The following is a 131,675-nucleotide window of genomic DNA, read 5'->3' on the forward strand; positions in this document are numbered from 1 at the left end:
ACTGCTGGGACCGGCCTGTCACCTCGCACTATAACATCTGTGATGGCACAGAAGTCCCCAGCAGCACCGGGGACGACTTACTCAGACCGCGCACCAGGCTTCTGCCATACCTGAAATGAGGGTCTCCAGGAACCGAGCGGAAATGAACACGTAATTATCAGCAGCTCGAGAGAACTACGGGTACCACCTGCGCATCCAGCCAGCTGAGAGAAACGGCACCTCGACCCTTATTTCCTGTTTCCTTTGCCGACAATTCATTCAGTATGTATTTCTGGGCACTTACAGTATGTTTCAAGGGAAGCCCGGTCCAGCAGTTTTATTGTTTTTTAATTTCGTTAAACGTAAACTACGCTCGTTAAGATCAAAGCTGCTTTCCTTTTGTTACCTTTGCCCGTACATCAAAGCACTCAGCATCCACAGAACCTCTTTAGTATTTTCTTAAGACTTACTCAAACTTCCTTATTGTCTTTAGACACTACTGAGCTCAGAGATAAACTTATTTCCACACAAAATCATTGTGTGGGTTCTCACCATTCATTCATTCCATGCACTAATTTTTTTTTTTTGATGATTAGCCCTGAGCTAACATCCACTGCCCATCCTTCTCTTTTTGCTGAGAAAGACTGGCCCTGAGCCAACATCTTGGCCCATCTTCCTCTACTTTATATGTGAGACACCTACCACAACGTGGCTTGATGAGCAGTGTGTAGGTCCACAGCCCAGATCAGAACCTGCAAACCCCAGGCTACTGAAGCAGAGCACGTGAACTTAACCACTACCCTACTGGGCCAGCTCCTCTGTACACTAATTTTTTTAATCTTAGTATTTCCTCTTTATTTTCTCTTTGACCTAACTTCTCCATACTGTATGTCATTGTACGGTACACATTTTTGTAATTTGTCTCTTAACAGTTTTGAAATGAGGGAGGGGATAGATTGACTGACCAGGTGGTTGCATAATAGATGATAGATAGATAGATAGATAGATAGACAGAAATACAGACAGACAGACAGATAGATAGATAGATAGGTAGATACATAGATACATAGATAGATAGACAGATAGATAGATAGATAGACAGTTGGATAGGTAGATGATAGACAGACAGATAGAGTAATTTAAGATGTTATTAATCCTCTACATCTATTTGGAAGAATGTAAATCAAATTCTTAACATTGATGGCCTGGTTTGAGGGTTGAGGAAGAGAGCACAGAAAGGAAATTGGAATAAAAGTCAGCAGCGAATTATTTTCCTTTTACCGCTTTCTAGCATTTTTGTTTTACAATAAGCACTTATTACTTTCAATATCTTAAAAATGCAAAACAACAGAAATATATGTACGCTATAAAATAAATGCTACATAAATACTAGAAATATAAATAAATCTAAAGCAAATATAGGGTTGACGTGTAACATGTCCTTAAATTTTGTCGCATTACCAATTTACACTCCCACCAGCAGTGCACAAGGGTTCCCTTTTCTCCACATCCTTGAAAACATTTATCTCTTCTCTTCTTGGTTACAGGCATGTTAAGAGACGTGAGGTAATTGTGGTTTAGATTTGCGTTTCCCTGATGATTATGATGTTGAACATCTTTTCATGTACCTGTTGGCCATCTGTGTGTCTTCTTGGGAAAATGTCTCTTCAGGTCTTTTGCCCATTTTTTAAGTTCTAAGAGTTCTTTATGTGTTTGGATATTAACTCCTTATCAGATATATGGTTTGCTAATATTTTTTCACACTCAGTGGTAGATTGCCTTTTCATTTTGTTGTTGGATTCCATTGCCATGCAGAAGCTTTTTAGTTTGATGTCATCCCACTTGTTTTTGCTTTTGTTGTTTGTACTTTTTTTTGGTGTCAAATCCAAAAAGATCGTTGCCAAGACAGATGTCAAGAAGCTTACTGCCTATGTTTTTTTCTAGGAATTTTATGGTTTCAGGTCTTACATGCAAGTCTTTAATCCATTTTGAGTTGATTTTTGTGTATGATGTAAGATCGTGGTCCAGTTTCCTTCTTTTGCATGTGGCTCTCCAGTTTTCCCAACACTGTTTATTGAAGAGACTATTCATTCCTCATTGTGTGTTCTTGGCATCTTTGATGAAAATTAGTTGACCATCTATGTATGGGTTTATTTCTTGGCTCTCTATATCATTCCATTAATCTATGTGTCTGTTTTTATGCCAACACTATACTGTTTTGATTACTATAGCTTTGTAATACAGTTTGAAATCAGGAAATATGATGCCTCTAGCTTTGCTCTTCTTGCTCAAGATTACTTTAGTACAGACATTATGGAAAACAATATGGAGATTCCTCAAAAAATTAAAAATACAACTACCATATGATCCAGCCATCCCACTTCTGGGTATATATCCAAAGGAAATAAAGTCACTATCTCAAAGAGACATCTGCACCCCCATGTTCATTTCAGCATTAATCACAATAACCAAGATGTGGGAAAAACCTGAGTCCATCAACAGATGAACAGATAAAGAAGTTGTGGTATATGTTTCACTACAACAGAATATTATTCAGCCACAAAATAAGAAGGAAACCCTGCCGTTTGCAACAACATGGATTAAACTGGAGGGCGTTATGCTGAATGAAATAAGTGAGACAGAGAAAGATAAATGTTGTATGATCTCACTCAAACATGGAATCTTTAAAAGAAAAGCTAAACTTACAGAATAGAGAGTAGAGTGGTGGTTTCCTGGAGATTGTGGCAGGAGGGCAAATGGGGAGATTTCTCTTAGCAATTTCAAGAACCTGCATACGGTTTCCACAGTGGCTGCACCAACTGACATTCTCACCAACAGTGCACGAGGGTTCCCTTTGCTCCACATCCTCACCAACTCTGATAGTCTAACTTCTGATCTATTATAAGCTTCCTCAAAAAACACCACCATTATATACTTACTTTACATTTGGAAGATAGAAACACGAATGGATTATCTAAGATTGGAGGCAGAGCAGAAAGAGACCTACGATGGTTTTTAACTCGCTCTCCACAAAAGAATTTAAAGGTATGTATTTTCCAGTAAATTTTTGGCAGAATGTTAATAGCATAATCATTAACTGTTTTATTATTTTATTTTTATTTGCTTAGTAGATATGATTTACAGTAAATTAAATACAATTTGTGATATTTTTCAAATAAAATATATTAATTATTTAGAAAAAGATATGTTTACATATTTGGTGGGTACTTTGATTTATTTTTAAATGATGAAAAATCATGAAATCTATAGGAAAAGCTTGATCTACACAAAATAAAACATTGAATCTAAAAATGGTACACACACACACACACACACACACACTTCTCCCTTCCTTCTTTTTTCTCCTAATTTTCCACTTTCACATACTCTGACACAAACTTTGGGGATAAAATTTGATTTTAAATATTATTTTAGTTTTAACAACATTAATAATATTAAACGTTATTTTAAAGAAATTATTCTTTTACAGCTGCTAAAAAATATGTCAAAATAATATTTTGTTTAGGGAACAGGAATTATTCTGGGTCGCAAAGAACAATATAGGAGAAAGAGGCATCTGGTTTTTAAAAGATGATTATCCCAAAGTTCTGAGGCCAAATGCAGAGTCCAACACACCAGGGTATTAGATAAATTTGGCTCTAACAAATTACTCCCAGACTTAGGAGTATTTATAGACCATTGAGTTACATAAGACGGACAAATATAAATTTCATTAGGAAAGAATGCTGACTGGCACATTCCATCAGTCGGAATTAGGCAGGACACCTGGCATGTGCGAGCATCATTTGTGCCGTGTTGCGTAAGTCCCTGCTAAAATTGTCAACCACGCCCTTCGCCTCTCTTGTCGCTGGCAGAAAGCTGGCACAAATTGTCTGGTATACAGCAGTCTCTTCATTATCCTTCACAGCCCGGGACTATTGCTGCTCTAAAAATAAAGTGAGATCAGCCCGGTGTTCTCAAATACGCAGTGACAACATCAGAAAACAGGAACAATCTCTCAGAACTGCTAACATTTTCAAAAGACAGAAATCATATTCCTTTTAAAAAGGATCGATGTCTGCTCTTAGTGCATCCACTTCTGCCTATGGAAAATTGAATTAAGACGTCAGTTCACCGTACGTCTCCGTTTCTTGGAAGTGTGTGTAGCAGAGCTCATGAGAGGAAGTAAAACACAGTATCCCTTCAACCCGCAGTTGACAAAGTCTGAAAACTCACAAGTGGTGAGGGCGGTGTGAGTCAAAGACTGAGCAAGTAGTCTTTGGTCCCAAGACCACATCGGACACATCTGTGCTCTGTTAACCGGGCAAGTTATTTTTCAATCTCATAATAACCTTGCAAAGAGTTAGTTACCATCTTGGTTTGACAGATGGAGAGACTGAGCCAGAGAACACAGAGATGGTTTACTTCAAGACCCTAGCACCTCAATGAGCCAAGAATTGGTTACAGCTTAGATCGTTTTTATTATCAATACATAGTGTGATGAAAACAAGGAAGGGTTTATCATTTCATGCTGAACTCTCAACTTCTGGAAACTGAAATGGAAAACAGCAGATGAGAGCAGCAATTAGCCATCTCAGATGACTTTCCCTCAACCAGTCAACAAGTTGTCTACAACGTGAAGACAGATGAAAGCGTTTTAGAAGGTTCTAGAAACAGTCCACTCCAACTGGACACAAACTGATCCTGCATATCGAGTAGCACAGTTGAGGCTAGTCACCCCTTTACAGTAGCACTTATACCCACCTTCCCACCATCTCACCAAAAATGAGATGCAAGAGAAGGTCCAGTAACCATTAGAAATGGTAAGGAAGCTCTTCACGCCCTGATGCGGGGGAAATACAGGAGAATTAGATGGTCAGGGAGAGCTTCCAAAGGGCATCAGCAAATTTGCTAAGCGATGTGTGGTGTCAACTTTGACAACAAACGACCTAAGTTCTAATTGTTGTTATGCCAGGAAAAGTCCAACTTGTATGATGCGGCAACAACTTTACCCCTTTAAAAAATGTAACAGCTCTTCCTATGTATTTTGAATGCAGGTGATATAAAATCTATTCACTCTCTTTTGCTAATGCTATTTTATGTAGAGCTACATTATGTTCAAGTCAATCACTTCTAAATGTATTTTTAATTATGGAGGAAATGTTTTAGCTGATTTCAAGTTTCTAGCTTTCTTTTTTTCTAGGATCAATTCCTTTACCCATCAACCTTATTAAAACTGCATGATGTCAAAAAACTATATAAATTCTACTTCTGTAAAAGTTTGCCAACTTAAAATGATATTAACTTACTTTACCATAAAAAGTAAATAAGTAAAACAAAAGCATTTCCCGAATAGTCAGCCTGTGCCAAAGTTCTCTTTTTTTTCTGCTATCCTCCCGCCCTCTGGTGCATCCATACCCACCTCCACCTGACAAACTTCTCATCCTTCAGGGACCACAGCGACAACAGGTAACAGCTGCCTTTGTCCCGCATTGACAACCCTGCTCACAGCCTGTTGTGCGTGTAAAGCAGAGAAATCACGTCTCGGTCCATCCCTGTCTTGGGCAGCTTCATTTTACTTCCGTTATTTAAGTTCCGTCAAGCCCCACATACCAGACATAGCGCACGACCACTATCAAACTACTCAGTGGTCCCTCCCACAGGTGAGGAGACCCAGGTACCCAACTCACAGCTGCCGTTGCTGTTCCCAGGGGACTGAAGACTCCCCGAGGCCATGCTTTGTCCTGCCTTCTTATGGGATGGCACCCATCAACAAAAACAGAAAACGTGGCAAACATTCACTTTCACCACTGTCACAGAAACACTTCGGGCACATTCTTGTTTTGATGTGAAAAAGTCATATTTTGAAATAGTTTCCTCATTTTATCCTTTGTTTCTCAATGACTGAGACCTCCACTGATGATAACAATAAAGTCATCAAGTTTTTAAGGTATCTCATTTGGTGAAAAATAATGTCTAAGCAATGGGAAATCCAGAGGTTGTGGTGTTTGGTTGAAGTAATTAATGAAAATACCTGTATGGCTGTATTTCTCAGTCAGTGGTATCGCGAGATTCTAAGAAGTTTGTGTGTGTGTGTGTGTGTGTGTGTGTGTGTGTGTGTGTGTTTTCTTGGTTTTTTTTTTTTTTTCTTTATTTTTGCTTTCTTCCTGGTAAGATAGGTGATTCAACCCTGGCAAAGTTTTATCAGAGACCCCCCCCAACACCTCCATAGGCGTTCTCAACAGCAGAATCTTTAGTGCAAGAAAAGGCAAGATTCATCTGCTCATCATTTTCCCTGATGGATGAGAAAAGACTTAAGGCTTTATCTTCAGCTAAGTTATAACAGAGAAGAGCGTCACCTGAAGTGTCTCTTTCCCCCTGGCAAAAACAGCAAGGAAAGAGACACGTCCCTACCCCTTAGGACTAATGCATTCCCAGGTCAGCTACAGCTGTCCTTCAGGGCAGGCCCTTACTACAAACAAAAGAAGAAAGTGCTATTTATTATTTCTCTTCTAAAAACATATTTTATTTGCATTAGTTTAAGAAATCTGCTCAAAATCAAGTCAAATGTCTGCAATCATGCATTTTCACAACATAGAGGTAGGCAGTTGTTACTAGGAGGGTGTGGAGCCTGATTTTCACAGTCCTCACATAACCAGCACTGGGTTGAATCTGTATCTGTGGAAAAGGAGCCCGTGAGAGCTGGTGTAGGGCGTGCGTGATGCTTCTCCAGAGAGAAGTGACTGGAAAAGCGTTCCATCCACTCCCAGTTCCTCAGAAGCAGAAGGGGAGAGCAGAGCCCATGTCACCGCGTCAGGAACCCCAACTGGAGCAGGTGACACTAGTCTTCCAAGACCAGCCTCCCAGGGGCCCAGCCCTTCCCAGTTACGGCGGGTCGACGGGCCCAGCCCGCCCAGGACCATGCTCGCTGGGCTTCACCCCCATCCACGAGGCCTCTCAGTTTGTTCTAGGCTTTTCCTTTCCAATCTTCTGCCTCTGTGGCCAGCTGTCACAAGGAGCACATTCAATCCCTAGACAGATTTCCTCGAAGCATTAACTGAAGACCTTGAGTCTGAAATAAGAGCACAGACATGTCTAAATATTTAGATTTCAAAGGTTCAGATCTTTTGGCAGCTCGTGACTGGCTTCTTCCAATGTAATGATGTTTCTGTGAGGATGCTGAGTACAAGGCAGCATTTGCCGGGACACGCTGAGTTCAGAGTTTTACAAACGCTGTCCCCCAGACCCTTATGAAAGTCAGATGCAATGCTGACAGGAGCCCCCGTTTACAATTAGGAATCCAAGGCCAACGAAGGGGTAAGTACCCTCGTCTAGCTAAGAAGTGGGGTCCAGACCAAAGCTGGGTCTTCTGATACCAATATCTGTGCTTGTTCACTGAGAACTGTTGATTCTCACAGTTTCTGCTTCCTTAATTTACAGTACTGTTTTGTGCTGTGTACCCAACTCGTATCTTCTTTGCCAAGGTAAGATCGAATTTTCCATGGAAAATAACAGAAGCCAAATTGATCACCATGGAGAATCCAGCTAACGGGGCTAGTGACACCCCCCCCCCCAACCCTCCAGGCCCAGGAACACTGATAGCACAACAGGGACCCACGGCGGGCTGCTTGCCGACAAAATGGTCACGTATTTATAGGTCTGCTCAGGGAATCCCTTTCAGTGTTGAATGTCTATAGTAGAGATATTTGAGGAAGAACAGCAAATATCAGAGTTTCTGTCTTTTAAGCCTCCAGAGTAAATAATGAACCCACAAATTAGAAATGCCCATGGGAATATTTGAGTCTGGATTGAGGGCAAAGGCATGTTGACTGAGCAGCAGAGACACAACACCACGCAGTTCAGGGAGCAGAAAATTAATTAATCCCCAGAGGACCACGCCCTCCAGCTCCCCCAGGGAGGGACAATCTAGCTCCAGCTTGGCGTTTTCAATTGCTTGGCAGTGTCAACTGAGACACATCAACATGCAGCTTCCATCTGTCACACCAAACATCATACAGGCAATTCTCTTAGTATTTTGAGAGGGTTTAAGCCATCACATCTCGTGTACACTGTGTTAGCACATCGACCCAGTTAGAAGCTTTGGACCAACGGACATTATTCATTTGTGGGGCTGTTTATGGTTTGATTTTTATTTCCTGTCTTCACAAACTATAAAACTTAATCTAACTTAAAATATATGTATCCATTCCAACAAAAGGTCTCATTTGACCATTATTACAAAAAAAATATGTAAAAATAAGGAAATTGAAATGAAGGGAAAAGAGAGTTGAAGAAAAATAAATGACCTTGGGAGAAAAGTTCGTACTCACCGTATCCGTCTTAAATATCTTGTGTGCTTCACTGGAATTGGGTGGAAAAGTCAACACCGAGGTTCTACTATCTAATTCTTTTTCTTTTTCCAGGTACAATTGACAAAATATATTAAATATATATTTTATATTTTATGTTAAAGTTGTTCAACCTGATGTTTTGATGTACGTATACATTGTCAAATCACCACCACAATCAAGGTATTGAACAGATCCATCATCTCACAGAGTTACCATTTTCTTTCTTTCTTAAGGTTTAAGTGGATATTTATTTAGAAAGAAATCAGTGTCTTTGTTACCATATTGGTAGGCCTCATGGAACCCTGAACTGCAATTTTGGGAAGAAATTCCATTCTCTTGACTAGATTAAATGGAGACTACATTGTTGTAAAAATACCGCCAGTAGACTTGAACACAGAACTAGAAAAGAAGTAAGTTCTCAGAAAAAAAATTATAGTTAGCATTGTGTAGAAGGACGTGGAAATGAAGCCTCAGGAAAATAGATCCAAAAATGGAATAAGTCGCATATCTGGAAAGAACGGCATCCGCCATGTCGCCGGCTGTGAGCAGGACAGGGCTGCAATGTTTTTACATGTAAAGGACTCTGAGGTCCCTGACGGCAGGAGTGGAGAGCCCGGGAGAGGCAGAGCTGTAAACGCGAGCTGGGCCCAGCTCCCTGGGCCTGGGAAGATGGCTGAGATGCACTGACAGTTGACCATGGGATCTTAGCGCCCAAAAGGGACAGGATCAGAAGCTGCAGGTCAGCCCTACACACCTATTGGAATGGTCAAAATCCAAAACACTGACAACGCTGAACGCCAGCAAGGATGTGGAGCAGCAGGAGCGCTCATTCGTTGCTGGCGGGAACACAGAATGGGGCAGCCACTTGGGAAGACTGTTAGTGGTTTCTTGAAAAACTAAACATACTCTTATCATACAATCCAGCAGTCAGGCTCCTTGGTATTTACTGAAAGGAGCTGAACACTTACACCCACAGGAAAACCTACACACAGATATTTACAGCAGCTTTATTCATAATGGCCAAAACTTAGAAGCAACCAAGACGTCCTTCATTCACTAGGTGGATGGATAAACAAACTATGCTCCATCCAGCCAATAGAACAGTGTTCAGTGCTAAAAAGAAATGAGCCTTCAAGACATGAAAAGACATGGAAGAAACAAATGCATGTTACTAAGTGAAAGAAGCCAAGCTGAAAAGGCTACAGACTGTGATTCCAACCATGTGACATTCTGAGAAAGGGAATACTATATTGACAGCAAAAAGATCAATGGTTGCCACAGGGTGGGGGTGGGAGATGAAGAGGTGGAGCTCAGAGGATTTCAGGGCAGTGAAACTACTCCATGTGATTCTGTAATGGTGGACTTGTGTCATTAATTTGTCCAAACCCACAGAATGCACAACACCCAGAGTGAACCCTAATGTGAACATGCACTCTGGGTGATGATGACATGTTACTGTAGGTTCATCAGTTGTGACAAATGCACCGTCTGGGGGGTGTTGATAGTGGGGAGGCTGTGCACGTGTAGGGATAGGGTTTACGGGAATTCTCTGTGCCGTCCGCTCAATTTTGTTGTAAACCTAAAACTGCTCTAAAAAAATAAATCATTTTTAAAAAAAGAAAAAGCCGTAGGTCTCTGGAAGGAGGGAATTTTAACAGAGCCCCCTGCTAAGCCCACCAGCCCAGAAAGGCTGCGGTCTCGCTGACAGGGGCTGGAGCAGACACCGTGCCGGCCCAGGAGGACCGCCAGGCTTCAGGTGGGAAAAGAACATCCCTGAAGGTTGGGTGAGGCGGATGGAAGTTTGTAGCTTTCAATGCTTGTATTAACAAGGAAGATAGATTGAAAATTCAGAAGTAGGCATCCACAGGGAAGGAGGGAAGAAGCACCCCAGAGGGAGGCCATGAGAGGAGAAGGAAAGCAGCTATAAAAAGGACAGCAGAACTCACAGACTCGAGACAGAGAAACCAGAGAGGGTGAGCACAGCAAAGGCTGGTTCTTCAAATAGGAATAAATAAGGGAATCAATAAATATTTGGTAATATAATCGGAAAATAGCTGGCCCAAAATATTACTAAGTGTGGGAATTTAACTACAGGGAGAATATAAAGTTGCTAATGCACAAGACAATACTTTGGAAATTCAATCATAATGAGTTTGACAAACCTGTTCAAAATGAACATTTTTAAAATAAAACAAAATTGTCTCAAAATAAATAAAAAGATTGAACAGTCCTAAAACCTTTTATAAAAGCAAATCACAGGGGCTGGCCTGGTGGTGTAGTGGTTAAGTTCATGCGCTCCGCTTTGGCGGCCCTGGTTTCACAGGTTCAGATCCCAGGCGCAGACCTAGCACCACTCGTCAAGCCACACTGTGGTGGCATCCCACACAAAATAGAGGAAGTTTGGCACAGACGTTAGCTCAGAGCCAATCTTACTCACCAAAAAAAAAAAAAAAAAGCAAATCACAAAAGAACATAAGAACATAAGCTCTAATGACATCACAAGTTGTTTCTACCAAATTTTCAAGGAAGACATAGTCCATGGTTGATACTGAAACCAGAGACAGTAGCAGAACCTTAATCACAGCAGATATAAATGCAAACATTCCCAAGAAAATACTTGCAATTAATCCAATGTTTATTAATAAATACATTATGACCAAGAAATGCTCATTTCAGGATGACAAGAATGGCTTAATGTTAGAACATCCATGAATAGAATTCAACGCACTAACTAAAAGAGGAAATAAGAAGATAAGGAATGTGGTAGATGCAGATAAAATATTGACAAAATTAAGCAACCACTTGTGGTCTTAGAGCTGACACAAACAACTCTTAGCAACTTGAGTGGAAAGGAATTTCGTTAACTTGACAGGTGGTATCTATCAGAAACATACCAAGAGCGTCATTGTAGCCAAACATTAGAAAGATGGATCCAGTGGAGTTGCTGCTGCCCCTTCTCCTCTTCAACATTGTACTGGAGATTTTAGCCTGCAAATGCTAAAATAAAAAAAGAGAGAAAAATAAAACTTGGGAGAATCATGAAGGAAGAAAGGAAATTGCTATTTGTAGGCAACACAGAAAATCAAATGAAATCTGCAGACAGACAATTAGAACGACAGAGGGAAGCAATTATAATGACATGCCATTTTGTAGCCATCAGCCATATCATGTCATATCGTATCAAATGTTTACAAGAACATGGAGCAACGGGAACTCCATATGCTGGTGATCACAGCATAAGTTTAATAACCATTTCAGAGAGCAATTTGACCATAGCTAGTAAAGTTGATGGTGCATACTCCCTAGGATCCAGCAATTCCACTTTTATAAATATGCACAAAGATATATTATTAAAGATGTTCATGGAACACGATTTACAATATCAGAAATTAGAAACAACCTAATTATTTCTCAGTAGGAAAACGTAGAACTATATAGATAAAGAAGAAGAAGAGGCAAGAGAATTTTACACACCAGCTTTAGGACAGCAGTTAATTCTGGAGTAGAAGAGAGAAAAAGATGGTTAGTAAGCTTTAACTACATCCAACATTTAAGTGCATGTGTGTTCACACACCTGTGCCTCATACGCAATTTTCTGAAGTGTTCTAGGTGTTCTAAATTTTTTGTTATAAAACTATAAAACTGAGGGGCCGGCCCGGTGGCACAGCAGTTCAGTTCGCATGTTCTGCTTTGGCGGCCTGGGGTTCGCCAGTTCGGATCCCGGGTGCGGGCATGGCACTGCTTGTCAAGCCATGCTATGGTAGGCATCCCACATATAAAGTAGAGGAAGATGTGCACGGATGTTAGCTCAGGACCAGTCTTCCTTAGCAAAAAGAGAAGGATTGGCAACAGTTAGCTCAAAGTTAATCTTCTTCAAAAAAAAATTTAAAAAATAAAAAACAGTCACTCTGTGTCAGTAGATGGCAGCTTTGAGGGGACCTTGAAGGTGCCCCACCCACCCAATAGAGAAGACTCCCGTCCCAAGGCCCAGACCACCTGTTATAGGGAGCACCACGGCCCCACCTACCTGCCGAGAGCAGGCCACGCCCACTTGTAGAAACAGGCCTCACCCACTGCTGGAGCAGTCCCTAAGGACCCTCTGTCCCTCAGGTCCCACAGAGCGGCCACTCGGGCTCCCACCACCAGGATGCAGTGCCTGTCCCAGCTACAAGGCCCACACCGGGCCTCAGCTCACAGCTGCTCATCCAGAGCTTTGAGCCGTCTGGTGCCAGAATCCTCAGATGACAGTCTTATTTCTTTCCTGGATTCTAAACCCCCTGCATGCATGTCCCAGCCCCTTTTGCTGTCCCCACCGTCCTGACACAAACTGGCGTTTAGTCAAAAGTGCTTAGAAGCACTCTGCCTAATTAATAAACACTGCGGCTGACCCTCAGGCGTGCTCCATCCTTTCTGAGTCTGCCTCCTGCAGGTTGCAGGTGAGTTCAAAGGTGAGCTGTTTCCTAGTTTCTCACCTGGTGGGGCTCGAGGTCAGCCTGCCTTTACCGTTATGGTGACCACTTCCTTTAAAGATTCTTAACTGTTCAATTAGGATATGAGAAGAAAGCTAGGGGGTGGACAGTGGTGGCTGCTGTTACAACCTGGGTGTCAACACTGGTTGGGGAACGCAGGCTGTCACTAACGAAGAAGCCAGCTCTGCTGGGGTGAGGATTCCACACTGTCTGGGACAGGCCGCATGAAGTGGGTGCAGAAGGCAGGGAGGCACAGGTGTGTTTACTCCCCGCCCACCTTGGGCTGGCACAGCGCCTTCCACCCTCGGAGCATCCAAAGGTTAGCAGCTGAGGTCTTGAACCGACTCTCAAAATAAGACACAGAAATTCTGACATCCTAAAATCTGAGAAGTACTTAAGGAAACCTTTGAACCACCTGATCCTAACCAAAAGTGAAAAATCCCAATCTTATTGGAAAGTCCCACAAAACAGACAAGAGGGGAACTCCATTGACGGGTGGGCATAGGGTCAGAGTAGGGTGGGGGTGAAGCTGGTGAAATCCCTTTGGCTTGTGAATGGAGCTCAGTTGGAGAGCTGCTGATCCTCCTTTTACAGATAGGGAAACTGAGGCACAGAGAGAGAAACACGGTTCATCCAAGGTTGCACAGCTAGTTTCCAACAAAGTCAGAACTAAAGCTGACTTCTGTGTTCCTCCCTCTGCAGTCTGTGTTAATCACCTTCTCACAGCAAATATTAAATGAAAGAAATGATGTTTATGTCACTGGAGAAGTAGGCTAGCATCTTTAATAAAATAAAAGCAGATAAAATAACGTGGATGGTGAGTGACAGTTGCAGTAGGATCAGACCTGACGAGGAGAAGCTGAAGGGCAAATGGGATGTTCCTTTTGGTGTCATAAAGCTGAATTTGGGATTGTTTTATTTTCATTTTAATTTTTAATACACTCTTTTCCCATACCCCTTTAATGTACCTCTTTTATATCCTCCCTTTGTTTAAAAAATAGCATCATAATTCTACAGATAAAATGATGTTTGAATGGATTTTAATCCATTTTTAAGCCAGTGAAAAATGAGACCATTATATGTAATCTTTCATTCCATTCATTATTTAACTGTACCTCAATTAAAATACAAGAATAGATTCACAAAGTGAGCCCTGTTTGTTCACTATAAAATGAAGGAGTTCGTCATGCCTACCAGAAGCGTCTTCTCCCAAATACCCATAATGAAGAAGTCTTCTAAAAAATCGAGGAGCAGAACGACCATCGGAAGACGCTCAAGGACGAACAAGGGCGCCTGGGTGAACACGGCCCCCTGAGGATCCAGAAACTCCTCAGATTCAGACCCTACCTCACCGTCTGAGAGCTCTGCAGCTTAATGTGAAAAATTTCGATGCTGTAATTTACTGCATTGAAAAATGAAAGAGCCTGCTGCGTTTGACATGCCTCTTTGAAACATGGAATATTTAAAATTCATACCCTAAACTTAATGTATAGATAGATCACATATTTTTATGACTCCCCTGATGTAATAAGAGCCTTGTAACACCTCACAAGGTATGCTTTATTCCTTCTAATGTGTATCATGTGAAGATTAAGAGGCTATATTATTGCCTTCAAAATGACCTGCTATTTCCTGGAAACAGTAATTTGCCGGACCTGTCCTTGTCACTGGGGTAAGTAGAATGCCTTTAATAATCTTCCGTTCTCTAAGTGATGTGTTTGTTTCAAGAAGATGGATCTGGTTTGGCCGCACGGGCGTAAGTTCCGTGTCTGTTCTCTGAGTGCCATCTAGAGGTTTCCCGGGGCTTCAAACACAAGGAAGCCACTTGGAAGACTTCCCCCATATTCATTTAATTTAGTGGTAAGATTTTTTTTTTAAGGCTGAGAATTAATACCCCTAAGGGTACGATTATCTTATAACTCCTCGCAGGAACGGAAGGAAACTCAGCTGGGAAGACAGCATGCAAGGAAAAGGACTGAGCCTGGGTCTGGGGCCAGTTGTGTACTGAAAACAAAGAAAACCATTTAATGCTCTCTAATATCCGCCGGCATTCATTAGAGCTTAAAACTCAACGTCCCTGAGAAGCTGGTCTTGGAAAGCCTTCAATACTGAGTTTCTTTTCTAACGAACAAGGTGTGCATCAAAGGTGATGTGAGGCAAGCAAAAGCTTAAAAAGAAACTCTGGGGGCAGCCCATCCTTTCAGCCATGTGGTCTCAGGAAAAGGTGCAGAGGCTTCAGTGTGACCGGCCGCCATCCTGTCCACCTGCCCACCCACCGGTGGCCACACTGTGTGCTCTGAGCTGCAGCCAGAGAGGCAAAGGGGACATGGGAATCCTTGTGGCCTCAGCTGAAACCGATTGAAGAGATCGTAGATGGCCAGGATGGGTATTTAAAGTTGAACTGCCTCGTGTGTATTTGTGGGACGTGCGAGGCAAAATCAAATAAATATAAAACTGGTGTGGGTAACCACGCAGTACGGGAGTGATGAAGGTTGTCTGTAGTTTTGTTTGAACGTACGTGATGGAGGGAGATGCTTTGACTGGTCTTATTATTTTAATTATTGCCACTAATGCATCGAAAATTAGTTCTACTGCCGGGGGGAAAACCACAGTTTTGCAGGAAATGAGGTACAATCATCCCTTTCCGATGGCCTTATTTTTAAAAGTGAACTTTTAGATTGTAAATTAAAGACAGAAAGGAAAATATCCATCAGTAGCTCTGCAGCTATGCACAAGTGATGTGTGAAGGATGAGAAGAGAGACTGCCTCATGGAAGATAAATGGTAAAGAGGAGCCTAAAATTTAAACGAAATCACAGAAAAGATGGCTGAGAAAAAGCAACAAGTTATGGATAAGGAAAAAGAGAAAAATAATCTGGGTTAAAAATATTAATACTTGTCACAACAGTTATTATTATAGCAAAGATTTGTGTGGCGCTTGCTGTCTACACTGCACTATTCTAGGCACTTAGCTGTACTCGTTATAGGACCACTAATCTCACCAGTTTTCCCATGGGGCCCTAGGGGACAGGTCTTATTATCCCAATTTTACGGCTGAGGACTGAGGCACCCAGAGAGTCTGTGATCGTCCCCGGGTCCTGGTGCCCAAATGACAGAGCCAGTGTTTGAACCTCAAAGCCCCGCTGAAGCCCTACTCCGGTGTCCAATAAGGACAGCCTAAATAGGGACAAGGAGTATCATGGGGGTAGAGGGTTAGGGAAAATGAGAGAGGGAGGTGAGAGGGAGAAGAAGAGGGATCCTATTTCTTGAAAAATAAACTAACCAGTATTCAACACCAGGCTGTGTGCGCCTTGGGGGGGGCTGCGACAGGCTGGTCACTGTGACTGGGCTGGGTTGGCCACTTGGTGCTGACTGAAGTTACACACTGACCTCCCACAGGAACTCCCATCGTCCTTGATGGTTACCCTTCAGAGGCTTGCTCCTGGTCCTTGAGAAAGACAGTCCTGGGTGATAAAACTGGCAAGTGGCTGTGAGAAGATTTACATCCGTCTCAAAGACAGTTGAAGGCTCGAGCCGGGAAGACACCCGTCTAACATTTAATCAGGCTGAGGGCAATGGTAAGGTGGTCTTGGTCAGAGTCTAGAAATTTCCAGACATCTTAAAGAGAAGGCATTTTGGAGCTAGTGGGACATCAGCTGACCACTGCAGAGAGAATCTGTCCAGGTGTGTGAGAACAAAAAGTGGCGTGTGTTTGGACTCTTTCGTGTTGACTCAGGACTCACTTCTCCAATCCCTGAAAAGAAAGATGAGCCAATGACAGGTCCTGCAAAGTCCTGCATTCATCTCCAACCCCCTTCATCATCTCCATCCCCCTTCATCATCTCCATCCCCCTTCATCATCTCCATCCCCCTTCATCATCTCCCTCCCCCTTCATCATCTCCATCCCCCTTCATCATCTCCATTCCACTTCCTCCCTCCCCCTTCATCATCTCCATCCCCCTTCATCATCTCCAACCCCCTTCATCATCTCCAACCCCCTTCATCATCTCCATTCCCCTTCATCATCTCCATCCCCCTTCATCATCTCCATCCCCCTTCATCATCTCCCTCCCCCTTCATCATCTCCATTCCCCTTCATCATCTCCTTCCCCCTTCATCATCTCCATCCCCCTTCATCATCTCCATCCCCCTTCATCATCTCCATCCCCCTTCATCATCTCCATCCCCCTTCATCATCTCCTTCCCCCTTCATCATCTCCCTCCCCCTTCATCATCTCCCTCCCCCTTCATCATCTCCTTCCCCCTTCATCATCTCCCTCCCCCTTCATCATCTCCATCCCCCTTCATCATCTCCATTCCACTTCCTCCCTCCCCCTTCATCATCTTCATCCCCCTTCATCATCTCCAACCCCCTTCATCCTCTCCATCCCCCTTCATCATCTCCATTCCCCTTCATCATCTCCATCCCCCTTCATCATCTCCTTCCCCCTTCATCATCTCCATCCCCCTTCATCATCTCCCTCCCCCTTCATCCTCTCCATCCCCCTTCATCATCTCCATCCCCCTTCATCATCTCCATCCCCCTTCATCATCTCCATCCCCCTTCATCCTCTCCATCCCCCTTCATCATCTCCATCCCCCTTCATCATCTCCATCCCCCTTCATCATCTCCCTCCCCCTTCATCATCTCCATCCCCCTTCATCATCTCCATCCCCCTTCATCATCTCCATCCCCCTTCATCATCTCCTTCCCCCTTCATCATCTCCATCCCCCTTCATCATCTCCTTCCCCCTTCATCATCTCCCTCCCCCTTCATCCTCTCCATCCCCCTTCATCATCTCCATCCCCCTTCATCATCTCCATCCCCCTTCATCATCTCCCTCCCCCTTCATCATCTCCATCCCCCTTCATCATCTCCATCCCCCTTCATCATCTCCTTCCCCCTTCATCATCTCCATCCCCCTTCATCATCTCCCTCCCCCTTCATCCTCTCCATCCCCCTTCATCATCTCCATCCCCCTTCATCATCTCCATCCCCCTTCATCCTCTCCATCCCCCTTCATCATCTCCATCCCCCTTCATCATCTCCATCCCCCTTCATCATCTCCTTCCCCCTTCATTGTCTCCATTCTCCTTCATCATCTCCATCACCCTTCATCATCTCCATTCACCTTAATCTTTCCCATTCTCTTTCCTCTCCATTGCCCTTCGTTATCTCCATTCCCCTTGAGAAAAGGGCGGGAGAACCACGTAAGTCTGAGTGGTCATGGATGGCCCCACTCATGTGAGAACTGAGAACACAGTAGCACCGACCTGCCTTTCAGCTGGGATTGAGAGAACAGAACGAAAGGAGTCCCTTCTCACATTGTAAATGCAGCACTTCAAGGTCTTTAGAAACCCATAGAAATGCTAATATCTCTCAAGGACTAACCTGGAACCTGGAATGTAAGAGAAGACTCTCTATGAAATAGTGTGGAAGCCTTAACTTTGTCCTGATTGATGCACATATAAACCTACCTTCAGTTAGTTCAAAAATAGCTTGAATCAATTTTTTTAAAGAACACTTTTATAACAAACATCCCCCACTAGTGGAACACTGTCAGTACTTTTTGTCACAAATCTGCATCTCTTCATTTATTTAATGCCATCATTATTGAGAGTGCACTTTTTATGAAATTTAATTTCTATATTTATTTATGATTTTTAATTTTCTAAGTCATTAATGTTCTGATGTGGATTCCCACTGCAGACTCCTGGTTAAAACTCCTGAAATGGGTTAAAACATTTTGTAGGAAAAAAATACGTGTTTTACTGAAAGCAGCACATTTATCACCCACTGAACGAGGTGGACTATGACATTTCACCTCTATCAATGGCATCTGTTCACACTCTGGGCCATGGAAGTAAATATCTAGAATGGGCCTCCATTTCCCAAAATGGAATGCAGCTGCAATGCAGTATCAGGAATAGGGTGAATTTTAATGTTTGTCCTTTTCAAAGTAGCACATTCTTTTGTAAAGGACATAAGTTCCCGTCTGTTTCTCTGCAGAGCATCTTGGTGTTCAGGGTTTGTGTGACATAAGGTGAGGTGTGCTGAATACTGCAAAATGGGCGATCCCTCCCCGATCCTGGGCATTCTGCCTTGCAGAAAGTTCTCCTGGGACCAATACCCCCTCTACATTTGGGAAAAAAACAGGGCTCTCAGAAGGGAATCTCCAACCCTTCTCTAATCTCACAAATTTCTTTCTGGCTGGGACTGAGAGTAGTGACGTGAAAATGAATGAGGTGGTTTCAAAATTATTTCTTAAAAATAGGATGTGGACAGTCTTAATTTTTTACTTTTAGAAGATGCAAAATATTTATTTCCCACATGAGTTTAACACGTTAACACATTTTCCCCCCATTTTTCTGGAGATACAATTGACATATGAAGTAGTGTAAGTTTAAGGTGTACAAGATGATGATTTGATATGCATATATACTACAAAACGATTACCACATAAGGTTAGTTAAGACAGCCTTCGCCTCACATAATTACCATTGTGTGTGTGTTGAATACACTTAAGATCTACTCTCTTAGCAACCCTCAAGTATACAATCCAGCATTGTTAACTATAGTCACCATGCTGTACATTAGACCTCCAGAACTTGCTCATCTTAATAGCTAGAAATTTATACCCTTTGACCAACAACTCCCCATTTTCCCCAACCTGCAGCTCCTGGCAACAACCCTTCTACTCTCTGTTTCTATGCGTTTAGCTTTTATGAGATTCCACATATAAGTCAGATCATACCGTATTTGTGTTTCTCTGTCTGACTTATCTCACTTAGCATAACGCCTTCAAGGTTCATCCGTGTTTTGCAAATGTAAGGATTTCCTTCTTTCTCATGGCTGAATAATTTTCCATTGTATATATACCACGTCTTCCTTATCCATTCATCCATGCACAGTTTGTTTCTATATCTTGACTATTGTGAATAATGCTGCAATGAAGAGCAAGGTGCAGAGATCTCTTCAAGATAGTGATTTCATTTCCTTCAGATAGATACTCGGAAGCATTAATACATCCTTTGAGTGATAGGGAGCTAGCAAGAATACTTAAGCTGCTATACGCGTATTAGCTCTTGTCTCAGTTTTGGAAGCTGATGACTGGCAACATTACTAGTTTGATGAAGCCAAATTTTTATGAATGCTGAGTCATGTTTCAATTATTTACATTCCCATATGCTCAACCTATTTTTCTCTCAGGCTCAGAGTCTCAGAGCCTCCTTCCATGGTTGACTTATATTAATTTGTGTCTATTCTCACGCGACCGCCATAGAAACTGTTGAACTGATAGACATTTTTAACAGATGGTTGATTTATTTAAAAAGCCCCACTTCCACCTCTAACCACCACATTTCGCAATCATCTAAATCCAAAATTCACTCTTGGTATCACCGAGCTATCAGAACACACATCACACTCCCTCATAAAAGGCATCATCTCCTCCATTTTTGTAGTTAAAAGAAAACAAGGCACAAAGAGTCCAAGTGAGTTGCCCCTAATAAAAAAGCTGGCCAGTCACTGAGCTGGGATTCAGTGCAGGACCCTGGGCCACCACAAACTTTGTTTTTACAGGGGGTTGAAGTGAGCTGACGCCTATGGTTGTGAAACAGAAGGAAGACTGTATCTTCAGTCATGAGCTGTTCATACTGCAGCAAGGAGCAAAAATGAGCACACATAAGAACCTTGACATGAGCATTCTCCAGGGACAGAGGTCACCACAAACTTCAGATTACCAGTGGGAAAGCACACACCAAATTCCAGTCTGTGGATGCCGAAAGTGGGAGAGAGGAAGCCACAGAGACTGTGAAGAAGGAGCAGAGGTGGGAGATGGAGGTGACGCACAGACAAGATCACCCCCAAAATGGAAATCCCACACTAAGCACCAAATCCCGAACAAGTCATTCCAGCTGAATTTGGACAATTTGGGCCTAAGAATAAATAAGGACAGTAAAATGTCACAATCCCTTGTGACATAAGACAATCCATAAGCCTAGTCTGATGATGGATAAATATAGATCTTCACATAGATGTAAAAATCGATATAGATGAAGAAATACATGGATGAGTGATGGCTAGAGAAGAGCAGAATGCTGAATGAGAAATGTGGAGGGTGCTGCTGTCAGAAACGTCATCCTTTAAGGCATTAGAGCAAAGCTCGATTCAGACGAGAACTATCAATGGATGCCACACCTAGGTGGGAAGGTGAGGAGAAGCAGGATGTTTCCATGACCTTGTGGTGTCTCCCCAGGGCCTATGAGCAACAAGGGGACACATAGTCACCATGCAGTGTCGAATGGAGAAGCCTGACCACTCTCATCATGGGCTGAAATTAACATCACCATGAAGAACAGATGGCATTGTGTGCTTCTGAATGGGCCGCCTGGAAGGACAGCACACCACCGTTGCAGTGTGATGGGTAGTTTATGTGTCAACTTTCTGGGGCTAAGGAGTGCCCAGAGAGCTGCTAAAGCTATTTCTCAGCGTGTCTGTGAGGGTGTCTCTGGAAGAGATTAGCGTTTGCATTGGTGGCTGAGTAGAGAAGATCTGCCCTGCCCAGTGAGGTGGGCATCCTCCAATCCACTGAGAGCCTGAATATAACAAAAATGTGGAGGAAGGGTGAATTCCCTCTCTCTGCTTGAGCTGACACATCCATCCTCTGCCCTTGGACGTCAAAGCTCCGGGTTCTCAGGCTTTTCGACTTGTATGGAGACTCAGACCATCAGCTCTCCTCCCTCACCCCCAACTCTCTGGCCTTTGGATCCAGGCTGAGTTTTACCAGTGGCTTCTTGGGTCTCCAGTTGGCAGACAACAGAGGGGGAACTTCTTGGCCCCCATAACTACATGACCAATTCCTGTGAGAAATCTCCTCTTATGTCTGTCCTCTGTCTATCTATCTATCTATATCCTATTGGTTCTGTTTCTCTAGAGAACTCTGACTAACCCAAACAGTAACACAACCAGGGATGCGTGGCTTGAATTTAATCATGAGGAAACATCGCAAACCCAGATGGGGAAATACTCCATAAAACAACTGACCTGTACTCTTCAAAATTTACAGTGTAATTAAAGACAAAGAAGGGCTGAGGAACTGTCCCAGATTTGAGGAAAGTCAAGAGATGCGACAACTAAATGCAGCACATGGTCCCAGCCTGGATCCTGGACTCGGGGAACACCATCCAGAGGATGTTACTGGGTGACCGGCAAGGTTAGGGGAAGGTTATGGATGAAAGTGCTGTGTCAAAGGTCAGTTCCCTTTGTTTGATAACTGTACTATGACAGCGTGAGAGAAGACCTTGTTCTTGAGAAACTTGAACCAAAGTGTTAGGGGGCAGAGAGTGTGACGTGTACAACGTATGAAATGGACTCTCACGTGGTTCTGAAATTAAATACATTCTTTTTCACACAATCAGTACCTCAGCCAACTGCTTTGTACTTCTCAGAGCGTTTTCGATTCTGGAATCTGCATCATCTCACCGCTGTGACATGAACGCGCCTTCAGGTGGAGGATGGAAGGCTCACCGAGACCCGGCGGCTTCCCCTAGCTGAGCGACGAGCTCTAACCACCTCCCGCTTCTTGGTCCTAAGTCAGTGCTTCCTCCCAACACAGGGATGGACTCTACAGAGTGAAGGGTAGACAGCACTTCCTCAGAGAGAGGAGAAGCCCAGGGCTTCCTAGATGACCTAGATATCTTTCCCAGGTACTTAGTTCCTCACATCCTGCCTCCCAGGGAGTAATTGATAATCATAGTGACATTACCTATGTGGCAAGATATCTGCATAAATATGGCAGGGGAAAGGTGTGTAATATGTGATTAAAAAAATATTAAATAACCCCCAGCGCCCAGACCTTGGCTTCTAAATCCCATTCTCCAATAAAAGGGTCCAGGAGTCCTTGGAGAAATGGCTGAGTCTGGGTAGGGAAAGGCAAGATGAGCAGGGAGTGTCCGGCAGTGTGAGAGATAAGGACGTGCTGGAAAAGCAACGGCAGAAGGGCCCAGAGTAGCCCCAGAAGAGCGCCCAAGGGCCAATGCTGGAACCATCTGGGCGACAAAAGAAAGAGCAGAGTATTGGATTGTAACCCAAAGTTATAATCAGAATGTGACTAGAAGGGCACCTCCCTGCTGGGGTCTGCCTCCCAAAAGCCCAGAGCCCCCGTCTAATCAAGGGAAGACAGAGACTGCCACAGACCAGAGGGGACTGGGCAGAAGTGACAACTAACGCAACGTGGTGTCCTGATGGGATCCTGGGGCAGAGAGGGCACCAAGGGGCAACCCAGGGAAATCCAATGCCATCTGGAGCTGAGTTAATAGTTAACATACCAACGTCAGTCCCTTTGTTTTGGCAAAGGTACCACGGAATTGCACTATGTTAACAATGGGAAACATTGCATGGGAGGTACGTGGGAACCTCTGCACGGTTTTTGCATCTTTTCTGTAAACCTAAAATTATTCAAAAATAAAAAGCATATTTTAAAAATATAAGTCAAAACTATGGAGACAGTAAAGAGATCAGTTGCCAGGGTTGTGGGGATGGAGAGATGAAAAGGCGGAGGGCAGAGGGTTCCTAGGGCAGCGAAACTACTCTGTGTGATACTGTAATGGTGAATGCATATGAGTATAGATTCGTCCAAACCCAGAGAATGTTGGATATCGAGAGTGAACTCTGATTTAAACTATGGACTGTGGGTGAAGATGACGTGTCAATAAAGGTACATCAATTGTAACAAATGTGCCATCTGCTGGGATGTTGATAAAGGGGAGGTTGTGCATCTTAGGGGGTCAGGCGGTCTATGGGAAATCTGTGTATCTTCCTCTGAATTTTGCCATGAACCTAAAAAGTAAAGTCTACTTAAAAAAATTATATGGCTTTGAAAAATTCACAACCAGTTCATTCTTTCCCATGAACCACGATTAGTAAACAAAAATGACTACTTAAACTGGAAAGTGAGTGAGTTCTGATTAACTAAATAAAGGTCAAATATACAAAAATCAGTCTAGGCTTTCCCTTGCCAAGAGAGTTTTTAGATATACTCTCCGCTATGCAATAATAACAAACTCAGCTAAAGTTTACCTGCACAACAGAGAAGGTAAAAATAATTTTAAAAATTCTTGCTGATGCTCGCTTTACCTGCTATGGAAACCTGCTCAGCTGGCTGGTGTTATTAGGGACATATTTAAATTTCGTGAGTTCTTTTATTACCTTAGGAAAATATAACACAATATCCTAGAGTTGGGATTGACCTTAACGATGCAGAGAGAGAAAATATTCTGAACTATCAAAGCTTTTCCTGTTATATAGCAATATGTTTCATATAAAACTAAAATATTGAGATGGCATTTTTGTGCCAGAGGAATCTCAGCCGCTTTCCAAAAAAGGAAGAAAAAGTTCAAAGAAAGAGTATGTTCATCCTCTGCCCTCTTTTTAACCTCACCGAGAGACCTTCTGCAGTCAGCCAAGGTTTAACTTTCCCTCTGTGACTACTACAGCGATCATTTCGAATGAGTGTTTCCTTTCTTTTGAAGTCCCTTACTAGCCAATTAGCACACTGAAAAAGAACAGAGCCATTTATGCATTTTGGTTTCCTCAACTGAGATTTCTAGATTCACCATCCCCACTTGGCATTTCTAAGCCTGCACAAGCTGGACAGCTTCTCTGGCATTATGCCCTTCTGGGTCCTCTCCTGGCCAGGTTCAGGTGCCTGTCACCCAGCCCTCAGGCATCAGGCCGTGGGAGGGAGCTCTACCTCGAGTGGGGTTGACCGTTCCGGGCTCTCAGGGTTGTGGGCACATTGTTTGCACACTACCAGCTGTGAAACTGCACAATCATCCATAATGAAACGAGCCAGAAGTGTAAGAAGATGTCAGTAGGTACGATTCGCAACAGGAAAGCCACAACCAGTTGCCTTTTCAAGTTTTATTAGTCTGAAGCAAGAGAAAACTGAGCATAACCAACTAACACATGCTTAAAAGGCTCTACAACCATGATTTCAGAGCTGCTGGATCTCGTCAGCACCCAAGACTACAGCCGCCAGTGTGGACAGTGGCTTTGCACAGACCGCCAGGTGCCTGTATCAATGGCTGTCATCTTCCAGCCCATTCTCCCTCAAGAATGTGCAAACGAAGTTGTATAGCCTTATGGCAAACATTAGCTCTTCCCTTTCGATGGACATAAACTAATAGTAACCAAATACCAAAATTAAAAGCACAATGCACGATCAATGATCAGGCCACATAGGACATTGCTCCGTCACCCCTTTGGAACAAGCACACAGCGTTCCAATGACTTTCAGGCATTTTTTTCCATCTCCAGGTGGCTACTCCCTTTATTGGGAGGCAGACGCTGGTATGAGCTTCGGCTTGGCCTGCTGGGGCGGCGACACGTCTGGGATCTTTTCCCCGTGTTTGTATACGCTGATGGTGACGTCAATCTTCTCACCCCCGTACTTGTTCTTGACGTTCATGCTGTACTTGCCGGAATCCTCGGAGGTCACCCCCTTGATGGTCAAGCTGACGTACTTGGCCTGCTCCACCTTGACGGAGAAGTGTTCACTGAGCTCGATGTCCTTGTCATTCTTGAACCACACCACTTCGGGGTCAGGGTTTCCAAACACCGTGCAGGTCAGATTCAAGGTCTTCGAGAGGGACGGGTGGGCAGAGAGGGAGAGTTAGAAACCGAAAAGTCAGATTGCCTCTGAGTGAGATGGGCCCTCCCTCACACCCAGTTGTCTTTATCTGTCTTTCCCATCATTCATTTAGTGAACCCGCTCTTTATATATGTAAGCACCATGCTAGACACCAGGGATCGAAAAAGAGCAGGATGCAAAGAACTTCACAGTTTCATGTGGCAGCTCATGAGAAAAATCAATGGTAATTTTTTTCTATTTATTCTCAGCATTAATCCATGGCTTAAGTTAATTAAAGAATTTGAAGGTAAGCAAGCTCTACATATGAGAGTAGATACGTTTAGCCTGTTTCTAAATTTCCTTTATATTCAGACTTATGGATCCATTTTACCAATTCCTCTGGAAAACCCAGAGAGTATTTGTCTTGCAGTAAATCAGATGCAGCAAATGCATTGTTAACACTTCCTTAAAATGTACTTCCGGCCTATGGGAGAGTAACACTATTGCTAATTTCTCAATTACGTCTTTATTGTGAGATTCACGACTATTCTGCCTCTGACTCTAGGCTTTTTTTAGCACTAAAGAAAAAGTCTATAAATTTTTGTATTTTGGCTTAATAAAATTCTCTCAGGTACCCATGTCCCCATAACGTTGAGATAGAATCTCTGAAGTACCCCATTACACATCAGTAATTCCACTGACAGGTAACAAATTAAAACCTCAATAAGTAGTTTCCATTATATGTTCCAAAATGACCTTAAAAAATGGAGCAGAGATTTTTTTTTTTCATTTCACACTTGAAGAGAGTGGTTCCCACCTTCTTGAAGGTGGGTATGGGTGTGGCCCACCTGATCCCAGTCGATTATTCCTTTGAACACCCAGGACCAGGTGCATGAGAAGCAGGTGGCCGCACAGGCCTGGAAACAAGAGTTGCCGCAACACCTGCTTTGCGGTGCCTGAGTCACGCACATGGTTGCAAGGGGTCATTTGTGGATTCAGAAGATTAAACTCTCTATCCCTTGACCATACGAGGGTTATCAGAGGCAGCCTAAGCCAGGCAGGCAGTGGGTAGGGAGCTCCCAGCCCTCTGGAGGCTGAGCAACATGTAGCCCACTGTCCAGGTTCCCTGTGCTTGGCCCAATGGCCCAACAGCCCCACAGCTTCAGACCGGCCTGCGTTGTTGGAACCCCAGGCTGTCCTAACTGTGCCCAGCTGTCTGTCCTTACCTTGCCCTCCATTATGGTCACCACATCAGGTAAGCCACCAACCACCTTGCCACGATCTGTAAGGAGAAGGGGATTCAGGTGAGGTCACTGTCAACAGAGATGTCCCCAGGGAGAGGCCCCTGCTGGGCACCCTGGGGTGCAAAACGAGCACAGGGAGGACCTGGTGCTCTCCTGGCGAAGGCACACAAACAAGAAAGGTGTTTCCTGGGGGGATAAACCATGTGCCAAGGACACAGGGAGGAAGGTCCTGATGCTGCCCAGGGTAAGGTCGTGAAACGCAGTAGGGAGACGTGGAATGTGAGGGGCCCCCGAGAGGATGAACTCATCAAGGGCTCACCACGGAGCACACCGCAGTCTACGACTCAGCCAGGAAGCGGAGGGATCCAGGGCATTGGAGAGCAGGATTTTGCAAGGGTGGTGTATTATATGTGTTTTTAATGATCACTATAATATGATATTTGACATCTTAAAAATCCTTCCTGGCTGGGGAGAGACTGCCCCTCCCAGTTACCAATCCTCAGAGACAGCAAAGGGCCCCAGCCAGTGGCCTGTCCTTGATGTGCCCACCAGCCACCCAGAGTCAGGCCCCTCTACCTGCCCTGCACCCAGGAGGCAAGATTTCTCCTCCTGAGTCATTCAGGGCTGGGTGCCAGGCAGCCAGGACCACCCTACAGCCCAAAGCCCAAGGAAATTATTCCAACCAGCCAAACTGTCTCCTCTTGGGGCTGCCCCTGACTGACCGTCCCACAGAGAACATAGAACAAGTGGAGGAGGACGAGAGGAGAAAGGAGGCAGGTGGGTAAGCAGGAGCTAGGCTGACCCGGCAGCTGGGCCGGGTGGCGTGGGACGTTTTTGCAGAATTAGGAGCATCCACGTGGAGAGGCGGAGTGGGGTGGTTTCAAGTCAGAGTGAGACAGATTGCGGTTCATTACTTAACATGCAAAATTAACACTCTAAAACATGGACCCTTTTGCCCCACCCTAAACAATACATTGTGTTTGTTATAATCCGACATGTACTTACTCTTCTCTGCAAAAGCCGCTGCCCTGAGAGGTAGGGGGGGTGGAGGGGAGAGAAAGAGAGAGACGCAATTAAATGCCATCAGCAAGGAGCATCACGCGCTTCAGAGGTCCACTCGAGAGGAGAGCAGCGGGGAGGATGAACGCCTTGCTTCCTCCCAGCAGAACACATTCGGGATCTGAGGAACCATGTCCATAGATGGCTCCTGATGTCACCCATTGCCCACCGCCCACCTTGAGAGGGAAGATGCGGTCTTCCAGCTGCTAAAACCCCCAGAAAAGATGGCGTTCAAACTCGTAGGTTGGAGAGGGTTTTTTTCACCAAATTCACCATATTGAATTGGAGATTTTTAGATACTTTTTACGTGGTCAGTTTCTGATTTATCTTAGTCATCTTTTCAACCAATATTTATTGAACAAACTACTGTGGGCCAACGACTGTTCTTAGTTTTGGATACTCTAAAACTCAGACTCATTTAAAAATCCCAATCATTCTTTAAAAAGTTGCTGTAGGCAATGGAATATGATTAAAAAGAAATGAGCTATCAAGCCATGAAAAGACATGGAGGAACTTAAATAACTAAGTGAAAGAAGCCACTCTGAGAAAGCCACACGCTGCGTGCTTTCAACTACACGAGATTCTAGAAAAGGCAAAACTGTGGAGCCAGTAAAAGAACTAGTGGTGCCCAGCGGTTGGAGGAGGGAAGAATGAACAGATGGAGCACAGAGGATTTTAGGGCGGTGAAACTACTCTGTATGATACTAAAATGGTGGATACGTGTCAGTATACATTTATCCAAACCCGTAGAATGTACAACACCCAGAGTGAGCCCTAATGTAATCTATGGACTCTGGGTGATGATGACGTGTCAGTGCGGGTTCATCGATTGTTAACAAATGTACTATCTGGTGGGGATGTTGTTGACTGTGGAGGAGGCCGGGGGGGAAGGGTATAGGGGAAACCTGTACCTTTTCCCCAGTTTTGCTGTGAACCTAAAACTGCTCTAAAAAATTAGTCTTAAAAAAATTGAAACTGAAGATTTCTCTGTACGATATGTTGACATAATTATCACTACTTCAGAAATTCATTATTTTAATCACTTAAAGCAACAAGGGTTATTATGACTCTAGAAAGTTGATTTATAAACTTATAGTTTAGAAGAACGCCTGCCCTTCTATGTATTGAATTGCTTAAATGGTCATTTTTATTCGGATCCTAGGAACATCACAGTCCTTGGGTACCCTAGGCCTCCACAGATGTGCCCACCCTTGGCCCAGTGACCCCACCTCAACGGTACCCCAGATGGCAGCACAACGAGCCAACATGCAAGTCTTACTTGAGCTGCTGGAACTCTGCAAATGCTTCATCAAAAGCTGGAAGGAAACAATTCCTGTGTTAGTACCTGTTTTCACATGTTTACTCAATGTGTTACTATTGTTACTATGCGTTTAACAAAGGCTGTGAATAAACGGCTTGTGTGCATTCACTCGGATGCTCTCCCAGTGAGTCTGCTTCATGAAAACTGACAAACACCCAAGTGAATAAATTGATCATTCAGAAATAATTTTCTCTGAATGAAAATGTTAAAATCAGATTGTTTTGCTCTCAGCATCTATACAGATCACTAAATACAAAATTACTAGATGCTAAGGAAGAAGGATCTTACCTTGACCAGACAGGTCCAGTGAGCGCTGATGGTTATCTTTGCCATCAAAAATCTCAAAAGTGTATTTTCCTTTATCCTTCTCCGTGGGCTCACAGATCTGCAGCCAGGCCATGTCTTCACTCCCTCCAATCCTCATGTGCTCACTAGATGCAACCTTAGCATCTCTGTTAAAAAAGTAACCCGAACACATTTCAATTTAGAAGCTCATTTTATGCAGGAGATACCTATGGGACAATATTACACGTTTGGGTGTGGAGCCTTTTCTAACTTGCCAAGGCTAATGTCGTAATAGGTTTTGCTGGATACTATAAATTTATTAACTACATCAATAGCTCATATCTGAAAACCTTCTAAAGTTAAATCTGATACTTAGTTTTTAAAGATACATTGTTATTTAATATATGCTTATTGCCCACTACATAATGGACTTAAAAATATTCTATACGGTATGGCATTTTTTTCCTCAAAAAATCAAAAATAGAATTACCATATGATCCAGGGATTCACTTCTGGATACGTATGCAAAAGAATTGAAAGCAAGGACTCAACCAAGTATCTGTACATCCATGTTCATGACAGCATTATTCACAATAGCTAAACGGTGGAAGCAACCCAAGTGTCCAGGGACAGATGAATAGATAAACAAAATGTGGTTTATACATACAACGGAATATTATTCGGCCTTAAAAAGGTGGGAAATTCTGACACATACTACAAGGATGAAACTTGAAAGCATTATGCCAAGTGAAATAAGCTAGTTACAAAAAGACAATTAGTGTATGATTCCACTTATATGAGGTACTCAGAGTAGCCACGTTCACTGAGACAGAAGGCGGAATGGGGGGTCCCAGGGGCTGGGGTCAGGGGAGGATGGGGGAATGGGGAGTCGTCTAATTGGTGCAGAGTTTCAGTTCTGCCAGGTGAAAAAGTTCTGGAGATCAATGGTGGTGATGGTGGCACAACAGTGTGAATGTAGTTAATGTGACTGAGCCGTACACTTAAAAATGGTTACAACAGGGGCGGCCCAGTGGCATAGTGGTTAAGTTCACACGCTCCACTTCAGCTGCCCGGGGTTTGCAGCTTCGGATCCTGGGCACAGACCTAGCACTGCTAGTCAAGCCACACTGTGGCGGCATCCCACATAAAACAGAGGAAGATTGGCACAGATGTTAGCTCAGTGACAATCTTCCTCACAAAAAAAAAGTTAAAATGGTAAATTTTATGCTTTGTATATTTTATCACAATTTTTTAAAACTTGAAATAAAAATAAACAGTGGATACCATTCCTGCCTTGTAAGGTAGTGTGCACTCTGCACGGCATGTGCAATATGTAAAACCAGCCTGCTCGTGGAGTTCAAATGCGTGTCAATTATTTCCTAAAGCTACTTTGATCTCCAGGGAGTGAGAAAGGTTTGTGGAAGCTATAGTCAGGGGCATGTGAAGAGTAAGACTTGGGACAGACAGAAACCAGAATGTGGGTCTATTTCTGTCATGCACCAGCTCCAGGAAAGTGGAACCCCGGCAAAGTCAGTGGTGCTGGGGCTGGCAGAGAACCGCCTATAATGGTGCGTTTGGTTACTCTTGCCAGTAACCACGTATCCCCTGGGTTCATTTGGGAAAAGGAATTCTCCAACCCTCCTCACCACGACAGCCATTTATCTAGTACATCTTTCATTCAACAAAATCCATTAGGCCCATAATAAAGGCAGAGCTCTGTGAGCCGTGAGGGCTCGGGGCAGCCAGCACCTGAGGCACAGCTCAGCATGGGCTGTCCCCAGTGCTCAGAGCAGCATCGTCATTATTAAGGTGACGGACAACCCATTCCAGTGCTCAGACATACTCGTTCCCATGGACCAAAGACAATTGGACTTTACATAGTGATTCTCAGCTCTGCAGAGGAAAACGCTCTTTCAAAGAAAATATACTGTGCAATGGATCAGCCGTTCAACCCCAAACCCCACAATGCTAAGAACGGTGAGCAGCGCATCTGTGCCAACCTGCAGACAGAAACAGACAGCAGCACGCAATCGAAAAGTCACAGCTTGATGAAGGGGCTTCTTTATCCCCTGTGTGCACTGACAAGTGGGTATTCTTTAGACCAATCGGCAAGTCACCATTGTAGACGGTGGGGACGGAGGCCGGGAGGCCGCTGTGACAGTTTACCGGCTAACGTACTACACCCAGGAAAACAGCCGCTAACAAGTGTGCGGAATAGAGTGAGAAAGACGCATTTTCCCAACACGGATGGCCTGCGATGTCTGGTCTCACTCCCTTTGTTGGAGCTGTTGGTGTGAGGTTGGCCTCAACGCCTCAAAGTTCAGATAGAGACACACATGCGTGCGCGCACGCAGGAGCGAATATTAGCGACGGCTTCCTAAGCAAGACTCACTGACCAGGCAGGGATTTTAGTGTGAGCCGTCTGCTACACAGGACCAAGGCCCTCCCTCTGCCCGTCCCAAACACAGGACCCGCGACCTGCCCTCCCTGTGAGGAGTGGACGTTGCTTTGGGATCCATGACGTGCTCCCTGCTCAGCTGAGAAGCGGATGGTTTCCACCAGGCCTGGGGATTTGCACTCTGCACCAAAAGTTGTGCTAGCAACCGTTGGGGGTAAAAAAGGATTGCCTGAGTTTGCTACATTCACACCGTGGCTGCCAGAGCATCACCAGAGGCAGCCCCTGGCTCGTTATGCCACGCATTTGGGACTCAGGTGGGAGAAGTTGTTTGCTTTACCTCCACGAATTCAAATGCGTCTTCCTAGAAGATCGAAATTATGCACCGAAATTGCTGTGCTCTGCAGGCACCGGTGAGGACGTTCCAGCCTCTGCTGTGTGTGCGGCGACACAGAGACAGGCGGAGTCTAGAATCCCTTTGGTGGGGCGTAGCTGAAAGCCTGAGACCTAAGCTGTCAGAGCTGTGAGGAAAAGCTGATGAGTCTCCATGTTCTCAGCTGCATGGTACGTGGCTTCATTCAACAGGCGAAATTCATTTGGCCCCAAAGTCACCTTACAAATGCTTCGGGACGTGGCGATCATTTCAGCCTTAGAGGCATTTATGTTCTATTGAAATATGTCCTGTTCCAATGGTGATCTGTCCTACTGTTAGCAAGTTGCTTGTAGGAAAAAAAACCTCGATTTTCTTTTTTTTTTGGACATATAAGACAATGGAAAAGGCAGCCATGAATTCGAGCTTTCACCAAACAGCTCCTGATAGGTACAGATGTCCTCCCAACTTCAATGTGATCAACACCACTGTCCAGCGGCAGCAGAGACGGACAGACACACTGCAAACGGCTGCTCCACTGGCCTTGCCTCGATGGCCCTTGGCCTTGGGAGCTGTCTGTCATTCAAGAGTAAGTTAAAGAAAGCCACTCTGCTGCACCCAGAGCTTCTTTCAGTGACGACCTTTGGCATCCACACGGCGTCAGCGCAGCCATGAGGAAGGGCAAAGACCACTGCAGCAGCTGAGGAGGGGGCGTCCACAAAACGCCACGCCACACCACAACTGACCTGCTTGTGCACTTCCCAGACCCCCTGCGTCCATGGCCGGAGCTCCAGGCTCTGACACCAGCCTTGGCTCTGGCTGCAGGAAAGCCCTGCTCCTTGAGCTCAGCAGCCCGTAAGCCTTCTGGTTCCCTGACAAGCCACTCGCCCTTAGGAGTGGAAATACACTAATCCCACACTTGACCTCTGACCCCTCTCGCAACCCCTCACCTTTTCTGGACTGAGCACTAATTCTTTTCTCCAGAAGCCACTTGCAAGCAGACAGCCAGGAGCAGAGTTTGGAGCAGACACTCCCCACCAGTCCCCTCCATCCCCCCCGGCTCAGATCCCCCATTCCTGGCTGCCCACCTCCAGGAGGACTCCTGTCTCCAGCTCCTCCCCTGGGTCAGCATGTCCCACCCTAACCCCACGCCCTCCATGATTTCCACTGAAATTACTCAACTTATAAGAAGGCCAAACAAGTCTTAGCAGTCAAAAACAGCTGCAGGATGCTTGGGTATCTTTTCACAGAATTAATTACTACTGTTACATAGATAGTGACTTTGGCTTTTTGGGTTGTTTGGGTTTTGTTTCTGTTGTGGGACATAAATGGACCAAATCTGACAAAACTTCTTCCTTGGTTTTATTATTTGATCACGAAACATGACCAGATTCCTTCATTCTAAACAAAAATTTAAAATTTATGCTAATATAAGAAAGAGGAGAGTATAAGAAAGCAGATGTGTGTCTGGTTATTTGTGCAAAAGGCACAGGCAGATTGGCTACCCACATGGGTGGGGGAAGGGGTGTGAACAGGGGCAGACGGGGATGGGCCAGCAGACATTTCTGCTGGGCTCCGACCCTCAGACCATGCTGTGCTTCTCATACCCCCAAAATAAACGACCGAGGTCCAAGAGAACGGGCGGGGAACCCAAACTAGAGCACAGGCAGTAGCAAATGAGCTTAACTACGCTGGAAAAGAATTGCACACCACCCTGAAGAGGGTGAGGAAGAAAGGAAATAACCAAGCTACGTCAGGAAACAGTATTTCACTGGACTCTACAAGGCCAAGACGAAAAGAACTGTGCAAAACACCACACAAATCATGCAAAACACCGTGCTCTGGTTTCTAATTGGTCTCTCATGAGGATGTGAGTTAGTGAATCTGAAACTCCTTGATGTGAATATACTAGGATTGAAAAAAGTAAGTCACACTATTATAGGTGAGAGCCAGGTTTCGTGGTGGGGAAGGAAGGTACCAGTAAGGAAAGCGAGAGGCTTGAGGGAATCCCATGGTATGGACTGGAATCGAAGATATCAACCTGAACTCAGAATTTGACACATACACAGATAACGAGACACAGAATAAGCACCGATCAGTGTGCACACCTGAGTCGGGCTGTGTCCCCTTAGTCCCCAGCCCCATCTGCTCAGAGGTCATAAGAACACTGACCCCACAGCGATGGGACATCTGAGGCACAGGTCCTGGTGTCTGAAGCCACCCTTCAATACCAGGGACAGGCCTTCCTGGAGAAGCCATTGATTCCAGGCTGGGGCAGGGAAGCACGAGAGGAATCAAGAATATCCTACAGGCCCAGGAAGGAAGAAATTCTCATAAACAGCTGGGGGCACGTTGAAGGACACAGGGACAACCTGAAGCAGCTCCCAAGGGCCAAAGTTGGGACAAGTTGAGCAAGGTAGTAATAACAGTGACAACAAGGCTAATATCGGATTATACCCATAGAAGAAAATAAATATCCGTGAGTCCACACTGATGGTACCAGATAGTTGGAGAAATAAATATATGAGGGAGGAGGGGTGGCACTTCCTCAACAGAGGGGCTCCACAATAAAGAGGAACTTCTAATAAATGTAGAAAGACTGAAGGCAATCGAAGATCATCAGGAGGTCAACTTCAGTCATAATTGCTGTGGCAAGATTCACTGTTGAATCCTCAGATTTGTGGACAAAAGTTTGAAGAGGACAAAGAGATTTACAAAGTCCCCAAGTGTGTCCCCAACATATTTATTAACTACAAAGGGGAAAATGGTGACTTTGTTGGGGCCGGCCCAGTGACTAGTGGTTGAGTTTGCAGGCTCCGCTTCAGTGGCCCAGGGTTCATGGTTTAGGATTCCAGGTACGAATCTACACACCGCTCATCAAGCCGTGCTGTGGTGGTGTCCCACATACAAAATAAGGAAGATGGGCAACAGCTGTTAGCTCAGGGACAATCTTCCTCACCAAAAAAACAAGAAAGAAAGAAAATGGTGACTTTGCAAGGGAGAAGCCTGGCAAACCACCCAACCGAGCGATAAGATATACCAACATCGCTTTTGTTGTTTTCTGACTAAAAATGAATAACTTCAGTCTAATCAGGGGAAATCATGAGATACACCCAAATTGAAGGGCATTCTATGACATACTCCACCAGACGTCTTGAAGAACATCCAGGTCGTGAAAGAAGGAAAGACTGGGGAGCAGTTGCAGATTCGAGATTAAGGAGACGGGATAACTAAATATAAAGTGGCATCCCGGAAAACAGGTGCAAGTTGCATGAGGTCTGTTGTCTGGAGAACAGCATCCTGTCACTGGTAATTTCCCGGGTTTGCTGATGTCAACATCAATGGGAGCTGGTGAAGCCTCTCCAGGAACTCTCTGTACTGTCTTTGCAACTTTTCTATAAGCCTAAAATTACTCCAAATGAAATATTTTCAAGTATTAAATACTGAAACAAGCAGTCGGCACTGACACGGTTCAGAAGTCTAAAAGCTAAGTCTAGGATAAACAGTGGCTCCACAGAGGAAGGCAGGTGATGACGCACGAGGAAAGCAGGTCCTCGACTCCTTACGGATGGTGGTTGAACCTGAGTCAGCTGAAGGCTGCTATGAACACAGGTCTGAGTGTAAACAGCCACGTGGTGTCCCAACAGGAGATGAATAATCCTGCTCGTCTCAGCGTGGTCAGACGTTCAAGCAAAATCCACCCAGCTACTGCCTCCCGGTTTAAAGAAAGAGGTAGATAAAATGGAAACAATTGCAAAAGCTAGGAAATATCTGCATCTGGCTGGAGGAGACAGTATTGAGGATGAGCACCTCCCACAAGAAGAGCCCCACAAGGCGGCATAGGCTGAGGGGAGCTTACGACACAAGCCACCTTCCACCACGGCTGTCATGCTGACCAGAGTCACCAGCACAGCAAAGGCAGGAGACACTGGGGTTTTCTGATGGGTGACGGGACCATCGGAACCTCCCACCTTTGGTAGCTGCTTCAGGCCAGGAGCCCGTTAAGGTAGTGCGAAAGCCACTCCACAGGGTCACCGAGATGGTTCCACACCTCCTTCAGCTCTTCCCACTCGATCCCCTCCCGTCCCCCTCTTGTGACACATTAGGTGACAACCAACAAGCCTGGGGTGTGCAGGAAGGGTGCCTCAGACATCGGGGCAGAACAGCATCCCCATCCCCCAGTTAGTTCAAGGGTTCACGGAGAATTCAGGGCACCCCTGAAGGTTTTCAACGCTTCCCGAGTTGCGTTAAAATATAATTCTGAAATTAAAGCCAGCTCTTGTTTTTTCTTCTATAAAGACACCATGAAATTTCTTCAGTGGCTGGGACACTTCTAAGTCTTAAGCGGTCAATATTTTCACAATTTGAGATCTGGCCCTTTCCAGATGACATATTAATTTCTTTTCTTTGAGTAAGAGGGGGAAATCCTTTATTGGGAGAATGTTTTTGCTGAGTTTCTCTTTGTACGCTTCTAACTCATTTTGAATAGGTTTCCGAGCCATCCTTTAAAGTGGCACTTTCCCATTCCTTGATATATTACTCAGCATTTTTAACCAAAGAACAATTGTCCTTGCTTACGTCCGCACTTCACAAAATTCTCATCATACTCTGTGGCTTCCGTGTCGTCCATTAACACAAAATATTGGGGTGTCCACAGCACAAGTCCTCAACAGCACTTCCTCAGCATCCTAGATTTTGTCAAGTGGGCCATTTAGTCTCAAAAGGCAGATCGTATTCCACATTACGCACTATTTTTCCAGTTGCTATCTAATAAGAACTTATTCAATGGTCAAATAGTGAAATACAATCAAACACTATATTTTAGCGATAGAATATAACTTCAAAATATAATGTACAGTTTAATATTGTCTAATTGTCAAATAGTAAAATGTAACTGAGTTATATTTTAGTTACTGAATTGTAAAGAAATACTTGTTCTATTGTACAGTTCTGTTTGGAGAAGAGAAAACATGGGAACCACGCCACTGTTAAGAGTCCCTGGAAATTTACGATGCTGCCACCTCCTCCGTTGGTCTCTGGTGACCTTTTCATCTAGTACAACTTTATTGATAAGTCAGAGACGTGATTTGTGTCCTTGTCCCCCAGTCCGTCTGTCTGTCTATAACCCATCTCCTCCCTCAAGGCTAGACATTCCTCAGTTGAGTAGTGGCTAGAAGCAGACCAACTAGGGTTTAAACCCCTGCGCTTTTGCTTACTAGTCCTGTGACTTTGAACAAAATGATCGATGGTCCTCTCAAACGTCAGTGTCCACATCTATGAAACGTAGGGATTAATACCTAACTCATACGGCTTTTGTGAGGGTTAAATGAAACCCTATGGGTTAAGTGTGAACACAAAGTGGCTGCTTGCTGCTGCTCACGTGTCATCCCTCCACCAGCACGCATGTGTGTGTTCTGGCGGGATGTGGGGATGTGAATCTCGGCACCACAGCCCCCAGCCCAGAGCCCACTGCTCACACACAGGGAGACAAAGCTGAAGCAGGAGCAGGTTCTCCCTGAGGACGGACAGGTTTATGAGGGAATACACGACACTCCTCACAACGGTGTGTGATGACTTACTCACTGCAAGGCAGTGTGCCGTAAGTAACAAAGAAGCCCAGAGAAGGAAGCGATTAATTCTCCTTTTCCAGGGTAAGGTTTGATTCAGCTAGAACCATAGATTTACTCATTTGTCTTAAAAATAAATCCTTATAAACAATTATATCACAAAAATACTCCAGCTTCAGTCTTTGAGGCTCCTGTTACTGGAAGCTTTTGTAAGAAGACCCTGGGGCCCGCCTGGTGGTGCAGCAGTTAAGTTCAAACGTTCCACTTCCAGGCCTGGGGGTCACCGGTTCAGATCCCAGGTGTGGACCTACACACTGTTTATCAAGCCATGCTGTGGCAGGCATCCCACATATAAAGTAGAGGAAGATGGGCATGGATGTTAGCTCAGGGCCAGTCTTCCTCAGCAAAAGAGGAGGATTGGTGGTGGATATTAGCTCAGGGCTAATCTTCCTCAAAAAAAGGACCCTGCTTCTGATACACTTTCCTAATCGACCCCTTCATATGGGGACCTTAATGACTCCACCTGAGACCGAGTTCCAGACTATTAAAAATACAGATATGTAAGATTCCAAACGCAGGTGCCCTAAGACTCCAATACATCTAATTATTTTATGTTTCAAAGCATAAAATCCAAGACAAAAGCACAGCATGTCGACATTTAAAGAGGGTAAAAAAAATCCCAAGAATATTGATCTTTTCAGCACTTCCATTACTCACAAATAGATTGACCTAAACAAAATAATGCTTTTAAAAGTGAAACAGTCATAACCATAGAGTCTATCTTTTGGAATGTTAACTAGAGAAATATAACATCTAAAGGCACGATGTGGACACTAGTTTAGATTTTGGAACACTGACATCATGGAAAAATTGGCCTAAAAATGTTGCCCACATCTTCCACTTAGAGGAGAGAGAGACAACAAGACACGGCCCCTCTCAGTCCACCCCTCTGAAGTTCTGCGTCTGCGGCTACCGCTCAGGAGATGGTGACCCCATCAGCACTGTTTCCTCGGAGACCTGCTCCTCTCCCTGGTTGTTTTAGAGACAAGCTTGGGGCTGGATATCCAAGGGCTGGGGCGATGGGTACTCTTCTGCATGCTGTGACTTCTATGAAAGTCTCAAGGGCTCTAATGGTGACCACACCCACCTGGATATGCAGCAGAGCAGCGAACACGAAATACAGAAAAACCTGCTGCTTATACAGGGCTTGATCGTGTTTTCTTTCCTCTTTTAGTTTAAGTATTGGGCTTGTTTTCTCCTTTTCTTTTTCATCTATCTAGTGGGAAACCAACAGACTGGAAATTTGGAGCGTGGTTTCTAAATATTATTTTCCCATCAGCTCTCTGCTAGATTCCAGATAAAATGTGTTCCCAGTAGAGCCGCCTTTGGCAAAACCGAGACGTTGAAGACATTTGTCTCTGGCACCTGCAGGCGTTTCTTTATCTTTCTGCTTTTCCCTGGTGCTCCCATTGCCATGATGGCCCCCTGCCCTGAGCCAAAGGCTGCCATCATTTCTCAAAAGGACAAAGTCTCAAGGGGATGGTCAGTGCTGTGACGTGTTGCTGTGGAGCCTCGCCTCCCAGCTGTAAGGGCACTGCCCTTGTCTACGGCATGGCCACGGTCCACTGCTCTTGTACTTACTTGTGATACCAGTTCACTTTCATTTCTTCAGTAAAATATTTCATGAAGCACTGAAGTCTTATTCCTTCTGGGGTGCAGAGTATCTTGAGTGGAGAAGCAGATGCTCCTGCAAAAAATAACACATACTCAGATCTACGAAAAGCAGCACGTGCTATGTTAGAACGGAAAGGTGCTGTTGCCAGAATCTCTGCTCCATCCAGCATAAATATATTCCCACATTCATGTATTCTACAGTCTGTCTGCCACAAATTCTTGTAATTTACCCATGTCATATTCATTCATTAAATAAGCATTTTCCACACTAGAATTATTTGAAAAGCTCTTTGCTGAATACTGAAGAACCATCAACTGCTCCTTAGCAGCTCAGCTAAAGAAGAGGAGGAAAAATCGTGCAAATAGCACTGCAACACAGTAAATGCTGCACTGATTGATCTGGAACTTAAGCATTGTCGAAAATCAGCGAATGGAAGGTGAGTCAGCAGAAGGGATCTAGGGCAGTCAAGGAGATGGGGGACAAAGGTCCGTCCTTTGAGATGAGTAAAAACTGGAAGAGAGGAAAGAGGGCAGAAGAAAGCAGAGGCAGCAAGAGGGACACACGAGACGAGAACGTCCTTGGCCAGTTTAGAGCAGGAATTTAGGGTGGTTGGGGCAGAGGGTTTGGGGGAGGTGAGGTGAGAGGTCCGGAGACGACAAGATTTGGAGGCAAAATTCTGAACTTCAGGCAGAGACCGTTATTAGATACCTAACTAGAGAATTCACGTGAACTCAGGGCATTGCTCACACAAAAAAATAATATTTATACAGTTAGCAGAGATAAGATAAAATACTATGATTGCAAACTGTTGATGAGGTGTTATGGAGAAGAATCTCTTTAAAATATTATTTCTAAATTTTGGTAAACAACTTGAAACTTTATCTGATGAATCTTAAAAACACTCATAGTATTCCACAGAGTCATTGTAGTTACAGGAATCCACTCAAACGGAAAATTCCTAAATATTGAAAACAGCCTCTCTTTGCCCAAAGATGTGCCTTGTGTCCTTATTTATAATAAACAGTAATTGTCAGTATTCCTATAGGGAAGAGCGTAGACCATTGGACAGCGATTCCATGAAAATATAAAATCTATACAAACCACAATTATCACAAAATATGTGTAAAAAAAAAAAACAAGAAACAAATTGTATTCATGACTTCAACCATGAAAAGAAGTAGAAACTAAATAAAAATAGTAGAAAATATAGTAGAAAAAAATAAAACCCTTTTCCCGGACGGAGTTATTGTAAGAATTAAAGGACACAATGTCTGTGAGCCCTCCACCGCAGTGTCATGCCTTGTCAAAGCCTGCCGCGACCTCCACGCCTCCCTCACCCCGCGTGGCTGGGTCTCGGCCCAGGGAACCAAGGATGCAGAACCCAACAGACAAAGAGGAGAGTTGGTGGCAGACCTGGGTCCCTCCTCAGAGTTTGGAAGGTGGAAGGAAGGGGATGAGTGTAAGGGACTGTGAGAGCAGAGAGAGCTGGAAGGCGCCCACCAAGAGAGCCACTCAGAGAACAAGTGGAGCCAGAACCCACTCGTGAGGGTCCCTGACCTGGGGGCGCAGCATGGCCGCAGGGCCACACACACGAGAGGGCTGCGCACAGGAGGGTCGTGTGAAAGTCCACAGGGGAAGCGGAGGCACCCATCGCCTCCACCTTTCCCGGGGCAGGTGAGACCCTGCTGCCTCTATCGGGAGACTGGGGGCTCACCCTTAGAGAATCAAAACCACAAAAGCTCAGTGGTGGAGGTGGGCGGTCAGTAAGTAAGGCAATGCGGCTAAGCTGTGAACATGGGTGAGCCTGTCTGCTGAGCAGCAAGGCTCCCTGCCCCCTCCACTTCCTCTGCTCACCTCCCAGGACGCTGACCCATTCCACCCTGCCCGGGAAAACCCTGGAGGATGGAGGACGGGGAGCGGTTGACAGGAGAGGCCACACAGCCCACCTTCTGATGAGCGTGAGCGCCTCCCACCTTCTCCCCAGACACACAGCGCCCGCAGCTCTGCCAGCTCTTCTCATGGCTCGAATCTCAAATACACAGAACGTAGTGAGAAGTCCCTAACATGGACGAGGTAGAAGGATAGGAACAAAAACTGAAGGAAGCTGCCGTCAGAGAGGCGGAGACTGGAAGTGCTGCGGAAAGAAAGGACTGGGCGGGAGGCAGGTCCCTGAGACGTAGGGAAGGCACGAGATCCAGGGCGCTTGGGGAAGGGGAGAAAGAGGCAGGAAAGAAGGGCAGGCACCAACGAGGGGACAGACAAGATTAGGCTCGCCAAGGGTTGGGATGAGGAAGCCTGTCCAGAGGGAGAGTAGATGGCGTCTGAAGGAAGGATGCCTGTGGAGTGGAACCAGGTCAGGAGCAGACGGAAAGAGGACTCCAGAGGCCATGCTGGGGGGCATTCAGCCGTGGAGTCCAGTCAGGGGATTCCAATCCGTACATCATTTACTCTGATTTTCCAGAAAGCACTCAGGGATGGAGCGCCTGGAGGTCCCATGCCGTTCTGGGGGAAGGTCTCAGTAGGTGCCAGGAAGAAGGAGAGGGGAGCTGAAGGAAGGCTGGTGTCACCCTGCAGACAGAGCAGTGCTGTGGGAATGCCATGGGCATGAGGAGCGCACACGTGGTCTTATTTACACGTTGATACCTGGAGTCATGACTCAATGGAGAGGGTCAGTGACATGAGAAGTCCCCGTAAGGAACATTTCCCTTGGTGCCTTGAGTTCCTCAAGGCCGCTGTCAAAGGGTGGAATATTCTTAAGGACTTGTAACTGACATAATGGTAAACAGGAACCCTCTTAGCCAACAAAAATACACCTTTATTTTTCAAAATGATAAGAAAAAGCTAAGGATTGGCTCAACAAAACCAAAGACTTCAACAGCATGAACAGGAAGTCACCTTAGACATCCACATATGTGATTGAAAGCTCGGCTTGTCGAAGGTGACAGAAATAAGACGCTGGTTTAATAGATAGTCCACCAAACGCAGTCTCCAGAAAACAAGACGAAATGCAAGGGGAGAGCTATCCTGTCAACGCTTCTAGGGTTTTTGCTTTGTTTTTAATCAAGCCGCCTTGTCCTGGGTATTAACAAACCAGAGGCATGGAAATGGGTTGTGGTTTGCCTGCGTCTGAAGCAGATGCCCCAGAGGTGATGATCCAACGCCGTAGGATGGTCTGGTCACCGGGAGATGCTGTGGTGAGAACACTTAACACGAGATCTACCCTCTTAACAAATTTTAATGATCAATACAGTATTGTTCACTACAGGTACAGGGTTGCGGAGCAGACCTCTAGAACTTATTCACTGTGCACAACTGGCCATCACCATCCTACTCTCTGTTGTGATGAGTTTGACTCTTTTAAAGACCTCATGTGCGTGGAATCACGCAGTATTTGTCCTTGTGTTCTGGCTTACTTCTCTTAGCATAATGCCCTCCAGGTTCATCCATGTCATTGCAAAGGACAGGATTTCCTTCTTTTTTAAGTCTGAATAATATCCCATTTTGGAATAACCCCACATTTTCTTTAAGCCATGTCATATATAAGGATCGCATTTTAATTCAAGTCCATGATGAAAGGCACACACGTTCTCACAGACACGTGCACACTCAAGGAAACACACCATCAGTAGGGCCCCTCTGGAGCCATCAGCAGGCATTCCCCTGAGCATCCACCCAGCCTTGCAGCCAGACATACTGGGAGGCATAACAGAGCTCTGAGGCCTCAGGGAGGAGAGCCCTTGGTTCAAAAACAAACAAGCAAGGGGCCCATCCAGTGACACAGCAGTTAAGCTTGGGCACTCCGCTTCGGCCGCCCAGGGTTCGTGGGTTCGGATCCCAGGCGCAGACCTATGCACCGCTCGTCCAGCCACACTGTGGCAGGCGTCCCACATACAAAATAGAGGAAGATAGGCATGGATGTTAGCTCAGGGCTAATGTTCCTCAGCAAAAAGAGGAGGATTGGCAGCGAATGTTAGCTCAGAGCTAATCTTCCTCAAAACAAACAAAAACTCTCTGGTGAGGGCAAAGAAGAATCCGGTGCAGGGCATAGGGGTGCAGGAGTCAGGAGCTGGGCAAGACGACAAAAGGAGGAGCATTGAGAGAGAGTTGAAGGAAGGAGGAGCTTGTATTCGGTGGGAGGCTAGAGGCTAGGCGAAGAGGAAACATCCAACATGAACAGCTCCACCAAACACCCCTTCTTTCCATCCTTCAACTGTTTATGCCCTTGATGGGCATTGAGGATGATAGAGAAGGAAAACAAGAGACGGGAAAAGGAGAAATGGTGTAAACTGAGAACACAAGGGTGCTTAGCGCACAGCAGATTTGCTAGAGGTTGGGAACGTAACTGAAGCGCAAAGAGAAAGGGCAGGTGATTCTTCCAAATCACACGCATTAAAAGGGGTGTAAGGAAGTGGACTGAGACCTGTTCTCCCTCCTGGCACAGAACCTGCACAGATGGCAGCAAACTACACAAAAATGAAAGCAAAAATAGGGAAATGTTGTAGTCTTAGAAAAGGCAAAATAGTTCAAAGTTCGGTCATTTTTCAGACTGTAACTGGAGTCGGTAAACGATCACGAGCCCAGAAGGTTTTCCAATCAAGCAGAGAGGAGGGAAAGGTACCACCAATGACGCATAGGCAGAGGAAGAGCAATTCTAGAGAATTTCTCAGCTTATATGCAAAGATGGTGCCCAGCAGTTTCCCTAAATACTGATAGTCAAGCCCTGCACACGGAGATAGAACATACCCGACAGAGCCAGATGGGTCTTGTTTCAGCCAGCCAATCAATGGATAATTAACTTTGCCAACCACAGAGAGGAAAGGACCACAGGATGCACGTTCCAAGTAATGAGATTACAACAGCCTGATTTCTAAGAATGACATTGACCGGGGCAAACATTAGCAAGCAGATTATATTCCTATTTTCTGATTTTACGTCAACAGAATCATTATTAAGCCTTGATTTCAAAGGCTTAGGAGCATTTATATTTTATTATACAAAATTTAACCAGATAAATACTTAAATCTATGCAATCTGCCAGCCACAAAGTAAATTCTGCCATTGATATTTCTATTTCACCAACTGATTTTTTAAGTTATTTGAATACATAATATTCTATAAATATTAAAAACCAAGGCATATACTTTAAGTTTGGCCCCCTTTAGGTAATAACACATGTTATATATTTTCATAAAATTGAATGATTGCCGATCTTAAAGAATTGTGTGGGTAACGTCTTCGAAATACATATCGTGTGATGAAGACACAATTCCGAAGTATGTTAGAAGGAACACCAAAGTCCTGATCTAGGAAATTGGAAGACTTAGGTGCTCCCGTCTGTTCTGCTAGTAGTTAACTGAGTGACTTAGAACAAATTACACAACTTCTCAGTGGCACGAGTTCTCGTCTAAATATTTTGTGTGGTCTCTTCTAAGATTCTCCAAAAGTAAATGGGCTCCCTCAGTACATTTTGTTAGTGATGGTTGACAGGGATGCCTAAAACTTAACTTAGGGATTTGATTCTAAGATTCTGCTTTCTCCATCTCAAATGTCAGCATGGAATGATATAGAAACGTTAAAGGCACATGCACACATATATGAAGGCGTATGATATAAAAGCAAGATGTATGCGTACAGCATCCTTCACGCAGATGCCCGTATGTGCACACGGCATCCTCCATGAAGGTGCCCATATGTGCACACAGCATCCTCCATGAAGGTGCCCATATGTGCATACAGCATCCTCCATGCAGATGCCTATATGTGCACACAGCATCCTCCATGAAGGTGCCTGTATGTGCACACAGTATCCTCCATGAAGGTGCCCATATGTGCATACAGCATCCTCCATGAAGGTGCCCATATGTGCATACAGCATCCTCCATGCAGATGCCTATATGATATGTGTACACAGCATCCTCCATGCAGGTGCCTGTATGTGCACACAGCATCCTCCATGAAGGTGCCCGTACGTGCACACAGCATCCTCCATGAAGGTGCCCATATGTGCATACAGCATCCTCCATGAAGGTGCCCGTATGTGCACACAGCATCGCATCCTCCAGGCAGATGCCCATATGTGCACACAGCATCCTCCATGAAAGTGCCCATATGTGCACACAGCATCCTCCATGAAGGTGCCCATATGTGCATACAGCATCCTCCATGAAGGTGCCCGTATGTGCACACAGCATCGCATCCTCCAGGCAGATGCCCATATGTGAATATAGCATCCTCCAGGCAGATGCCCATATGTGCACACAGCATCCTCCATGAAAGTGCCCATATGTGCACACAGCATCCTCCATGAAGGTGCCCATATGTGCACACAGCATCCTCCATGAAGGTGCCCATATGTGCATACAGCATCCTCCATGAAGGTGCCCGTATGTGCACACAGCATCGCATCCTCCAGGCAGATGCCCATATGTGAATATAGCATCCTCCAGGCAGATGCCCATATGTGCACACAGCATCCTCCATGAAAGTGCCCATATGTGCACACAGCATCCTCCATGAAGGTGCCCATATGTGCACACAGCATCCTCCATGAAGGTGCCCATATGTGCATACAGCATCCTCCATGAAGGTGCCCATATGTGCATACAGCATCCTCCATGAAGGTGCCCATATGTGCATACAGCATCCTCCATGAAGGTGCCTGTATGTGCACACAGCATCCTCCAGGCAGATGACTGTAACTCAGACATATATTTTTACAATGGGTTTATTTGCACCCACAGAATTGTAGAGCTTTAAATCTGGGTGATCACCTTGTCCCAATTTCTTATTATATGGATGAGGAGACTGGGGGACTCTAACTATGTCTATATCTGTATTTATGCGCAGCAAACTTGCTTGATAACCAAGCATATCCTTTAACTTTCAGAATGCAGAGGACCAACTGTTTTGTGGCGTGGGCGCACTAGCTGAGTGGGCAGGAGCACATGCTTTGCTCTGTGGTTACACAATGCCTCTGCGGGATTCTGTGTGGGATTGTGGATCCGGAGGGCTGAGCCTGGAAGCTCAGGTGGCCGAAGCTAGGATCCCATTTTTATCTAAAGCCTCTATTGGCCCTGAAATCAAAACAAAATTCAGGGAGAGCAACTGATTGCTTCCCAAAGCTGCAACCCCCAAAGGGCCGTTTGGTCTTAGAAGCTATGGGGAACACCGTTTCCTCTCCCACACCAACCTGTGGAGGGGAATTTGGTTTAAAAAGCCAAGGAAAGTCATAAGGAAATGCTTTTTGCTCCAGAAAATATAAAATTACTGTCTGACAGCTCTTTATTTTCACTTTCAGAGGCGGCACTCCTTACATACACCTGGCGTCACACCTCACACTGCAGCATGTAGCTATGGAGTTCGACCCCTCGCCTCTCCTGGGTGTGACTTCATCCCCTTCCATAAGGCAAGAGGCCAGTCAGTCATCCCAACATATAGGGCATGACTTCTCCAAACCAGCGTTTACATGGCTGTCAGCACAGCACCGAGGACTGTGTTCATCCTCTTCTCTCTGGGCTGTTTCAAGAAAAAATGCGGCTCAGTTCTGTCTGCTAACAGTCAGACTGAAAGGAGGCTCCACTTAATTCTGTAAACCCACTGATCAGAGGACAGGAGCCCCTTTGAATAAACAGCAAGATTTAAGGCTTAAAAACATTACCTGGTAGACTCTCTAAGCTGCACTGAAGAGGCCTGTGAAGATGACAACCACTTCCCAGCCTGCCCTGGGGTGCGTGGGGATCTGCGAGTCTCCTGTGGACTGGACAGTGGGCCGTCTCCACGGAAGCCTCTCAAAGAGGCCAATGGGCGGGTGAGTGAGTGAGCGTGTGTGAGAGTGAGTGTGCACATGTGAGTGTGAGTGTGTGAGAGTGAGTGTGAATAAGTGTGAGCGTGGGGGCATGTGTGAGTGTGCGGGAATGTGTGTGAGTGAGTGTGTCCTGTGTGTTCGCACCACTCATGCTCTCAGAAGAAACTGAAGGAGGCAGACGCACACGGTTTCCCTGAGGATGGAGGATGGAGGTGAGCACACTGAGGTCAGAGAGTCAAGGCCCCACGTTTTCTGGCAGGTGGACGGCACCAGGAACCAACAGCAATGAGGAGAGAGGTCGGCGATGGGTGAGGCACGTGACGTGGGACCCACAGATGTCACCTGACACTGATGCAAGACCACACCCACAGCGGCCAAGACACGCCAGGGTCACCCAGAAATTTCACCACAGCAAGTGGGCCTCTGGGAGGACAGCGCCAAGGGCAGGAGGCAGGGCCTCTGGGCGCGCGGGGTCAGGCTCGGGGACCAAGGGTACAGGGCACGTGGGCTGCTGTAGGCCCTGGCTCGTCAGCACAGAGACATATTGTAGATCAAATAATGGTCGCTCTTACTCTTTTCGTGCTGAAACAACACGGTGTGCAAAGTCTTCCAGCACACAGAGGGCCTGGGTTCTCAGGAGAACAAAGGCTTAAAGCCAATGATGCCTGGAGCCCTGTGTCTGCTCCCTCCACCCCCATCTACCTCACAATAAAATGCCGTAGTCCTTCCAGGGGAGGGCGCCTCTAACTCGGGGTTCTGAGCAGACCGTGAGGGAAGCTACCTTCTGCACCAGCCTGGTCCTCACATGTGCCTCACTCTCCAGACAGGAGATCAGTATGCCATCTGTGAGCATGCTCTGTGATATTTTATACCAACTAAGCCCACGGCGTGTGACAGCAAAGCCACCTTTCAAATGGCTCAATCTGCCTTCACAATCATGGATACCCATGAAGTATAGCCATCTGGCCCATTAGTAACCATCAAGAGTAAAACTCATTTAAAACGTGATCACTTATTTGACCGAGCAAAAGCACAAAGGAATAAAATCTACCTTGCAGAGCTGTTTTGAGAAAGCAATGAAAAATAAACATAAGAAGCTTTTCAGAAAAATGCCAGGAGGACCATGATCTTAGGATAGAGAGAGATGCTAGCCTCCAGTTAGGGTCTGGCTCCCGCTGGCAGGACACCCCTGGTTAAGCCACTCAACTGTTGTAGGCCTTAGTTACTTGATCAGAAGATATAAATTAGGCAATCACTAGAAATCTCGCAGTAATAAAATGTATAATTGTATAATTCTTAGCATAAAACACTGTACAAATATAAGCCATTATTATCAAATTAATAACCAGTATCTTGGTTCTCACAGTTTCCATGGAAGGACAAACGGAGAGGAAGAATTTATCTGCAAAGTTAAAAAAAATGGTTTGATGGATGTGACACAAAGCCAGAGCTTTGCAATCCATGATTGCTATTCAATATCTGTAACAAAGACACTGATAGCAATTATGTGCAGAGCAATCATCAAAATCAACCCAAAGTAATTGGAAGAAGTGGCTAATTAGGAAGTCCAAACTGGGTTTTTTTTTTTCTTGAGTAAAACATAGACTCCAGAGACTGGCCTGGTGGTGTAGTGGTTAGGTTCCCACACTATGCTTCAGCGGCCCGGAGTTCAGGGGTTCAGATCCCGGGTGTGGACCTACACACCGCTTGTCAGTATGCTGTGGTAGTGTCCCACATACAAAATGGAGGAAGATGGGCCCAGATGTTAGCTCAGCAACAATCTTCCTCAAGCAAAAGGAGGAAGCTTGGCAATGGATGTTAGCTCAGCAACAACCTTCCTCATCAAAAGAAAAAAGACATAGATTCTGACTATGATGCTGAAATCCCTTTAAAAACCATCACCGAAGCAGTCAGGTAACTGCTCTGCATTTAAGGCAGGCCCTGTTACAGGGCCCACACTGCAGCCCCACAGCTTCCCCCCACAGAGGTCAGTGCCCGTCTCAGGAAGCACTGGCTGTAGCACCAAAAGGACTTGAAAATTAGAAGGCATTTACTTACCACAGACTCTACTCATTGCCAAAATCATATCATCGTACACTGAAAGGGAGAAGGGAAATGGACCATTACGATGTGTAATTTCATCAGAAAGCAGCATTTTCATGTTTAATTAAATTGATACAGGAAATCGTGATGTTCATTTGAAAAATGAAACATTAAAATGGCAATATTTATCCATAAAAGTCTTGTGTGTGTAATAAATCCTTCTAACCTATTCACTTTTTAAACAAGGAACAAGAACATTTTACTCGACATAAATCCAACTGTACACTTAATTGAACCACTTCATCACTGTTTCAATCATTTTAACTACATTAGTAATGGGATAAAACTTGGCTCATGATGATAGACTAAAATGACATTTCATATAAACCCAATATCATACATTTTTCTGAAACATTGAAACAGCTTTGAATGCAACTAAGGTACAAATCTATTTTCTTCTACAGTGTTACTGCCAAAGAAACAATGTGTACTACGGCTAAGGATATGCATGAATGTGCCTTCATAACGCATCTCATCCTGTTGGGGAAATGGATTTCTTTTTCGGAAAGCAAAGAAGGTTTTCTGTTACCTTTGCCAGCTATCTCAAGGACAGATACGTCCTGACCTCTCTCATCTTTCAAGGTTGCCTTATATTCACCATGGTCCTTCTTTGACAACTGCAAATAAAACACATCCCATATTTATGTAGAATCAATGCCATGATATAAAATGCAATAAACGCTAATACATTTTCTTTGCAAAACACGGAAGTTCAGGATGCAGATTGAGAGATAATGCAGGATTTACAAGTTATTTAAAAGACCTGTTTTCGTTTCATTTCATACGGAACCTGTCTTGCTTTATTTCACACAGAGTACCTTAGGTATGAGCAGCTCGCAGACTCCCTTCTCCAGATCAGGCAACTTTTCAGTTTCATACAGAACATCATCCTTCAGCCACTTGAAAACTGTTTCTTTCTTGGTGTTTGCAACCTACACGACAGAAATCTTACATTCAGTATGTGAATCACTTGGACTCCTAAGAAAAAAGTCTATTCAGATATAAAATCACAAAACTTTAAAAAATATAACATCAGTTTTTATTATAGACTGTCTCAGACAGAGGTTCATGGAAAAGCTGTCAGTCCTAAAAATGGCAAATACATTTCTAAATTCCAGCTTCTGAAATAATTAAGGCCTCTCAGTTGCACACGGAAGGACAAATGATTCCTCAGAGTTCTAGCCTGTGAAATTAGTAAGGATCTTTTGGTTTATGTGAAATGTCAGTAATGAAGACAAGTTGTAAGCAATGTACTTTAAAGTACATTGTACTTTATATAAAGTACAATGTACTTTAAATAAACTTTTTTGGTGAGGAAGATTGGCCCCAGAGCTAACATCTGTTGCCAATTTTCTCCTCTTTTTTCTTTTTTTTTTTCTCCCCAAAGCCCTAGTACATAGTTGTATATCCTAGTTGTACATCCTTCTAGCTCTTCTCTGTGAGACACCACCTTAGCATGGCTTGACAAGTCATGCTAGGTCCTCACCCAGGATCTGAACTGGCAAAACCTCGGGCCACAGAAGTAGAACGTGCAAACTTAACCACTATGCCACCAAGCCCGCCCCAGCAACGTACTTTAAATTTATAAATAATATAAAATATGCTTAGAGGTCTACAGAACCATTCAGTGGCTGCTTTTCTGGCAATGGGACATTCCAGATGCATCTCTGTAGAGGGAATGAAATCTTAACACAAAATAAACCCAATGGGGATGGGAACATTCCTTCTGCTAAAATTCCTCACAATTCAATCAACGACATGATCTTGAACTTGAAACTGAGCTTTGTAGAATTCCAGAGATGAGCAAGCACTTTGGTTCACACGCTCTGACATACATGTCATCCTGGTGAGAGAGAAGTCCGGCTCCATGTGAACGGAAATGACCATACTGGATCATGTGAGACAGAGGATTCTGCATTTGCCTACCGTACGGGTGCAACAAAAGTGGTGTCAATGACTAAAAGAGTAAATTATAAACGTTCAGATGGCGTGATCGGTTCTGATGGTGCGGCAGTGCCACATGGTTTAGGATTTCCCGTATCGGCTGTGTCAACTGGTGTAATTAGTGACAGCACCAGAAAGTGACCCCCAGACAGCAGACATCCTGAATGTCTTACTCACACGTGTGCCCCAGGGCATGGCATGGAATTATACAGAAGCAATTCCATAAAGGTTCGTTGAACAACTGGAGGAGTGCCTCCCGCTGGCCTGGGGAGTAGGATCTTCTTTCCAAGGACAGAACCACAGTTTGAAAATAAAGGATAGGCTGGACCGTAGCTGAACGATTCTAGCGGATGATCTCCTTTACCCTAACGTTTCCAAATGGCGTCCATTTTCAGTGCCAGTCCATGCTTTTACTGTGCCTCCCATAATTCAATACTGCTTCCTCTTACTCTCAATTTCCAAGATATTTTAAATTGTGGGTCCTTGTGTGCTAAATAAAAAGGTAATTTCCAATGACCTTCAACCTCTGTTCTCTAAAACAAACGTCCTCTATTTATTTCTCCTATAGCTGGGGAGGTCCTTATGCCCCTAAATAACTCATTTGTCTCTTCTCTGAACTTTCTGCAATTTCTCTACCATTCTTCAGATATGGGCAACTAACACGAATATAAATGCCTAGAAAAGAAAATGACAAGATTGCTCCTGAGACATCATGGGGCACGGGGCTGACTCATGTTCCAACAGTAGACACTCCCTGAGCCTCCACTTGTGCTGTTTAGGAACTTTCTTTCAGATTTTCCTCTGTTTCTGACTGAAGTTTCCCTTATCTTAAACTTTTCCTTTAAAAGATGGGTTTCTCTCAAGTTATAACATGCATGTATCCTCGCATAAATTTTCTCCATGAGTTTTGATATGTGAGTAAAGAAAAGAATAACCATCTGCCAAAGTATTATCAAGGGAAAAACTATGTGGAAGAGGGTTTACAGAATCCTAAGATCGGTAGGGACACAAGTATTCATGACATCCCCAGGACTTATTCCTCTTACAACTGGAAGTTTGTGCCCTTTGACAACTTCTCCCGTTTCTCCCACACACCAGGCCTTGGTGACCACCATTTTACTCCGTCTATAAGTTCAGGTTTTTTAGATTCCACATATAAGTGAGATCATACAATATTTGTCTTTCTCTGACTTATTTCACTTAGTCTAATGCCCTCAAGGTCCCCCCATGTTGCAGCATGCAGCAGAATTTCCTTCCTTTTTAAGGCTGAGTAATATTCCATTGTTTGGATAGACCACATTTCATTTAGCCATTCATCCGTTGATGGACACTTGGGTTGCTTCCACGTTTTGGCTACTGTGAATGATGCTGCCATCAACATGGGTGTATACACATATAGATGAGTTCCTGCTTTCATTCCTTCCTATGCTGGATCGTACGGTGAGTCCATGTTTAATTTTTGAGGAACTGCCATACTGTCCTCCACAGCAACCAGCCTCTTAATTTACACCTGAATAATTAACTCCTAGTTTCCTTCCCACAGGGCTCTTTCATGGTTCAGCTCCCCTGTCGTGGTGCTGGACATCCCTGGAGCAGTCTCCATGTCCCTATTGACCTGCATCGTCCTTGGTCATCCTCCAGCACTCGGCTCAGGAATCTCTGCTTTGCTGAAACTGTCTGTCTGCTCTTCCCTCTTACCCGCTGGAGTGTAAGCAGCTTGAGGACAAAAACCACTGCATTGTTGACCTTGTCCCCCAGCCTCTTCTTCAGTAACAGTCACAGAGCGGGTGCTCATTAAAGTTTGTTCTACAAAACCCAGATTTTTATATTTAGTAGTAATTAAGGTTTAATTTACTACTGAATTGTTAACGCAAAGCTTAAGCATCTTATTCCCAAAGCATACCTTTTATTTCCTAAAAACATCATATAAGCATCATGAAAATTACCAGGTAACTTTCATCATAGCATATTTTATCAGAAATTTACTTACTGAAACTATTTTTTTATGCTTTTTGGTGAGGAAGATTGGCCCTGAGCTAACATCTGTTGCCAATCTTCTGCCTTTTGTTTTTCCCTCTCCCCTTAGCCCCAGCACATAGATGTGTATCCTGGTTGTAAGTCTTTCTAGTTCTTCTATGTGGGATGGCTCCACAGCATGGCTTGATGAGTGGTATGTAGGCCTGCGCCCAGGATCCTAACCAGCGAACCTGGTGCCGCTGGAGCAGAGCACGCTATCTTAACCACTTTGCCACAGGGCCAGCCCCTAAAATCTTAAATAAATATCTTTGTAAACTACCTCCTTGAATCTTCTTTTGCTGGTCACAACACTGTAGTGTTCTCATGAAGAATAAAGAGAAGCAACAAAAGTCGAAGTGCTGGGTTGTCCATGAGACCCAAAAGTCGCTCTGTCCCCCCACCCTCGCCTCTCTCAGCACACACGTTTCACCATCACCCGCTGCTGACGGCCGCTGCTTCCCTGAGACGGCTCTCTGACGGCCACAAGAACAAGCTGCTCACTGCGTTCCTGTCAGGACCGATGGCTCACCTTACAAACAAGCCGAACATCACAATCTTCTGTAACGTCCCAGTGCAGGTACTCAGCAAAATGAGGGCCTGAGGGGGAGAAAGAGGGGAACAGTGTCGAAAAGGAAAAAAGAAATAAAAAATATATATATCTATGAGTGCATTTTTGGCAGAAAACAATAGTTGTTCAGTATGAAACCAGGATAACTAATTTTCAGGGCTCCAAGGTCAAAGTGTGATTTTCCACTGCAATCTGTATTTGGGAGTGAGAATACCCTGGTTAATCTCTCCTGCTTGCTGACATCTAATATCTATTGTTCTTTAGAAAGAAGAATATGAAATCATTATTTTTTTTTCTCAAGTCGTATGTCTAACTGAGTATCTCAATGGCATAGTACATAAAAATTTTAAAATAGGAGAATAGAGATAAGATGAAGAAGAAACAGATTGACCTAGCAATTTTGGAAATGCGTATTTTATTTATATAGCATTCAAAGTCAAGGAGGGATCTATATATGTTTTTCATAAATGTCATTTTATTTAAAATAAGTGTAGAAGTGACCCATCTACTAATAACGACATAATTAGCCGATTCAACACAAAAATATAAAGCAGATTTAGAAAGTATTTATTGATTTCTTTTGTATAAATGCATTCTACAAAGTTGGTAAAAAAAACTTATAATGTAGAAATGAGTAAAATAAAATCTTTTTAACTATTAAAAATAAAAATCACTTAAAGATAATGTGTTGATTTTATATTTTATAAAGCATATTCTCACTTTTTTCAAAAGCCATAGAAATCCCATATAAAAATTATTCTTTAAATAAATCCTTGGATTATATTTTAGATTCTAAAACTAATCCATTTTCCTTTCTATCTAGTTAATGCACATTTTTATAAGCAACATATTTAAATATATTGTTTGTAGTTAAATAGTTAAAACATTTAAAAGTTAAAGAGACAAAAAGTGCAAACAATTTTAAGTAAAAAGCAAGTTCCTGGCAATTGAAATTGCTTCTACAGCCCTGGCTACATTTCAAAGCCTAATAATTCATCCGCTCCATTCTTTTATTTTTTTCTTTTTTGTCAAAATGGCTGCACTGTGTCTGGACATTGAGGATGGAGACGCCCTGCCCTGATCCCCACCCGGCTGTGAGGTCACCTCCTTTATCACTCATTTGCTAAGTACTGAGCTCCACCCTGTAGGAAGCGTCCTGGATGCTGCAAAAGATACAGAACAGGCAGTCCCCGTCCTCAGGAGTTCCAGTCACATTAACCTCCAAGTGAATGCTCAGATAAGGCCTGCTGGAGGAACCCCAGGGGGCGGGCAGGCAGGGGAAGCTACAGCGAGGCTTGAAGACCTGCTGTGGACTTTGCTGCCTCAGTTTGAGAGGTGGCCATGGGAGAGCATCCTGGAGTGACAAGACGGCAGAGAGGTGGGAATGTGCCTGGCAAAATGGAAGACCTTAAAGACACCGGTCAGCTCATCCAGAAGTTGCACTGGGCAAGGAGGCAAACAAACTTTGGTTCAGTGAGGCGGGCAGATTATGGAGAGCCTAAATTCATCCAGTAAGCTACGTAGTTATTCAAGAGTTTTAAGGAAAGGAGTACCTAAAAGAAATGAGTGTTTGGGAAAATTTATCTTCTAGCATTATATAGAAGAAACCAGTTAGTTAGTTAGCAAGTTGGCCACAGAGCCTGGTTCAACTGACCATTTCTTGGACTCGGATAGTAACAGGAGATATGAACGCTAAGCTACAGATTCCCAGGCTTTTTAAGAGAGAAGCAAGAAAAAATACAGATGGAAAAAATGAAAACGTCAAAGAACAGAAAAGAACCCAAATTTCTGCAGATAAAAACTGGTCTAACTTCTTGACCCTTTAAAATAGCATTTAGAGTGGTTAGGCTTTATGGATGTAGGATGCTGCTGTAGACAAATACGGAAATCCTAAATCTTCTGTATGCTGGTGGTGGGGGCAAGTCAACCACTTACCTTGTTTCCTGAGAAATTCTTTTCTTTGAAATTCAGCCTCGTCCAGGACAGCCCTGAATGCTAAATTCAACATGTAAGAGAAAAGAAGAAATGAAATACGTTTGCTTCTGTCTAGTCACAAGAATTTCTTTTGAATTGGACATGGACACATGAACATATTCAACACAGCCTACCATCTCCAATAAGAACCAGCGAAGATTGATTTTTGGCATTTCCGTCGTGAATCTGCACAGTGTAGGTGCCTTCGTTCTCAACAGTAAATTTATCCATTACCATCTCAATAATGCCAGTGGCTTTGTCACATTTAATTTTGTGTGTCTGGAAGCAATAAAGGAAACAGAATTCCACAGTGAAATTCCTTCTTCCAGTTTCAACCCTGATATTTAATAGTTGGCAGTGTCTATTATATCTTAAGGGATTGTGACACATGTAAAAACACAAAATGCAATTTTATCCACGAAACCTCTTGGTGAACCAGACATCAGATAAGGGACACCGGTGTTCACTGGGTGATGAAGCCCTAGTCCTGTGTGGGAGCGTCCACAGCCCAAAGTCTCCAGCAGAAACTCTGCACACTCTCCAGGAACAAGCAGCTAATGGAAGATACTTAAATACATGCGAGAAAATAAAATGGTGTGCACGTTAGCATATCCCACGCTGTTACAAAACCACATGTCGCTAGCAACAATGACACAATCCACCACCACACCATCCTCAGCCCTCAAGGACTCTGGGAATCACAGGCTTTGCTACTGCTGCCATTGATCAGGGGTGCAGGAGCCTTATGCAAGGAGAGCACAGACTTTTAGGGAGAGCACAGAGGAGTACTTTATGCTTCTGAACCCCAGTACCTAATGCTTCCCCTCCTTTCTGAGCCCCAGGACATGCTGCCTGGCACAGCCCCTCCCCACTCTGGCCATGGTCGCTATAACTGGACACTAGTCTCACTCCCTCTGATCAGCTCAAGGAGGACTGTCCTGGGATTGCCTTTGGAATTAGCTGGTGCCTTCCCCGTGGGCTCCACGCAGCCCCTGCCTCCCCTTCAGGGGCACACCTCCCATTGGTTCCACTGTCCTCTTGCCACCTGCCTATCTTGCTAGATGGTGAGTCCCTGAGAACTGGGACTGCGTCACTCACCTTTGCAACCCCACCCAGTGCCTAGCACACTGCCTGGCAGGCAATAAATACCAAATAAATGTGGAATGACTAATGAGAAAGTCAACCTGTGGCTTATCAGCTGCCGCCTGGGGCACTGAGCTGGCTGTGGTCTCCTGATGCTGTTGAGCGGTGCTGAGCAAAGTTTCTACAGGGGCATTCTTATTCCTTGCATCTTCCCACCGTTACTCTCCAGCAACAAATTCTGTGCTGGCCTTCATTCCTTTAACGTGCATTGTTAAGCTGCTCCGACAAAATTCAAAGCTGAGGGAACGGGAGTCGCCAAGATGAACCGGGCACGACCTCTGACCTCAGGGTTTACAGGCCAATAGGAGACACACAGATGCCCAAATCACTACAACACAGGCAGAAAAGGTTTAAGAACGAGCCAGAGAGGCACTGTCTAGCTAAGAGCAGCAGAGGCTGGCCTGGGAACCAGCCTTCCTTCTCCCTACAGACCCGGGAAGACTTCTCTGTCAGCGCAGCTCCTCCCTTCCGATGAGGCCTCAGGGAAACCGTGCAGTTGTCCCAGTGTGTCCCCTCAACCCCTCCCTGCTTTGATCACCTCCTTCCTCAGCACCTGCCACCACCACCCCCATCACCCCCATCACCATGGATGAACATGCCCAGACCCCACAGTCCACTATCTGGGCAGATCTGAGCAGCAACACTTTCCAATACTGCCACCCACCCAAAGCTCACCTCTCCTTCAGACTCTGCTCTCATCACGTGCAATGAGCTAACAGATACTGAGATGTTTTACGGCCATTAATGGACTGTGGTTTATTCCACTGGGACAATACGGGATATGAAATTAGGCAGGGGTCCTGGAGGTGGAAGGACCACATCCAAAGAATGATTCATCCTAAAGGCTGCAGTAATGCAGAGAAAGGATGCATAGAGGCCCCTGGACTCAACAGTCTCCTCAGCAACACCAGCCCTGACATCTCAGACGGCCTGATCCTCTGGACTCGACCTCTGCACCCAGAATGAACAACGGGACGATAATGTTTGCAATGGACACTTCCTGCAGGCATTCATTCTTCCTTCCAGATGGAGCCCTGCTGGGATTTAAGCGATGACTTCCCAACCTGAAGAATGACCTGAACCATGAAGGCCGGAGGCCCTGGGAGCAAGATGAGCAGAATAAACACCATAATCTGTGGCCAGCAGGAAAAAAGCGGGATGACCACAGGAAACTCCACTCCTTCCCTCTAGACACCACACTCCTCCTACAATCCTTACCCCAATCGGAATACGAAAAAGAATTTCTATCTGTAGGTAACTAACAGATAATTTGTAAGTTTAACCAGAGAAATCGCATTTTCTGACAAATCACGTGCATTTATTTTCACAATGCTCTTGCTTCTCTTTAAGGGCACATCTATATTTTGTTATTCCAAAAGCCAGTGTCACAAGAAAGAGTTTAGAATATGAACATTAGCAACATAAGGACTCTGTTGGGTTTATATCTGAGTTCATTTCCCTCGGCGTCAGGCACCGTTGCTAAACTCTCCTGCTTGGCATTCGAGGCCACTGTCTTCTGACCCCTTTCCTTTTATCTGACTGTATTTCCCAGATCAAAGTAAGCGCTCTCCAGGCTGCCCACCCTCTTCCCACCCGCATCCGTTATGCTGTCCACTCTCGGCTGCCACAGGCAGCAGGACTCACTGTCTTCGCCTCCATCCCAGGTTCCTCCTCCTTCTGACTCCACCATAATCCTCTGTTCCTGTAGTCTCCCTAGCTGCTTCAGCCTCTCCAAACTGCTTTCTCTGAATTCAGACAGTGTTTACTGTACTGTTTTAACAAACCCTTAATTCTGTATTTTTTCTATATCACTCTCTCATGGAAGCTGTATTTCTCCAACTCAGGGACAACCCCCAGGAGGGCAAGCTTACGTCTCCCTTTCTGTCCCTGCTGTGTGGTCAGCTATGGCAGATAATCAACATCGACAGCAGAATATACACGGCCGTCCACCAGGAACGGAGCCTGACCATCCAAGTTCCAAGGGAAACTGCTGCTTCCGGCTCTGTTTGATCCAGTAAGACCTCCAGCTTTTAAGTGCACAAAGCCCAGCCCCCACCTCCAGGCCTTAACCTCCAGGAAACATAAAAAATCACCTTCACAATTAGAAATTTCAAGATTATTTCAAACGTGTAAAGTGCAGAATAAGTACTTGTATAAGATCATTTAGATTTTTTCCAAATGGGAAACTGGAGCAGGGAACTGGTATAAGTAAAACAATAGAGATAGAAATGAATGAGAAAGCTTGACCTCAGATACTTCTTGAAAGAGATCATTTTAAGAAACGGTATTGATCACAGGAAGTGGAGACACTGGGTCTCCCCTACTCGAGACTCAAGGAGTGCTCAGAGGGACCAGAAGCAGGAGTCCGATAGCTGCCATGGGTGGACCCTGGCCATGCACCTTGAGCATCTTTGCAGTTCTGAGTATTTGCCTTTGAATAAGGAGAGCTAACTTCAAGTTGATTGGACAAACACACTGTTCTTATTTGTGTGGCGTTACACTCACTTCAAGCATCTTTAAGTGGAGAACTATAGGAACCCACTCCAATTAGGTCTGAGAGGTAAGAAGGGACAACTCTCATCAACCAGATTCCTAACAATACAGTCGCCTTTTCAATTTCCTCAGCTACTGCACTGCAGTGTCTGAGCAGGTCTTAGAAAATAATTAGGCTTCTTGCTATTGCCATTATGCAGCAAGCTGAAGTTCAATGATTTTATGGGTGCCATAAATACAGGCTTTTATGTGACTTTCACAAAATAGCATCAATCTGCACATGGAAAAGTCACCTGTGGATTGCTAATTAAAGAAGTGAAATAGTACAGCCATATTCCAAAAGATTAGCCGGGTACAACAACATCCGTTTTTAAAGCAAGCCCCATACCGCAGTTAGGAAATGTTAATCAAAAGATGTTCTGCCAATAAAGCACAATTACACTAAGTCCCATTTCATTTCCCAGCTTGGCCTCCGCTCAAAGGAAATTTCTCCAATTACCTTGATCATGCAGAACCCCCATAGACAATAGTCATTTGCTGGGATTTTTTGCAGCCAGGAAGAAACTCCATGGTTTCTACTTATTAGCCAATACTCCTACCTGTACCATTCTTAAAGTCTGTCATTATTCTCACAGGAAAGATCAATTGGATAAGAAAAATCTCATGATCTTTGTCTATGCAAGATTTCTGCCTGACAGACGTTCATCCAACCAACTAGCCTTTACTAAGTACCCATCAGACACAGAGGCTGGACTAGGAATGAGGAGCCCAGCTCAGAGAAACAGTAAGTGGGCTGCTCACATGGCAAGAGCAATTCCTACATCTCAAGCCTTCTATTAATATTTGGGTAATGGTCAAAGGAATGAGGCATTCAGGACTTAGGCTCATAGCTAAATACACCAACAACACTACATACTGGGTATCAAGGGAAAAGAGACTAGAGGAGGTAAAGATGGTAGAATTTGAGACCCCAAGCTCACCACTGAACAATAAAGCCCCCATAAAACATAACGTCTTTTAACTGGGTCCCCAGGTGTGCTACAATTATTAGACAAGAGGAAATACACAGTCAGCCCTCCATATCCACGGGTTCCACATCTGCGGATTCAACCAACCGCAAATCGTGTATGTACAGTGTTTAGGATCCACGGTTGGCTGAATCCGCAGATGTGGAACCCGTGGACACCAAGGGCTAACTAGGGGACTTGAGCACGTGTGGAATTTGGTATCCGTGGGGGTCCTGAAAACAGTCCTCCACAGATACCGAGGGACAACTGTATCAAAACATAGTGTTGCACAGCCAAACAAGGACTAACTAATCATTATAAGATTCATCCTACTCAATTAAAAGTAGAACAAGAACGAAAGTGTTTGTATCATAGCTTGCTATGCATTCTTGACAGTTCTGCTCTCTCTGCCCAGATTTGCCAGGCCAACAGAGTAGCCAAAAACTTAGGGAAGGTGCAGAAATTAATTTCGCTTCCATGGGAAGCTCTCAGTGAGGTGGGGGAGGACAACAGAGCAAAAACAGATGCCTTCAACACCATTACAAAGCATAAATAAACTGATCCATCAAGGATATTTCCCCCCTCTCCCATGTAATCTAAACTTTTCAATAAAAGCAAGCTCAACGTCTCTAGAACATAGTTTGTCATTTTTTAATTCCAACAGGCTTGGACTTAAAAGACTCCTGATCTCTTATCTACCCAGACCAAGTCTCTGAACATGGCAAGAATCAGCCATCTCTCATTCATCTTGTCAACCTTCTACACCCCAATTTCTACAGCTCAAAAGGGGATGAAAACAGACACAGAATATTGACTCTAATAACTGATGCACCGGAGTAAACCCAGGCCCTCTCCGGAGGCGGAGCTCGTTCCATGGGACTCACCTCGCTGTCAGAGACTTCTCTGTCATTAATAATAAATCGGTAGCTGGCGTCTGGTGATAAGTGCTCAGCCTGGAGCCAGAAGCGAACCTGGCCCTTATCAAAAATCTCATAAGCTAATTCAGATTTCAGAGGAATCGCTACAGGAAGGAAAGAAACCACAAGTCAATAATGCATGAATCCTTGTGAGAAGGAACAGTTGCATATTGTAGGAAAATATCAATCCTCATTAAATGTTTTGAGAATGTGAAACCCTGGAGTATTGAGTTGGATGATGAAAACCAAAAGTAGAAAAGAAAAGTCTAGTTGTTGCGTGTAAAGCCCCTGCTATGTGAGTTCTGTGCACGTGCCTACTGTGTGAGTTGTGTGTGCACGTGCCTGCTGTGTGAGTTGTGTGTGTGTGCATGCATGCACGGTGTGGCTTTCTCAATGGATCCAGTGACTACACATGGGTGTATTCTTTCTGTAGTCAATGAAATTCAATAACTGGAGATCTATTTGACAGACATCTCATTTGAATTAGGGAGAGCTATACTAAACCCAAAATTCAAAACACTCTCTATGCAATGAGAATTTCTACGAATTACAATATAAGCTCATATTTGTGTTAAATGAGTAGGTGACAAGCCTGTAAGCTGGGAGCATCAGACAATGTCATTCTCTCCCCAGAGTGTTCCTTGGAGAGCTCCACACCCCAGGGACTATGGCCCTGCCTGGTTGGCAATTGCACCTGCAGGGCTCCAGGCTTACTTACTGGGATTTTTGATTTCGTTGCTCAGAGCCATCAAACGTTCAAGCTCTAAAATTAAGAAGAATACATTCGTTGATTTTTGATCTATATGTTCAGAAGTCGGCAAACAATTGCAAGGCTAAACGATAGTAGAGATTTTACACCACCAAGATTAAAGTTGAGGATGTGGGAGAAATTTGAACTAGCAGTGGAAAGGATGTGGGGATAACTTTAACCTGCGAAGACTCTTCAATAAATTGTAAGTCATCTGCGACTAAGATCCTTGCCACTTAAATAACTAAAGGGACAGCTTAGGAGCTTAGGGCTGAGGTCTCGGGGAGTGGGGGCTTGGGGGAGGGGCAGGCATATTCCTGGAAGAGAGGAAGTCTTTGCAGAGGGGAAATTTAAAGAGATCCATTTCCAGACCCTCTAATCCCACATGAACTTTTCCTAAAATTGATCTGGCTGACTGAGAATGTGCTGGGAACCTGTTATTTTCCTTCTTTCAAAATGTCCTTCCAACACACCTCTCATCCACCCAGAATTCCTCTGTGGCGTTTTCCCACAAGTGAGAAAAAAAAGAAAGAAAACGGAATGCATTGTTCCTGAGAGTCCCAAGTACAAGTTTTGAAAAATGGAAGATTCTAAACCATTTCTTCCTTTGTCTTTCCTTCCTTCCTTTTTGCTTTTCTCCTTCCTTTCTTCTTAAAATTAGAATTTAGAAATGAGACTGTGGTCACGAGGGCATGTATGAACATGTTTATTTGAACTGAAAATCAAGTCAGACTTTTACTGACGGAAAGTAAACTCAGTCCAGGGGGTGGTCGGACAGGAGAGCCGATGCTCCCAATCAGGTCTTGTAGGAATTTCCATAGATCAAAGGAGGTAAATCTGTATCTCCAAGGTTTCGCATAAAATATATTTAAAGTCCATATACAATATAAAATATGCTGGAAACTTTCATCCTTTGCAGCTATTTAAAATTAAGTTGAAAATGTTGTCTATAAACTTAAAGATGGTGCCGAGGAGTACATCACTTTTCAGAATTCTTTAAGGATGTTTTGTGAGTAAAAAAGTGTTTGAAGACCCCTGAATTCGAGTCAGAAAGGGCAGCTTTAAAAGCACGAGGGCAGATTCTGGTCCGTTCCTGCGTGTCTGAGAGCAGCAAGCACACCAAGGACCCCGGGAAGCAGAGACAGTGCGGACCCCTCTGCTGCCCTCCTGCTGCGTCTTCTAAATTTGCATGAACTTACCCAATTTTACCCAACATGTGAGCCGCACCAGCAGACATCTGAAGCCATGAGGATGCTGTCTCCCAGCTGGGATCCAAGCTCCTTACCCCCACGACACCCATCCAGTGTCAGGATTCCTCGGGATCACCCCCTTCGCATGCTGCCAATCAAGATGCCAACTGATACCCCAAGGGCCTGTTTATCAAGCTTAAGGCATCCCAGAGGACCCTGCATTTTAACGGGGACTCAAAAGCTTTTAAAGACCCAAAGAAACTCGGAGATTTGAGGATTCTGCCCCACGCAACATAGTTCGTGCCACGTCACTGGCTGATCATTTTTTTTTTTTTTAAAGATTTTATTTTTTCCTTTTTCTCCCCAAAGCCCCCAGTACATAGTTGTATATTCTTAGTTGTGGGTCCTTCTAGTTGTGGCATGTGGGATGCCGCCTCAGCATGGCTTGATGAGCAGTACCATGTCCGCGCCCAGGATTCGAACCAACGAAACACTGGGCTGCCTGCAGCAGAGCACGCGAACTTAACCACTTCGCCACAGGGGCCGGCCCCACTGGCTGATCATTTTTAAAACTTGTAAGGTTGACCCTGACCTGTAGGTAGGGTAGATGAGGGTTGGACAGAAATAAATTTAAACCCAGCGTGACAGAATCCACCTCATGGGTCCATTTGCCTGCTGAACTCACATCTGTGAACCCACCTAAGCGTAACTACTGTTTTTCCCCGTTCAGAGCAAACAGGCTTTTTCACTGCTTTCCAGTCTTCTATTTGTAAGAGAGTGAGAGACTTTGACTATGGCAATTAAATATTATTTCGCACACATACAAATATATGTACATTTGTTTTCTTTTACCGTCCCGATTATTCAGTGTTGGGAGGATTAATGTCGCTCATTAATTTTATGGGCTTCTTTGCTAATATGCTACTTCCTACCTGCCAAACTCCGGAAATGGAACTAAAACTCAACTTGAAAAGTACAAGTGGAAGTTACATAAGCAACATGTCCTGGACCAGTGATTTATTTGGTGGATAGAGTACTAACTCTAGAGTTTGTTTAATTTCTAAAGTAACTTTTGACTTATAAAAAATTTCCCCACCCCCAGCCTCCCACAAACACGTGCCCTTTTTCTAAGCAAATCAGTCTTTTCCACGTTAGTGTCAATCTTTGAAAGTGTTGTAAAACCCAAAAACAAGCCTGTGTCCCATAGATATTACCTTGTGGATCCAAGACAAAGCTGGAGGACACCCCATCCGTGTCACTTACAGACACAGAATAAGTCCCTAAGTCTTCTTTATCCGGATGCTTAAAGTACAGCTTCGAGCTGAAAGAGAAGAGGGGACATGAATTGCCCGTGTCTGCGGGGTCTCTGAGGGGCCACGAGGAGCAGCTTCAAAGTGTGACTTACTGGTCACCCACGGTCTCGACCTTGAACCTCTCATTATCCCCAATGTCCTCGTAGGATTTACACCAGGTGAACTGAGAGGCGTCCGTCATCTCCTGGCAGTCGAAACTCAGGTAGATGTTGCCTTCTTCATCCACTCCCGCACTGATCTCCTTAGTGCCTGCAGAGCAAGAAGAGGGGCAGACGTCTCAGGAACACGCTGTCCTCTGGATTCTTTTTTGGGAGAGCCACTGGCACAGGCAGAGAGCTTACTTTACATCGAATCATCAGTTTTGACTTACCATCCGTCTGGGACATTAAGTAGGAGAACGAAAGAGAGAACCACTCCAGGCAGGATACAGATGGCAGAGTGGTTGGGGTCTTTTTTACATCCTCACATTTCTGTCCATTCCCTTTTCTGCATCCAGGACGGCTGGAGAAAGCCTTTAACAGCTGCTGGTCCTGGCCACAAAGCCCCATTTTCCCTCTGAGATCTCATGCCCTCACCTGTTCCCAGGGCCCAGGCAGCCGAGGTTACATGAGCTGATTTCACCCTCACACGGGCCCCTCTTCCCCGACCTTTTCCTTTGTGGAGGGCAGTTTGTTTGTGGCTTTTTGACCAAGTGGACACCTGGCCCAACGCAGGCCAGAGAGAATCTACCCTTAGGAATTAGGAACTGGAGGGGACACCTCAGCCTCGGCAGTGCGTGAAGCTGAGGCTGGGTACCTATGGATGCTCTCAGTTACCAAGGAGATGGAGAAGCACCAAGAGCCAGGGGGCAGAATAACACGAGGCCATATCCAGAGAGAGGAGAAACGAGAGAGGAAACATGTTCTACAGTTTCTGGTTGCATTCTCTTTCTGCGACTCAGGTACCCTCCTTCCCCACGTATCCTGTGAGGCACCTCCCACCCTTGCAAGTACTCCCCTGTTAAGGTCACCTCAACTGGGTGTTTATTACTTGCAACCAAGGAAGCTACCGAGGGCTTTATAATTTCCTGATCAAAATTCAGCAGTAGTATAAACGGCCATCATCATTCCTGCATGTTGTTTTACTGCTCCAAATAAAGACCCTGCCGACCCCACAAACCGACTTAAGTTGCCCGAATCCCACCCAGGGATGTTAGACCGTATGCAGGGCTTGAGTACACACTCCGTCTCACCTGCCAATCCAACTCTTCTGAAAACATGACAGGATACATATCATCCATCATCCATCCATCCACCCACCCATCCATCCATCCATCCATCCATCCATCATCCACCCATCCATTCATCCATCCATCCATCCATCCATCCATTCATTCACCCAATTCATCCATCCATCCACCCAACCCATCCATCCATACATACATACATACACCCAATCCATCCATCCATCTACCCATCCATCCACCCATCTATCCATCCATCCATCCATGTAGACATACATAATACATGCATACTCTCCTTCCAAATAATTGATGTTCTAAATGTTGTGCTATTTTGAGCAGCTGAGCAGTCAAACCTCACCTGGCCTGGCTTCCACGAGCACAGGTTCAGAAGTGTCCGAGGGTTTCCCTACCCCACTTGCATTCACTGCCCGAACTCGGAAGACATAGGTTTTGCCTTGGTGCAGGTCACTGACCTTGAGAAGGCAGAGCAAACGTCACATGTGAGTAAATGAAGATGACTTCATTACTTTTCACATTTTATTATGAACCTACTTTCTCTTTAAAAATAACTTATTCTTCTTGTTGGAAGAGCTCTGCAGAGTAAGGTAAAAAAGCAGGAGGGAAAAGAGACCACGATCATTTACAATCTTACAATCCTTACAAGAATCAACAGATTTGCTGCAATTCTGATATATTCTCTTTCTTTTTTCTTTGCACATTTTAAACAAAATTAAAATCATATCGTTTAGTTTGTAATCTGGTGTTCATATTGAACATAAATCTGTTGGACCAAATATTATTTTAAATGTGATTTTAAACTGTGTGAAATATCCCATCATTTGGACACATCAGAATTAAATTGATCTCTTCTTGTGTGTATATAGATTATGTGTATTATAATTTGCAGTGATAACCATAAATAAAACACACATTAGCTAATTTCTAACAATTTATCCAGCTAGATTCTTAGAAGCTGATTTGTTCATTCAAAGGAGACTGATCTTGTTTCACGTTACGAACTTGTTTTCCAGAGGTCCCTGCACATTTATGCCTCTGTAGACGTGCAGCCGTGCGTCTAACTCAGGTGTGGGCTTTCTCTAAGTACGGGGTGTGTCACCTCTCTGTATAAACCACACCGCAGAGCCCACAACCACAAGAGGAAAGCCTCTGGACAAGGGCAGCCGGGCCCGTTAGCCAGGGCACAGGGGCCTGTGGGTCTGCGGGTGGTTGTCACAACTGACCCCGTGACTGGTAAATTCTAGGTGCTAAAAATAGAAGTATTTACAGAAAGAGAGGATAGAGAAATTCACACATTATAAATCCGTCCAATGTATTAAAACTGTGTGCATATATGTATGTGTGTACATCGTTTATCAGATAGACTTCTATTAGAATCACAAGAATTAAGTAAGTTAAATACTGGACTTGAAGTGGAAAGACAATATTAATCATTTCTGTGGAAAGCACACAAACACAGCCTATAAACATACCAGTCTCAGCTCTCCCAGCGCTGTTAATGGTTGTTAGGCTACAATAAATGGAGGGAAACAGGCGGGCGTGGACCGTCCCCACCAAGCACATGGCCCCTTGTGGGGTGTGAGCAGAGTGGCTCCTCCTCAAGGGCTTCACCACCACCTGCTGGACCTGCGCTCTGCCACCCGCTCTGCTGCCACCAAGATGCCCTCTCACTGAACGGGCTCATCGGGGGGCGTTGAGCTAGTCTGATACGGCGTCAAAAGCACTTTCCCAGAAGGCAGCCAGTCACCGGAGGAGTGCCCTCACCTTTAAGTAACGATTCGCAGTCGTCGCCTCGTTCACGGTGACCCATTCTCCAGCGTCTTCTTCCCTATAGTCCACGAAATACCCAGAAACAGGACTGCTGCCAGAGTACACCGGGGCTTTCCACAGCATCACCAGCGACGTGTCCCTGACCTCGCAGAACGTCAGATCGTAGGCAGGACCTGAAACGTCGAGTTTAGTCTGCACACGTGCACGCACGTGCCAACGCCGCGCATCTGTGCCCTGTGGACACGCAGCTTCCTCAGGAGCCTCCTCACCACCGACGTCACTTTACTCCTCACTAAATGTAGAGACTGCCTTTCTCGGGAGTGGGCGTGAGGAGCGGGGCTGAGCCGGGCATTGGGAGTTGGGGGAGAGTCTGGCTTCGTGTTCCTGCAGCCTCACCCATTAGGCATCTACGTGACTGCGGATAACTTGGGATAATTCAGGAGCCCACATCACTCAGTCAGGACCAGCAGGTACGTCTCACAGGGAGAAAAGGTGTGCAGAAAAGGAAGGGCACTCATGTGACCCGCCCACCGTGCTGGAAACCTGGCCATCACACGTCTTCCTTCAGAGAGCCTGACCACCTGTCAGCTAACTGGTACACCTGCCGGCTAACTGGTACACCTGCCAGCTAACCAAAACACCTGCTGGCTAACCAGTACACCTGCCAGCTAACCTGTCCATCTGCTGGCTAACTGGTACACCTGCCAGCTAACCAGTCCACCTGCTGGCTAACTGGTACACCTGCCAGCTAACCGGTACATCTGCCAGCTGACCAGCACACCTGACGGCTAACCACTACACCTGCCAGCTAACCTGTCCACCTGCTGGCTAACCAATACACCTGCCAGCTAACCTGTCCACCTGCTGGCTAGCTGGTACACCTGCCAGCTAACCAAAACACCTGCCGGCTAACCAGTCCATCTGCTAGCTAACCAGTACACCTGCCAGCTAAACTGTCCACCTGCTGGCTAACTGGTACACCTGGCAGCTAACCAAAACACCTGCTGGCTAACCAGTCCATCTGCTAGCTAACCAGTACACCTGCCAGCTAACCTGTCCACCTGCTGGCTAACTGGTACACCTGCCAGCTAACCAAAACACCTGCTGGCTAACCAGTCCACCTGCCAGCTAACCAGTCCACCTGCTGGCTAACCAGTACACCTGCCAGCTAACCAGTACACCTGCTGGCTAACTGGTACACCTGCCAGCTAACTGGTACATCTGCCAGCTGACCAGCACACCTGACGGCTAACCACTACACCAGCCAGCTGACCAGTCCACCTGCTGGCTAACCAATACGCCTGCCAGCTAACCTGTCCACCTGCTGGCTAGCTGGTACACCTGCCAGCTAACCAAAACACCTGCCGGCTAACCAGCACACCTGATGGCTAACCACTACACCTGCCAGCTGACCAGTCCACCTGCTGGCTAACCAGTACACCTGCCGGCTAACCAGTACACCTGCCAGCTAACCAGTCCACCTGCCTGCCAGCTAACCAGTCCACCTTCCAGCTGACGCATGCACCTGATCCCCCACCACATCACCCTGCCTTCCACAGACGCCCAGAGCAATTCTGCAGGGGTGCGGCCCTGATTCCCCTGGCCCAGAGGAGGTTTGGGCATCAAAGGGAAGCCGGCAGCAGCTCCACGGTAAGTAAACCACACTGCATCCTCTGAGCATCACTCAGCCGTTTCATATGAGGCCCCATAAATGGTCTGGAGACCTCAACAGCTTTCCCCTCCATTCACTTTCCCAAGGGGCAAAAATTAATTTCTTTACAAAAAAGGAAAAGAAGAAAAAGCAATATGATCTGGCCACAAAATTGAGAAATAGTCTGAGTTTTTGGGTTTTCGAGCTTTTAGCCTTCAACTGTATATTTATTGTTTTGGGGTTGTTTTGTTTTGTTCCAAATATGAACCAGGGGCCGCCCCGTGGCGGAGTGGTTAGGTTCACATGCTCCACTTCAGTGGCCCGGGGTTTCGCCGGTTCGGATCCGGGGCACGGACATGGCACCGCTTGTCAGGCCACGTTGAGGTGGCGTCCCACATGCCACAACTAGAGGGACCCACAAGTAAAAAACATACAACTATATACTGGGGGGATGTGGGGAGAAAAAGCAGGAAAAAAAAAAAAAAGATTAGCAACAGTTGTTAGCTCAGGTGCCCATCTGTAAAAAAGAAAAAAAAATGGACAAATTACCCATTGTGTTTGGGTTCCTGAGGGAGCGAATACAAAGAAACTAAGGGCTGGTACTTGAGAATTTGTGAAAACAGCTTTACAATGTAGAGTCCTAAATAAGTGCAGATTTGCAACGATTCCACATTTTGGGACCAGAGGCCCAGGATCCCCACATGGTCCCGGGGCTGGAGAACCGTAGCTAATAACACACGCGAGAATCCTCATGTCACGCTCTGCCTCAGCTCCCGCCTGGGAGCCGTCTTCCCGGGTCTCCCTGCCCCTTTGGGAGGAGCTGGATGCAGACGGCCCCGACCAGGCTCAGGCTGCAGCATCACTGACTGTGGCGAGCCAGGCCTCGCTCTGCAGCTGGGACAGGTGTCCCTTCTAGGTGCCTCCATCCTGCCTCAGCCTTCAGCGCTGATGGCCCCTGCTTGTCAGCTGCTGACCTGTCTGAACGCTGCCCAGGCTCCAGGGCCTGGGTCCACGTGCCTCACAGCCATGCCCCGGTGCCTGCACAATCGTGGAGCTGCCGCACGCAAAATGACTGGAGGCCTGCTGGCTGCAGAGGCTGGGGTGGGCTGGCTGCAGGCACCGGGCCAGCACATGCAAAGCCGCCTCCTTACCTGGCCAGCCCCCTGTGCCCGCGGCGGGATCTAGGAGCGAAGCCTCTTACCAGGTTCGGGCATGGTCCAGGCCTCACACTTGAAGAGCTCACTGGGGTCAGACGGCTGCCCGATCCCGGCCAGGTTGGTGGCAGCAATTTTGAATTCATATGATGAGCCTTCAGTCAAGCCGTCGACCTATTTAGATTTTATTTAAATTAATACGTGAAATAAAAGCCGCATTATAATTTATTGAGGAAAAGGAGTACTTATGATTGATTTATAGAACGGAATACGAGGGTGAGGGACCTTGTCAGTCAATTCCACTCCGTAATCTGAGGAAGGCTGTTTGTATGCCTGCCAAGTCGCAGTCCCTACGTTAATCCTGACATATTACGCCTCGTTCATCCCACAGATGCTCCTGCAGGCAGCCTTAGGGCAGACAGGGAAACTGAGGCTCAGAGAGATGAAAGGCACAGAGAGCAAGCGGCAAAGCAGAGGTGAGGGGACCCGCTCTCAAGGCCACGTCCTCCCGGCAGACGCCTGCGCCCTGGATGTCGTGGGCTGGAGAAGGAGCGTCCTCGTGGGCCGTGGCCTGGCCGTGTGACGCCGGGCACCCTGTCACCGTCTCCCCACACACTGGCTTGAGGTCCCTTAGGTCTCGACATCTACGTTCCACAGCCACTTGGCTCTGCCTGGTCTGCGCCACTGAAGACAAGGGGAAGGCCTGGACCAGGGCCAGCAGCCCTGCCTCGTGGCCGGGGCCATGGGAACGAGCTGGAATTTGGGCAACACATGTCATAATATACACAAAATATATGAGAGGTATATATCATATAAATATAATAAGGTAGAGACTTCTACAAGGCCGAGATTAGACTTTCTGACAGTCTCCTCCCCCTACCAAAAAACTCCTCATCTTACATCTGAAGAGAGTCCCGTGAAACAGACTCATCTCGCCACTGAGGGAAGGATGCGGGCTCCCGTCGCCGGCCGCCTCGGGCAGCCCAGGTGCAGCATAAATGCCTTCTTCACTTGTTTCTGTCACACACAAACTGTGCAGTTTGTTGTTCAGATGGAGTACGGCAGCCTCAGAGAGAGAAAGAGAAAGCCCGCTGGCTGCTAACGGTTTGCGTCTGGATTTGATTCTGGATCTTTCTTACTCCAAACCCGTGTACTTTCTACTCTCTGCACCTGGGCACAATGGGTATTTGGGCAAGTGACTGCTCAGAGGCTGAAATACAAGCTTGTTAGGAAAATGGTGATAAACGAACAGAGGGGCAACATCCTTCTTCTGCTAAGTACTTGCTGAGGACAGACTCTGTCCCTTAGCCCCGCTCTGCACAAGGATGCAGGCATCCTGCCTTCCCCGGGCTCATGGTCCACAAAAGCCATGTTGCGACCGGGCCTTGGAGGCCGGGGTGCTGTCACAGCAGCGTCACTGTCAAACTGCCCCCTTACTTGGCTTTCCTCCTCTTCATTGATTCTCAGAAAGAACCTCTTCCTCAGATGCTTCCCCTTCTAGAGCTCTGTGATCTCAGGATGCTGTGCATTTTTTTTAAATCTATTTTTGTTTCTCTATCAAATTATCTAATGTCACTGAACTCTGAAATACTGAGTGGAGGACGCTGCCCCAAATGTGCATTCACACAGCAAAAAAAAAAATGAATCCGTAAAACCAACCGTCAGGATCCTCTCCTGGATGGGTGCGGCGTTGACCTCATGCCAGTTTTTATGATGGGCCTCACGCTTGTCTATATAGTAACCGAGGATGGGCGCGCCACCGCTGAATTTAGGCACCTTCCAGCCCAGGGTCATGGAGTGGCCGTCACAGTTCAGAAGGGTGATCCCATAAGGATACGATGGGACGGCTGCAAGGAAACACAGCGGGAAGGGACGTGGATCTCAGCTCAGCTTTCCTTCTCGTTACCCCACCTCCTGGGGCCGACATGCAGGAACGAGGAGGCCCTGAGCACCAGGGCCCTCTCTCCCTTCCTTGGCCTACCTTCTAACCATCTTGGTTTTCATCTCTTCCTTTAAAGAGAGTAGGTAAACAAGAAAAAGTTCCTCTCACATATGTCTATTGCTATTTCTAAACACATCTTCCAATATTTCAATACTGCAAGGGCAATGCATTATTTGAGTCTGGCCTGGACACTTGAAATAATAGGTTCTCCCCCCTCATCCAAGGAAGACCTCAAGAAGGAGTTTCTCGTTGCGCCCACGAAGAAGACACTGTACCTCTCGCGGCTGGTGACCACGAACATTGTTTCGGTCAGGAAGTCTTCATTTCCTACATAGTCATAAAACTTCACATGCATTCAGGGGAGTATGAATTCATATTCCCCATTTTGACACCATATTAGGAAAAGGACCATCCTTTCCTAACTGGTTGAGAAAGGATGTGTGTCTGCTCCCCCAGAGTCTGAGGAAGCTGTGGTCGTCCTCTGTGACCCGGGATGCAGGGGAGCTGAGAATGAGCTGTCCTTACTGTAGAGTAAAAATGGAAATGATTGGTTTTCACGTGGTAGGAATGGCTTAAAAGGACAAATGGGAATGTTTGAAAGTCCCCGTGGGAGAAATTGATAGATTAGAATAATGACCTTAAAACAAAGAAAGATGGATTTTTTGCTAGATTGCTCACCTAAGTGTTATCAGATTTGACATTCCTCAGAAATGATTTTATTTATTGTTAGAAGAGAAACCTTAATTTCCAAAAATGTTCTTAAATTTGGTTGGAGACAAAAGTAACGAAACAGCAAAACATTTCTTTCAGAAGTGAAGTGAGAGTACTATGAATCAAAGAGTGTCATATTTGACATTCCTGATTCAAGATGTTCCTGAACATTTCGAAGCTGTGGTGCATTTAGTATGAAATAGCCAGGGCAGCAATTATAAAACTCAGAGCCACATAGATCAAGTTTTCTAGGGCCGTCACTGCAATTTAAGGCCTGAATTGTTCAGTTTGATCAAAATAATTTTTAAAGATCACTATTTATGAACAAAGTTACATAAACATTTGAAAATTTCTGGAATGATTTATTAAAGTTCCTTGAACTAAAAATAGCTAAAAAGGCCATTGACGTTGTTTGGCATCTATTTTGAAAAGTGACATTCACCCCTTATAGCTTATGTTTTAATGTGAGTACATGAGCTTGGAAACAAATGTGACCTCTAATAAAATTTTCTGGCTTTAATTTGCATTTTATTAGCATATTCTCATTTCTCCCTCTCACACTGGCATTTCCAAGATAAGTAGCCGACCGACAAGAGGTTTCCACAGAATTACATGTTCTCTGCTCAACCATTTACACCCACTTTTTTCCTCTGGTAATATTCCAAATGGCATCATAAATGTTTATTTGTGCAGAAATTAAAATGCACTGGAGAACCGAAAATTGGAGCAGAACAGCCCCTGAATGACTCACTGAGGGCGGCCTGGACCTTTATGACGTCAGACTCCTGCGAATTCTCGCTTGTCCCGACGGCATTGACGGCTTTCACTCGGAAGATGTATTGCTCGCCAGTGGTCAAGCCGTGCACCACAAACCTGAGAAAAACAGGAAGCGGGCCTGACTCCAAGACTCAGTTCTGTTTTTCTCCCACAGCAGAAGTAAAAATCGTGTGGAACACTCCACAAAAATTTTCCATTGGTACTAAAAGGAGATTTAGTGATTTGAGTGCCTTCTGTGTGCATAGCATCAATCCATTTTCCTTTCAGTGGTAGTTAATTCGTTCAAATCAATATGCAACACCCAGTGACATCCAGGGCTGAAGCAAGTCCTGCTCCTGGCATGGACTGCAGCCGCGGACACGGTCGGAGGGAGCAGGGAGCCAGCCGCTCGCCAACCCTAAGTGACCTCACTCAGTGTCAACGTCACCCGCTCTGCCGCTTCCCCTTTATCTCCAAATTTTCCAGGTTTTTTCTGGATCAAAGCTCTGTTATAAAATAGTCTTCAGCTCCTTACCTATGAGAACCGCATGGCTGTCAAACTTAGTGAGAAGTAGTTACTCTTAGGGGCCAAAAGCTGAAACGCTGAGTTCAGACGAGGCTCGATTACGGGCTTTAACACTTAGACTTGGTGTCCTTAGTCACGTTCCTTAACTGGTGACAGACTTTGTTTTCCCACCTGTAAAGTGGGGTAACAGCACCCGCCTCACAGCATCATTGCTAACACCAAACCAGGACAGTGTGTCAGGACTCAGCACAGTTGCTGTGCTTGTGGTGACTGGTCAGTAAACGGAAGCAGTCCTCATTTATCTTACAGAGTCTGCAAACACTTATTAACCACTTATGAAATTCCTGCACTAGGGGCTGGCCCTGTGGCCAAGTGGTTGGGTTCGTGTGCTCCACTTCAGCGGCCAGGGGTTCGCTGGTTTGGGTCCTGGGCGTGTACTGACCCACTGGTTTTCAAACATTACTGTGTGGGCATCCCACATAGAGGAACGAGAATGACCTACAACTAGGATACACAACTGTGTCCTAGGGCTTTGAGGTGAGAAAGAAAGAAAAAAAAAGAGGAAATTGGGAATAGATGTTAGCTCCGGGCCAATTTTCCTCAGCAAAAAAAAAAAAAAAAATCCTGCACTAGAATAATACTTTAAGTTTTTTGTTCTGAGAGATCTTTCTGCATTTGCTGGCTATGGACTGGGAAGAACATCTAACCGTTATTCTCCTAAATTATCTCTCTTCTTTTCTAGTCAGAGCTTTTTCCAAATTATTTAAAAAAAAAAAAAAAAGATTGGAAAGGGGAAGACGGCTGAGCCATCACTGATAACCATCCACATGGAAGAGTCTGACAGCTGTGGATCTTTTCCTACAAAGCGTGTTCTGGAGAACATCTGATAAACCCAGACGACCCTCAGCACACCGGCCACAAAGGAGGAGGAAAGGCCAGGAGCAAGGATGCTCACTTCCCACAGCAGAGGGAGCTGGTGCCGCCCCTGCGAGGGTGAAGCCAGGTCCCCTGGATTGGTCTCGACTGGCAGCTAGGGGGGAGGACTGTCAGTGATGTGAACCAAGCAATTTCAAAGTTTCAAAAAATCACAGAAAAACTAAAGCACCTTTCACGTCATGGTTGCTATTTCAACCCTCCTTTCAAAGATAAGTCAGAAATGCTAATTACGTCAGAAGAGTCAGGGTTCTGGAACTCTTCTTTCATCAATAGACAACTCATTTCAGCCAAGTGTGCAGGAACTCACTCATCAGCTTTAAAATCCTGCACCCCTTGTGGGCGGATGAGAACACAGGCTCATTTGTTCAGAGCCTTCACAGCTGCGTCTCTACATAGCACACCGTCCTCTGCGTGCTGTGTGGCTCCTATCTGGTTGTGCTTCTTGGTGGTGGTTTTGGGGCCTCAGGGAGGCAGGCAGGGGGGCTCCGGGCAGGGCTGCACCTGTTGTAGCCGATGGGCTTGTGATTGCACGGCTCCCAGACATTGGACCCCGCCACGCAGCAGTCCACGTAGTAGCCCAGCAGGTCGTCTTGCTGCTTCGGCGGTTCCCACTGCACCACCACCGACGTCTTCGTGTTCCGCGACGCGAGGACCCGGCCGGGAGCCGAGGGAATGACTTTGCAGAGGATACAAAACACGTGGTCAGCAGTATCAGAGTGGAGGAAGACGCCCCAGAGACCGTCCAGGCCTTCTGTCCACAGGGGGAGGGAAACCCGGGCTTGGGGCTCAGGGGGAAATTAGGACAAGCAGGAAGGCACGGGGAGACGCAGGGGGTGCTGAGAGCCGGAGGGGACCTGGCAGGGGCTCCACAGTCCTCTCTGGCCCTTCCCGACTCCAAAGGAAGGGCATTACAATTACAAAATCTCCTGCACTGACACTAGAAGCATTGAGAAAGATCTTCGCTGACGTAAATGCTTTGGCTAAGTGGGTACTATTTTCAGAACATAAAATTACCAATTGTAAGAAAATAAGACACATTTCTATCAGATTTATCAGAATCTGTAAAAGGACTCAAAATAAAATCAAGATTTGACCGTGGGTCTTCTCACCCAGCACAATTCAGAATTTCTATAATCTGTATCTGACGTCTTCAGAGAGGGAACTTCCAGCCATACAGGCAAGAAACTGAAGTGCGTTTAGGGCTGGATTTTTTTCAAAGTAATGATTGCCTAATAACATTTCTAACCCATTTATCAGTTTCATAAAAAGATGGAACTTTGGAGAAATGTTGAGAACCAACCAAACTATGGCAGAGAAGTGATCATCTCTTGTCAAATGGAATTTTAAGGCAACTTGAATTTTAATTCGTATGCACCGTTAATGTCATGACAGGTAATGACATCCACGGTCATCTTATTGGGGCCTGTCCTAAATTTTGGTCATTCACTGTAGCAACTCACCGATCGTATCCTGGGCCTGAACGGGGGATGTGATCTCTGACGGTTCGCTCAGCCCGTGCTTATTTGCTGACAAAACTCGGAACACGTACGATTTCCCCTCAGCGAGATCGAAGACTGCGTATCGAGGGGACCTCACGGCCGTCTGGGCGTTGACCCGCTGCCAGCTGCCACTCCCAACCACGGACTGCAAGGAAAAGCGGACTTAGGATAGGAACCCAAGAGACCCCCAAAAACGTCTTGAAGGAAATACTCCGTTTCAGTTAACCGAATTCCCCCTGAGGAATGTCAATGTACTCTGCATACTGGGGCGTCAATAAATCTTTTCTGGATTTTATTAAAAAGGAAGCCAGAAGTAGGTAAGAAATTACCCAAAGTTGGAAATGCTTGCCAATAATAATTTTTTCATGAAAGCAAAAAAACTGTCAAAAACACAGTTTAAGTAAAATGGAATCAACTATAAGTAATTAAAGATAATTAGGACTATATTCATAAAATTCCAACATAACTCAACTGATCACATTCCAGTTAAGATTTTCACTATTTTGCAGGTATCGTGGTGGTAATGAAGTGTCAATAATCTAAATAACTAGCAGTAGGGTGAGCTACATCATCATACATTCATACACTTAACAATGTAGCCATTTTAGTTATGGTATAAAGATCTTTAATCAGAGGAGAGGAATTGCATCATCTTGTTAAATGTAATACAGGATGCAAATTGTATCAATGATATATCAAATATATAAAAACTTGTAGAGAAAAAGCCTATAAATATATGTACCACATGTTAATAATGACTATTTTATAGGATGGAATTACTGTACATCTCTGTATTTTCCAAATTTTCTATACTGCATGTTTAATTTTTATATTGATAATTACTTTTAAAACCTTGGTTATGTGTTTAATTTAATATTTTTCCTATAGAGATAAACCCGCTTTTTGAAAGGAATCCTAAGGTAGCAATAATTGGGTACACGTTGTCCCGGCTACAAAGAACCCTGAAAACATTTCAGATAACAACCCAGGCTTCTGGACATTAGATCCATGTTTGAAGGACCAGTTTCCTCTCATTTCAGCAAAAGTGAGTCCCTTTCTCAGAGCTGACACGTGTGTCCGTGGTAGGGGGCCCCCCCGGGCCTGTGTGTGTTCTCATCTGGGGACCCTGGGGAGGGAGAGCAGAGGAGTGGGGACGCTGGCTGGGGCTGACCAGAGAGAGGACAGGGAGGGGATTGGAAAAACACTACAAGCTTCCAAAAGCCCAAGAAAAGCCTGGGAGCCAAAGTCAGTCACAAGCTGCTCATCCTTTAAGCAGAGGCTGGAGGAGAATGTGCAGGTCCCCGGGCGCCTCCGTGGGCCTGAGGGCACACCCAGGAACACAAGGACACGGGCAGGGCACCACTGCCTCCAGCACAAGCAGAACTCTCCATGGAAACGATGGGCCGCTGGATGCCGAGCTCGTGGGCCTCAGTGTGGAGAGAACAGGCCGTGGCCGTCCAGGAGCCCACCCAGAACAAACAGTGTTCCTGCACCGTCCTGTGCGGAACCGTCCCGCAGAGCTCTCTGAGAGGAGGATCACGCCTCCAGCTACACGCTCCAGGGTGACGCAGGAGGCTGCCGAAAATCAGTGGTATTAATCGCGGGTGCAGCTCATTTATGCCTGGTCTTAACACAGAATGGAAATATAGGAGTAAAAGGAGAAAAATTTGTTACAACTAATCCTGTGGTTCTTTTAATGCTTGATAAGAACTAAGTCACCAAAAGACCATCTTGGAAGAAGTGGGAATAGACTGTCCACCCTGAGCTGACCACAACAGACGGGGTGCAGCCCGTCATCAGGCCTCTGCCTCCCTGCTCTACCGGTGTGTAGCTGAGCTCGCGCCTGGGGTCTCCTTGCTTCCTGGGTCCTTGAACGCCACGGCTCCCCCGGGCTCCTGGAAGCTTCCTCTCCTATATCACAGTGTGTATCTCTGTGGCTCACCCGCCGCAGCTGCTCACCCCTGTTGGCAGCAGCAGTGAGGTACACTAAGCCCTCTGTGATGGAGTCCTCTTTGTAAAGATGTGTTTGCTGATACTGGGTATTTCTGGCAGCAGTGGGGGATGACCAGGGAAATGGCTCTGAGAAGGAGACAGGGCTCATGGGAGAGCACCACCACGGGGGCGGACCACTCAGATTTTCATAACACAAATACCTGCACTTTATCACCCCAAGTGAATAACCTAACCCTTTACCCTGCATACTTCCGGTCACAGCGATCCAGGCAACGAGGCACCGCAGATAGACAGCGAAGGCCAGAGGGTCGTTATACACTCTGGAGTCTGAAATACTGCTCATTCCCATTTCCATTTCCATTTCCGCTATGCTTCGCCTCGTTGCACTATATATTATTCTGTATTATATATTATATTCCCATATTAAGTGTTGTATTCTGTATGTGGATACTATGTGTATTGCATTATGTGTTACATTGTAATATAAATTTAGTATCACAGAACCATAGTTACAGAATTTGTAAGACTTCAAATGTTTTCCAACAATGGCCCACAACCCAATAGTAGGTCACCAAGTCAGATGAGTGGGTCACAGCCAGCATTTTTTAATGCAATAGGGCAGATTAGATCAAAGGAGGAGAGAAGGCACAGACGTAGTAAGGACCATGTGTGAGGAACTATGTTGGTCATATACATTATCTGTGTGTGTGTGCGTATGCACAGGGCTATTTCTTTCAACACATAAGCTATTTCTTTATATGTATGTAGATCTAAAACATCCTCAAACCAGCGAGTCTAACCCTGCACCGTCTGGAGTGTGAATTCCTCTACAACATTGCCACCAAGTGGCCACACAGCTCATGGGCCAACTGAGAGCAAGGAGGAACCATCATCCTCCTGTGCACCTCTCAGGGCATCCTCAGAACTCGGGATCTGAGAATGTTCCAGCAGGAAAAAAAACAGACAGACCCCTCAGTCCAAGGCCCCACGTTCTGTGGGGGACTCAAGCCTAGGGGCACGCAGTAACCGACTTGCTCACATGAATGTTGGCAAAGCCAGAAGGAGGACACGATCCCCTGATGCCGACCTCCATCCCAGGACTCTTCTTGCTTCATGTTAAACAGTAGTGATGAAGCTCTGTGATGATTGACAGCTGCTCATCCTTAAAACCCACAAAACAGTGCAACATGAAACTCTACAGAGGTTTGCTTTTTCAGGAAATGTGAGCACAGAGTACCTTCTCGATGAAATACATCAGTGGCTCCTTGCCACGGGGAACAGGTGGGTCCCAGCTGAGGACGACATACGTCCTGCTGATTTCCGAGGCATGTACGTTGGTGGGAGGTCCTGGGATCTGAGCGTCGCCTGGAGGAGTGACAAATGCGGTGAATGCTGGATGAACCCAGGTCAGCCTGTGTGCTCGAGCCCATCTGGGAACACCGTCCCCTGGGTACATTACTGGGCATTAAAGAACTGCCATATCAGTGCTGTCCTTTGCTCCATTTCTATTCTGGGAAAGTAAGTAAACCTCAAAGACTATTTTTCCAGAGCCAAAGTATAATGCACTGGTAAAGACCATCCCGTTATTTTTGTTTCTAATACAAACCAGTTCATAGAAAAGCATCTACTCCAAAAGTCTCCCAGAGTTTCACCTGGAAGGAGGTAGGATCTTCAGAGGGGAAATGGGGCAATAACCAGAACTGGAGCTCTGACCACACTGGGAATTTGTGCAGAGAAAGTATTAACAATCCACGTTCTGCAATCCGATGCCTCGTGGGAGGTGACTGTACTTTCCCTGATGGCCTATGGCCCTCTCTGCTTGTTTTCCTCGTGCTCTATGCCCCCCAAGCATTGAAAGTCTGTATCAACCTCTAAAGCGCATTGTTCTTCCCTCCCTCAGTAGATCTGTGCCACGTTCATAGGCTCTGTAACCTATGCCTATAGATGTGAAATTCTATGGTATATTCATAAGCCTTTTGCAAACAAATGTGATAGAATATTTGTAATCACAGACGTCCATTATACCTCTCCTCTGACACGCATCTTTTTTTAATATCATGTTAGGTGTCAAGGGCATTATGTTTGGATATAAGAGCTTTTCACAAGGGGTGGAGGTTTTCCAGATCCACAGTCCCTGTAATAGCGATACAAAATATTATGAGCTTCCAATTAGATTAGCACATGATTAAAATTGTTCGAAACGTCCCCAGGACTTCTCTGAGCCCTTCTCGAGATCTAATTGCACCCTCAGGACTCTGCTGCCGGTGAGAAACTGAACAGCCACATGGAAACAACACAAACAAGCCTGGGTTTCATTTCATAAGAGTCCTGTTATGGAGCGCATCACATTTTACAGGCAACGCGGGCACAGGAACGTGGCCGGGGCCTAATCTAGGAGCACTCCGGCATGTAGGTCGGATTTCAAACAAGGAGTCAGGGTGTCTCCAGGGAAATGCCTGAGAGAGCAGGGCGGAGCGGGGCCTCAGGATGCCCTGTGGGCCTGCTCTGAATCCACATGCCATGTCCACACCTAAGAGATCCAGAGAGAGGCACTAAAGAGAGAAGATATAGAAGGCCCCTCCTCGAGTAGGGTCTGCCGAACTTCCAAGACTGAATCGTGGTTTATTTCAGGGGCACCAGATGACCCAGCGAGCAAACCAGGAGGACAGAAGGAGGCGAGGCAGATGACAGAAGCAGAGTGACCAGGCAGACACTGAATGCAGAATTATCTCCCACATACAGGCAGATCTGAATGTCTCATTGTATTTAGACTTGGTGCATAGCTTCTACGCCCAGAGAAAATGGAATAAGAGATATTTTATTTGATGCCAAGGCAAGAAGGAGGAATCCAGTTTTTGTGAGCAGGGAATCCCCAATCGGGGTGAGATGCATGAGTAATTAAGACTTTCAGCACCCACCCTGGCCATGCCCTAGCAGGAGCCTTGGAGATTTGCAGATGACCCAACCAAGGACAGAAAGGGAGAGGATTCAAAATGGCCCTGGGGAGCCAAGGACAGGGCCAGGGAAATAAACAGATACCCAACACTCCTACAGCTGAGAGGAGAACTCTGAGAGAGGAAAAGTCAATGAAAGCAAAACAAGATGAGAGGAAATGGCCAAATGCTCTACCCCAGGAGATTTCCGCCACTCGGTCAGGGCTGCTCATTACAGGCACAGCCGGACGCCTCGGCTGCAGCATCCTAGTGGTCCTCTGGAGCCCATTCTAATGAGTCACGTCAACACTGGATGAAAATGGAAATGGGACTCAGGAAAACACAGGGCTTTCCTAAGATCACACAGCTATTGAGTGGCTGAACTGGAGTCCAAGCCACTCTAGGTCTTTTGATTCCAAATCTTGTGTTTCGTTCTGTCAACCCAAGGAGATCACAGCCTCCACAAACTCCCCAAGGAGATTTTTCCCTAAGTCAATGAAACACGAAGTTTATTTGGAATTTTTAGAATCCTTGAGATGACGGACTTCAAGAGAATACACAACTGTGAGTACTACATCATTCAGGGCAAATGACTAACGCAACATGTCAGCCACAAATGACCTCTCCAACATGGTGCATTGAATGTTCAGAAACATGTTTCGTAGAATGAAAACAATCTCATTATATTCTGCAAGAGCCTATTCTGGCCCTTCTAACAATAGAATATCCATTTTCCAATGGAGCAACTCAAGAAAGATTGGAAAAGTTGTATGATATTAAGAGAAGAGCATTGATATTAATTAAAATGTTTACAGGAAGAGACTAACACAGATTAAAGTGATTAGAAAAATTCAGCCAAAAGCCCAAAATAGCAGAGGAGCAATTTGTTAGCCAATAAAAGTAACGTTTCTTTTTCACTCAAAGAAATGGCATCTTTTCTAGCTAAAACAAAAAGATCGGCTTAGACGAAGAAAGGAGATATGAGTAGAAAGGGGAAGAACTTCCTAACAGCACATTTTTGAACCCAAAAATGGTTTGCTTAACAACATTATGGAATCTCTTTCTGTCTCTAAACATTTTTTTTCAGTTAGAAGAGATATTCATTGTTTAACACACGTAAGGTAAACAGATGAGCCTTCCAACCCCCTGTCTCAGTGCACATGAGCTTTTATTCATAGCTAGTTTGTTCCAGATCGTGGAAACTGCTCATTCGCTGCAAAGCCTCCCACCAGACATCTGAAGGCCCCTGCGGCTGAACTCCTGGCTGAGTCCAACAACACTCCACCTCGGTGTCTCAGCCTCTGCCTGTCACCACCAGCTCCACAAACTGAGCCTCAGGGATGGCTCCCAGAGCGAGATAAAGCACAGCCACCTTCACAAACGCATCAAAGGAAATGAAGGCACCGGCCCAGGGAGCAGAAAACCTGCCTTCTTATAAGAAAGGAGACATGAGAAGGAACATGAAAAATGTTCTCTGTGACTTTCCTCCAGTTGTAAGATCTCTTGCGTCTATAAACCAAATTTCCATGTTACCAACTGGAAAACCAAGTCTTTGAAAATGTGTTGTTTCTTTCTTGCATTTAATGAATCGCTGGCTATTTATATCCCAACATCTAGATCTACGGATAAAAAGATAGGTTCTCTCTGAAAGGGCATAGCGCCTGCCTTGGGAAGGCCTATTAGATTCTACGAGCTCCTATCCAGAGCTCTTCACAACGACCTTTACATAAGGCAGATTCCCTCATCGATATGCAACATTTACCTAGCTACTTATGTCTTCGCACTTCAGGTAATTTTTACCGAGTTTGAATCCTGCATGCCCACTCAGGATAACTCAGATCCCTTCTCTCCTCACTGATCTCATTTGCCTATTAGGGGTGAGAAAAGAACTTCCTTTTCCTCTCTCGTGTCAAAAACACACATTTCATACAGTTTGGTCGACTACAAGATCGTCTCTTCCAACACAATTTGGAGCCATTTTTTAATTCATTCGAATATCTAGGTTTTAATCAGTTATTTAGGAATTCATAACAAGTCAACCTTTCCCAAATGATTTTCTTCTGTTATTTATTGGGCATCATTCCTGGTTTCTGAGTTCTTCTGGAAGCGGGCATTTTAATTAAGACTTTAAATGTCACCATTCAATTAAACAGAGCTCTTAAAGGGTGTTCCTCTGGGAATTAGGCGTTCTTTTTGGGATGCTAGAGAAAAATATTTATAGGGGCAAAAGATACAGCTTTTGGATTCCATTTTGGGGCAAATATGAAAATCAAGCAACAAACTTCTCCTGAACCTGGAGCAAGGCTGCAACTTTAAAGAAAAGCCCGAAAGTCCATCTGCTCAAGCAGTGGCTCCCAATTAACTTGAAATCTACTTTTTAGATATCTATGAACTCTAATTATAAGTCCAATTAAAATCTTTGGATTTCTGCTTAATAATGCTAGATTCTCCTTCTTAATAGATCTTCCCAGCTATCTCTGGAAGGAGTAGAAGGAAAGAAGTATTCATAAAATCCAATATAAATAAAGGAAAGTCAAAATTTCAAACCAGGAACATTATTGGATAGGAAAAATTCAGTCCATTTCAGTTAAAATGTGAGGAATAAAATTTTTGCTTAAAGAAATAAAACAAAACACTCTTCCACTAACGGAGTCTGTGAGGAAGGACCCCAGCACCGGTAGTAATCAAATTTTAGATTCAGTTGGGTTTTTTTCTGGATAAGTCCCCAAAAGAATGCATTTGTGAACTCAAAAGAAAACTGTCTACACCTTGATTCTGATTCTCACTCTCTCATTCTGCCTTGCTCACTCTTTTTAAACTTCATAGACCCTAAGCTGGCAGGCTTGACCTACAGTTTTTATTTTTACCTGTAAAGAGTGCCCCCCGACTGTGGGCATTTTTTTCTCCATCTCTCATGTCTCGTGTCTCGTGTCTCGTGTCTCGTGAGAGTTACAACTCCCAATCCCGGGGGTACAAGCCACTGAGAGGAAGTAGTGAAGCGATACTCACCTTCAAGTTCATCCTGATAGACCACAATTTCTTTATCTCCCTCCAGGTGGACTGCTGCAGAGAGAAGGGTTGATGCATAATTTAACATCCAGAGGGTTCCTAAAGCAAGCTCTGGTTCCCCAGTTGAGCACAAGTTCTGAATCGCCTTTGCATTACAATGACGTCATACGCACTACTTGGAAGTAACCAGAGTTGATATTTTGGAAGCAGTCCTAACAATATTCAGTGCTCCTCAGCTTTTGGTATTGGATTCAAAAGACCATGCCCATAAGGAAATACAGTGGCTCACTTAAAACCATAATTTACAGTCCAACCTCATTAAGGAATCCATGTCACGTGAAATTAAAATTCAGAAACTGAGCAGCTTGGTTTCAACACCTTCTAGGTCTCATTACTTGTTGAAATTGTATCGTCAATGGACTGAGAACCAACTTCACTGGATTTCAGTGAAGCACGTTAGTTTTAAAGCATAAATGTCAGCCTGGCTGTGTCCACCCTAAAGTGACATTGAGGGCGCCATCAGAGACCAGGAACTATTGCCACACTAACTCAGCCCTTGGAGATATTCTTAAGGCTCACGTGCACTTAGGGGTAAAAGAGAAAGAACGAACCACGCAAAATGGCCCCAAGTCTCCCAGTCCTCATTGGAACTTGAAATTTTATCGACCTACCTTGTAACCTTTTGAGGTCAATGGGGTCAAGGGCAGCCACAGCTTCAGACACCCTAGAAGGCCTGCTGACCCCTGCGTTGTTGACTGCCCTCACGCGGAATATGTAAGACCTTCCTTCAAAGAGTCCAGTGACAGGGTATTTGCAGATTTTTACAGGGGCGTCATTGCACTGAATCCAATTGTCGGTTCCCACTTCACATCTTCAAATTGTAAAAAAAAGGGTAGAAAATAACAAGTATGTGAATCTAATAAGTATATACAGGAATATACATATATTACACATACATGTTATATATACGAAAGAATTATAACAGGAAAATATCTTACATTGGTAAATCTATGCTGTCAAAACACTGATTTATACAAATAGTAGTTGTGTGTATATATATATATATATATATACACACACACATATATACATATTGCCCTGAGCCCTTAGAATTTATAGTTGAAAATCAATTCCTGCCTTCAAACACATTTAGGCGAAGTTTCTTCCAGAAGTCATTTCAGAGCCATCCTTGAGAGCTCTTTTTCCAACTTACACGGCAGAATCGCAGGGTGCCCTAAGCCTGACGCCAAGGCTCAGAAAGCGAAATGGCCCCTCTCTCCACGTGCCCCACCCACATCCCACTCTGCAGAGTCGTAGGAGCGAATCCTCTTCAGAAGGTTGCCTCGCAGTCTGTTCCAACAATGTTAAGCTGTTTCTTTCTAGAATGCTTCTCATGTGGAATTTGGAAGTCTTTTCAAAATATCAATTAAATCCTGACCAGAAACCTCAAAATGTAGAAAAGATTAACCTCCGTTTTTCACAGGTTGAGAAATTTCAGCACCAAAACTTCATGTCAAATTCCCAGGAGAAAACAGCAAGTTCAGAAAGTTCATCTTTCACAACTGTTCAGCATCAGGGTTGTATATTCGCTTTAGAAAGAAGCGAGTCTCTTTTGTCCTGACTATTCAGAATTTTTAACGAAAGTTCTCTGACCCACGTGTGCTGACCTGTTTCAGCCAGAGTATGACAAGGTCAAAACTGAGAGTCTGGCAGGGAGAACCCCAGCCTAAATCACCAAGTGGCTAGGATGACAGGGAATGTAGGAAAGGACTGCCTCCCAGATAGGCAAGTTTCCCTTGCTTTTATCGTCTTTAACGAGGGAGAGAGGAGAGTGGATTACTACCTGAAAAGGTGCATGGAATCGTTTTTGCCAAAAGTTTAGAAAAATTATCAAACATTGCAGGAGAATAGAAAATAGCTTTTCTCTTGTTTTTTATTTTTTAATTCAAAGTAAAGCCTGAACACTGCACTCTGCGAATCCGACTCTAGCACGCCAAAATATTACCCTGATGGTGAATATTTTATCTAAACAAGGAGCTTAGTTGGGGTGGAGAAGAGAATTTAATCAACATAATGCCAAAAAAAAAGATGATTGATTTTATTCCTGAAATAGCCGTCTTATTTTCTTGTGTTTTATATGTACGAAATTTTATATTCCTACCAGGAACCATTCTCTTACAACCCAATAGCTTTGACCCTTCTGTCTTAGATCTAAATTCATTTTCTTTGAAGGTAATTTCTCTCACGAATTGAAATGTATATTTGAGGCATCAACTGAATATCCAGTAAATTCGCTGGCTCTGCTGTGTTTCCTTCCCAGGCTGTGAGTGCTCTACCAAGGAAATGAGCCTGAAAGAGTTAAAGCTCCACGGGGGTTAATGATGACCTACATTTCAGTCATTGACTCAGAGTTAAATCCCAACAATTTGTACTCAGAAACTTCAATATTCTTTACTTGGAAATAAGAAGAAAACGTTATTATTTAATAGAGAAGAGGCAGAGGACATTGGGGATGAGTGAGCTGGCATTCCCCTTAGCCGCATGTCTCTGTGCCCATCTGTATCCTCAGCAGGAGGAATGGGGTGGGATCTATGCAGCCAGAGCCCCATTCCCAGCCCCAGGCTGAACCGGTGCAGAACCGTGAAGCCCGGCTCCTGCCTGGAGAAGTAAGGTGGGATTTGATGCTGGGCGTGGAAAAGAAAGACAGAGCTCCAATTACAACACAAAGAAACTTAAGGTGGTTATACTAAGCCCCGCCTATTTGGCGATATTTACCATTTCTCTCATCAGGAGCGTTAAATAACCAAAATAGTGAAGTACCTAGATCCCATCATGAATAGCATCGTGAACTTGAGTTTAGACAAATCTCCAAATACATTGTCCATGGTAATATTCGCTTCAGCAACGTTTCCATCTCTGGAAGGACCCAGTGGACACTCACCGATCAATGAAGTAGCCAATGACGGGGCTCTCGGTGGTCGTGTTGGGCGGCTTCCATGTTACAATGACGTAATCTCGGTTTGCATCATGGCACTGCAAGTCCATGGGCGCGCCAGGAGCACCTGTGACCAGTGGGTCGGCATCTAGGGTCGGGGAGGAGAGAAAAGACATGTGTCCAGGGTCATTTAGAGGGGGTCGTGTTGAAGCCTGTTGACTGCTTCTTCAAACTCAGAATTCCACCTGCTCCGTCTGGCCCACAGCTAAATCCTCACATCCAAATGAGTTGAGTATTTTTTGATTGTGATGGATTGGTGACAAGAAATATAAACATATTTAAACATTTTTTTAAAAATTCAAAACGTTCTGTCCTCTACAAAATGTTCAAGTCTGTGATTTTTCATAATTAGATCCAAAATTGAAGTCCACCTTCACTTGACGACATGCTGTCAGGTAAAGTCTTGTTGTCAAAAATCTACTGAGAGGGCTGGCCCCGTGGCCGAGTGGTTAAGTTCGCATGCTCCACTGCAGGCAGCCCAGTGTTTCGTTGGTTCGAATCCTGGGCACGGACATGGCACCGCTCATCAAGCCACGCTGAGGCAGCGTCCCACATGCCACAACTAGAAGGACCCACAACGAAGAATATACAACTATGTACTGGGGGGCTTTGGGGAGAAAAAGGAAAAAATAAAATCTTTAAAAAAAAAAATCTACTGAGAAAGCAATGAAGCAATAGTGATAACATGACCTTTTTAACACCTGAGAAATAATACCTTAGACACTTTCATATTTCAAAATCCTTGGAAGATTTGAGGATTTAAAATGCTTTTTCTGCACGTTGTGAGCAAATGTTTGGGTCCATACTCTGTTCGTTCATTTCTCAGCTTGTTTATGATCACAATGCAATTAGATTTTGTTTTCAAACTTTAATTACAGCAGCACTGAAGGCCAACAGAGCTATTTAGGAAGTTAATACCCTCAGCATTTAATTTCCTTATCTAAAATATGCGTTTACTCAGTAACCACGGCTGTTACATCTCCGTGGCAGTGTAAGTATTACAGTTTCTTGGTCCAGTTTCCTCAGCATATTAAATGCTAAGAGTTTCTTGACATTGAGCCAAATATTTTCTCTCCCATTCAAAATCCTCAGAAAGTAATCAGAATTGTCGAGTCCCTCCAAACATGTTGGCAGAGCTGAACAAGCAAGGTGATGTCAGCCATGTTGCATTAATCGCGCTTTTATGGGACGAAGTCTCTTGCCAGGAGGCATACCCAGAGACTGGAAGGTGCATTTTAATGCCAACCTCATACAAGTGTAAAATTTTGTGGACGTGTCTAAAACCCCGGGCTCACAAGCTTATGCCATTGTGTGGTGGAGGGGAGGGGGGATTCCCTTGTTTGTTCAACATTTCTTCTTTTTTTTAAGTTAGAATATTCCCAATGGTACAGCCCTTCCTTCGTGCTCTGATCTAACTGATCTGGTTTTGGGGAAATGATATTGTGATAGGGTTATTCCAGACACAGATGCCCTGGAGCTGGGTGGACACAGAGGTGTGGGGAGCAGGTGAGGCTAGCCAGCTGGTCAGGACAGAGCAGCCACCCGACAACCCGTGGGGACAGCGAGGCGGGTCCCAGGGATCAGGAAGCAGTCACCAGCTGACTAGAGGACCGTGGGTTGATTCTTCCCAGCGGCTGAGCTGTGCCTGGGAGGGGGGCCTCTAAGCCAGAGGCTGGGGGTGTCCAGGACAGGTGCTCAGAGGGAGCCCATTCCAAGCTGCTGCCTCCCCAAAACACGGGACCGCCACTCTGTAAGGGGACACTCCAGCTCCCAGCTCCCAGAGAATCAAAACCCAGCTCTTCTCCCCTAGACAGTTTCCCCTGCCTCTGAGCCTCCACATCTTTGCTGAAAAAGGGAACAATAAGGGCCAGCCCAGTGACATAGTGTTTCAGTTTATGTACGTGCACTCTGCTTCAGTGGCCTGGGATTCCTGGGCTCAGATCCCAGGTGCAGACCTACATACCACTCATCAAGCCATGCTGTGGCAGCACCCCACATATAAAGTAGAAGAGGATAGGCACAGATGTTAGCTGAGTGACAATCTTCCTCAAGAAAGAAGAGGAAGATTGGCAACAGATGTTAGGTCAGGGCAAATCTTCCTCACCAAAAAAAAAAAAAAAACGAGAGAACAATAAGAATTTTAGATTACATATGCATATGTATGTACATATGCATATACATATATGTGCCTGTATGTATATATACACATATATATGCAGTACATATACGAAATACATAGCATTTTATCTATTTTAAAGATTCATTTATCCATTTTGTATATAATATATAAAATATGTATATATGCAAAATACGCATATGCACAAATACATGCATATACATATATACATCTATATGCCTATATATGATAGGCATTTATATATATAATATATAAATACACATATTAAATAAATAAATATATAAAAGGTGTATAAGGTGTCTACCACTGTGCTGTTATATCATGAGTTTTGTTGTCTTTTCCTACGATGGGATCAGGAAAGCCCTCCCCTGGGGCTGTTGTGAGCTTCACCGGACCCTCCACCGACACAGAGCACTCAGCAGGTATGACCACACGATTGTTTTCTTAAGCACACAGTTGGCTGAAGTCGGCAGCAATGATAACAGGAGTGGTTGCCGCCATCGTAGGCTCTGAAGCAAGTCTGGAGGGAGGGAGAGAAGTACCAGGAGCCACGGGGCCCCTTCACTGCTGGCCCCTCCTCAGGACCCCTCTCCACTCTTGTGCATGAGTAATTCAGGTGTGTCCTCTCTTCAGAGTCGTTTTACAAATTCTAGCAATTTTATCAGTGATCAGAGAGACAGAAAGCTCTGATTCGGTTCTATTCCCAGCTACGTCTTACTGATTTCATGGACTTGCTGTCAGGATGCGATCTGATGTGCACCTAGGAGACATCCACTTCACCATCTGTGAGTCTCCAGGGAGCAAAGTCACCCTGCTCCCACCTTTTGCTTCGTCCTCCAGCTGCCTGAGGTCTCCCCCTGCCCGTGCACAGGCCCGTGCCGGGACCACCTTCACACCCAGGGCCCGCTGTACCTCTCACAAACAGGAAGGCGCTGTGCTCATTGATGCCTCCTCGTGACACGATCCTCAAGGTGTACAGTCCTTCGTCATCCTTGTTCAGGTGGCTGAAGGACAGGGAGGCCTGGCCTTCCCCGAAGAACATCTTGGTCCACTTGGACTCTTTCACTAGCACATCTGAAAGAGCATTCAAATGCAAGGTTTGCTTCAGAAACCACCAAAGAACTAAAAAGAAAACACACGTGGACCAATGTGCCATCGCACGGTGAGGCAGGACTTCCCTGCTCAACACCAAGGAATGAAGCTTCACCTTCATAAAACCCTGAAAGCTGTTTACACAGAGAGCACACGCACAAGTGAAGGATCAGGAGGGAGGAAGAATTTGCAGCACAGGACAAAGATCAGTGTCGAGGGTGTGGAGATAGAGTGTGTCGTGAAGTGACCGCTGGCTTTGCCTTCAGATGGCTCCCTGCTCCCCAGAGGGAGGGCTCCCGTCTCAGTGCATGTCCTCGCCCACCACACCGTGATTCTGATCACCTCTACTGCGCATGATTTCCTTAGAAGTAAGTGCTCTCCGTGCAGAAAGCATGCACCCTGGATGCTGGCATAGAGAAAGGCCCCCATGAGGTTCCTGAGAAATAAATAAAAAGTACCAAGAAACCTCAGGTCACAAGGCAATGGAACTGAAAAGGCAGATCGTGGAAGAAGAAATGCCGATGATGAGGAAGCTTATGAGAAAATATTCAACCCTGGAAATCAAGCAAACTCAGAATAAAATAAGAAATTGTTTTCCATCTAATTTGGCAAATACGAAAAAAGGCAACATCCGTGAGTGGGAAGGCAGGAAGACACGTCATCCTTCTCCTTCTGGTGGGCAGGTGGTTACAAGGGGCAAGCCCAAAGTGTTTGTCAAAAGTCTTAAAAAATGCAGGCAATTTTGGACACCAAAATACAAATTCTAAGAATTTGTCCCAAGGTAACAAATAGAGGTGTGTGATGAGGATTTAATTCCAGAATTGTTTACACCAGAGAAAAATATAAACCCACTCAAACATTGAAACACAGGGCAAGTATGGACTATCCGTATAATGGGATACACTGGTCTCCACTAATAGTGCCAAAGAAAATTATTGTCACAAAAACTTGTGTATGATATCTTGTTAAATGAAAAAAGGAGATTTCAAATTGAATACATCTTCTCTGTTTTAATATATATAGATACAGAGATATATCAACAATAAAGGGATAATAGTAATCTTTTAGTTGGAGAAATTATAATTTGGGGAGGGTTTTTTTTGCAAGAAACATACACTGCCTTTCTTGCCATAAAAAGGAGTTATTCTTATACTCTTAATTTTTAAAAATTGACGTGTATCAAACTTAACTTCAAGCCCAGGAGTCCTCTGGCCCTCAGCGCACAGACACGAGATGACCTCTGCTCCACAGGGCTTAAGAAGCAATGTCCAATGGCAGCATCGTGAATAAAAATGTCAAGTGTATCATGAAATAAAAATTTTAAGTTCTTTTATCCACTTTTACCTCTTTTCCTGAGGAAGTAGTGCAGTACCTGATACGTGGTTAGTACAAGAAAAACAGGATACAGTGCAAAGTAATTCAAAATACAATCAAAATGTAACATTCAAAACAGGAATTCATGAGAAGGGACGACAAAGTAAATAATTTTTAGACCGCGGAGAGAAGGCTCCCTCGTTGGCAAGCCAGGAAGAGTGCCCACTGGGGACCGACCCCGCCAGCACCTTCCTCTGGGACTTCCCCGCTCCAGACCTGGGAGAAATACGGCTCTCGTTCAAGCCGCCCGCCTGTGGTGTTTTGTCCTGCAGCCTGAACAGACCCCAGATTGTTTGGAGCAGGTCACCATCCTGGCGCTTGTCCCAGAGAGCCTGTTTCGCTCTGGCGAAGCTCACACACTAAAGAAAAAACGTTGCCCATGATTAAATATGCAGTCTAATTACATGTACTTGCAAATGTAACCTGAACAGGCCTGTGTCGCACTCTTCCTGAGCGACACGTGTGGTTGGGAGCCAGTTCCCTGAGGCCCATCCCATCACGGGCTTCATGACCCTATCATGACTTCCCAAAGCAACCGCCAGTGCAAATCTCACGCAGAAGTGTCTTGGGTTTACTCTGAGCGAGCGAGGCTCTCCCGTCTGTGGTGAGATTACACTCTAATCCTTCTTCACTTGTCCCCGGTTCCACTTTCCCTGTTGGACCCATCGCCCCAGGGCCCCGCAGCCACCCGGTGGCTCACAGCTCATTAATTCTAAAGAGTGGAAAGTATCTCCTTGCATTTTAACGTCTAAAAATAAGCCACAGGGAACGGCCTCCACTGGTTTCCACTGGAATAAGAAAGATCTGATCATGGCTTAACATGCAGCTACTTTTACAGGAAATTCCCCAACTGTCGCGCGGACCTGACTCGACAGAAGGCCCGTCAGCTCTGGTTCTTGAACGTGGACGTTCCATTGACATTGGTCAAGACAGCGAAAGTGCCCTGGGCCCAGAATTCCAGGCACTTCCTAGTCAATACAAGTTCTAAAATTGATGTTGTTAACCAGCCTTTGGGGATATTAGGAGAATTCTCCTCAGATCAATTTCATTTCTCTCCAGAAAGGGTAAATGACAGTCTTAGAAATTCAATTAGATGTTAAATCTTAAGTTAAAACCATAAAAGGTGGATTAAGTCTCCTTTGACACCACACAGAGTCTCTCCGTCTGCCCTTCCTCTCTCCTCCCTTCTCTCTCCCTCAGGGAACATAAAAAGCTGCCATGGTCACACTATTCTATTGCAACAGAAGAGCCTGGGTCTCACGCCCCTGCAAAACCACGTTCGCTCCCCAGCTGCTATGTGCAAGGTCACCAGCATATTCCGTGCCCAGGACACGTTTCCACAGCTACCTGCCTCCGTCATTTGGCACGCGGAGCCCTCCTCCCTGCCCACCAGTTGAAAGCCGTGTCTTTCAACAACATTTTCCCTCCATCAAGCTCTCCTTCATCACCCAGCCTGTATTCTTGGCTCAGCATTGATAGTACCCGCAGCCAGCACGGCGTATTGGCAGATTATCATAACTCATTCTGGAGCGTTTCTTATAAAGACTCTGCTGTACCGTTTTGTGCATTCTCCCCAACTAGACTATAAATATCTCATGGGCAGGAATGGTATGTTTCCTCATAATATTTTGCATCGTGTTAGGACCTGAATAAACATAAACAGAATATTCTGTAATTGAATCCAGAGAAAACGAGTCCCTTTAGAAGCAACAGCCCAGGGACGACGAAGGAGTCTCCTTCTGTGGGGCACGTACACATGGCAGCACAGGACAGGCTGTGCCTGCTGCAGCCACAGTGCATGGTGACAAGGACCGTGGAGCCTGGAGCCAGACTGCATGTTCAGCTCCCTCTCTGCCCCTTCCCAGGGGAAGACTTGAGCAAGTTCCTTGTCTCAGCTCCCACGTGTAACAGGGACCTAACCCACCCTCCCTCCCAGAGAGTCTTTATGGAATTAAAAGAACTTGCACGCTCAGAACAGAGCCCAGCACATGACAAGCTCTAATAAGTGTTGACTATTGTTGTAGCCGAGGGAAAGCACAAAGGTATAGACACCTCCCTCACTCTTTTTAATCACATAGAGACCCTCTTTAGGGAGCTAGAGAAATCTCTGATGGCTCCTCCAAAGTCAGACACTCCTGTCCACCTCTCCACACTCCCTGCGTGAAGTTCAAGATCAAGGGCAGGCTCCAGGTTCCGCTTTGCTGCCTGCAGCCATCACGGTGGTAGAAGTGAATGCCAAATTAACACGAAAGTGTAACATTCATTTTCACCCCAATGTGGCCAATACCAGCAGCAGGTGGAGGGGGCACTGCCCAGGATGGGGGGCCGTCCTTGCACTCACCATCCCGGTACCACTCGGCCCGAGGCTGCACCCTTTTCAGCTCCGGCGTCACCAGCAGCGTGCACTTGAGAGTGACAGTCTCCCCTTCTCTTCTGAAGGTGACCCCAAATTTCTCCAAAAACTGGACGTCGAAGTGCATGTATGGAATCACAGACGATAAGGGCACTGCACGGAGAGAACGGGACACAGTTACAGGACCAGCTGCAGGTGGACCTCAAGCACAGGCCCCCACACGTGGCCGTTACTACAAAGGTGTATGTCCCACCACAGCGGGATGCTCGCTTCCTCCAGCGACTCTCCAGCACACAGCACTTTGAAATGAATGATTGTTCCCCCCAAATCCGCAGGTTGAAGTGCTAAGTCTCAATGGGACGGGACTGGAGGTGAGGTCTTTGGGAGGTGCTTAGACTCAGATGAGGCCATGAGGGTGGGGCCCCATGATGGGATTAGGGTCCTTATAAGAAAGAGACCCTTTCTCTCTCCCCAATGTGATGACACAGCGAGAAGGCGCCATCTGCCAGCCAGGAAGAGACCCTCACCCACATGGCCAGCACCTTGATCTTGGCCTTCCAGCCTCCAGAACTGTGAGAAGTCAACTTCTGTGGGTTAAGTCCCGAGTCTGTGGCGTTTGTCATGACAGCTCGAGCTGACTAAGACAGGCCACTCGTGAAGAATCAGGAAAACAGTCTTGGAGTCGTATCTTGCCATTTGTGCCAAAGATGGATGGAGAGGCACAGCTGTGTAGGGAGGCAACTTGGACCCCAAATCACACGCTAAGAGTAGAGTTTAAATTCTGCATCAGCCCCAAGAGGTGTGGCTTCAGGTCACATGGACTCTGAGGCCAAAGTTTCCCATCTTCAAAATGAACTGTGGTGTGCTCACCAATAGAATGTCATTATACCATCATACCCAAGGTATCAGCCTGATTAAATCTCAAAAATATAATTTTTCCTGGGGGGTGGAGTACATTTCTGAAGAAAATCTATAGTAAAATTTTAAAGCAAAATAATCTATGATTTACAGATAATCCATGCAGGGAAATTTTTGAAAATAGCTGCAAACTTTAAGATGACTGTTTCCTCTTAGGAGGAAGGCCTCAAACTGGGAAGGGGCAGGCAAGGAGCACAGAGCTTCACCTCCTCTGTGACAGTTTTAGTTCCTGCAAATTGTACCCTTGCAAATGGTTAATTTTGTGTTATGCCAATTTGACTTCAATTTTTAAAAAGTAACTGAAGCGAAAATGACAAAATATATACATTTGTTAAAATGGGTGGTGAATACATGAGCATCTATTGTGTTGTGATCCAGTTTCAGTAGGTTGTAAATACTTCCAAGTTTTCATTTAGAAAGGTAAAATTTTAACAAATGGAAGAAACCCAGCAATGGGACCAGTGGCTTCTGAGACCCCCCCAGCTTCCTCAGTGCTTTGGGACCATCCTCCAAGTGGAAATTGATGTGTCCTTGGAATCCAGGCACCATCAGACGCTTCCTCATCATTGCACACAAACACTCAGGTCTCCCTGCCCCTTCACCTGTGCTGGCCTTGAACTTGTCCCCCCTGCCTGTTAGTGGTCTTAGACACCCCCAAGTGTTGGACATAAGCCCATCTAATAAGATTCACTCAGAAATGACCTCAAGGAGGTTATATACAGAGAATTCAGTGGCCGTCAGAAGGCTTGCCCCTGTGTCGTTGTTCTGGTCAGTGCTTCACTCAGCAACACTCGGTTTGTTACGCCTAGACCTTGGATTATGATCAAATGAAAGCTGCCAGGGGAATATGCAATACTCTTTTGGAAAATCAGATCAATCCTAAATCTCATTCCCTAACCATAAATAAGCCATTTTGAATGCAAATCTACCAAGTTGTGGTCCTTGAGATGCCATTGCACGCCTACCTTCTCTACCCTCCCCTGACTCTGGTCAACCAGCTTCTTGGGCCTTCCAGTGGAAAACAACCCTGGTTCTCCGAAAGAGACTCCATTCGCCTCCCACAGGGCCACTGCAAGTCACTGTGGAAACGGGGGACCATGTGGTGGCATTGGGTCCATCAGCATCATGGAAGGAGCTGGTGGTGTTTACAAGGTGCTCAGGGAAACCTCAAGGAGATGAGAGTAGGTGGAAGAGCAGGATGCAAAGTCGCACCTGCCACAGGACGGGTCACGTATCAGGTAAGAGGAATTGAGGCCACGCAAAGGCTGGCCTGGGCAGCCACACGTCCTCCTCCTGTTGACCCACCCTGGCTGTTCGTTACAAAGGAGCACAGAGAATTTTGGAAAGAAAAGGAAAACTGGCAACAGTATGCATTCAGGTCAAGGAGTTGGATTTGGGTTTTTTCCCCCAATTCAAAAATGTAAAGTCTCTCAAGGCGATGACTTCACCAGTGTCTAAAAATTCCACCTTGCCATGGAATTACGTGGGAACAGATTGCCAGCAGACTAACCCTGCCCAGGAAAGACTCGGAAGAGTCTCTTGAAATACTATTTAAAAATATATATATTTTATCACAGTAAAATTATATACTATGTCAGTATACATTTTTCTGCCCGAAAAGAAAAACGGATCAACTTACATCCAATTGGAAGTCCCACGGAATGGAATGGCTCCTCGTCCCCTCGGAACCCTGCAAGACAACTGGTGAGCAAGACGAAGAAAGAGAAAGAAGGCAGAAGGCAGGCCCCCCGGGACGTGCAAACTCACTTCTCACCACCACAGCTGCGTTGGTTGACACCTGTCCGTGAGCGTTCGTCGCCACCGCCGAGTAGGTCGCAGTATCGTCAAAGTCTGCCCTGGGAGAGAAAAAGCCAGACAGCATCCTGAACGCACTGCAGGACCGCTCTGAAAAGTTAATGACCCGAAGGTGAACACAGACGTTCCTCGAAAGCAGCTCGTGTGACCTGGATCCTTTGCTCATGATGATGCTTAAGAACAATGCCAGCGCTATCCTTGGAACGAGGGATTCATTACAGACACGGTGAGTCTGATCCCGGACTATGGCTTGGCTTCGGCTTTGAGAAAAAAAATCCGCTGGCCCTTCTGGTAATCCTTAACTTCATTCTCAAGGAGAAATCTATAATCCGCTCCGGTCCTATTTACCTACCTCTGTAGAGTTTGTGGTTTTATCTTGTCAGTGGGCAGGCTCCAATGACCTCAGCTTCCAGAAGATTTAACCCCACCTCACTCCCTGCCAGGGATTCCCATGCTGACGGGAGATTGTGTCCAGAACCCCAAAGTAATATGATCACCCAGGTATGGCTCACCCACGCAAGGTGTACTGAAGATGTCTGAGCTGGATCCCACCTGAGGCAGCCGTCCTAGGAGAGTCATGGGGCAGCACATCCACCCCAGAAAGGACAACGGCCCAGGAAGCTCCAGACCCCAGTTGCTCAAGGGTGGAGCTCCTCCGCCGCCCCACATCCATCTCACAAAAGTTGAAGCTTATTTTCTTGGCTATGAGCTGCCGTGCCACCAGCTTCTGCAGAAAACTTCACTGAGACAAGAGGGATGTGGGAAGAGGGGCCGATATTCATTGAGCTTTTACTAAATGCCAGGCGCTCTGCTGGCGACTTTACGCTGGCAATTTTAAAATAGATACTGTTAGCCTATTAACACGGGAGAAGGTTAACACTTGAAGAAGTTGAGTGCACAATGTCCACCTAACTTCAAAACTTGCCCTCTTTCTGCAGCTTCTGTTCCCTCTCCAAAAACCGGGCATCCTGAGCATAACGTCAGTCTGGGAAGGAAGCTAACAAAAAACCCCACTCACGAGAGAAAAAGGAAAGGTTTGCTCAAGCCTTACATTTAAAGTGCCTTAGGCAGCCAGTGCTCTCAGAGACAAATCCATTCTTGGAAGGTCCTTAGTAATTTTATTTTCGTCTCTATTCCACTCAGAGCTGAAAATATTTTCTTTGACTGAAAAATACACCATGTCTCCCATAAAGGAGAGAGATTGTTTCAGAGGCTTCTGCTAAGAACTCCGTCCCTTCCTCCATGAGGTTCAAATCCGGTTCCAGTGTGCCAGGCAATGCCACTGCTCAAGAGAGAGAAGGCACAGACGGAGCCCACACCTGTGGATTTTCAAACTAAGGGCCTTATCTCCGGGTTCACCTTGAAGGAATGCAAGCTGAACCACAGCGCCCAAAGCTGCAATTCCAGCCTGAACTCATCAGAGCTACTTCGCCGTGCAATTTCCAAATACACTGCAGGTACCTCTTACCCCCAGGGGCAGAGTAAGCGTCAGTGTAAAATACATAAAAATCTTGTAATATGGATGTTTTCTCCATTGCTAAGCAGTAATGCTCTGTGCTAAGCCGCCCACAGAAGGCAAGCGTGCACACGCCTACACCCAGCACCGCGGCTGCCTCTGGAGACACAGCAACACAGCGGAGGGCCTGGGGGTGGGGTGGAAGGACGAATTTCTTTTCTCTCATACCCATAGGCATTGCTTGAATTTTTTTTTCCATCTGTGTTTGTGTTATTTCTTCTAAACAATGAAACCTCTATATTTTCATAAATGCATTCTCCAAACAGGAGGGTATTCTTCTTTTGGGACCAGCCCTACATTTTTCTCTAGGAGGATCCCACCCCCACCAGTGATATCCCAATGGATGAGAGAAATGAGAGCTGTGCACCCACAGGCACAGCTGGCCCTAGTGGAAGGCCAGAGCACAACGGAGAGAAGCACAGCATTCTGTAAAATCTGCTTGATCCGGGTCTCCTGACCTGGAACCAGTTCTGGAACCTGCAAGCAAGTAGGACTTTGAAGCAGGAGCGAGAAGGCAAGACAGACACCTTGCACCCATCGGAGCAAACGGGGCAGGTCCAGCTCAGGGAATGACCCCTGGACCGGATAGACTGACCCCTGTGCCCAACTGATGGACGTAGCTACCAATTCCTGAGTGAGGTTGTTAGAGCCTGAGCCCACAGCGAGCGCTCAGAGAAGGGGGTGTAGACTTTACTTAGAGCGTGTCCATCAGTCGCCATAAATCTTTTGATTATCCTCTTGAATACCTCCGTCACAAACCCTTCTGGATTTCACCAACTTTCAGCAGTTTTCAAACTGAATCTCCCAAACATGCTACCGATTTCTCCCTCAATAGACGTTTTATCAGTTTTTCAAGCCACAGTAAAAATACGTCCTCAACACACCACACAGTAGTCGCATATTGAAACCCCACAGCACAAGCCTGGTGCTGCAGCCTGATTTGTGCACCGACGGCCCCCGGCAAAGCCTCTCCTGCCATCTCTGCTTACTTGAAGAACATTCTGAGATTTCGAGGTAAGACAATGTTTCCATTTGCAACTAACTCATCTTTGTGAATCAGGACTTTTTTCACTGTTGTGCAATCAGAATAAAATGCAGGGGGAAAACGGCTGGCTGCCGAGTGTATTACAGGACTGCCGTCACCAGCCACGAGTCCTCAGGCCAGGTCTGTGCCTGCCTTAGCTCACCCCAGAGCACTCGTCTACGGGCTCTATAACAAATAAACAGCATGTATTGTAAATGTCTCAGATACGTTTATTGAGTACCTACCCCTTCCTCGAGTGACTTTGGTGATTAAGTAAAACAAGGTGTTTGAAAACACTTTGTAGCTTTAAAGCGCTACATGAATCTTGTGTATTACTTGTTAAAATGTATCACCTGAGTTCCTGTACTGACGATTCCCTGTCCTTCCTAGTCCGAAGCCTTTGCCTTTACATTCCAGCGCAGTAATTGCTCTTTCCTTGTTCCGTAGCTGGGAGGGAGGCAAGAAAGGAATTGCCTTGCACTAGAACGGATGAAAACAACTACTTGCACCAGGAGAAGAGAAGGAGGGAGCAGGAGTCCCACCCGGAGAACAGCTCCTCCCACAGGATCCTGAGCTTGTTTTTCAGTTGACTTAGGGCATTAAGATCCCTGGGAAGAGCCACCTAACACATTAGCACTGACGGCTCATCAAGGAACCAGTTAGCACTTAGTACTTAGTGGGAGGGACCGGGCTGGGAATCCGCACTTAGGAGCCTGGCCCTTCCAGAGATGATATGATGATGCATGTGGATGTGCTCATGGGTGTTTATCCAGGAGAGAGGATCCACAGCACTCCTCTGGTTTGTGAAGATGTCCACAGCCCCAAAATACTCAGACCCACTCATGTACTGCAGTAGTTCCCGACTTAGGGTGCACCCAGTGAGAGCGCACAAGATAACCCACTGGCTGTGTGGGGAAAGTTAGAACTTCTAGTTCTGTTTACTGTTATCTCACTCTTTTTACATTTCTCTTTTGTAAATGTTTTCCATGATATAAGACAAGTTGGGACATACGTAGATTATAAATAAGTATGCACGCCTGTGTTGGGGTGTGGCCTCCCGGTGCCATGGGGAAGGGGGGGGGGCTGTAGGAAGCGGGGCCCCTACAGTGCCAGGCAGAGTGGACAGCAGGGGACGGACGGCAGAGCTCAGCTGCTACTGAGGAGACGGGGCCCAACTTGAAATTTCGTCCCCCCTGGGCAACTGGGAAACCCACATGCCTGAGCACAGCCCAGCGGGACTCTGTTTCTTCTCTCCTTCCCAGAGAGCCTTCAGCCTGCCCACGGAGTCTAATTCCAGCCTTGACTTCATGCTGCGAAATTGCAAGCAAGTGATTAAGGGGGAAAAGGTTTTATTTTCTGTTTGGACAGGCTCCCAGTGTAGACAGAGATAGCTTCCTTTGGTCTCCATTTTTACAAACTTCCATGGGGCACTTTCACGTCCCAAAGTCTCCATCTGAAGTGCCCCCAAAACAGCCCCATGGAGAGACTAATAATATTCTATGTATTTTAACGATGGGTGTACAAATGTTTAAGCGGCGCGTGAATTTCTCCTGGCCTGTGTCTGCCAACTGAGTGGTGTTGACGTTGGATTTAAAATTTAACTCAAATTAGAATTTGAATATCAAGGTCTAAAAATAAAGTGCAAGAAGAAGTGAGTCCTAGAGCCTAGAGGGGAGCGGAGGTGTTACGAACAAAATACAAGATAGCTTGTTCCAAACACTTATATAAAAAGGTGAGAACAACGTTAAAATTCTGTGAAGAAACAGAACTCACATTACGGGTCCCAAGAGAAAATCTTCTGATCGTATAAAATAGTGTCAATTACAGTTTAAATTCAAACAGGACTGAAGGGCAATAAGCTTCCTTTTCGGCACTTCAAGAATCTGGTGACAGCAGCCAAAGAATATTCATAGGAGTAAATGTCACTCTTGTAACAGAAGGAAAAGCTCATTCCTGAGCCGGTCGCGAGTGGGGAGCCAGCACATTCCACACCGCTTAAATCGGCCACAGATCAGATGATGATATCTCAGCAGTTCGGTATGAACAGCTGAGATGAGCTGTAATTTGCGGGTTTCCCCGTTGCTCCTTTTCTGAAGAATAGTCATATTTCATCTTTTAAAAATGTCCCAGCGCAGATAAGAATATTGAGATAAAGGTTGGCCCCCGGGGGAATTTCCTTTTCCTGAATTCCTCGAATATTTGCATACTTATGAAAAATCCAAGTACTTGTAAGAGACCTGGTGCTCCTGAATGGAGCCATCTCGGCATCCTGGGGCCTCCGCTGATTTATTATTCGCTTGGCGCAAAGCCGCTATGGTTTCCAATATAAATTTAGAAGTTGCCAACACCGGTGAGAAGAGGACTTTTTCATGCTTGAGAGAGAGAAATGGCTTTTCTTTCTAAAGCAATTATTAAAATATAACTGGGGAAAAGCCAGTTGCTAACCCGGACTGAGCCACCTCACCCTCAGCAGTCACAGGGCCAGGTGAGAGAGCGGACCTGGCTGACAATGAAGGAGGGCGAAGTTCTCCTCCCAGACAGCTTGGCTGATTGTCTGTGAGAGTTTCCACACATTTTGGAAATCAAAGGAGAAAAAACTGCTCTCCGAAAAACTCAGCCAGGGGTCTGGGGATTCCAGCTCAGGGAGCGAGGAGACCCGGCCCTCCACGTGAGCTCATGCCTAGACCCTCAGCCTTCCTCGTCCCAGCCGAGCCTTGTCCCCGCGGATGCGCGGGCCCCAGATTTCAGAACTGCTCTGGACGCTCTTTTTCCGCTGACACCCCACATCCAATCCATCAGCGAATCCTGTTGGCTATACCTTCACAATCCGTGCAGCGTCCACACCCTTCTCACCAGCCCATGGCGCCCACCCTGGTCCGGGCCCCAGCATCTTCCCTGAATTTCGGCAAAGCTGGCCGACAGTGTGCCCCACCCTCTATCCGTAGCCGGAGTAACCCTTCTGAAACGTGAGTCAGCTCTTTGCTTCTCTCCTCTAAGTCTTCCCTCAGACCCTGAGGGAAAGCTGGGGTCCTCGAGGAGCATCTACGTGTGATCTGATGTGATCTGTCTGGCCCCGGCTACAGCTCCGACCTCCTGTCTGGCGACTCCCGCCAACTCCCCAGCCGAGGGGCCTGGCAGTGCCTTCCCGGAGCCTCCACCCCACGTCTCTCTGGCCCACTCCTTGATCTCCTGCAAGCCCGGCTCCTGAGACGTCTCCTCCAGGAAGGCCTGCCCCACCACCGCACTTAACACCACAACTGCCGGGAAGGCCACAGGTCCGCCCTGTACCCAGCGCTCGGATTTGCTGTATAACTGCCTTTTTTATTATGCTTATGGTCTGCCTCCTCATGCTAGAAGTAAGACCTCCAAGTTGGGGACCTGGATTTGGTGTTCAATAAACAGCGCCATACAGCCAGGAGGCCAGGGCCTCTGACCTTCCTAAGAGCCTCAAATTTTCTTAGAGAAACAAGGTAATGACTCATCCCAAATATTAACCTTAACTGTAACCTTTTAACACCCCGTCCTAATTAATCTGCAGGTGGAATCATGGTTCTGGCAGTGGGGAACCTTCCAGGCCTCACGGAGGCTTCTAGAAGGCTGCACGAGGAGGAGACATTCAGGAGCCGGCACAGGTGGCCAGGCCCTGCTGCACCAGGCCGAGGGATGGGCACCTCCACACGACACCGTCCTGGGAGTGCAGGCCAGGGGCACCGGGAGGGCATGGCCCAAGACTGGGCTCCCGCTGAGAAGTCTAAACTGAGCCTCGTTATGATGCAGTCATGTTTCATAGTCTAGGAATAAACAAAATCACACATTCAGGGGCTGGCCGAGTGGTATAGTGATTGAGTTCGCACGCTCCACTTCAGCGGCCCAGGGTTCGTGGGTTTGGATCCCAGGCGCGGACCTACACACTGCTCATCAAGCCAAGCTGTGGCGGGTGTCCCACATTTAAAATAGAGAAAGATGGGCAGAGATGTTACCTCAGCAATAATCTTCCTCAAGCAAAAAGAGGAGGATTGGCAACGGATGTTAGCTCAGGGCCAGTCTTCCTCACCAAAAAAAGAAAAATCACATATTCGAATGATTTCCTGATTTTTTACATTATTTATACCAGTATCCTCCATCTTTTCCTGGAAAGGATTTGATATAACTTACTACACACACACAATTACCATATATTTACATAATATGTATAAATAGAGCCCGTTGTGTTCTTATCTGATTCTCACAATAACTCTATTAGGTAAACAGAGAAGATGACTTTTTTTTTTTTAAGATTGGTATCTGAGCTAACAACTGTTGCCAATCTTCTTTTTTTCCTTCTTCTTCTTCTCCCCAAAGCCCCCCAGTACATAGATGTATATTCTAGTTGTGAGTGCCTCTGGTTGTGGTACATGGGACACCACCTCAGCACAGCGTGATGAGCATTGCCATTGGCACCCAGGATCTGAACTCGAGAAACACAGGACTGCCAAAGTGGAGCATGCGAACTTAACCGCTCGGCCATGGGGCTGGCCCTGAAGCTGACTTTTTTATCATTTGTCTCTTGATAATTACTTTCAGACAAGAGTATTACATTCAGGAGGAGCTCATGACTTATCTGAAGTCACAGCATAGATGGTACATTGGGGATCTGAATCCAGGTCTCAGGTTCCTAGACAAGCGTGCGTGTTCTTGATTATAGTACGTTACGCAGTCATGTTTACCAGAGAAATCAACAGCTGAGTGTGGGAAAGTGTCATGATAAACTATTCACGAAAAAAGGAGGACTGTATAATGTTATGATTTTTCTATAAAAAATAAAAACTGTGTGTACAGAAAACAACGTGAACAGCAAAATCTCGCTTTTATAAAAACATCAAAGTGTGTGTGTGTGTTTACAGGTGTGTGTTTGTTGTGTAAGGAAAAAGCAGAGCCGCTTCGTACACCAAAATCCTGACACTGGGTGTGGGAAATATGCTGGTTTTTATTTCCTTTGACTAATCTGTATTTTCCACATTCTTTCAATTTGTTGTGAAAAAAATAATGAAGATTACATTTCCTTGAAGTGTCTGAGGTTGGGGATGGTCACTGAAACCTGGAACAAGATGCAGCCCCACTGCAAACAGGGGTGACCACCACCCACGGGTCTCCGTAGCCCCGGCACCCAGACCCCATGACATTTCCTTAAACCATTTATTCTCTTGGTTCCCAGAACAGGACCCTGGACCAGCGGCTGCATTTGCATCCCTCTGGCCTGACACTGAAGGAAGGGAAGCTTCTAACACCAATTAAATTAACTCAGAAACACCCATAAAGGCACACGGAATGCACGCAGCTGTGGCGTGATGTGACCTTGTTTTTAAATCTGATTTCTCTTTTTTTGTGTGAACCATCACTTATCTGAGGCAGGTGTTGGGAGCATGTGGCCCTACCCGCCAAGGCCTCACCTATTGATCTCCAGCGTGTGCACGCCGTACTTGCTCTCGATTCGGTACTTTCCAGGTTCTTCTGCTTGGCAGATCAAAATACCATCTTTATACCTAAACGAGAGAAACATTATTTCAGTGTAAAGGCAGACTGGGTTGTTTCGTTGTGTCTCGGTCGTCTTTGTTGCCTTCTAGCATGGTGTTGCTCTGCTTCTGCAAGCTTCACTTCTCAGCATCATGGGAAGGGGTAGGGTGGAGGGGCAGGGGGTCAGGGTACAGCTAGAGCCCACATTTGTCTGTTTAAGGGGACAGCAGCTCTTGCAGAATTCAGACTATCTGGGCAACCCTCGACCTATGGCAGAGTGTGTGCCAAAAGCCTCCTTGAACTGTGTTGGGAATTCAGGGTGTGTCATTCCATAAGAAAAAAATGTAACCAATGTTGGTTAGGTCCCAGAGCAGCCTCTCTAGGCCGTGGTGTAGCTGGGGCGAGCGAGGAGAGTTCCAGCAGATCAACCGCACTGGACCCCAACTGGAGGAAGGCGGCCTCAGTGTCCCACCCAGGACAGCAGGACCTGGTCCCTTCAAGATCAATGGGAGACGGGTCCCAGCCTCTCCAGCAGCCTCGTGAACAACCATAGATCCAGACGCTATTTTTCAGACCCGTTGCCGAGATCCCCAATCCGGGATACAAGCAAAACATTTACGGTTTTTGTAGCAGCTACAAACTTTGGGGTCTGTACGATCACTTCCAGAAAGTCGTGAAACAAATGAGCACACGTACGCAACAGGTGTCGACACGACAGGTCCGTGGGCTTATTTAACTCTTGGACGTCATGAGGGTCTATGAACTACGTGCTGCGGCTCCAAAGCCTTGGGGTCTGGATCCTCCACTTAGGAGGCTTCCAATAGTTAAAAGCAGAGCTGCACAGGTAAACAGAGATCATTTCACGGAACCCACTTTTAAATAAAAGTCCTCTGGACAATCAGTGGAGTGAATTTCACTAAAATGAAGTGCCTGCGTCGTATTTACCATGACTCTCCATGAGTTTTGTAAGCGTGTTTCCCATTTAGTTTCAAGTACGTGGTCTAAGGAACGGGCTGTGTGGCATGCATTTCCTCCACGCGGGTCCTGGTCATCCATCCACGTGAGCCAAGCCTCGCCGGATCCTTAAAAGAAAACGCAGCCCCGGGAAGGAGCAGCACTCACCACTGCACCACGGGGGTGGGAAACCCTTGCACGGTGAAGCACAGCTTCACATTCATCCTCTCCCAGACGGTGTGGGACCTCAGGCGCACCAGGATCTCGGGGGCTCTGCTCATCCGCTCCTCAAACGTGGGCCTTTCCCAGGCCAGCTTGTCCTCCACCTATCCCCAGGAAGCAAGGACGGGTCAGTGTGTGTCAGAGAGGGCAAGCCAGGCTGTGTGCCATCAGGCTGTGCGAACATGGTGCTGGCAAACCGCCTCAGGACCCACGCCTCCCAGGGAGCCCCGAGGCCCCATACCATCTGCTGGATGGCGTATCTGTCCAGCTTGCTCTGCGCGTGCGAGCGCGCCAGGTGCACGTTCTCCTCCAGCTCCGCCAGCTCCCTGAGGAAGCGCTCTCGCTTGGCCTCGCCGTAGGACGCCTCCAGAGACTGGTACCTGCAGGGTGAAGAGGGGTGTGATTCTCTGATGCCCCGGGAAGGGTGTGCAGTCACAGAAGCCTGGGAAGACCAGACGCGCTCCCTCCCAGGATTTTCTTAAGTGGGGCGCAAGAAAATAGGAGACATGCCATTTCTGTTTATTTTTATCTTTCAAGAGTGCATTTTGGCAATTGTGTTAATGCCACACATAGAGAAGATGTGAAGAAGAGCAGGCACACCCATTCCGAATAAAACAAACACAGGCGATCTACGCTCCGGCTTTCCTTTTACCCAGAGGATTGCACGACTAAAATTGTTAGGAGACGGGGAAGCTATGGAGAAGGGCTCTGAGAGGCCCCTGTGAACACTTGATTTGTTTCTGGCCATAGTAAGTGTGAGAAGTACCCCTGCCTGTGGTGGGTCATGATGACAAGTAGTAGGGGCTGGACACAGAGGCAGGAAATGAGTCTGAAATTCCTTAGAAACAGGACTCGTTTACTCATCTCCTACGTGGACAGCTCGCACGCAGCAGGTGCTCAACACAGACGTGCCACAGCGAGCAGGTCTCTTCACCGTTTCAAGACTCGGTCTCCCCACTTTTCAGGCAAGGAGTCTGGCTGCCCTCGGGGGTCTGGGCCTCACAGGTTGGGTGAGCTATGCTGAAGGTTGTTTCCAGCCACTTCCCATCCGACACGACAGTCTAGGAAAGGCTGAGCGCTTCGCGGGCGAGTTTTCTTCTGCACAGCAGCATACAAAAACCGTTTGTTTTCCGGGGGAGGCTGCCATTTCTGAGTGAATTTAAGATGGAATTAAAGCCTTTTAAATCAACAGATACAGAGAAGTCTGTATTCTAGGACAATAAACAGGATGAAAGAAACAATTCAGCTTCTTCGATCTGCAGATGCAGAGAAATGGGGCGCACATTTCTTCTGGCCTGAGTGCCATCTTTGTGAGGCCCCAAAATTACACATCCCTCCAATATAGCCAGGCCCAGTGGTGCTCCCACATTCCAAGCCGGCTCTTCCAGTCCCATATCATAACTTCCCAGCCTCACCTCCCCCCCTCATCCTCACATTCCCGAGGTCCCACCAAGCAGGTGGCTGGCTGTCCATGGTGCTGCCTGGGAAGGGAGAGCGCCATGGAGAACAGCTGAGCAAGACGTCACCTGCAACACGAAGTGTGCAGACAGAAGAGGCATGGGTCTAGGTCGCCCTCATCTGGTAAAAGCAGGATGTCACATCAGAGCCAAGAGTGACCTTACGCATGGGGCCTGCCCCAGATGTGGAGGGAACAGTCTGAGATCATCCTTCAAGTGGGCGATGGAGCCTGACCTGGAACCCGGGTTGCAGGCCCCCTGTCCAGAACCATTTCTGCAACCCCACAACACCCCAACGATTGGTCGCACAGTGTACAAAACCAAGACCTGGGGTCGGGCGTTCAGGAAGTTTGAGATGGAATACAGAATTTCAGAAAATTCTGCAGCTTCTTCCTACAGAGACCTGGAGTGAGGAACTATAAAAACTAAACCAAGACGTGAGTATCGAGTCGCCTCTTCCCTTCTGACCCCCTCACAGCCCCACCTCTCACCTCCCGTGTCGGCTCCCGGAACCGGGCGCGCTGGCTGTCTCACTGCTGTTTCGGGAGACAGTCTCTTCAAGCCTCAGGCCTCTGCGCACACCCTCTCCTCACAGGGTGGGGTTTCTCCCAGCTCCTAAGGTGGCTAACTCCTGCCTATCCTGTGGTTTGCAGCAGAGGTCACCCCTCGGAGAAATTCTCCTTGGGCCAACGCCCACATGGGAGCCCTAGCATTCTCTTACACAACACCTCGTTCTCCTCCCTGCTCGCGGAGCATAAAGCAGGAGGGCGCGTCTTTAAGTTTTGAAGGACACGTGAGCGTTTCAGATGACACAGGTCATACCACCCACATCCCAACTGCTTGGCTCCCGTCACATACAGGTGCCAGGTGCATAAGAGTCCTGAAGAAGAAACAAGTGAACGCATTGCCCAACAAGGCGCACAGGAAATGAGCCTTCGTATTTGTCATGAATCCCACTAAATTACAGAAAAGGTAAGTCGCTATTCATGACACAAATTGTCATGATAAGCTTAAAGGATCAGAAGACCTACCTTGAAGTTGCTAAAAACTTCCATGTGTTGGACTTACGAGAGCCTCAGACTTATTCTTAAGTCAATAGCACCATCTTCCCCTAACATTTTATAACTTGGAATAAATATTTGAACTAGAACTTCTTCTCCTTACCCAACCTCAAATACTGTAATTCAGGACGTTGAGAAAATATTTCTGCTGGTGTGTGATGAGGTAACTGATGCCAGCCTCCTATGCAGAATTCTGTCGTCCATCATGCATTTACGCTAATGACAAGCCCCTGGGACAGCCTGCATGATCAGGGAGGCCCATGTCTCACAAAGACAGAAGTAAAGGCATCAGAGGGACATTTCTGATCCGCTGTATCTTCCAGAACAACATGTCAAGATCCTTGAAGAACACCGAGGCCTCTTTGGTATTTACTTTACATGAAGACACAAGCACTAACTCAAATTGATCATCCCACAACTTCATCTTTCACAAAGGACCCATCTGTCCGGTATGTTAAACCAACATCTGCCACGGAAGATGAAGAATACACAAGAGCTTTCAATAACGCTTAAGGCTAGCAAGAGTGGTGACTTACCGTAATAAGAACTAGAACTCATTTAACTCCACCCTACACCATGGTGCTCATTTTCTTTCCTCCCCGGCCGCCCACACGGCAGGAACAGAGCAGGAAGTGTAGTAAAATTTCAATAACTCTGGCCCACTCACCGAAATCCCCAATTACTTAGATTTACTTTCAAAGGAGGAATGAACTAATTTCGAAAAGATCTTTCACATGGAAGATATGCACATGGGTTTTGAGAACAAAATATTGTGAGGTTACTAAAAAACACATAACCCCAAAACGTGAGTAGTGGGCTCAGCACAGAGTTGGCAGAAGCCCTCTCCTATGCCTGTTGCACTTACGTGAGCCTGAGAGACACGGGAAGATGACAATCAGTCATCAGCAATCACCACGCATTCTGTGGGCCAGATCTGCTATTGCAAGAGAGTAGCCTTGTGTGTTCTAGCAAGATTTCCAACAGCCAGCACTGTCACAGAAGCCATTTTTGCTGAAACCACGTGAATTACAGTAACCCACCCCCTGACTGCTCAAATTAATAGAAGTTTACGTGCCCCCATTTCATCCCTGGGGAAATCGAGGAATGGGAAGTTTGTGCAATATGTTCAAGGTCACACCAAGGCATAACTGAAAAAATATATGATAAAACTGAAGTCCTCTCATTCTCCATGCCAAAAACTTAAATATAAGCAGGGATCTTTTATAAATAATCCAATACATAAAAACCCAGATTTTTAAATGTACACATTTTAAAGTGATCTTTTTACAAAAGGACCTTTTGTTGTAAAGTCTTCGTTTTACCATATAATTAATTTACGTGGCAAAATTCCCATAAGGCATCTAAAAGATAATTCAAATTTTAAAAAATAAGGGTTCGTCTTTTCAGCTACACATTGTTTTCATTAAACGATTCCTTGGTCACAGTGCAACTTTAAGTGTTTACAGATAAGAGAGAACTTTCTAGAAATAAGTAGGAGGGAGAGGTCAGGGAAAAAATAGAGCAGGTATAAAATGAAGCACTTACGAGACGTTTAACTATTTCGTTCTTGAAAGATCAAAGCAAGATCACATCTGTTCCCTGTGATATGGAAATAATTTCAAGACTGACGTTCCTATTAATCCACCTCATTCCTGTGACATGAGCTGAGTCCATTGACATGTGGACTCTGACTGTCCAGGGAGCCCCTGGCGACTTGCTCTCCACGGGGACAGCTGGTGGGAAGGCTGGCCCCTTTGGAAGACGCCCTGCTTGAGTCTACAACCCTCACCACTGTGCTTTAACAGCTGAAGAGGTTGTCAGTGAAATTCAAAATCAACTTCGAACGCTTAGGTCTCGAATGGGACCATCCTGGGCCCTATGCACAGGGAGCAAGTTTCGTGTGGGAGCGCGATAGAGACCCGAGGGCAAATTCCAGCTGCCACAGGCGTGAGGCGCAGGGCCCCGGACGTGGAAGCGAGTTCTCTGGACTGCACTATTCTCATCTGCACAACAAAGGGGAAAATTCATCCCAGTTTCCTTGTTGGGATTAATCGAGACAACGATGGTGAAGAATAAGCATGCGATCAAAAAACGTGGCGTATCGCTTTTATTACGTCTCCCCTGCCGGGCTCTCTCAAGTTCCCTCCCAGCAAACACCCTCAATCCTGTTTCCCTGACCTGCAAGGCACCTTTCCTGGGTGTCCCGCCCAGAATGCGTGGCAGTGCTGTGACCCTAGGCAGCTCCCTCTGACTTGACGGGTGGCCTGAGAGAGGCCACAGGCTCACCTCCTCTTCCGTTCATGCTCCTCTTCCGACTCGGCGTTCAGCCTCTTTGCGCAGAGCCTGCAGGTTGTCCTTCCCAGCGATGTCTGGCTGGACGCTCTCTCAGAAGACGACTCCTGAGTAAAAGACTTCTGGGAAGACGACCGGGTAGAAGCACGCCTTGACGAACGTTGGAACAAATTAGTGTGTTAGACAAGAATAACAATGTGTTGCAACCAACAACATCACTTTCTTTCTATACACCACGAACCATCCCTGAAACATGCATGCACACACACGTACATACAAGCGCAAGCGTACACACATGAATATGTGCCTGCACACACATGCAGCAACATGTATGTACAAGCTTACCTGCACGCAAACACATGTGTGCACATGTATAAACATATGCATGTGCTCATGTGATTGCCCGTGTGCACACTCATGCACAGTGCATGCACGTGCATGTGCGTGTGTTTGCACATGCATGCCTACATGCACATGCACCCGTGCATGCACTCAGGCACCCACACAAACCTACACCCCTGTGCATCCCCTCTACCCTGTCTGCACAGGCCCGTCTTCAGGGAGCTTTCATAGCCTGAGCTCCTCTACCGTCCCTGCCATTCCCTTCAGTGCCAGCCGGTGCCTTCCAAGCCCTTGGCCCAAGGCCATGATTATATATATCTTGAGGGATCTGATGCTCCCTGAGGCTGCCGGGAGGGGCTGTGACTGTTTGGCTTTGTTTGTTACAGGGATGGCAACTAAGTCAAGGGCCATAGGCGTTTCTAAATATAGGGTGCTGGTGACATGCCTCTCCTTCAGCACAACCTTCTCATCGGCCCATTAAAGCTGCAGCTGCACTGTCACCGGTCCCTCAGGACACTGTACTGGAAAACTCTGCAGAAGAACTGGTGACTTGACACCAGCCTCCCAGGCAGTGAATAAATTCACTTTGGCTACGCTTATTATTAAAGTAACAAAATTATTATTGATATCGGCTCCATCTGATCTCTACTTGGCCACCGAGTCACTTCTCTCCCACCAATTTCTTCTCCACTGCTGTCCTCCTCACCGCCCTTCCTTTCTGTGACTTCTTAGATTCCAGTTCTGGGTGATAGAGAAAGAGTACAGCCAATGAGCACTTACTGAAAAGTCTCTGCCGTCATGATCTAACCCGGGGGCTCAGAGCCAGTCTACCAGGACCTACAGAGACAGCAGCATGCCATGCAATGCTCCACACACAGTTTGCTGTGCAGCCAGGCATTGTGTATGTCCCCTCTCTGGCACCAGACATGAGCAACAGGGACCATTGCCATCCCTGGCCCTCCCCAAACCAGCTCCTCTCCATATTTCAGGGACCTGGGTAGAGATTCCAGCCTTTAAACATCAGGCAGGCACCCATAATCAAGGCTCTACCAGTCTGCTCACCGAATTCCAACTTACTTTTTCGCTGCATATTCATCCAGAAGGTACCTTGTTTGAGTGTTACGATACGACTGGTCAAAGTGTTTGTGTCTCTTTTGGTAGAAGGGCACGGCCACAAGCGACATCTTTGTGTGTGTCTGCGAATAAAGAGTAACAAGCAGCAATGAGGTCCTTCTCAAATGTAGTCAGGCGTCTGCAATCTCTACACTAATTTCTACACTATGCTGACTTGTTCCAAAGGGGAAAATCAACTCTGATTAATAATACCCATTCAGGGGGAAGAGGAGAATGAAAGAAGGATTATGTAAGTGGAAATCCTCTTGGACTAGGAGTCTGGATGCCTGTTAAGTTACCTGATTTCATTTGTTTGCTTCCATAAAAATTAGGAGATTGGGCTATAGATTTCATTTAATTGTAAACTCAACAAATATATATAGAGTAGTTTATTCAAAGCAATGTGAGTGACAGGGATAAAAATAATTAAAACACAGATTAGAGAAATAAACAAATACTTAGATACAAGAGAAGAGACGATAAGAGCAGAGAGCGGTACAGAATGCTCTGGGAAGTGAGAAGGGAGCACAGGGAGCAGGAGAGAGGGCAGCCAGAGAGGCCCCCTGAAGTAGGTGACATTTGAGAAGGACCTTGATGGATGGGTGAACTGACAGGCAGGATGGGGGAGGGAGGAAGGGCATCCATGACAGGTGAAGCAGGAAAAGGCAGGGTCTCAGGACACAGGGCAAGGCACATGGAGAAATGGCTCTAGAAAGCCTGTGATCACATATGGAGGCTTTCAATGGGGGCCTCAGAGCTGGGGGTCTTCACTACTCAAAGGGGGGTCTTGAAAAAAAGGAGCAGACTCCAGGACGCCTCCCAGGTCCATTCCTCTAAAATCATACCTCAACTGTAGACTTGCTTGGCTGGGATGGGCAGAGAGTGGGGACAGAGCCCAGCATGAAAGCTTAGGGGATGTGGGAAAGTGAGCATGTTTTGGTCAAACTCTCCCACACCAAGAAGTAGCAGAGATCCATCCTGGGGCACGGGATCTGGGAATTTGAAGGAGTGCAGGATTTAGACACAGCCGTTGGTTGCATATGTTCACCCAAAATAAATTAACTGCCAACTGACTTTGACTATCTCTAAAAATCATGTAGACAGTATTCCTAAATCTCTGTTATTATTAATTTCCCAGATAAAGAGGCAAAAGAACTCCTCCAAACTTGAGCTCCATTTTTGTCTTTTCTGTTTAAATTAGAATAATCTGCTTGATTTAAAGATGGAACTCTTAGGCAAGACCCCATGGCACAGCCCAGGGGACGCCACTCACACAAAGGACCGGGGAAAGGAGGCCAGGAGCAGAAAATGCCCAGGTCCTGCTCTAAGATGAAATAGTCTTCACCTTCACTCTGCACACTGTTCAGATCTTCAGGTATATGGTAGAAAACCTACCAAAGTACACAATTTGTTCCAAGCGTACTCCTCATGACCAATTCTCTTTAGACTGTGAATTTCCTAGAATCACAGAATTACAGAGCTTAAAAGATCCTTAAGAATTATCCAAACTCCTATTCTACAGGGCGGGGGGAGGGGGAGGAGGGATGGACATGATGAGCAGAGAGGAGAGAGATTTCCCCAAAAACATATTGAAAGGGCTAGCCCATCCACGGTTGTTGGACTTCTATTTCTGGGCCTTTTACACTTTGCTTCAAGTTTCCTCTTAAAAATCAACTATCCACCAACCATCACATATCCATTGAGGGTCCAGCATGTGTTTTGCATAAACTTGATTATAAATATATAATAGAATGTTGCATCTAATGAAACATAATAAAAACCCGCCCCCTCCATCCCACCCCAGCTTTGAAAGAGGTATTGAAATGTCAAGGTCAAGTGCACTCATGCCTGATAGACCTAAGATCGAATTCTGACTCCAACACTTTGATGTGGCCTTGGGCTAACTTCTCCTTTCTCTAACTCTGATGTTCCATACTGAATCTATGTAATGCTTGGCACTGTGCTTGGTCTAGCATCACAAACAACCAAAATTAGTAGCCACTGTTGTTTGTTGCTAAGTTGAATTCTGTAGGTAGGAAAAGGTCTCTAAACAAATTCATTTGCCACTGCAATATTTGAAATATCCTCAGCTGTATCTTAGTGGGATTTTCCAGTGCCTTCATCTGCCCGTCATTACATACATTCCGTCTACTGTCTTCGGAGTCCATCCGTGTGCTGGGGAAAGCTCACTGACTTAAGTCAGACCAGTGTTGGGGCACAGGTTTCACCACTTTGAGCCAGTCTCCTCTCTGAGATTTCTTTTCCAATCACACTTGCACTAATGGAGGAAAATTCTCCTACAGCAGAAACCAAGAAGAATCCTCGCTGGTGCCATGATGCCAGGTGGTCACAGCCCATCACGAAATTTACGTATATTTATGTCAGGCTAAACTTTGTATTTCTCGGCAAACGGAAGAGTTCAAAAATGGTGTAGGTGATAGGAGAGGTTAAGCTATCTTGAAACACATAAACTGCGACAGCTAGCACCCTCTAAAGAGAACCATCGACACTTGGTGGGATCCATGCTCTTGCTTTGAATGTGAAATGGCTGGGAAAGGTCAGCATCGCTCATAGCCAATGACCAGCTCTCCTTTCACTAGTTTGCAATGTCCTGTCCAATGCTCCATGCACCGTCGGCGCTCAATATATCACTGGCTTAACTTGACATATGGCCGTGTGGCCTGGACATCCTCAACACTTCTTGCAAGAGGAGCACACACTTTGTAATGATGAGTGATGTGGCACCAAGTGTACATGGTGCCTGTGTTCCTTGCTCTGATTCGTAGAATTAACCGTAGCTGTTTCCCACAAGACAACTTTGACCAGGGTAGTAACAGAAAACTCTACTGCCTCTATTCCCATGTTTATTCTCTACTCACTTAATGAAACATCGTGCTGACAGACATCGAAATCAGGAGGTTTCAAAGGCTCTGCAAATGCAGTTATCCTCGCGTCTACCCGTTCTTCCTCCCCCACGCATTTGTGCCAGCCAAGCCTGAATCGCGGAACTGCTGCATCTCAAGGGTAGGGACATCTCAGAGTTCTTGCTCCAGGGATGGCAGCAAGCTCACTTCTGTGCATTTGACCCCTATGCCAATGCGTCCTCAACTCCACCTGCCTGTGCTGACTTCATCGGGCTCACGCCCAACCCAGACACACCGGCAGGACCACCACGCAGCCTCAAGCCACTCTCGGGCCACGTAATTTGTGCTCTGCTCCTATCTCTCCACTCCTCGGTGGGCCTCTTACTTCAAAACTTCCCAGTGTCCCTGTCTACCTCCAGACTGGAGTGATGAGATCTCTTGGAAGAGAGTCCCTTACAGGCTCAGCACATGCTCCGTAGCCATGGCCTTGGGTCACAAGGCGATGATGAGGAGCCACAGGGAGGACCTGACCAAACTCGCTGTCCTCAGATGACACGATAGAGAAGGAAGTAACCAGGCTGATGGGCAGCCAGATTTCCCTTCACTTTCTCCATAGAAAGCCACTCTCGTTTCTAAGAAAACTGTCTCTGATGCATGTTAATTATCCTCCCCTCGCTAACAACCCCAAAACCCTGTGAAAATAGCCTTTCCTCTGGCGCAGTTTTTGATGGGAGTCCCCTGGTGTAAAGAGGCGTGGAGAGTCCTGGGTTCCAGCAGTGACCAGGTGACCCATCCAACTCTTGGGGCTCCAGTTGCTTCACTGAGAAGTGAGGGGGCTGAAGTGGGTGGGAGCTAATATACCCTCAAGTTCTAGCTGCACGTGAATCTATGACAAGGCTTAAAAAATATCGGAGGCAATGCTCCACTGTTAGCGCTGATCGTCCTCAAATATGGAAGATGTAGATTAGAAGATATTCTAAACACACCAGTTACGGATTTTTCAACAAGTTGTGACTGAATGCACACAGCTGGACCTGTATGATCTCATTCTGTCCTGGTTTGAATCTCAACCTTGCCTGTGAGAAAGCTGAGGTTCAGATGGTGAAAATAACTTGCCCAGGTCACTGGTTCGTCTGTGGCGGAGCCAACGTTCCATCCTGGACTTCTGACTCTGCACCAGCCCACTTTCCACCACCACTCCCCCGCCGCTCACGGAACGCTCCTGACACGTTTGGGAATTATGACACCAAAATGAAACGTGAGCCTGTCCTCAAGTTCAGGGGACCGTGCGTCTGTGACACGCTTAGTCCTAATCCCTTACCGTGAAGAATATTTGGAACCCATCTTTGACGTTCCCAAGAAGGTTTTTAATTTGTGAAAACATTTCAACTATGATGCATTGACTTCCACTTAGCAAAAGAAATGGTCGTTTGTGCAGCTAACAACGTCAAAGTCAGGGAATAAACCAAATGAAAGCTTTTCTAGAGTCACAAAAAGGATAGTTGGCACCTACCGTTGGGCTATCCTCCCGCTAACTGAGCCCTGGGTACCCAAGACAGGTTTCATCTGAGCTCATTCACTTTGGCGACTTTTCCCCCCAAAGGTTTTTCCACACTACTGAGCACCAAAAGTAAAGACAGCTGTGCACAAAATGATTCTTAAAATCAGCCTCAATGATAAATCCAATATGGTTTGATGTCTAGTTTCTGGCAGCTAAATTCTCAAGTGTTTCTCAAGTCACCTTTGAAAACTATGACACGAAGTTTCTTCAACTAGTTTGCTCTCCTTGAGCTGCAAGTTTCTTTGGCTTTCAAGAGGCCTGATTCATTCTGCCCGAATGCTTGAGCAGGATCAAATTCGATGCAGAAAGGAGATAATGTGCAGCTTCCTGGACAAAAGAACTTCCCAGCCACCCAGGTAGTTGCCATATTTCTCACAAACCGAGAGAATTGAAAGCAAATCAGCAGTTTTAAAAGTTACAGTTGCCCACAGATTCTCCTTGTTTTTGTAAAGACTCGGCGTGTAGATTGAGGTCCCAGTTCACTGTCAGTTTCACGCAAATTTACTGCAAATACAGCCCAGACTCAGTTTATTACGAAACCCCCTTAAACTGTCTTTGTCCCACTCGCTCTTTGACGCCTGTTTCACTTCTGCTCAGGTAGAAAGGACTGTGAAACCGGGACAGGGGGAAGGCTGAGCATTTCCAACCACGGTGACCCCCACTTTCCTTCCTCGCTGCCCCTCCCTGGCCTTCTGAGGGCAGGCATCCCACTGCACTATCTTTTTTGGCAGGCAGGGTTCCGAGAACATGCCTGGAGAGAGCACAGGCTCTACAAAAATCCTTCAGGATCCTATCACAGCACAAAGCACAAGGCAGAAAACAACTGTGAGAAACTGTCCTTTTGAGGTGAAAACTTGGAAATACTCACAAGAGGCATTTTCTCTCCTGTCTCCCAGATAATAGAGTCTAGGTCCAAGCTAAATGACCCTTGTTTCTTTTTTTCTTAAGAAAATATCCCCTCTTATTTCACACCTCTTCAAACCTGCACTCTGCTCACATTTCTGAGACGGTCGTGAAAACTGCAGACATCCATCAATGACTGGGGATCTTAAGGAAACGTTGCAAAAGTCGGGTTGAAGATGCAACGTACACTCTGAAGGGATGTTAGAGTATGGTAACAATAAAGATCATGACTATGGGAAACAAAGAAAACATTAAAGTCTAGGCAAAGAAGTACAGACTTCAGACCTAATTTTCTGCTATTATTATTATTTGCATAGAATAGAGTGAACTGGTTCACATTTCTTTACCCTGAAATAGGTCCATTTAGGAAATCTGAGTGCACACAGCTTTTGCACAAGTTATTATTCCTTTCTCCCAAGCCTCGAACTAGAAAAGGGTAGAAGAAGAAGAAACTTACCCAGAAGGGAGGAAGAATGGCAAAGAGGAGAGAGCTCTGCCCGGCTCAGCTCCCCGAGCTTCCAGGCTCCGGCTGAGGAAAGCGGAGCTGACTTCTCCCTCCAAAAGCCTCTCCCTCCCTCCCATTTATGGCCCGAGGAGATGCTATATATAGACACAGGGGACCGCCTCTCCCCAGATTGATACCTGCATCATAAATCATCAGCCTGATCTCAGCAGGAGGAAGAGCCTTCTTCAAGTGGGAAAAAAATCAACAGTGAAAAGTGAACAACGTCCACCCTGAGTCACAAAGTGCACTTCTCTCTCCCCAGGAAACCGGGAGACAATTCAGCTATGGAGCCAGAGAAAGAGGGCAGGGCACTGACATTCCAGCCCCGCCTGGCTCTCCTCCCACTCCTTTTAACTTTTAAACATAAATTCTCAGACTCATTTTCAATCCTTTGGAGCTACAGCTTCCCTGGCACATAAACTGATACTTCCACATGAGTCCTTAATAACTCCTTGAATTTCAATACGCATTTCACCTTTCATCGTCTGGGGTGCCCAACCCCAAGAGGGCTGCTGGCAGTAGGGGTAGGGAAGGTGGCCTCTGTGGTTTTTTTTTAATTTCAGAGACAAGCCAAGCTTTCTATTAGTTTCATCCTGGGGTTAATTTAGCAAGAGCTGCCGACCTAAATGAGGAGCTATGCCTAGTCGGCAATTTGCATCTTATTTATAGTGATTACCACAGACATCCACTGCATCTAGACAGCCCAGATAGTTCAGGGTGTTCGTCTTTTTGCACAGGATGTGTCCACATATAAATAACGCACAACTGGCACAATCGTGGGCTGTAACCGGGCACGTATCGCCAAGAGGAGGGGCCGCACAGGGAAGGCCCCCCATCGCAGAGTCCAGAGAACTGTGTCCAATCACAGCTCGCCAGGAAGAGGCTGGTGAACTTCGCTGGGCTGGTCAACCTCTCTGGGGCTCTGCTTTCCCCATCTGTAAATTATGTGTAATAACAACCATCTTTTAAGTATGCAAAAATCAGAGCAAATAATATATGGGAGGGGCCTGGGAGCCTTAAAAACCTCCATGTTCCCACATGTGGTTTATCAGGAACGTAACCAAGGACCAGCAAAGCAAGTCAATGAATGCACAAATTAAATATTACAGAAACACAGAGTAACAGCCATTCACTTTACTCATCTGAGAGTCCCTTGCATACTTAACCAGGACTATAAATTTTTATTTTGTGTCTCATTCCCACTGACTTCTCCAATGGCCCAGCATTTAATTCAATATTTGTTGAGTGGGTGGGAAATAAACACAGGCTTTTGACGTTTGTTTCTGTTTGTCAGTGTCCCCCCCTCAGGGAAACCAATCCAACCCTCTCCCATGAGGTCCCACCAGACTGTCCGTCACAGTGCTCCGCTGCCCCACCCACAGTGTGGCCCCATAAAGAGAAAGGACAGCTATGATGTCCTTCTCCTGCCAAATGGCATCTCAGTCGTTCAGGGGCCAGTCCTGGCCTCTGATGAGAATACAGTGTCACTCCCAGGGAGGGAAAGTCTCCTGAAGGGACCCAGAGACCCCCCAGCAACTCATCCTCATTTTTTTTTTTTTTAAAGATTTTATTTTTTTATTTTTTCCTTTTTCTCCCAAAGCCCCCCAGTACATAGTTGTATATTCTTTGTTGTGTGTCCTTCTAGTTGTGGCATGTGGGACGCTGCCTCAGCGTGGTTTGATGAGCAGTACCATGTCCGCGCCCAGGATTCGAACCAACGAAACACTGGGCCGCCTGCAGCAGAGCGCGCGAACTTAACCACTCGGCCACGGGGCCAGCCCCCAACTCATCCTCATTTTAAATTCCAAAATTGCGTTGGCCCCCCTCTTGTAATATAGGAAACTCACTTGCTAGGATGCTGCATCTATGAAATCCTGGATGTCTCAGCCACGATACTCAGAGAAGCAGAGTTGGGACAGAGCAGGTCTCTGACAGGAAGAGAGACTCACCTTCCATTGGGTGGTCAGACCCTCCCCTCGCTCGCTGTAAGACCCCATGTCTCTCAGTCCAGCCCTTCCCCATCCGCCCTAGGATAGTCCATATGTGAGACGAGCCTGCACGCAGACTAGAAGCAAGAAGAGACGAAACCCTCACCTGTGGTCAGAGACACGAGTTGCAGCCACTCGCCACTAGACTTCTCAATATGAACTGACAAATTCCTTCTTTGCTTAAGGTACTCGGAGCTGGGTCTCTATCATGTGGGGCCGAAAGAATCCTAACTGATACAAAGAAAAAAGATGAATGATTTCATTTCCAAATCCATAGCTGGAATTTGCAATGTATTAAAGGGAAAAAAATCAACATCCATGAGAAATGTCAGATGACACAAAAAAGGAGACCGAGCACTAAAAAGTGATGTCAGAAATGTTTTTAATCATGGAAACTTCTGGGGTTACATAGCTTATGGGGCAGAGTTAATGACTAAGGATTTCATTAAATTATAGCGCAGGGCCAAAATCAATGTTCAATTCAGAAAAATCTATTTGAATATTTGAAAAAAGTAAAATTGTTCTTAAGATGTTTTGTTAATTTCCATGTATTCCGTCTCAGAAAGCAACAAAAGAAATGGTCTGATGTATTTTAGAAAATTTCCATCCACCTGACCAGCCACTCATAACCATTCTACGTTACAAAGGATGAAGGCTGCCCACAAAGGAGCACGGATGCGAGGCCACACATCCTGGCAGAAGTGCATGATGGTGGAAGCAGCGCGTCACGGTGGGCGGAAGTGCGTGTGGCGGAGGCAGTGCCGGCCTTGCAGGTCAGCATTACAAGACTTTAACCCAAGCTCTGCCACGTCTCAGCTGCGTGGCCTTCGAATGCTTGGCAGTCTTCTTTCCCCATGTCTGAAGGGGGTGCCCCAGTGTTGCCTGCTGGAGAAGGAAGGACGAGATGAAAGTGTGCAGCAAATGTTTATCAGACCCTGATAAACAGATACCCTGACGAGGCCTTGAGTGCCAACCTCAAAGTACCCCAGTTCCTTCTCTAGACTGTTCGGCTCTCTCTGGTTGGGGGTTTCCCTTCTCCCAGAGAACTTGATCCTAATCTTCTTGCCAGAGTTTGAGGGAGCCAGCCCCCGAGCCTACTCCATCCTGGGCCTGTAGTCTGGAACACGGCCCAGCCCGCTCAGCTCACTGGCCTTGTTCAGTGGTCTTCCCAGGTGATGCTATCTGAACAGGCCTCACAGGGGGCATCCTCCTGGACAATCTCACTCCCTTCAGCTGCCTGGCCTGCATGCACGTGGGGCCTCAGCCTGCCCGCCCGGAGCCTGCCCACCCACAGTCAGCTTCACACCTCAGACCTGTGGCGGTGAAACCTTAATAGACCTCCAAGGTGCCACGCGGCCGTCTCTGCTCCAGTCCCTGTTAATCTGCTTAAAATATTGAAGTTCTGCATAAAATTTCTTAAATAAAAAGTTCTAATCCCAAAAACAAATAACTCAGAGGACTTGAATGGACATTTCTCCAAAGAAAACATACAGATGGCCAACAGACACATGAGAAGATGCTCAGCATCACTAATCATCAGGGAAATGCAAATCAAAACCACAATGAGATATCACTGCACACCTGTTAGGATGGCCATCATCAAAGAAACAAGAGATAACATGTGCTGGTGAGGATGCGGAGAAAAGGGAACCCTTGTGCACTGCTGGTGGCACGTAGATTGGCGCAGCCACTACGGAAAACAGTACGGAAGCTCCTTAAAAAATTAAAAATAGAAGTACCATATGATCCAGTAATCCTAGTTCTGGATATTTATCCAAAAGAACGGAAAGCAGGATCTTGAAGCGATCTCTACACCCCCATGTTCACTGCAGAATCATACACAACAGCCAGGATGTGGAAATAACCTAAGCGTCTATCGAGGGAGGAATCATTAAAGAAAAGGTGGTGTATATATTACCCAGCCTTAAAAGAGAAGGAAATCCCGTCGTATGCTACAACGTGACTGAACCTCGAGGACGTCATGCCAGGTGAACCAAGCCAGCCACAGAGGAACAAATCCTGCATGATCCCCCTTTTTGAGCATCTAAAGTAGCCAAACTCATAGGAGCAGGAAGCGGACGACTGGCTGAGGGGTGGGTGGGGGAAATGCGGAGTTGCTGTGCAGTGGGTATTGAGTTTGAGTCATGCAAGGTGAAAAAGCTCTAGAGATTCGCCGTAACAACGGGCACATAATTAACAATATTGTACTGTACACTTAAAAATTAAGAGGACAGATTGCGTGTTGTGTGTTTTTACTACAATAATAGGACACAGCTCTTCCGCCTGCAAGAGTGTGTTAATCCACGGCTTCAGCTCCTCCAGCTGTGGATACAGTGGTAGGTCTACAGGGTGTTCACAAGGTGTAGCTTTGTTAACTACCCTCCCCCGGGGCTTACCACACACCACACGCCATCCTCAGCATTCACGGCAGCACAGACGACCATCGTAACAATCCCGGGGAGAAACTGAGCCTCCTAAGTTGAGTGACTGAACCCAGAGCAGGCAGTGACGAAAGTCTTGCTTATGCAGTATGCGGTACCTTCTTGACTTTGTTTATCTTCATACTGTTTAATTGCAGTTATTTTTGACGTTTTATCATCCCTACACCAAGAGGGAGAGTGAGCTTTAAAGGTTTGGTGAGAAACTGGCCAAGAAAGATTTCCACATCTTTTCCTGGATGTCTGAGTCTCAGGTCAGTTGAGTTTGAAGGCGTTTCCCACAGGGCGCCTTAGTTACCAGCTCCATCCTAATTTCTCTTCCTTCGCTCCCTTCCTCCCCTGCCACCTTCCTCCTCTTCACTCAGCCCTATTTCTTGTCGCCTGTGATGTCTACATCTCCCAACATTTATGTGCACAAATGGTAAAATAGTGGCAGCAGTTCTGGTGATAAATGCTGTGTCCTGAGGCTTTCTCAGCCAGCACTGTGCCAGCGCACGGCACCCATGATCCCCACAGGCATCCCACGAGGCAGGTGCGACGAGGAAATCAGTCCTAAGGGAGTTCAGTCAATAACCTGCCCAAGAGAGCACCACTGTCAACAATAGAGCCCAGGATTTAAACAGAGTTCCTACATCTGAGTGCTCGTACGTGGTCTCTGCTGCTCTAATGACTACCAGAATTTTGTCAGCTCTGTCAGTATCTGGAGTTGACAAAGCCAGGCCATATTTAGTAACTCTCTGCCTCAACTTATTATATAGATAGATAACATATACATCTTAAGATATTCAAATTAATATTTATTGAGCATGCACTGTCTCATTACATCTGCATCTTTTGACACTCTCACTAACTCTGTGTAGTCTGCAATATGTAAGATATAAGACATCTGGAGTAGACGCACACTTCTATCCACGATGAAAGAGCTCTAGTCTGCTTCTACCCAAAATAAAACTGCTTCCAGTAGGATAAGGCTCTTACCCAGGAAAACTGAAAATCCAGATAAAATGCAAATAGAGATAAGAAAGAGAGAAAATAGATAGAATGGATAGATACATGATAGAATAGATAAGTAGATGATAGACAACGGATGGATAGCCAGCTGATAGACAGATAATGGATAGATTGATAGACAGATTATAGAGAAACAGAAGATAGATAGACAGGTAAACAGATGGGTGATAAAAGATGGATGGATGGACAGATAGATGATAGATTAGATAGACGATGGATAGTTGGGCAGATAGATGAACAGAGAGAGAACAGAGGTAGGTAGATAGATAGATGATAAATAAATGGATGATGGATGGACAGATAGATGATAGATTAGATAATAGATGATGGATGGATGGTTGGGCAGATAGGTAGATAGATGATTGATTGATAGATAGATCGGTAGATAGATTGATCGATCAGCCAGGACTTGAGGGGCAAGGTCCCAGCGAAGACTTGGCGTACTGAAGTAACCACCCCTTCTGCACACCACTTTGCATCTTTGGACATTTTGCACTCTAGGCTGAGTCGAGAGACAGGGAAGATAGGGACCCAGTGCTAAGAAGCAGAGAGAACAGCAGAGCTTTCAGCGATATTATGGGGCTAGGGAGATAAAAATTGGGGTCTGAGTCCAACAATGCTTCTGGGGTTTGAGAAGCCAGGGTCCAGGAGAGAGGAGAGACCCAAAGATTTGAGCCCAATTCTCAGCACTGAGTTTCACCTCTAAGCACTGCAAGAGTAGAAAGCAAGCAAAAAAGTAGTAAGAAGACCAAGCAGCGTTCCTGGTGGGCTCACGGTGCTCGTGAGACAAATAGTGAAGTTTAGGACCCCCCCAGGAAAGTAGGGCCAAATCAAACAACCCACACTCTCTGTTGGGACCCCTAAGGGAACCACCCTGAGGGCAGGAGGAGGGGACGAGCTGAGACAGACAGGGCCTTCCTGATCTTCCGGCCAGCTCTGAAGAGCCCAGGCCCTGGTGGAGCAAGGTGCCGTCCTTGCTGCCCTAAGGAGGGCAGGGGCAGTCCATCCTATGAGACACATAAGACAAACTGCCCTAAAGAATTAGACTGTGTTAGTTTCGTGCAGCTGCTATAACAACTTATCACAAATTTGGTGGCTTAAAACAACAGGAATTTAGTCCCTCTCAGTTCTGGAGGCCAGAAGCCACAAATCAGGTACCAACGGGCCTGTGCTGCCTCCAAGGGCTCCGGGAAGGAATTCTTTCTCACCTCTTCAGGCTCCTGGCGGCTCCTGTCATTTGCTGGCTGGGGACGCAGTTCTCCAGTGTCAGCACCATCTTCACAAAACCTTCTTCTGTGTTTCTGTGTGTCCATTTCTGTCCCTTATCAGGACCCTCACTGGACTGAGGGTCCCCCACCATCCAGTGTGATCTCAGCACCATTCGTAACTAATTACATCTGCAAAGACTCTATTTCCAGATACGGTCACATTCTGAGGTTCTGGAGGACAGGAATGGGAGCAGGGGCACTATTCAACCCCGTACAAAGACCAACGGAATAAGCAATATGAGAAGACCTCAGGTTTCCAGGTCTTTGGACTTATGTGGATTTTTTTCCCATAAGAATAACATAGACATTTTCTATAATTTACTCCTTTTTTTCTAAATAAACTTTATTTTTTATATCGGTTTTAGGTTCACAGGAAGATTGAGTGGGAAGTACAGAGAGTTTTCATTTACCCTCTGTCCCCACGTATGCACAGCCTCCCCCATTATCAACATCCCCACCAGATGGTACCTTTGTTACAATTGATGAACATACAATGACACATCATTATCACCCAGAGTTCACAGGTTACATTAGGGTTCCCTCTTGGTGTTGTACATTTTTTGGGTTTGGACAAATGTGCAATGACACGTATCCATCATTATAAAATCACTAAGAGTAGTTTCACTGCCCTGAACATCTTCTGTGCTCCACCTGTTCATCTTCCCTCCCTAGCCCCTAACAACCACTCATCTTGGTACTGTCCCCATAGTTTTAGTGTTTCCAGAATGTCATGTAGTTGGAATCATACAGTGTGTAGCCTTTTCAGATCGGCTTCTTTCACTTAGTAATATGCACTTAAGTTTCCTCCTTGTTTTTTCATGGCTTGATAGCTCGTTTCTTTTAAGCATTGAATAATATCCCACTTTCTGGATGGACCACAGTTTATTTATCCATCCACCTACTGAAGGACATCTTAGTTGCTTCTGAGTCTTGACAACTATGAATAAAGCTGCTGCAAACATCCATGTGCAAGTTTTTATGTGCACATAAATCTTCAACTCATGAAACTTATTTTCGTGAGTTCTACTACTCATCCAGCACTGTTGCTGGATTATAGGGTAAGAGTATGTTTAGTTTTGTAAGAAACTGCCCACGTCTTCCAAAGTGGCCACACCATTTTGCACTCCCACCAAGGAGTGAGGGTTCCTGTTGTCCCGCATCCTCACCAGCACTTGGTGGTGTCAGTATTTTGGATTGTGGCCATTCTAACAGGTGTGTAGTGGCATCTCATGGTTGTGTTAACTTACAATTCTCTAATGACATAATGTGGAGCATCTTTTCATATGCTTACTTGCCATCTGTGTGTCTTCTTCAATGAAGTGTCTGTTCAAGTCTGTTGCCCATTTCTTAATCAGGTTTTTCACTTTCTTATTGTTGAGTTTTCAGAGTTCTTTATAGATTTTAAGTAACAGTCCATTATCAGATATCTATTTTTCAAATATTGCTCTCAATCTGTGACTTGTCTGCTCATTGTCTTGACATTGTCCTTCACAGAAGAGAAGTTTTTAATTTTAATGAAATTCTGTTGATCAATTATTTCTTTCATGGATCATGTCTTTGGTGTTACAGCTAAAAAGTCATTGCCATGGTCAAAGTCATCTAAATTTTCCCCAAGAATTTATTTTTTTTAAATGAATAAAATGAAAATTCTAGAACTGAAAAATACAACTAACAAAATTAAAAACTTAATAAACAGTTTTACTGGACAGCCACATGTAAAAGAATGAAAATCAACCATTCTTTTTCACCATTTATTAAAATAAACTCAAAATGGATCAAAGACCTAAAGATCAGGCCTGAAACAATAAGTTTTCTAGAAGAGAATATCGGCAGTACACTCTTTGACATCAGCTTCAAAAGAATCTTTTCGGACACCATAACCCCTCACACGAGGGAAACAATAGAAAGAATAAACAAATGGGACTTCATCAGACTAAACAGCTTCTTCAAGGCAACGGAAAACACGATTTAAACAAAAAAACAGCCCACTAATTGGGAAAAAATATTCACAGGTTATTTATCCGACAAAGGGTTAATCTCCATAATATACAAAGAACTCACACAACTCAACAATAAAAAATCAAACAACCCAATTACAAAATGGGCAGGGGACATGAACAGACATTTCTCCAAAGAAGATATACGGATGGCCAATAGACACATGAAAAGATGCTCATCATCACTAATCATCAGGGAAATGCAAATCAAAACTACACTAAGATATCAACTTACACCTGTTAGAATGGCAAAAATATCCAAAACCAAGAGTGACAAATGTTGGAGAGGCTGTGGAGAAAAAGGAACCCTCATACACTGTTGGTGGGAATGCAAACTGGTGCAGCCACTATGGAAAACAGTATGGAGATTTCTCAAAAAGTTAAGAATAGAAATACCTTATGACCCAGCCATCCCACTACTGGGTATCTATCCCAAGAACCTGAAATCAGCAATTCCAAAAGTTCCATGCACCCCTATGTTCATCACAGCATTATTCACAATAGCCAAGTCATGGAACCAACCTAAGTGCCCAGCAACTGATGATTGGATAAAGAAGATGTGGTATATATATACGATGGAATACTACTCAGCCATAAAAAGGACAAAGTCGACCCATTCACAACAACATGGATAGACCTTGAGGGTATTATGTTAAGTGAAATAAACCAGACAGAGAAAGACAAACTCGGTATGACTCCACTCATAGGTGGTAGTTAACGTATGGACAAAGAGAACTGATCGGTGGTTGCCAGGGGAAAGGGGGGTGGGGGGAGGGCACTAGGGGTGAAGTGGTGCACCTACAACATGACTAATAATGATGTACAACTGTAATTTCACAGGGATGTTAACTTTCATAACCTTAATAAAAAATAAATAAATTTTTTTAAAAAAACTTAATAAACAGTTTTAGTAATACTCCATTTCTCTTCTTCTCTCCCTAAGGCCATTGTGTCTCCTGTGCTGTGGATCCCATTCCCTCACGTGGAATAATCCCAGGGCTCATATAGGGTCTGGAAGACTTTCTCTGCCCACAAGCTAAAAAGGAAAATCCCATAGTCCGTGGGACCTGTGATGGAGCACTCTAATGGGCATTGACTCCGTAGTGAGTCCAAATTCGCCCTGTGGTAAAGGCTGCTCTGCATCTCCGGAGGCTCAAGAAGGTAGAGAGTGGATTGAACTTGCTTAATAAAGACACAGAAGGGGCCAGCCCGGTGGTGCAGCAGTTAAGTTCACACGTTCTGCCTCAGCGGCCCAGGGTTCGCTGGTTCAGCTCCCGGGTGCAGACATGGCACCGTTTGTCAAGCCATGCTGTGGCAGGCGTCCCACATAGAAAGTAGAGGAAGATGGGCATGGATGTTAGCTCAGGGCCAGTCTTCTTCGGCGAAAAGAGGAGGATTGGCAGCAGTTAGCTCAGGGTTAATCTTCCTCAAAAATAAAAAAATTTAAAAAATTAAAAAAATAAAAACAGAAGATGTTTAAAAGAGCCAATAAAAACTTTTAGAGATGAAAAATACCATGTCTGAGATGTTTTTAAGGCACTGGCAGGATTGACAGAGTATTATTTTAGAAGAAATTATCAGTGAATATATTGAAGATATAACAACAGAAAATAGACAAAATAAAATACTAAGAGAAAAAAGATGGAAAAAAATGAAAAGAGCATCAAAGAGCTGTAGGACGACTTGAAGCAGACTAATATCCATGTAACTTGGGTGTGAGTGGGGATCTAGTGGGGCCCCAAGCTTATACCCCCTAAGGTGTTAGTTGAGCAGGGAACCTGGACTCCCACCGCCACATGGCACTAACCCGTCAGCACCCCCTTTACTGCCGGCCAGGTGTCAGAGAAGGCCTCCCAAAACAGATGATTTAAATAAGATTTGGAGTCCCAGAGCATAATATCCAAAATACCCATGTTTCATCCCCAAATCACCCCCTCTTATTTTATGCAAATAACTTCATCTCCTACTCCACAAAGTCAACTAAAGTCAAGATACAAGAACTCTCTCAGTTCTCGTGACCAGAACCAACAGAACTCCTTCCTCTGCCTCTTTCCTCCTCTCCCCCCAAGGCCCACACGTGCCCCTGTCCCACGGACCCCATTCCCTCATCCTGCTCAGGATGCTCCTGCTGCCAGTTCCTAGCCCCATGGACTCCATCACTGCTTCTCAGTTGCCTCAGTGGGCCCCTTTCCCATCACCACTTGAGCATTCTTCAAGTCTCTCCTAATTAAAAACAAAAACCAAAAACTCCTTTTTCAGTCCCACATTCTGATCTCTCCTTCCCAGCCAGACTTTCGAAAGTTGAGTACAATCACATTTTTCCATTTATTCACTTTCCACTAACCCTTCCGCCTGGTCCAATCTACCTTCCACTCCCATCGCATCACTCACCAAAATAGCTCTGTCACCCATGACCTCTGTGTCACCACATCCAAAGGACATGCTCCACTCTCGGGCTACTCAGCCTCTCGCCGTCACTGACCCAGCTGACTACCCTCCTTCCCGAAATGTGTGTCCCTTCGCCTCTGTGATTCCACACTCTCCCTGCTGTCTAGATGCCTATGTCTCCAGCTTTTCCTATTCTCTGTCCTTTGCTGGCTCCACCTCCTTCAGCCCACCATTAGATGCTGAAGCTCCTCACCACGGGGTTGCTCAAAGCGCTGTTCTCTTCCCATTCTCCGCTCCCCACTATGCAGCCTCACGGTACGCTGTGGGGGCCCCATGGAGAAGCAGGTGCCGTTCATGAGAAAGCTAGGCTTTTAAGTCAAGCTGCCTCCCTCACCAACTTTTGAAGATTAAACAGAGCCTTAAACTCAACACACAGGTCAAAGATGAACCTGAGGCTCTCCCCATGCTCCCCATCTGGTCCCTTTGTCCAACATCCCCTACTCCAAGAGGGGCACAAGCCAGAAATCTTGGACCTCTCCCCCAGGCTCCACAGAGATCCGAACTCTTTCTCCTTGACGTCCCTCAGATCTGCCTGCTTCTCTCGATCTCCACTGCCTTCACCCCAGTCCAAGCTGGGGGGCCCTCTCGCCTGATCTACTGCAGTAGCCTCTCTCCTCACCAGGGCTCCGGCTCCTCTGCCACACATTCCCCAAACTAAGTCCCAAATGAATGTCTCAGAGTGCAGATCTGAGTAAGTCACCCCACACCCCGTAAAGCCATCCATGCCTTAAAATAAAGACCAACAGACTTAACGTGTAAGCCCTGCCTGGCCCCGCCACTCTTCGCTGCAAGGTCCTCCTGGCTGGAAAGCTTTCTGCTCCACACTCTCTCCTTTCGCTCAGTTAACCCCTACTCAGACTTCATCCCGAGCACCAATCTTTCAGGCACCTTTCATGACCCCAATTTAAGTTAGTTTCCTTTGTGACATATTCCTGAGAGCCAGGTGTCTTTCCTTCAGATCCCTCATCATGATTGCAACCACACATCCATTCCAGTGATTGGCTGGCCAGTCTATCTCACCACCCTGACTATGAGCATTCGGTGTCTTGCTGTTCATGGAAGTCCAGGGACACAGCTCAAAACCTGGCATGCAAAATACTCCCAACAAATATTTGCTTAATGAATGAATAAACCAAATAAATTAGATAATGTGCTCCTTTAATATTAGTGAGAAATCGAGTGGTGGTAAAATTGATATTCTTCCCAAATATCACAGTAACCAGGTTGCTCGGTGTCTAAGCATTGCTCAACATCTCTGTAATGGAGCCCACAGTTTTTCCATATTTTGTAAATCAAAACATATCCTAGGAAACTTGGCAACAGAGCTCAGCTATGTACCTGCAGGTATTATGTGAGCATTCTCTTTGGCATGACCTCCATCATGGTCATCAATGATATGGGGGTGTTGGGAGCTGCATGCCCAGGGCCGGGGGGACATGCAGCCCAGCGTACACAAGTAGTTATCACAAGGTTCGTCTGGACCAGTTAGAGGACTAAAATTTTCTTGGCAGATAGGAAACACAAAGAGGACATGAAGACCCAGGGATGAAGAGACAGTCTGAGATTGAAGTCATTTGTATTTTGTATAGGCAACCACCTATTTCTACATCCTGATAAAATTCAAGATTATAATGTGATCCTTAATGCAATATTCATGGTTATGTTTTAAAACTATGAGAACTGAATTAGAACTGTACACTAATCTGCCTTTCTTCAAACTAACTTTATCCAGTGACCAAAGATTGGCTTAGTGATGGTAGTTGGCTTAGATTGGACTGAATAGTGCCTTGCACAGCAGAAAAGCTCAATAAATACACTTTTTATTAAATGTGAAAGCATGACTTTTATCCCACAGATTCTATTTACAGGTTTCTATTTACAGATGT

At 45.7% G+C, this 131,675-nt stretch overlaps 1 protein-coding gene and 1 long non-coding RNA gene across 13 annotated transcripts; one reads left to right on the plus strand and one right to left on the minus strand.

The window, feature by feature from the left end:
* Nucleotides 1-24,708: 24,708 nt before the first annotated feature.
* On the minus strand, nt 24,709-118,919 carry MYOM2 (myomesin 2). 12 transcript variants are annotated; one of them, XM_070598377.1, is made up of 39 exons: nt 118,592-118,714; nt 118,229-118,324; nt 113,652-113,798; nt 112,771-112,889; nt 111,346-111,501; nt 106,783-106,921; nt 106,488-106,645; nt 105,302-105,394; nt 97,285-97,373; nt 97,157-97,207; nt 94,588-94,752; nt 90,693-90,854; nt 87,590-87,731; nt 85,320-85,519; nt 84,649-84,702; nt 79,944-80,071; nt 76,715-76,898; nt 75,756-75,930; nt 73,788-73,909; nt 72,043-72,230; nt 70,431-70,557; nt 67,573-67,751; nt 66,149-66,263; nt 64,661-64,817; nt 64,470-64,576; nt 62,036-62,080; nt 61,285-61,421; nt 55,892-56,036; nt 55,719-55,778; nt 53,745-53,812; nt 50,074-50,187; nt 49,785-49,872; nt 49,211-49,249; nt 39,315-39,420; nt 29,345-29,508; nt 29,015-29,051; nt 27,682-27,704; nt 26,659-26,714; nt 24,709-25,441 (listed from the first exon to the last, which is right to left on the minus strand). In XM_070598377.1, the coding sequence occupies exons 3-39, from the start codon at nt 113,706-113,708 to the stop codon at nt 25,133-25,135; spliced, it is 4,458 nt and encodes a 1,485-aa protein (XP_070454478.1). In that variant the 5' UTR covers nt 113,709-113,798; nt 118,229-118,324; nt 118,592-118,714; the 3' UTR covers nt 24,709-25,132. The 12 variants fall into 12 exon arrangements, with proteins under 12 accessions (XP_070454478.1, XP_070454476.1, XP_070454479.1 ...); XM_070598375.1 differs by having other exon boundaries at nt 118,204-118,324; XM_070598378.1 differs by having other exon boundaries at nt 118,229-118,364.
* LOC139080094 (uncharacterized) lies at nt 97,009-104,697 on the plus strand. Its single transcript, XR_011534251.1, has 2 exons — nt 97,009-99,862; nt 100,320-104,697. It is a non-coding gene; the product is annotated as an uncharacterized lncRNA (long non-coding RNA).
* Nucleotides 118,920-131,675: the final 12,756 nt, after the last annotated feature.

The sequence above is a fragment of the Equus przewalskii genome, chromosome 28 (assembly GCF_037783145.1).
Source record: "Equus przewalskii isolate Varuska chromosome 28, EquPr2, whole genome shotgun sequence".
Lineage (NCBI taxonomy): Eukaryota > Metazoa > Chordata > Mammalia > Perissodactyla > Equidae > Equus > Equus przewalskii.

What these genes read in the sequence shown, in the direction of transcription:
- MYOM2 (XM_070598374.1), bottom strand. Translation starts at nt 113,708, where the DNA reads ATGCTGGGCTCTGTCCCCACTCTCTGCCCATCCCAGCCAAGCAAGTCT. An exon ending in CTTTGTCTTGGATCCACAAG is followed by an intron (nt 62,081 to 64,469) that starts GTAATATCTATG and finishes TCTTAATTTTAG; the next exon opens with AGCTTGAACGTTTGATGGCT. An exon ending in AAAGTGAACTGGTATCACAA is followed by an intron (nt 29,509 to 39,314) that starts GTAAGTACAAGA and finishes CTTTTTTAACAG; the next exon opens with AGATGCTAAGGTTGCATCTA.